The following is a 121,896-nucleotide window of genomic DNA, read 5'->3' as shown; positions in this document are numbered from 1 at the left end:
TTATCCAAATTAGATGAGAGGAAAAAGCTGTACAGTATTAAATGAGATCTCACTTCAGCGGCTATAAAATTTGTGCACACTCATAATGTCCTCCCATCAGTCCCAGCGCTCTAATCCTGCAGTGCTGCTTTTTGAATGTCCCTTCACAACCCCTCTACCTGATATGCCATAAAGCCTATCTTTTAAGATGGACCAACAGCAACGCACATGCAAAATTTGGTGAAAATCAGTTTAGCCATTTTTGCATGATTATTGAAGTAAACTGATGGACAGACAGATTTACTTATATGGATTTTAGTGTATTTTGTATTGGATTTTATCAGCTGTCTGAGGAGTAACGCAAGTAAGAACTTCTATGTGATGTGTGCACATAACAATAAATATGACTTGACTTTAAGTACAATACAAAGACTAGTGATGATGCAGGCTTGACATTCTAGGGACAACACCAGCTATAACCAAGCAGGTGCTTGAATGTCATCAAGGAGCAATCCTGGTCTTCCCTGCTCACAGTTTGCTCCTGGAAACTTCATAAAAAGGAAATGGGTTAAAAAAATGAAGCAGGCTTAAACCGAGAACAACAGTGGTGACATAAAAGGAACTTGGGAACTACCAATATGCCAGCTTGTCATCATCAAGCAACATGCTGTCACTCTTTGGTATGATGCTAAAGAAGAATGCATTAAAAATACATAACATCACTTTATTTAAAAGAAAGACAAATCAGCCCACCTGATGTATTCCTTACCCCGGTTTCCATAGCAATTGTTCATATATACTCCACGTTTCTGTCTAAAGCAAACACTGAGAACTGCATACTTTAGAATAAATGTACTACTGAAAGACCAGAAGTTGTAACTACGGTGATCTGTGGAGCACACACTGGAGAACTGGAAAAAAATATATACCTGACTTTAGCGTTTCGGTTCCTCCTGACTAATAAGACATACATATGGCGATTCAATCCATTCTTCTGAGAGTCAGTACAGTAGGCTTGTCAGTAAAGTACAGGGTGGTCCAGATCAAATTATGCGACTGACAACCGTCAGATGCTGCCATCTATTGGCAACAAAAAGAATTTTAAGTGAAATCTCTATGTGCGGGGCAGGTCCTGTGTATTCTATATGTAATAAACTTAAGTTATAGCGTAATGAAAATTACATAATTAGATCTGGACCACCCTATATAATGGTGGGCACAAATGTAGATTAAGAAACGCTATGGTAGTAGATCTTTCTACAAGTGTATTGACAAGTTTACAACGCTTGGCTTTTAACTCCGATCGACGTACCCCCTTTTGCTAGTGAAATTAGGGTCGTTGGGAGTTGTCCCCGCCCCGCCTACGAATAAATACCACCTGCCGTGAATACTGAAATCCGCTTCACAAACCTGCATTAAATAAGAAGGTTGGGAGTTAGGTGAAATTCGTCCATTATAGTTAGCTTTAAATCGACTGAAAGAACAGAATGAGACAGATGAGATCATAAGATATGGCGATGTCCTACGAAGGACACCGTACTTCATCGTGGTAAAGGACTGCAGCGATTCGAGCTGAGCTGCGATAAACTTTCGGGTCGAGTGTGCAGTTAAATGAATGGGGAGCGCTGTGATTCAGTGGACCTGGCGTGTCGTGTCCGATTAAGTACACAACACACGTGTAAGGCAGGCAGGGTTCAGCTAACGGAACTCTTCTTATTGTACTTGTGATCAGCGCTCCCAGCGAAATATGTAGTAGTGATTTCACGTATGTCAAAACACTTGTTTTGGACAACCTGCAAGTTTACTGGACGACAATGGTAGCGGTTTTCGTTTCAACATAATTTTAATTCAGTCTAATTGAATTCAGTTCACACATTCGAATTCGATAATACATAGTCTTTAAAAAAAATTCCTCTGTTCATTTATTGCAGCCCCACGGTGATTATTTCAGGTTCACCAATCCACTCGTACAGTGCCTGGGGCACAAATTAAAGTATACACTCGATATATCTGAAATATGGGACGAAAACGGGAACACAAAGGGAACGTGCAAACTTCACGCCAATAGTGAGTGGAATTCGAATCCAGGCTCCTGGAATCACGCCATCATAATATCTAATTTACCAAATTCACGTTAATCTGGTGGAAACGTAGGAATTCACGAAAAATATTCGACCTTAGTCCCCGCAAACCTGAATTGAATTAAGTGGGGTTTGAGAATGTATGCAGCGTCATTTTTTAACAAACCTTTACATAGTATTTAAATATGCTGCTCAGCGACCCAAACGTGTTTTAAAGGTGCATACATCTTCTACAATTACGACAGGAGCGTCACTGACTGCTAACTCATACCCAATTCTTGACTCGTTCGGTTTTCGACTCCGGTCAGACTGATTGATTAGCGCGAAGTCGAAGGGGTGGATGGTGAGGATTAAATCTTGCTTTCTATATCCGAATAGAAAAGATCACCTATAGATTACAAAACTATTATTCACTGAGGTGGTTTTATGGTTGTCTCAGCATTTGATTTATTCGATAGAACACAGTTGAATTGTATTACAGTTGCGCAACTATTACAGGAAATACGACGAGCGACAGTTTCGGCCTGAGTATTCTTTACCAGCTGATCCAACTGCTACACGAAAGAAAAAAAGAAAACACAAAAACATGGCGGCAGAGATCCACGCCAGGCCTCAGAGCGCCAGACCCGTTCTGCTAAATAAAGTGGAGGGGCATCAAGACACCGTTAACGTTGCAGTGTTGATCCCGAAAGAGGATGGGGTAATCACGGTGGGCGAAGACAGGTAAGGAGTTTCCGTAAGATGGCTTGTGGAGAGGCTGCTGTGTTGGTGACGAAGAAGTAACGACTCCAAAAAATTAAAAATAGGAATAATAATGTGGACGCGATTAAATGGTTTGGGTGCACAGAAGAGGTTTACTGCTCCACCGTAGTTGTTCGCCCGCTGCGATCATAGGCACGCACTTTACAGAAACGTAACTGACTTCTCGTATTTGTGGCGAAACGAACGGGGAGGCGCCGGACAACTTGAATCTGACCGGCGTTTTTCGCGACAACGGATTTGATTTCCGAAAAAGAGCCACTGACAGAAAGAAACGCTTCAAAATAATCAGGAAGAAGACGAGTCGGTTTGCTCCTTTTTAATTCAAAATTCGACGGAAAGGCAACTAGTCTGAGCATTTCTGCACAAAAGAAGAAACTGGATGGCACCGAGTAAATGTAGGCTCCACCCTAATCGCATCGATATTGAGGCAAAGATTGTGATTTTTTTTTTAGTTTAGGAAGCTTGTGGCATAAGGAAGTATTGTTCCGATTTAACAGAAGAATCGCATAGTTTATGTAGGTCCGCGTAAATCTGAAGTATGTTTCTGTGTATACTAGAATTTACGAACAGCAGAATGCGTTTGGTACTCATTTATTACGGTGCGACACCTTCACGGACAAAAGTGGAAAAAGTCATAATTAACAGTAATGGCAGTCATTTACTAGGAGAGCAGACTCTACAGGAATTCATTGGAACGAATCGAGTAGCACAGTCGGTGGCTCATTCGTGGATGTTACTGAAGCTAAGCCGCGCTGCGCTGCGTCAACTTCTGCTTTTACGCTCGACGTATACCGTTTTAATGGCTCGATTCCACAGTTAACTCTGTGATGTGCAGGTGTCATTGATTTCTTTTAAGTGCATTTTCCGAAGTTACTCCGCAAAGGGTTTGCTGTGGGCAAGTTTCATTTTAATTCAGTGGATCTGTCGGAGAGCAGCAAGTTAACTCTTCGTTCATGTTGAGGCACTCTGACTGGGCAAAGACATTTCGAAGTTTATATAGAGAGTGATAAGAAACGACAGCTAAAAGTATATTATTATCGTATCGACTTTGGAAAGTTTGAAATTTATAGTAACCAACGACATCTTTTACTGAAATAAATCCTTTGTTCATTAACAGCGATACAGTATAAATAAATGAGTATACATGCGCACTCACACACACGTGTGTGTATATATATATTATATATACAGTATACGCCATCTGTGTTGGGTGATATTTAAAATATTTGATGTATTCTATCTCTTGTATTCTCCGTGTTCCACCTACACCATTCCATGGCATCCTTGTGCTTCTCACCCTCTCTTTTCCTACTTCTGAGACTCTTGTCATTTCAAGGCACCTTGTTTGGCTCCTGTTCCCATATTGACTACCATCAGTGGTTGATGGGCCCCCGTTACTCGCTGTGAAAACATCATTCGTATTCCTGCAGATACTTCCCATCTTTGAAGGTGAGGCAGGTTGTCCCTCATTAGTATTTCGTGTCCGGAAAAAAAAAAAGGGATCACAATCGGGAATTGAACTTTGCAACCCTAGTTCAAGCACTTTATTGTCATTGTGTAACACAATTAAATTACTTTTTGTGACAGCCCCAAGGTGCATTTAAAGAAAAGTCAAATAATTCCAAATATGTCGTATACAGTGTTAAGTGATCAAGTAACTAGAGCAAATTATTATTGCTCAAAGTACAGCAGCATAAATTGTTATTGCACCTGTTAATAAATAGTACATTACATAGTATATATTGTAATACATTAGTCTATTGCACATTACCAATATAGCTTATTGCACATGGTCAATTAAAAATGACCTCCGACTGAAGAGATTCAGAGTTCAGAAAGTTTATGGTAGATGGGGGAAAAAGCTATTTTTTAGTCTGTTTGTGCGTACATGGATTGACCTAAAGCGTCTGCCTGACGGGAGGAGCTCAAACAAAGAGTTTCCAGGATGAGTTTTGTCCTTGAGATGTTTTTGGCCCTTCTCACACAGCGAGTCTTATACAAGAGTTTAAGTGATGGCAGTTCAGTCCCAATAATGGCCTCTGCTGTTTTTACGACCTGCTGCAGGGCTTCTTTAGCAGCCTTGGTGCAGCTGTTGTACTAGGCTATCATGCAGTTAGTTATGATGCTCTCTATAGTGCATCTATAGAAATGAACCAGCAGCTTCTGGGGGAGGTCCGCTCTCCTTCGCTTTCTGAGAAAATGGAGGCATTGTTTTGCTTTCCCTATTATAGCCAAGTTGTTGACAGCCCAGGACAGGTCCTCTGAGATGGTGACTCCTAGAAACTTAAAGCTGGAAACTCTCTCCACAGCATCTGCATTGATTGTTATTGGACTGTGATTGGTCTTTTTAGTGGTCCTAAAGTCCAGAATAACTTCTTTGGTCTTTTTGGTATTTAAGACCATGCTGTCAGATTCTGAACCTCTTCCCTATATGCAGCTTCATTGTTGTCTGTTACAAGCCCAATGACAGTCGTATCATCCACAAATTTAACAATAATGTTTGATTGGTGGATGGGTTGACAAGTCATGCGTGAACCCTAATTTATCATTTCATCATCCCTACCACTGAGCTACCAAATCCAAACTGACCAATCAGATTGCTTGGTGGGATCGGACACACATACAGATACAGTAGTGTTTTATTGTATAGTAGATATGTGCTACTTGTGAAAAGATTTAGAAAACTCCCATTTTTCAATATTTGTATTGAAATTTAAGCAGTTCAAGTAAGTGGTAAACTGCCAGAGGTGTAAAGAATAGTTTAGGTTATCAAAAGTTGACAGAAATGTTATTTTCAGGAATATACAAAAGAGGCATTTTTCAGGGAACAAGGGGTAACATCCTGCTGCAGCAGTGGATGTCAATTAAGCCTTGAAAGTCAATGCTAACCATTTCTTCAGGTGTCTCGGCTTATTTTGATTACTGATTCAAACCCGCTGTATGAACTATTGGAACAAACTGTTGCTACACTCACTGAAGTATTATTTGGACAATATTGCACTGTATATTGCAGTTATAATGGTGATAAAAGGGATTTCACAAGGAGGATAGACAGACTACTGTAACTCTTAAAAGTGTAGTTCTTTAGAGAAACTGCAAACAAAGCCAAGATGTCAGTACAGTTCCCTACACCATCAAAAGGAACTTGGAAACTGGAGGAAGCTCTGACAGAAAGAAGTCCTGCAGACCCAAAGCCTCTGCCTGTAGAGCCCAACCAACACCTCGATTGCTTGCTTCACTTACTGTTGCCCTATAGGTATAGTCCAACATGGTTACAACTCTGGCCCTGACATTTATTTTTAGTTATAGCAAATGCTGAAACTATTGGAAATTGTCATCTGTGAAAGATGAATGGTAATTCACATGCTGACGTATCGCCAGTATCTGAACTTAATTCATGGAAGGAATACAGCTTCTCTTGCATGAACACTACTCGCGATTTTGCTGGCGATTTAATGCTTATAATGAATTTTTTTGATGTATGTGTGTTCAATTAGTTGTATTGACATGAGAGTATCATTGTTGTATTCTTGTAATGAAGATGAAAAAAGATATATAGATGTATACTGTATGACGTATGGTTTTGAAGAAAAATGAGCATCGCATGACAATGTCACATGAAAATATTGCATGATTTCGCTAATCTTATATATATATACACACACAACTAGATTAACAGAGGATCCCCATTATCCGAGCTTTGCCATGAATACTATACTGAGTGTGTAAATACTACACTTTTAACCTTGACTATACCGAATGAGCAGTTGAAGAGCCGGTGGTTGTGATTCACTCACCTCTCACCAACTGCAGCCCTCTTGGCAACATGACTGGTTGACTGTGTATGCATGCTGTACTGTTTCATTCACGTTTTATTATTTTATTTGTTAAGTTCAATGTGAGACAAACCATTTATATTAAATGTAACTACAACTATATACTTTTTCTATTCTTAAAACTATTTTATGTATTCGCTGTATAATAAACAATGTACCACAAAAATAGAGTGTGTATTATTCTTTGTTTTCATTTAACATTAATTTCACTAGGGCATGAAAAGAGGCTTAAAAGTGATACGTAAGGAAAATCTTTTATATCTATTGGAATTTATTTTGTAATGCATGTGCAATTAAATGCATTGCACATGTCATTCCAACACATGGTGCATCACAAACCTTTGTAGTAATGAAATTCATTACAACAAATGTTTGAGATGCGCCATCTGTTGAAGTGACAAATTATTCCATTTGGTATGGGATTTGTAAAAACTGTTAATATTTGTGAATATCCATCTGTTTGGATGACATGCAGTGCATTTTATTGCTACAAATGTTTCTGTTGGAAATACAGAGACATGGTAACCAGTCAGATGCACAGACACACAATCACTATCCTTTTAGTAAGGTGGAGATATATACAATATATACTCGGTCCCCTCTAATTATTGGCACCCTTGATGAAAAAATTGTTATAAAAATTTACCTTTGGGTGAATTACCTTTATCTCATACTGAAAAAATGAGAGAAATCCAACCTTTAATTGAAGTAAATTTGTTTGTGAGAAACAATAATCCCTTATCAAAATAATCATAATTGTGGAGGGTATTGTGTTTGTATGTATGTGTGTGTGTGTGTGTGTGTGTGTATATATATATATATATATATATATATATATATATATACACAAACACATATAGAAAAGATACAATACTACTAAAATAATTCAGAAAAAATATATACAAAATAATTTCCTTCACTTTAAAATTAATGTCTTCACATTCCACCTATAGTTAAGGTTGAAAGATTCCTATTCTTTTGTGGCACCTCCTTTAACAGCAATAACCTCTCAAAATGGCCTCCCGTGAGTTGTTAGCCTCTTCCCACTCTTCTTTGCAAAACTCCCCCATTTCTGTGAGGTTTGAAGATTCCTTGCGTGAACAGCTCTCTTTAGTGCTGCCACAGCATTTAAGGTCAGGCTTTGGCTTGGTCATTTCACACGGGGAACATTGCTTCTTCGCAAACCATTCATTAGTGAACTTGTTTGAATGTTTAAGATTGTTGTTGTGGTGAAACATTCACATTGTGCCCAGGTTGAGTTTTTAAGTTCATGGCCTGTCATTTGTTTCAAAAAGTCCATGATATTTTTCAAAATTCATGATTGTGTCTGTAATATCAAGTTCCTGGGGTGAAAGTAAGAAAGAAAAGGATAATGCAAGGATACTCCTATGAGCATGGTGACAGCAGGAATAATGTAATGCCAATGGTTGGCTTTTTTCCTTCTGTTCACATACAGTAGTTCAGGTTTGGACTCGTCTGTTGAAAGAAGTAACCGACAGAATGCTTCATGGTTGTTCAGGTCCTGTCTGCTATAGATGGAAGAGACTCCTTCCATAGCTGGCCTTTCTATTCAGGGTTCTCCTAATTGGTGATGTGTGCATCACCACTCCAGTGTCAGCTAAGGGGATTGGTAGTTATCTAGATGTTGTGTTAGATTTACCTTTTACCTCTTTTATTATTCTCTTTTTGGCCCTGGTTGAAATTTTAGGAGGAGATCAGCTTCTTGGCAGGATCACCATATACTTTGTTGTTTTACTATGTCTAACAGTGAATGAATGGAATCCAAATCTTTTTAAAATATCATTATAACCTTGTCCAGACTGATGAGAATCTACTACAATTTTTGCCTTGGTTGCTTGAGCCATGATCCTAAACTAGTAAGAAAAGTACCTGACCTGCTTTCTAGTGATTATTTATGTTTGCTTCTCCATAAATCATCATTTCAGACCTTCGGTTTCATTGGTCAGCCCAGGTAATTAGTTAGCATTGTCTCATTGACCCACCTGATTCAGCTTTACCTTGGATTAAGTCCTAGTGGTTCTCTTATCGCTTTACATGTATGATTTCTGTATACTGTGTGTAATCGTTTGCTACAAGGGCTGTTTCTTTAAAAATGCTCAAAATGGTGAGTAATTATACTTTATGTCAGGAAGGATGAGATACCTTATTTACTGTGGTTAAAAAGCAATATAGCCCTGTTTACATAGCACTTTTACTCCGTGAACACCATCACATGATGTATTAAAAATTCAGGATTATAGTATACTGTAGTATTTTCTTTACATTTGACGCACAGGGTGGTGGTTAAATGATTTGGCCATAGTCACATAGTGCGCCAGGAGCGAAAGTTCAAGGGATAGTCATGTGGATTAAAGTCCAGAGTCATATTTGCGAGATGGCACTCCCTGACAGTGGTGTTTTGCTTGTTTATTTCCTTAAAGAGACTCTGATGTGGCTTGTTTAGAGGACACATTTACTCTTTGTCATCCTTGCATTTCTTCATCCGAACTGAGCAGCTTTTTTTTTAAAAAAAAAAAAAAAAAAAAAAAAGCAAAAGGGGGCTTTCTACAAGTCCTTTGGGGTGGACTCCAGCTATGTGCTGAGCCACAACTTGTGATTACATTCTTTCTGAGCAATCCTGCATATTGTGGGGTTATTTTATAGTAATGATAGGGTGAGGAGTCACACAAACAAGAAATCTCAGTGAATGCTCAATAGAAGGAGGGAACGTGATCTCTGCAAATAGGAAGCAGTTTAGTTGAGAGAGTCAGTCACTTAAGGCTGATTCATACTTTACGTGAAGATGGATCAGCACCTGTGTGCGGACAACATGAACTAATTTTGATAGTTGCCTGCAGAGCTGTCTGCATCAACACGCACACACCCTAACCATACTCTCACATAGAAACACTGAGTTGAAAACATGGTATGGAAACACAATCATCTTTATCAAGATGCACTGTTCTCCGTTAAATTGTATTTGTCACTTGAAAGATTGAAAATGACATAAGACCATTAGGTTTTCTTTAAATGCAATTAAATAAAAGGAGGCTGTTCAGCCCAGGCTTTTGTAGTTAACTGAAAATATGGTCCAATTTCATATTCAGCTGGCTTTTTAGCACCATGAAGTGTTCAACTTCAACTCTATGACTTGGCATTTTGTTAAAAGTCCCCAAGACCCTCTGTGTGGAAGAAATGCTTCTTGTTTTCTGCTTTAAATGCCTTTCCAAAAGTCTGTGTTGTTTTTGTTTAACCCAGCGAATTCTAGTGGAGAATTTGGCACCAGACTGACAGTATGTCACTACACTAAAGAGGTTAAATGACCCGAGTCTGTTGAAGTACCAGAATGGACTTCTGTGCTCTTCTTCTGGTATTCAGAATTAGGCACAACTTTAAATGGGATGACATGTTATGATCATAATATTCAGTCAGAACGTGAGCATCAGGACATAGCAGCAGTTTGGTTCAACAGTGCTCATTACTTTGAACAAGTTTAGAGTATCACATTAGAGGGAGACTGATGTTTCACTGACTGTGCACCACTTACTGACTTGAGGTAGTGACCACTTACACAGTATGTGTTTTCCAGTTTGACACAAATATTGACGTACACGACAATAATCCAAAATGGGATCACTTTTTCTCCTAGACACAACGAGAGTGTAGAATGAAATTATTCCCCTTCAGAATAATATTCAGATGAAACCCAGGACAGTCACTGATGAAGGGTGAATTCTGGAGCCTGCTTGACGTCGACAAGCATTCTAACATATAAGATGTGCTTTTTGCCTGTTAGCCCTTTCTGGATCAACCTATTTTTGTGAATCTACCTTCTCCCTCGTGAAAACAATAAAGGCCAAATTTAGGTTTTCCGTGACAGATAACCACTTTTCAGCCTGCCTGACTTTCAACAGTTCCTACGCCCTGATTATGCAAAGCCGGCAGCCTCTTCCCAATGCCAAATATCACAATAATGGTAAGAAATGAATTATCTCGCTCATTTTTTCCAAATGGAAAATGTGTGTCAACTGAATGTCAGTACCTTTTATGTAACTCTGCATGTGACATACAGTGGGATTTGGAACTGCTAGATCTCCGGAGGTTGAAGGAGGCAAAAGTAGATTTTGTGGTCTAAAATCTTTTTCTGTGCAGTAGTATTACTTGTATGCTTTGTGGGAACCAAGGGGCCTAGCACAAACCATAAAAGACGGATCCAGGCCATTCTCTCTCCTTTATTAAACTTTTCAGTAAGTATTATGCAGTCCGTAAGGTAGCAGATTTCTGGCATCCACCAAACCAGATTCATCCACCAGATTGTCAAATAGTGAAGCGTGATTCATCAATCCAGAGAGCACAGTTTCAGTTCTCCATAGTCTAATGCTGGTGTGCCAAGGAAACCCATTTCATGAAGATTCCAGAAGCAGTTTTTTGTGATACAATAGAGAAAGGGCAGTTTTTACGCGCTATTTGCTTCATAACCCGGCAGCCCCACTCTGAGTTTGTATAGTCTACCACTTTGTGGCTGAGCTGTTGTTGACTCCACTTCACAATAATGGCAGTTCACCAGGGCAGATCTGTCAGACCAGAAATTTCACGTATAGTGCATCCGGAAAGTATTCACAGCGCATCACTTTGTCCACATTTTGTTATGTTACAGCCTTATTCCAAAATGGATTAAATTCATTTTTTTCCTCAGAATTCTACACACAACACCCCATAATGACAATGTGAAAAAAGTTTACTTGAGGTTTTTGCAAATTTATTAAAAATAAAAAAAACTGAGAAATCACATGTACATAAGTATTCACAGCCTTTGCTCAATACTTTGTCGATGCACCTTTGGCAGCAATTACAGCCTCAAGTCTTTTTGAATATGATGCCACAAGCTTGGCACACCTATCCTTGGCCAGTTTTGCCCATTCCTCTTTGCAGCACCTCTCAAGCTCCATCAGGTTGGATGGGAAGCGTCGGTGCACAGCCATTTTAAGATCTCTCCAGAGATGTTCAATCGGATTCAAGTCTGGACTCTGGCTGGGCCACTCAAGGACATTCACAGAGTTGTCCTGAAGCCACTCCTTTGATATCTTGGCTGTGTGCTTAGGGTCGTTGTCCTGCTGAAAGATGAACCGTCGCCCCAGTCTGAGGTCAAGAGCACTCTGGAGCAGGTTTTCATCCAGGATGTCTCTGTACATTGCAGCAGTCATCTTTCCCTTTATCCTGACTAGTCTCCCAGTCCCTGCTGCTGAAAAACATCCCCACAGCATGATGCTGCCACCACCATGCTTCACTGTAGGGATGGTATTGGCCTGGTGATGAGCGGTGCCTGGTTTCCTCCAAACGTGACGCCTGGTGTTCACACCAAAGAGTTCAATCTTTGTCTCATAAGACCAGAGAATTTTCTTTCTCATGGTCTGAGAGTCCTTCAGGTGCCTTTTGGCAAACTCCAGGTGGGCTGCCATGTGCCTTTTACTAAGGAGTGGCTTCCATCTGGCCACTCTACCATACAGGCCTGATTGGTGGATTGCTGCAGAGATGGTCGTCCTTCTGGAAGGTTCTCCTCTCTCCACAGAGGACCTCTGGAGCTCTGACATTGTGACCATCGGGTTCTTGGTCACCTCCCTGACTAAGGCCCTTCATCCCCCGATTGCTCAGTTCAGATGGCCAGCCAGCTCTAGGAAGAGTCCTGGTGGTTTCGAACTTCTTCCACTTACGGATGATGGAGGCCACTGTACTCATTGGGACCTTCAAAGCAGCAGAAATTTTTCTGTAACCTTCCCCAGATTTGTGCCTCGAGACAATCCTCTCTCAGAGGTCTACAGACAATTCCTTTGACTTCATGCTTGGTTTGTGCTCTGACATGAACTGTCAACTGTGGGACCTTATATAGACAGGTATGTGCCTTTCCAAATCATGTCCAATCCACTGAATTTACCACAAGGTGGACTCCAATTAAGCTGCAGAAACATCTCAAGGATGATCAGGGGAAACAGGATGCACCTGAGCTCAATTTTGAGCTTCATGGCAAAGGCTGTGAATACTTATGTACATGTGCTTTCTCAGTTTTTTTATTTTTAATAAATTTGCAAAAATCTCAAGTAAACTGTTTTCACGTTGTCATTATGGGGTGTTGTGTGTAGAATTCTGAGGAAAAAAATGAATTTAATCCATTTTGGAATAAGGCTGTAACATAACAAAATGTGGAAAAAGTGATGTGCTGTAAATACTTTCCGGATGCACTGTACTTTCGCAAAAGAGGCATTCTATGGCAGTCCGATGTTTAAAGTCACTGAGCTCTTAAATATAACACATTCTACTGCCAGTGGATGTCAATGGAGATTGCATATCATACGTTTGGTCCATCATAGTGTACAGGTCATTACAAAATGACGATTTCCTTATATTAAAGAGTTAACTTATATTGTCCTCACACAGAACATTTTCCCTGAAGATGTGTTTTTACAGCCAAGTATTTGCATTCTTTGAAGTTCTGCATTTTAAAGTTTGAGAGTGTTCCTTCACTAATAAACTAATTATAATATGCACAGTTTCAAACAAAAAAAAAAAGAGAGAAAAATATTGGCAGAGTTTCTTTGCAGCCTTTTTCAATTTTCTTAAAGCATTTGGCTCAGTTGATCGAGTTGCCCTGCGGGACATCCTGAGACTTTGCGGGCTCCCCTCGAGGTTGCTGGATATCATGGCCAGCCTGTACACTGGTACTGTGAGTGCTGTGCAGAGTGGAGGCAGAACCTCTGTGTCTTTCCCAGTTGATTCTGAGGCTTATCAGGGGTGTGCTTTTGCTCATCCTCTGTTCAATGCTTGCATGGACTGGGTGTTGGGCAGGGTCATGGGATCCAGCAGCTGTGGGGCATCTGTTGGTGAAGAGAGATTCACTGATCTTGACTTTGCTGGCGATGCTGTGATCTTCGTGGAGTCAATGGAGGCTCTGATCGGGGCTCTCGAGAGACTGAGTGAGGAGACTGAGTGTCCTGGATTAAAACCAAGATCCAGGCCTTCAGTGACCTCAGTAGTGTTTCTCTGTCTGCAGAGAGAGTGTCGACTGCGTCGAGAGGTTTACTTACCTCAGTAGTGACTCTCATGTCTCTGGTGACTCTTCCTTTGAAGTCAGTAGATGGATTGGGAGAGCATGGGGGGGTCATGAGGTTGCTGGAAAGGGGTGTGTAGTGCTCCAGATATCTGCAAGGATGAAGGTCCAAGTCTTTAGAGTCCTGGTGCTTCTTGTCTTGCTATATGGTTGCGAGACATGGATGCTATCCAGTGACCTGAGATGAAGACTGGACTCGTTTGGTACTGTCTCTCTCTGGAAAATCCTTGGGTACCATGGGTTTGACTTTGTGTCGAATGAGTGGTTGCTCCCAGAGTCCCGAATGAGGTACATTCTCTTCATTGTGAAGGAGCGTAAGTTACGCCACCACAGCCATGAGGTGCAATTCCCAGAGGGTGATCTGGCTCACAGGATCCTCATTGTTGGGGGCCCGAGTGGCTGGACCAGACCAAGGGGACGCCCACATAACACCTGGCTGTGGCAGACAGATGGTCATTTCCAGAGGGTGGGACTGGACCATGTGTCTGCCTAGGGGGTTGCCAACCAGAATCCAGAGCGGTTTCATGGTATGGTGGGTGCAGCAACATGCTGTACCAGTGCATTCTCCCCAACCTGATCTGAGCTGACAGTTTCAAACCCACTTAGTCAAGTTTAGGGTTGTTGTGAGCAAAATCCTATCCTGACAGCATGAGATGCAAGGCAGGTGACAACACTGACTAATCATGAGCCAAAAATTCTTTTAATGTATTTTCATTGTTCATGAAAAGGCAACATAAAGCAGTCCTTTTCAAATGTATACTTACAGTAACGTGGTTTAAATATGCTGCCACTTTCACATTATAGAGGGACATCACTATTTCCACTTTGCTATTCAAGGCTTAATATGCAAAAAATAAATTCAAATAACTCCTGGCTCTTTCAGCCACTCGTCCTCTGCTAGAGATTTGAAAAATGTAATAGTCATTTTCTATTATTATTTTTTAGCTAAGTAATCGCTTATATGTGGCATGTGATAGTGTACAGATCCTGTTATCAGTTTCAGTTTTGCTTATTAAATATTTTAAAAGCCTGCTAATATTATTTTTTTTTTGTTGTCATACCAGCATGTCAGGCATCTCCATGTTGCTGAGTGAAATGCTTATTTCTTTTACAAATGAGTTGCAAGCAGCTGTGCTAGTGCATAAGCTCTCTGCTGGGGCCAGACCTACAGGCTACTGGCATACATTTCATGGGCATGACTGGGGCCATGTGGGACAGCATGAGTCCTCGTCATAAACAGGACACGTCACCTCACCACATAACCCAGGGAGTGAGTCAAGAAATGCTGAATTAAGATGGGAGTGACATTGTCTAGTTTGGAGACTGCCTGCAGTTGCTGGTTTGAAACACCCATTCTATTACACTGAGCATCACAACTACACAGCTTTTGCTACAATTTTCAGTTATAACCTTTATTTACAAATATCAGGTTTCATTTTATCACTAGTTCTAGGGACAGGTTCCTATGTGTGTCAGAGTTAACAATCAGCTAGCACTCGGTTGGAAGTACAATGCAAACCATGTAGCCCGAAAAAAGACGGTGTTCTAGGCCACGCAAATAGAAATGTGGCTCATCTGTCTGATGTCTCATATTTGTGGTACCACTATAGAGTGGAAAAAGGAAAAACTTTGTGGTTGAAAACGTGTATTTTAAATGGTTATCAGAATACTGCGAGTTCACAGCAATTTGGAAATTTGAAACTCTGCCGAAAAGTCATGAGTCAGTCTTGTGATCTGTCATTCTCTGTGAATCTTAATTATGCAATTTGACATTGTCAAGGCAACAAAATCCATTAACTGCTCTCAATAAATGTGACATGTCAGTTTTAGATCAACATCCATCCAACCATTTTCTAACCCCCATCATTCAGTTCAGTGTGTTGGGCAGGTGGTGCCCATCTTGGCAGCAATGGGCACAGCCTTAGGCACTTGTAAAGTACACTTCAGCACCTTGAGCAAATTTAGAGTAAAAATTAATGGGACACTATATATTTGTCCTATCTCTTATTGATTTATTTCCTTATTTATTGGTATGGATTTGTCCATGACATTGGAGCTCAAGAGTTCAGTTTACTCCAGCATCTGCTAAGGTCATTGCCATAGCAAGAAAATGTCTGTAAATTCTAGTTTATTATTCTAGTGAGCCAGAAGAGAAAAAGATCATTTTGCATACTTTTGGATTTGACGTCCATGAAAATAATTTACATGAGGGCAGGTCAGCTGTTAGTTCTCAGAGCCTTTGTAGTCAAAATACTGTTTTACTTATTTGCTTAATGTGATCGTTTCTTCTGTTTTACATTTGGCATTTACTTATTTAAAATGATGTAGTGGAAAATCTGACACTGCTGTGGTTCAAACAGTATTTCTTAACGTGATGCTCCTTATTAGCCGTAAAAAGCTTCAGTAATCTTTCTTACATTTTCTTACAGTGCTTATAAAAATCAATCAACTCCTTGGAAGTTTTCACATTTTATTGTTCTGCAACAGTAAATCTATTGTTGGGAAATGTTACTTATAAAAGTAACTCTTAACATTACTCGTTACTTACAAAAACAAACTTACTAAATATGTTATTTTGTTACATGTTTGTAATGCATTTTATAAGAAGTATTATGTTTAATTTTTTTTTTTTTGTATCAAAAACCGCACACTTCAGGGACCAACATTTGTTATTAAATCCTAGGAACCTTAATGTAACTGACCAGAAACAGTAAGATTTGGTCATTTTTTTAATAAATATATTAGTCCTTCAAGTACTGTGAAGTAAATAAAATCGCTCCCTTTTTTCTGTTTCCATCCTGAGCCCCCAAAAATACACAGTATGGACAATGGCTGCTGCTCCACCCAGTCACACTGTTCCAAAATACTGTATCAATGAAATAACTGATTTAAAATTAAACAGACACTTTGCTTATAGGCTTCTACTGCTAGATTGGATGCAAAACACTCTTATTGGCTGTGCAATTGAGCCCTTTCAAAGGACTGGTGTACCTTCGACTACATTTGCTTCTTGCCTTGTACCCAGTGGGGCTATGAAATTTACTGGCTTCCTTTGACCCTAAACTGGGCCAATTACTTTTACCTCTCAGAAGTTTTCTGTTTTTTTTTGCTGCAGCATACTGACTGTAATTGGTTGTATCCTGGCACCGCCCACTCAGATATTCAAGGGCAATGAAGCCCTCCACTCTAAAATACAAATATCAATATGTGGGGTAACATACTCAATTAAAACATCAGGTAAATTTGCAATAGATCAGAAGAAGAACCAAGAAGCAGACAAAAAGCACTGGTAATTTTCTGTTTTTACTTCAGGCACTGCCCCTTAGCACATGCAGGACTAAATGTATACTTTATCATTTTTGTTCAGTTATTCTTTTGATTGCACGCAAGTCACCTGCTTAACCTCTTCCTCAGCTGTCATTTAGCTGTGTACAATGTTACACTGACAGCAGCAAGCAACTTCTGCAAAACAATGCAGCATTATTATTTTTTTTTGGTGTGATCGGAATAACCTTCCATAGTAATGCATGCCTTTGGATCTCTGCAAAGTGGTCTAAATTAATTACATATGTATAACACAACATAATTGATCACTTAAGTATTCACTCCATTCAAGGCAGTATTTAGTAGGTGCACTTTTGGCAGCTATGACAGCCTTGAGTCACTGTGCCCAGGTCTCTGTCAGCTCTGCACATCTGCACCTTTTCCACATTCTTCTTTGCAAAATTGCTCAAGCTCTGTCAGGCTGCAAGGGGATTGTAAGTTAACAGCCTTGTTTCAAGTACAGCCACAAATTCTCAATTGGATTGAGATCTGGACTACAGGGGCCTCATGTATAAATGTTGTGTACGCACAAAACTTTTGTGTATGGCTGTTCCCACACTCACCTCGAGATGTTTAAAAATTAAATTTGGTGTAACGTTGAACACATTTTCACGGCAGTCTTGGGCCATGCATATGCACGTTTCTGCTCAATTTTGTAGACCAGCAGCACCAAGCGTCAAAGCAGTGCTACTGTTTCTGTGTCATTTCCCTTTCTTTTTTAGATTTGCATCCATGACGCGGGCTTTATCAGATACACCGAAATTAACTGCATATTATTTACAAATTTAAGTCATTTGATTGAGTCTAGATTTAGTATCATAGGGCACTAGAGCCATCCTGAAATGGGACAGAATGGTGCATCAGTTTATCAAAGGGTACATACCTACACTCGCTCATACTTGGCCAAATTAACAGTTATCAAGTAATCTGCATGTGTTTGGGATGTGGGAGGAAACTGGCACACACAGAAACATGGAGAGAACATACAGATTCCATCCAGACAGTGTCCAGGCATTAAATCTGAATCCAGGTTGCTGGAGCTATTAGGTAGAAGTGCTATCTATTGTACCACCATAGCATTCACCTTCTTTTATTATAAAAACAATAATTTCCCAAATCATACCACAGCATACAGTCATGACGGAATGTTCCTAATGGGTTATTATCTATTCTCTGACACTATGACTAGTAAGTATAACATACTTATCTAAAAACCTCATTTTGCAGTTATACGGTGTGCATATGTCAGTTTGTTTGTTTCTTGAGTTCAGTATGCCCATTATTGTGCTGAGCTGGGACATAACAGTGTTTAAAAGGCAGGAACTAAACTTGGATGGGATATAGCAGTTCGTCACAGTGTAGATCCTCTGGCATACAATTTACTGTTATAAATCTACATGGTTTTTGACTGGAACCCAGCATCTTCAGCAAAAACTTACTTAAGTGCAGAACAAACTGAAGGCGTCCACACTGTACAGAGTCCATCTATTTATTTTATGTTTTGGATTTCAAAAGTATAAGTGGATAAGTATTGTTCTGTGTGTTATTTGTTCAAACAAATTTCCAACTTTGCTGTTTACAAAGAGTACCAAAGTACCAGCGTGTAAGTCTTTGACATTAATACTCTCACTTTCTATCCATTGATTTTCTATTCCCTCTGTTTTAGGAATAGAAAACGCATTGGACTCCACCCTGAGTGGAAGTACAAGTCCATTGTAGGGTCATTGACCTAATTGACCTAAAACTGGATGACCTGGAGTGACACCTATACACTCACTAGGAGAATGTGCAAATTCCAAACAAACATTGACTAAACCAGACCGGAAATTGAACCCGGTCTCATGGAGATGTGAGGCAGCAGCAGCGTTGGTAACTGCATCATTATGCTACCCTGTCATCATAATGTGTTTATTATGTGGAAAAACAGAACTGAAAGCCTTTATTTGGCATTTGTTTCCTTCAGTTAATTTATGGGATCACCATGCATCTTAAAAAATACTAATTCAAATACACACATCCACGCACTATTACATTTTCATATAGCATGTGCAGTAGGCAATGTACTGTAATCATTCACAGCTACAGTGTAATCTGGTGGCGCTCTGATGCTCTTGTGGTAAAGCTGAAGTCTAGTGAACATTTTCTTTCTGGGTAATATTGTAAAAAGTTTAGAGTATCTGATTATTGCTGCTAAGCTACCAATCCAAATTCATTTTTAAAATTTGAGTATATTTAGATGTGATCTTTGTCTACTTCCAAGCAATGTTTCTCTATCACAAAGAAAGGCTACTGGGGTTTTTCTCAGGGGATTTTTTGCAGGGTTTCAGGTAATGGGAGTGTTAAAATGGGAGTAAAGAGTACATCAGGTAAGCTCATTTGTGTATCCTATTAAATAAGGTTCTGTATTTTAACATATTCATGTGCACGTTGGTTAGATATGTACGTAAGAATGACCTCTGTACATGTGACAGTACTGACAGTAAAAGTATGTTTTAAACGAATACGTACAAATGTACCAACTTTCTATTTTTATAGAAATAAAAGTTAAATACTTTTTCTCGGTTTTATTTTTATTCCTAGGACTATAAGAGTCTGGCTCAAGCGGGACAGTGGCCAATACTGGCCAAGTATCTATCACATGGTGTCATGTAAGTATTTCTTCTGTTTTATTCAAATTTGCAGGCCTATTCATGAAGATTATTTATGGGATGGATAGTTTCTCATTTGATGGGAATCAGATACACACAGGCTTACGGAGAGCGTTTCATAATTAGTGGTGTCTCTGATTCAGGTCAGGGGAGCACTGCCTTTCCAATTCTTAGTAAATGATGCTGTTGTGCAGAAATGAAATAAAATGGGAAATGCACCTCCGTGTATTTCTGTAAAGGGTTATAGCAAACTCAACTTAGTCACCATGATCAAAATGTTTCAGTTTCCCATAATATGTTTAATGTAATGTTGTGTGTAGATAAATATATATTTTTTTGGAGTATGTGACATTTTCTTTGCTTGTGTAACCTGAAGGATGAGCACTTTTAAGCAATCCATTAGCTGATTGTTTTTTGGTGACACAATTTATGCCATGCATGCATTTGTACATCTCAATATTTTGGAGTGCTTGTCGTCATTATTACTGATCACATCAATGATTTATGTGTGATGCGATTCAGCACTTTACCCTTTGAACAAAAATGGGAAATTTCCAAAGATTAATCTGCTTTATGTATTGAATATTTGAGGTTGATGTTTCTAAAGTTGCAGTTTTATGGTGTGTGTATTAAGGGCTAGTACAACTAGTACAGTGATATGCATTTTTGCCACCACATGTACATAAAGATAAACAAATGAATTTGCATTGACAGTTAGAACATTCAGTAGACCTGCTACTGTGTAATAAAGATAGACTTAAAGACAGTAAAAAGTACCACATCCTAGGAGAGCTATTCAAGAATCAAACAAAATGGTTTTTGCAATGCCTTGGTAAGTTTTTCTTCTCTGTTGCATTTCAAAAGACTTAGTAGAAAAGAAATAAGTATGCCAGAGGGTGACCATGTGTTTGGTTATAATGCCTGCCTTTATAATGCACTGAGCTTTAATAATGGTCTTCAGTGAGAAGCAACATGCTGCCTATGTCCGAGGATGTGTAAACAAAGTTTCTTGTTGTATTTTACATGGGGCATCTGCTCCTTGAAAAGTGTGTTGTTTTATCTCAAAGATGATTTCAAGCCCAAACACACATACACCCCTTAAAGCAGACTGCAAAGAACAAGATGTTGAAGCATTAGTGAAAAAACAGCACTTCGCTTAATGTGTAATGCTGAAGTAAATTCATGATACAAACAACTGTTAATGTACAGGAAGGCAAAACTTCAAACGAGAGTTTCTGGTACAGCAGGAAAATGGTTCAGATTCTTTTTCAGGGGCTGAGGTCTGAGCTCCTCAGTTATGTCCAGGTGTTTTGGTTCTGAGGAAAGTCCAAAGGTGGAATGTCTTCATGAGTTCCGACAAGAGAGCAGCCAGACATTAATGATTGTGATCCATAGACGACAATCATCTTATTCAAATAATTACTTAGAATTAGTTCAATAGGTGAGATAACTGAAATGCCTTTTCTTTGCTAGGTTTCGTTCTTTGAATATTCTGAAAAAATTCTTGTGTTGTATGGAAGATCTTGTGCTTGACCTTCAGCTCTGTATTGTCTCTGGATGTTTACATTTGAAGGGTTCCTTGTCTCACAGCTTATATGATGTCTAATATTCTTAGTACAAGCTAAAGTATATTTTTTTAATGTTTGTGGCTACTGTATATCCAGGCAACCTGCAAGTATAAATTAACAACAAAATCACATAGACAGCATTTGCATAACCAGCATAAAACACATATTTATATTTGCTGCACACTACACTACATTAGAATTATATCTGTGCATGATCATTTGTATTACTTGATGGAGAGAAGAAAAGCACAGTGCAGACAGACTTCAAACCTAGGAGATCTCTGATTGGGTAAAGGATGATTTGGCAGATAATTTGAGAAATGTAAACTGGACAAACGTTATGCTTAACAGGAATGCAGTATCAGTTTTGTTGTACCTAATATAACGTATTTGTAATAATATACATATATTGGTTTCAGTTTAGGAACTTTTCTGGTTATTGAGCTGTACTACTTTCCTGCAGTCTAGCATGCTTTAAAAAATACAATTGAGTTTTGATGCAATTACCTAATTGAAATTTTCAAGTAACAATTGTTTGTGTAATTTTCCCTTTCTTGTTTATTATACATAACTTGTGTGCTTATGAACTGAGTAATTTTATGTTCTCTGCAGCTCCCTGTTCTGCTATGTGCTATCACCATGACAGTAAACGCATTTTTGTTGGCCAAGATAATGGTGCCATTGTAGTAAGTATTATGAAACATATTACTGTACAGATATGATGTCTTGCATTACCAGAAGGGGTCCTGTTAAAGCAGCATTTTAAGAACTGTACTGTAAGATCTATCTATCTATCTATCTATCTATCTATCTATCTATCTATCTATCTATCTATCTATCTATCTATTCATGTACTTATAGACACTACATACACCATGGATTAATGTACATTACTGTTTCTTATCATTACAGAACTGTTCACATAGTCATATCTGACTTATTTTCAAAATCATTTTTTTTAATGTTTTGGCAGATGTTGTGGACTATTTTTATTGGTAGTTTGTTCCTCTTATGGTGAATTTTGAATTTATGAGCAGCAAGAAAAATGTATATAGCATGGGTGGCCAACTGAAATCTTTTAGACCTACAGTGTCTCCAGGATTTTATTCTAACTACAGGCAGTCCCTGGGTTACTTACAAGATAGGGACTGTAGGTTCGTACTTAAGTTGAATTTGTATGCAAGTCGGAACAGGTACATTATTTTAATAAATGCTATTGTTGACCGACTGTAACCAAGTGCTTTGCCAATGAATGATGGAGTTTCACCTCTCTCTGATCTTTTTATTATTTCTACTTTATTTTCAATGGTGATGATTTTTCTCTTCTTTACTGTATCACCAGCACTTGCATCAGATTTGTGTTTCCGAGACATTCTATAAGGGTGAAGACAAAAGGTTAAGATGAGCTCTTCTGCAGAACACTGTACAGCTCTCACAGCAGGCAGGCATCCCTCGTCAGCACGTCTGGTGTACTGACAAGAGACAACTTCCTGCTATGTACATAACGGTACAAGCAGGTTTGCTATTGAGAATGAATGGGAGTAGCGAGGGGCGGTTCACCACCCACCCACCACACAGTCACCTCCACTACAGCATGCAGCGTGCGTCCGCCCACCAAGAACGAACACGGTGCAGCCAAAGGCGTGTAGTGAATCACCCACCACCGCCCCCATTCAACAAGCAGCCACCCGAAGCACACTACAATGCAACCCCCTGCTGCCCCGTTCACCCTCAATGGTCTCCATTCAGCCACAACCGGGTTACCGCTTGCACCATTTTGTACTGCAGTCATTCTGTACTATGAGTGTTAGATTTGTTTATTTGTTTTTACCAGCATGTCACTCTTGGCATGTCCATCAAGGGTGGACATACTGAGGGTTTTCCTGCCAGATACCCTTCCTGTCGCCTTACTTAAAATGGCTGTCTGGGCCCTTGCTGCCAGATAGTCTGCTGACTGATATGCCTAAGGAAGCCGAGCCCATGCTCTGTAAGCCCCACTTGAAACTGGTGCTTTCTTTCTCATAGATACCATTGATCCATGTGCATTTTTTCATTTTATTTAGTGTGACCCCTCCAGGTCGTCTTAGTCAGGCTTCCTCTATCCACCACCCAAAGAAAGCGCCTTCATTTTGTGCTAACTCACCAGGAGATTTGTTTGTATATTTCTATTTAAATGTGTGTGCATTGCCCTTCTGCCCTTGGATTGGAATCTGAGTGGTGGAAAAATGAATGAATCCATGTGTGAACTGCTACTGTACATTTCTGATTAGAGTTTAAAATGTATGGTTTTCAAGAGTCCTTTATTAGTTATGGAAATATGTATGCAATATCAAATGGGGTGAACTAGACATTATTAGAATTAGTTTCCATAACTTTTGTAGAAATATTTTTCCAACATTTTAACCTGGGTGCAAAACCTAGACTTCCAATGATTTTGTTGCTCATTCAGTTTTGCAAGTCTGAATTGGGTAATTGTGTAAATAATTGCATATGGAATGGCTGTTAAAATAATGCATTTTGTATACATATTTGGTACTTTTGATGCTATAGCAATGTTAGTTTTTTTTCCTTTTTTTAGTCTGTGTCTATATTTATTTCAATGAGCAAGTTTCAAGTGTGTTTTACAGTTGTTAACACATTTCTACAGTTGAATCCCTTGTCGATAATTAAGCCATTCAGGGTCACACTGTGATTTAAAACAGGACAATGAACCTGCAGTAGTTTTCTACACAATACCCAATTCTGTGCAACACAAAATTCTAAAACTTGGTGACTTTTCTCTATTTATAGGAGTTTGAAATTGCTGAAGACTTTAATAAGATGACTTTGATCAAATCATATCCAGGTATAGTATTAATGCTTTGTATTCTCTTAATTGTATATAGGTACTGTGTATATGAATATAAACTCAGAGTCAAGTAGTGATATATATGAAGAATTTTCTGCATAATGACCTGCTGAAACTGATCTTGAAAGTAACAAATGTGGGCAAATTAAGTTTTGCAAAAATTAGAGAAGATAAGCTGTCCCTGATAATAAATTTAAATGTTTTTAAAGATGGTAGTTTTTAGTTTACTTTTTAAAGATTTTTAATAGATTTAAAAAATCTTAAAAGTAAATAATATGAGCTAACGCAAATGTGTTTTAAAGAGCACACTTTTGTGGTTGCTATCAGGTAAGTACAGTCATATGAAAAAGTAACCAGTAAATGTCTCCTTTAAACTATTTTTAGATAAAGACAATGTAATTGGAGAAAGAAAAAATGATTTTGCAATAATGTATTCTGAAAATGAACAGCTGTGCCATTCTGTGGAAAAAGCAAGTACACCCTTGGCTCTAATAGCTATTGTTGCCCCCTTTGGCAGAAATAACCCTCCGGTCCCCCTTTTTAAAGAGGGGGACCACCACCTCGGTCTGCCAATCCAGAGGCACTGTCCCTGATGTCCATGCGATGTTGCAGAGGCATGTCAACCAAGACAGCCCTACAACATTCAGAGCCTTGAGGAACTCCAGGTGTATCTCATCCACCCCCGGGGCCCTGCCACCAAGGAGTTTTTTGACCACCTCAGTGACCTCAGTCCAGGAGATGGGCGAGCCCAACTCCGAGTCCCCCAGGCTCTGCTTCCTCATTGGAAGGCATGTTAGTGGGATTGAGGAAGTCTTCAAAGTACTCCCCCCACCGACCCACAACGTCCCAAGTCGAGGTCAGCAGCGCACCATCCCCACCATACACAGTGTTGACACTGCACCGCTTCCCCCTCCTGAGATTCCGGATGGTGGACAAGAATCTCCTCGAAGCCATCCAGAAGTCGTTCTCAATGACCTCCCCAAACTCCTCCCACGCTCAAGTTTTTGTCTCGGCAACCACCGAAGCCGCATTCTGCTTGGCCTGCCAGTACCTATTAGCTCCTCCTTCAGCTTGACGGCATCCCTCACCGCCGGTGTCCACCAGTGGGTTCGGGGATTGACCTTATGGTCACAGCTCTGGTCAGCCGCCTCAACAATAGAGGTACGAAACATGGCCCATTCGGACTCAATGTCCCCCACCTTCCTCGGTACGTGGTCAAAGTTCTGCCAGAGGTGGGAGTTGAAGCTACTTCTGACAGGGGACTCTGCCAGACATTCCCTGCAGATCCTCACAATACGTTTGGGCCTACCAGGCCTGACCAGCATCATCCCCCACCATCGAAGCCAACTCACCACCAGGTGGTGATCAGTTGACAGCTCCGCCCCTCTCTTCGCCCGAGTGTCCAAGACATGTGTCTACAAGTCCGAAGACATGACCACAAAGTCAATCATCGAACTAAGGCCTAGGGTGTCCTGGTGCCAGGTGCACATATGGACACCCCTATGCCTGAACATGGTGTTCGTTATGGACAATCCGTGACAAGCACAGAAGTCCAATAACAAAACACCACTCAGGTTCAGATCGGGGGTGCCATTCCTCCCAATCACACCCTTCTAGGTCTCACTGTCATTGCCCATGTGAGCATTGAAGTCTCCAACAGAACGAGGGAGTCCCCAGCAGGTGTGGCCTCTAGCACCCCCTCCAGGGACTCCAAAAAGGGTGGGTACTCCAGACTGCTGTTTGGCGCATACGCACAAACAACAGTTAGGACCCATCCCCCCCACCCGAAGGCAGAGGGAAGCTACCCTCTCATCTACCGGGGTAACCCCAATGAACAGCCTCCAAGTCGGGGGGCAATAAGTATGCTCATACCCGCTCGGCATCTCTCACCGGGGGCAACTCCAGAGTGGTAGAGAGTCCAGCCCCTCTCAAGTAGATTGGTTCCAGAGTCCACGCTGTGCGTCGAGGTGAGCCTGACTATATTTAGCCAGAACCTCTCAAACTCGCACACTAGCTCAGGCTCCTTCCCCTTCAGAGAGGTGACATTCCATGTCCCAAGAGTCAGCTTCTGTAGCCGAGGATCAGACCACCAAGGTCCCCGCCTTCGGCCACCACCCAACTCACACTGCACCCAACCTCCTTGGCCCCTCCTACAGGTGGTGAGCCCATGAGAAGGGGGACCCATGTTGTTTCTTGGGTGCAGGCCCAGCCACCAGGCGCTCGCCATCGAGCCCCACCTCCAGGCCTGGCTCCAGAGGGGGGCCCCGGTGACCTGTGTCTGGGCGAGGGAAAATGCCATCCAAAATTTTTGTACATCATAGGAGGTTTTCTGAGCCGCTCTTTGTCATGTCCCTCGCCTAGGACCGGTTTGCCTTGGGTGACCCTACCAGGGGCATAAAGCCCCCAACAACAGAGCTCTAAGGATCATTGGGACACGCAAACCCCTCCACCACGATAAGGTGGCGGCTCGAATGAAGATCAAATTTTGATAGTCTACAAATGTTAAAAAAGGAAAAGACATTTCATAGGTTGCACTTACTTTTTCACATGACTGTAGTAATTTCAGAAGCAGTTTTTAATTACACCAGCTTTCTGCCATAAAGTGTTATTAACCCAATAAAACTATATTTGCATGTTGAACCCTAGATAATGTTGTATTTACACATTGCCAGTCGTCAGGAAGTGTCCATTGAAAGGTAACTCACCAGTTTGGCTAATGCAATTTTTTTTTTTTTATTGGAAAACCTAATGTTTATTTTATTGATTTATGGCATGTAGATCATTAATACAAATGTATGTGTGTTTGTTAGTTTCAGTATAAATTATAACAATGTTGCATAATCTTTTCTCAAGATGTTGCAATGTTATAATCACTTGGCATTAATAAGTGATTAAGTGAAATAAGCATCCATCCATTGTACTTTTCCTCCTTTGTTCCAATACAGGGGAGACAGAGACACAGGTTTCAGTCTGCCACTATTGAACAGAAGGCAGAACTTGCTCCATACACTTTACCTTAAACTTGCACAAAAAACATGAACAGAGTATTGCAAAATCTCTTTAGCTTTGCCACCCCCATAGCACTTAGACCTTGGTTCATTTACAGATGGGAAGGCTTGCTTGGGTAGTTTATGCATTTTCCTTGTTTCAGAGGACTCAAGATTTATCACACAGTCCAGACAAATGTGAGTTTGATTGGCCGCTTTTCATGTGCTTGGTGAGTATGTGAGTGCAAACCTGTGATTGACCGATTGCCTCATCAGGGGGAGTTAGTTTCTTGCCTTATTTCCTGTCTTCCTGAAGATGTGGTGTGGTTAATGTGGTTTAGAAAATGTCAGATTGACTGCATAATTGTGCTAGCTCTTACTTGATTGAAAGAAATACTTAAAATACACCTGAATTTCATTCACACAAAATTTACCATGAATCTCACTGTGATTATGTGCATTCTCTACATTACGTTGAAAGTCTACAGAATGTTGAAAGTCTGAATACATTATTTAATAGTAATAGTTTGCATAACTTTGGAATGTGAAATAGGAATTCGTCATTGTTGAAAGAAGTCACTTGTGATAATTTATGTATAGTATAGTCGTATGATAGAACAAATATTTTTTCAAAATAATATTTAACTATTAGATTTTTGCTTTCTGTTATAACCAAATTACTGTTCTTTTATAGCACACCAAAACAGAGTGTCTGCAATTGTTTTCTCTCTGGTGTCTGAGTGGGTCATCAGTACTGGCCATGACAAGACCATCAGTTGGATGTGCACGAGAAGTGGCACCATGTTAGGGCGCCATTACTTCACTTCCTGGGCCTCTACATTACAGTATCCTTTATCTAAAGGGGAAAAGGTTTAATGTTGTATTTTAAGATACTATTTTCTGTTTTAGAATATGCTAACTGAAAAATGCTATCTGCCTAAAGTGAAACAGTAAATTTTTTGTATCTTCTAATAGTGGAACACTTTTTTTATGTGGGAGCTTTGAAAAAATCCTGGTATGAAACCTTGCTGTTGGATTCGTATCAATCGCTAGAACAGAGTGGACTGGTGACATCACTAGTCTAATATTGAGTTGAGGAAGAACTCAGCTCCCCTTACTGCTACATTGATTCTTGGGATTTGAGGCTTTTTAGATACTGGTTTTATGTTTATTCAGGAGTCAGGAATGGTGCCTTCACTTGTATTGATTAGTAACTGTTGCATGATGTGTCCTTGTGTATGTGAGTGCCCATCTCTGTGTAATTGTGATGTGTATATGTTGTTATTGGATCAATCAGTTGCTGTCCAGTTTAGCACTTTTATTACTGTCCTAAAATGCTACATTGATGTAGGCAGGTTGGGAGCATGTGTTGATAGTGGGGTTATGTTTCAAATAAATATGGTGGAACTTTAAATGTTCTCAAATTTTTTTGAAAAATTCTTCAGATTTTGCAGTTGCTTCCAGTTTGAGGCTATTTGAAGTGTATTATGGAGAAAAGTTGTTTTTTCACAAAAATATTTTATAAAAGTGGTTGTTGACTGTGATACTTGGCATGTGCTGTGAGAGGTATATGATGGTCCTAGTTGGCTCCAGCAGCCTGTCACAACTTGCACCCAGAACCATTGATAACATGACCGGGATGAGCCAGGAACATCAGTACACAAACAAGTAAAAGGTAGGTGAAACCCGTGCAATCACTTTTGTTTTCAAAATCCAAACAGGAGTTCAAAACCCCACTGTGCAAAACAGTGCAGTGATCTTTAAGTAATCTATAAAAACAGTTTCTTTAGTGGAGGTTAAGATTCGACAAATAATCCATAAATAAATCCGTACAAATTAGGTTAAAACACACAGGATCATTTGTCTTTAACGCCAAAGCGTGCTTCGGGTGCTGTTTCCACATGACGTCACTTTAGTTCACCCTTTCAGGTCTCCTGCACACCAGCCACCGTGGTGAGTCACTCAGAGTGGTGGGTTGCTCCCACTCTCTGCTCATTCATCCGCTCCTGTTGGGGCCAAACCCACCCACCTTCCTCCACCCACAGCACCGTCTCTGCTGTGATTTCTTGCTTTCTTCTCAATGACCCAGTTTTTGCTCAGCCTGTTTTTTACACCATTAGGAATGTAGGTGTGCTTACACTGATTACAACCCAGAGGCGCTAATGTGGTAATTGATGGAACAGCATATGTCTACACGTGAATGAGTGATCAGTCGATTACCTCATCAATAGTTCAGAGCTGCTATGCCACCATGCTCACCTGCAAACCCTCTGTCCCCCAAAATGTGCTCCATTTGTTTTTTTTTTGGTTTTTTTTTTAAACACCCAAAGCCACCAAACTCTCCCTTGACAAGGTTATGCAGAAATACGGGGTAACAGGGTTGCTCTTGCGTTCTGTTTGTTCCCTATATGAACACAGTGAGAACTGTGTCCAAATTATTGTCTATTCTAAAGACATATGTGAAAAACAGCAAACATTTTGCACAACAGTAAACTATTTTTTATTTTATGTACATCAGTCCCCAATGCTAATGTACTTTTTGGAAATCTCTAGACACAGTGGTCATTTGATAACGCCAAAATCACCTGAAAGTCTTGGTTCAAGCAAATCGGAATAAAATGGCCTCAGCTGCTTAAGGCTCTTCCCCAAAAAACTGACTCAAGTTGGCCTAGTCTTGCAATTGATAGAACACAATGTGTGGCATCGGTTATTTGGATGTTCCGGAGAGAGAATTGGTAAGGCACCCAACCATACATGTGCACATTTACAAATACTATCTCAACAATGGATAGAATAATTGAATTTGATGTGAAATATACTGCCTTCACAAAATTGAAAAGAGACCTGCAGCTGGTGTATGTGGCAAAGTTTTTACTGCTGCACAAGAGGCAGAGATTGTTCAGATGGTGGTGAGGAACAATGTCATGCATTTAAGGGAAATACATCTTTAATTGCAAACCATACAACTTTCAACAACATTGATACTGTCAGTATATCCACCATTGATCGGGTCTTGAAATGCCATAGCATCATCATGAAACAAATCTACAGAGTGCCCTTAGATAGGAACAATAAATGGATGAAGGACCTGTGACATCAGCATGTGCAGGCGATGTGGCATTGTTAGACATTCACTGCATGTTGTACTCCATATTGGTGCACCGCTACATTGGTTCTCTTGGTGTTTCACTTTGTCCTTTCTGTTGTGATTATGGAGGATCATGGAACTAGAGTCAAGTGCTGTACCATACAAATTTCTTTATGCGGATGAAGCTGGTTTCAATCTGGCCAAGACCAGGAATTGTGGAAGGAATTTAATAGGCTACAGAGCAACAGTACAGACATCAGGGCAAAGAGGATTGCATATTACTCTTTGTTCAGCCGTATTAGACAATTGTCTTGTAGCATACATCGCAACAGTTGTACCATAGAACTCTGTTCTTAACTTGATGTGCCTTACAGACGTTAAGAAGTTAAAGGGAAACTGGATGCTAGGGTCAACAGCCTACATTATGTAGTCATATGGGTTAATTTCCCATTTCATCACTCTTGTGCATCGATTGGAGTGGTTTTATTTCTCGTACACGCATGTCTATTGAATTCCTTACTCCATATTCGCCATTTCTCAGTCCTATTCAGGAATTTTTTCCTGCCTGAAGATGGACCACCGTCTTCTAAAACAGCTGGATGCCATGACTGAGGCTTGTTAAGACATTTGCAGAACCTGACTGCCAGGGCTGGATCAGAAATGCTCGGAGATATTTCCCATGTTGCATTTCTATGTAAAATATCTTATGTGACGCTGATGAAAACACGAGGCCCAATATCCAGGACAGGATTGATCAGGCAGAGGAGATGATTTTGATACCGATTCTCAAGCAAAGGGCAAACCTACTCCCCACCCCCCCCCCCTACCCCCCAAAAAAAAGCACCATAACTGTATGAGTTACGTATGGTTGATTTCTTCCTCGTGATCATGTGTATGTTAGAGCTTGATTATAACTATATAATGCCCAATAAAGCAATATTTCATTTCAGTGAATAGGCATCTTTTTTGCATTTCATTTGGTTAAAACATCTGTGTGTATGTCAGTGATATTTAAGGTGGATTACATCAAATGTATGAAAAGGAATTGTGCTATAAAACTTATCCTGGTTTTTGCTCTTCCTCAGTGAGATGTGTGCTTAGTGCTTTGCTTGTGAATGTCCAGTGAATACTTGGACATGTTACTGTTGTAATGCTGTGTTATTGTTTGAGTAGATCATGCAGTTTTGCAGCATTTATTTCTTGTTTTGATTGGAGTAGCGAGTTTTGCAAAACGTGTTGTTGTTTCGCAGGTCTTGTTGAATGTTAAGAGAATGTGGTTAGTGTTTTCACCACTGTAATGGAGCACCTTGTGTAGAGTACAGTGAAGTTCTTACTTTTATGTCCAACCAACTCTTTGGTGCCACAATAAACAAGAATGTGTTAAAATGCATAACTTCCCATGTGCCATATTTTAAACTTGCCATGTTCCTACAAAATATAATTGACACATGGTGGCATTAGTTTTGTTTTGTATAGATTTCTCCTTGGCGTGTAGATGTGTTGTTGACAGAAGCGAACAGAGTAACAAGAACAGAACTCTCTAGATTTGAATTTTGTTCTTTTGTTGTCATTTTTAATTTTCTACATTATTTATAAATTATCTGTTTTACTGCAAGTGACTGGTTATGTATTTATTGGAAAATATTAGGTACATAAAATGGAATAAAAAAATTTCCTTAATGGTTGATTTATTCAGATATGATTATGATACAAAGCATGCCTTTGTTGGAGACTATTCTGGACAAATCACTTTACTAAAACTTGATCAGAGTAATTATTCTATAATCACAACATTAAAAGGACATGAAGGTAAGTGGACAGATGCATTCTGTACAGCAGTGTATATGCCAGATTTTTAATTTCTAAGAATAAATAATCCCATTTTCTGGAGCACACAGTGAAAACAGTTGGGCTTAGAACTTGGCGGATGCATGTTAGCGCATTTTTAGAAACTGCTGCTTCATGGATCCAATATCCAGGGTTAGAATCCTATGCTTGGTTGCCGGCTGAGTGCAGTTTACACATTCTACCCATTTCTGCATGTTTTTTACTCCTGGTACTCTGGTTTTCCACCTAAACTGTCAAACAAATTCAGGTTAGTTTATTGATCACTTATTTCATAAGTGGGCTTTGCAATAACCTGGTTCCATGTACTGGGCTGTTTCCTGCCTTGTGTCAAGTGCTATGACCCCCTGCAACCCTGAGTTGGGTTAAGCTTGTTTGAGAATGATTGACTGACGAACAAAATGTTGTAAACTGAAGTGTAAACTCATGTTGCCATATTATTTACCAGTTCACATTATAGGACATTCAGTAACAAAGAATCTTGTGAATTTCCCCTTGGAATTAATAAACTGTCTGTCTGTCTGTCTGTCTGTCTGTCTGTCTGTCTGTCTGTCCGTCAAAGATAAACAGGAAGAGAGGTTGCTCAGTAATGTTTTACATGTTAGCAATAATTCATGCATTTGTGATTGTAAAGTACCCACTTCTCAGGTAAAGGTTTTCTCACTGTAATCATGTTAATTATTATTGTGTTAATTTGGATTTGGACTTCTACAACAGAGCGAGTAATTACAAAAAAAGAGTTTGTCAATGTTTAGAAAAATATACTAGCTACTAAATGTGCAGATTGATTGATTGATTGATTTATTTATTTATTTATTTATTCCTTTGCATAAAATGAATAATTTTTTTAAAATCTGCAGTTTTTTGAAGTTCTCTCACTCCAGTTCAGAATTACGGAGGACCAGAGTCTTTCCAAGGTAACAATGAGGAAGCAAGCCTAGTTGGGGTGTAAGTCCATCGCAGCATTTACATGTATATACATACACACACACACCCTCATGCTATTTATTATTATAGAAACAGTTTATGAAGGTCTGATGCGTACAGAACTGTGTCTTACCTCTGCCTTCAAACACCAATAAAACATTTAAATAGTCAAAGCAACTTACTAGTTAAATCATGGAACACATTTTGGGTATCATGTAGTGCTATTTAGTTCAGTGTTAGTTACATTAGGAGCCCAAATAAACAGTCTCCTGCCGCTGCTCTTCCCTCTGTGTGTAGCATGATGTACATAGAAAGAGAAACTGGAATGTAAGTCAGTTACAGATGTTTTCAAAGTCTCCTAAATATAGTGGTGAAGCAGATTCTGTTAGAGAACCTGGTATCATTTGGATAGGAATGAATAATTAGATGGTATTAAAGTCTTGAGGGGTGACTACTACAGGTATATCCTTTTAATCACATTTTTTTTTTTTTTAAACTTTCTTGTGTACATAGTACAGGGGGTCCTCGGGTTACGACACAGTTCCGTTACTACAACAGTTATATAACCCGAATTTTGGTGTAAGTTGAAACGCACCCTTAGCCTAAGTCACTTACCTATCCTAACACATTTGAAATATCAGAATCTAGAACATAAAAACACAACTAATCCACAGAAAAAGGAAAAGAATATAAATAAACTGTACTGTAGTAACAGAAAAAAATGACAAAATATGAGTGTTAAAATTTTTTTTTTTTTTTAACCGTTATTCCTTCTCATCTCTTTACAATGTCTAATTTCACTTTCATTGTGATGGCTTCCCTCTTCTTCGAAGCACTACCATCTGCAGACTCTGACTTTCGTTTAGGAGCTATGATAAGGGCCAAAAAGTCGCCAAACAAAGCAACACAAACGGGCACAACCAAACTAGTTTGCCAACTCCCTCACTCAAACGTCGTGTACTTCCACTGCGTGCAGCCAAACTAGTTCGCCCACATAGTCTGTAAGTACAACGCTAACGGCGTAAGCCAAAACACTCCCATCTCAATTTTTTTAAGTTTTTATGATAGTGAGCGTTGTAAACTCGAAACGTCGTATGTCGAGACGTTGTAACCTGAGGAACCCCTGTATAGAGAGAGAATAGGAATCGTGAAAAAATTTGTCCTCGAGGTTTTGATGAATCTTAATGTTGTTGACCTTCCCGAGTCCGAAAATACCATTTTTGAAATTATGTGTCTGTGTGTCTATCTGTGTGTAAACACGATTACTCAGAAGTGTTTTGACCTAGGTCAATAAGATGTACCCCTGCTTTATATCAAAAATAAGGTATCTTATCAACAATTTTTTTTCTTTTTATTTCTGCCATCATTCTCATAATTAAATGTAGCTAAATGCATTTTTACCTACAGCAATTTATTGCAACAAATATTATGTAATAGTAACACTTCTATGTTTTTAGGTGACTATAACTCTTTTTACTTTGCATGTAATCTAGGTAATGCATATGCAATCATGAAAAAATTCCAGCACCATTTTCGATCTCCCCAAGTACAAAAATATCATTTTAATGAAAAGTTTGATTATAAATAGAGATAAATTATTGTGTATCAATTAGTTATGATGAGAAACAAAGACATATGATATTTGAGAAATATTGTGCAACTGGAAGTGGTTCTGATAGATACTTTATTAATCCCAAGGGGAAATTCACATACTCCAGCAGCAGCAAATTGATAATAAACAATATTAAATTAAAGAGTGATTAAAAATGCAGGTATAACAGACAATAACCTTGTATAATGTTTACCCACCCGAGTGGAATTGAAGAGTAACATAGTGTGGGGGAGGAACGATCTCCTCAGTCTGTCAATGGAGCATGACATTGACAGCAGTCTGTCGCTGAAGCTGGTCCTCTGTCTGGAGATGATACTGTTTAGTGGATCCAGTGGATTCTCCATGATTGACAGGATCCTGCTCAGCGCCCGTCACTCTGCCATGGATGTCAAACTGTCCAGCTCCGTGCCTACAATAGAGCCTACCTTCCTCACCAGTTTGTCCAGGCATGAGGCATCTCTCTTCTTTATGCTGCCTCCCCAGCACACCACTGCGTAGAAGAGGGCGTCACCACAACCGTCTGGTAGAACATCTGCAGCATCTTATTGCAGATGTTGAAAGACGCCAGCCTTCTAAGGAAGTATAGTAGGCTCTGTCCTCTCTTGCACACAGCATCAGTATTGGCAGTCCAGTGCAATTTATCATCCAGCTGCATTCCCAGATATTTATAGGTCTGCACCCTCTGCACACAGTCACCTCTAATAATCACGGGGTCCAGGAGGGGCCTGGGCCTCCTAAAATCCACCACCAGCTCCTTGGTTTTTCTGGTGTTCAGTTGTAGGTGGTTTGAGTCGCACCATTTAACAAAGTCCTTGATTAAGTTCCTATACTCCTCCTCCTGCCCACTCCTGATGCAGCCCACAATAGCAGTGTCGTCAGCGAACTTTTGCACGTCGCAGGACTCCGAGTTGTATTGGAAGTCCAATGGTATATAGGCTGAACAGGACCGGAGAAGTACAGTCCCATGCGGTGCTCCTGTGTTGCTGACCACAATGTCAGACCTGTAGTTCCCGAGACGCACATACTGAGGTCTGTCTGTAAGACAGTCCACGATCCATGGCACCAGGTATGAATCTACTCCCATCTCTGTCAGCTTGTCCCTAAGGAGCAGAGGTTAGATGGTGTTGAAGGCACTAGAGAAGTCCAGAAACATAATTCTTACAGCACCACTGCCTCTGTCCAAATGGGAGATGGATCGGTGTAGCCTATAGATGATGGCATCCTCCACTACCACCTTCTCCTGGTATGCGAACTGTAGAGGGTCGAGGGCGTGGCGGACCTGTGGCCTCAGGTGGTGAAGCAGCAGCCGCTCCATGGTCTTCATCACATGTGACGTCAGAGCAACAGGCCGGAAGTCATTCAGCTCACTAGGACGCAATACCTTTGGGACTGGGGTGATGCAAGATGTTTTCCAAAGCCTTGGGACTCTCCCCTGTTCCAGGCTCAGGTTGAAGATGCGCTGTAGAGGATTCCCCAGCTCCAACGCACAAGCCTTCAGCAGTCGTGGCGATACTCCATCTGGACCCGCTGCTTTGCTGGCAAAAAGTCTCCTCCGCTCTCTGCTTACCTGGGCTGCTGTAATTGTGGGTTGGGGTAAACTCTCACCTATGCTGGTATCAGCAGAAGGATGGGTGGAGGGTGCAGTACTCCGAGGTGAGAGTGGGTTAGTATGGTCAAACCTGTTAAAGAAGTTGTTCATCTGGTTTGCTCTCTCTATGTCTCTCTCGATGGTGGCACCCCGCTTCGAGCTGCAGCCAGTGATGATCTTCATCCCATCCCACACTTCCTTCATGCTGTTATTCTGCAACGTCTGCTCCAGCGTTCTCCTGTACTGCTCCTTCACCGCCCTGAGCTGGACTCGGAGTTCCTTCTGCATGCGCTTGAGCTCATGCTGATCACCGCCTTTAAAAGCCCTTTTCTTCTGGTTCAAAAGGCCCTTGATGTCACTTGTAATCCATGGCTTGTTGTTAGCATAGCAGCGTACTGTTTTTACTGGAACTACAATGTCCATACAGAAGTTGATGTAGTCAGTAGTGCAGTCAACAACTTCCTCAGTATTCTCACTATATAATTCCTGCAGGATATCCCAGTCCGTAGTTCCAAAGCAGTCCCTCAGAGCCTGCTCTGCCTCAGGGGAACACTTCCTAAATGAGCGTGTGGTTGTAGGTAGCTCCCTCACTCTTGATTTGTAGTGAGGCTGAAGCAGAATCAGGTTATGATCTGCTTTCCTAAGCGCAGGCAGCGGGGTGGCACTGTATGCTTCTTTAATGTTTGCATACAGTAGGTCAATAGTCCTATTTCCCCAGGTGTTACAATCCACATACTGGGAGAAGGCAGGTAATGTTTTGTCCAGCGTCACATGGTTAAAGTCTCCAGCGATTAGCACAAGCGCCTCGGGGTGCTGTGTTTGTAGTTTAGCAACAGCGGAATGGATGATGTCACTCGCTATCTCCATGTCTGCAAGTAATAGGGATGCAGACTTACGGCCAACAGTTCGATGTCCCTGCAGCAAGTGGAGATTTTGACGTTTACATGTCCAGAGTTGCACCATCTTGTATTGACATAGAGTGCGAGTCCTCCTCTTTTCTGCTTCCCGCAGGTATTTGCATCTCTGTCCACTCTAACTGTGCTAAACCCGGGTAGCTCCATGTTAGCATCTGGGATGTTAGTTGTTAGCCACGTTTCACAAAAACACAACAAACTGCATTCTCTGTAGGTCCTGACATTTTTCACCAGCGCAGCCAGTTCGTTGATCTTATTTGGTAGTGAGTTCACATTTCCTGGGATCACAGAAGGCACCAAAGGCTTGTATCGCCACTTTTTCGCTAACCGCTTGGCTTTTAGCTTAGTGTCGGTTCTGCTGCCATGATACGACCTTCTTACCTTGTCGGGTAAATAGGGAACCACACTGGCATGGGCCTTTTTTCTCGGTGCTTGAAGTGGACTACCTGAATAGACGAGTCTCGGCGTGTAAAAATCCATGTCCAAGTAGTAAAAAGTGTCCAGGGAACGAGTCCACATAAAAGAAAGTGGTAGGAGTGATCAGTGAAATAGAGAAAAAGGTAGAAAGATAAAGTCATACACAGAGCTGCTGGAAAGGCTGCCACTCGCGGTTGGTGCCTGAGTTATATAGTAGTGACCTTTTGCACTATTTTAGTATACAAGAAAGTTGAGGGGAGCACACTCAGGATTTTTATTTGAAATTGTATCCCATTACATAATTTTGGAGGATTTAAGGTTTTTTTAAATGTAATTATACACAATGCCATCTTCAGGTGACAGAAAAACCCAGCTTACTAAATATGTTGTACTACTCAGTACCATCAGATAGATGCAAGTAAAAATGTTGCCTACGCAGCACACAATTACTGTAACAAATTTTTTTTTTTTTTTTGGACACACACAATTTGTATGTATGTATGTATGTATATATATAATATATGTTTTCTAATTGTGTGTGTGTAAAATGACAAAGAAGAGTCGAAATAAACGGAACCATACATTTGCTAATGATATGTATGGTCACATTAATATAGACCCTCCGATGTCATTTTAAACAGTGTCAGTGGTGTAGTGTGGTATTGTGGATACTGGAAGCTGATGAACTTCGTTTTTCTTTGTTTTTTTTGAAATTTTGTCTCTGAATTACCCATTTTCCAAAATATGGGGCACATGTGTAATTGGATAAAATGTGTAAAATTATTATTTGTTTGAGATAATATGAAACAAGCCTGTTATTCGGAAATGCGAAGTTTATATTCTACAGAATGACCGTCCTACTGTATAATGCTTCAGTGTCTTGTTATATTTTGGAGTTCATTACAATGGTTGCACTATGGGCTGTATTTTCAACGTTTTTCTAACAGTCATTTAGTATAAATAGATCCTCAGATGTATGGTAGGCTAAATTAACATACAGAGATCTTAAAATCTGCAAATGCATTATAAATATCTTAAAATGAATTACAGATACCAGGAAATGCATCTATTTCAAAATGTCTTCTATATATTTCATTATATCATGATAAATGCAGTTCAAGAAATTTTAAAATAAGTCTGTAGTCATTCTGAGATATCTGAAACTTTACAGGAAATAATTTCGAGATAGCTCAAAATGAATTTCAAATATCTTAAAATGCATGCATAGTTGATTTGAGAAATTTTAAAATGCACAAAATATACTGCAAATATATAAAAATGTAAATGAACATACTTTGAGATCTCTGAAAAACAGTTTCTGATATGTTAAAATGTGAACTACGTACATTTTAAAATACCTGAAATTCTTGATCTATCTAAATGTTGCATACAGATGGATAAAATTGCACTGAGTAATAGGCATGTTGACAGTTGTGCAGTTGAATATTAAAATCATTCACCTTTTGGTTAAAGAGTTTTTGAAGTTTGGTAAAGAGAAGCATCAATAAAAAATGAACGCATGCATAATGAAGCATATGTATTACTGTTCATATAATGACTAAACACTTATTGAAAAACAGACAGATTTTTGAAACTTACAGTAAATCAAAATTAATTGGACGTATTTAAGAATATTCTTTGTTATACCCTTTATTAAAATACTTTTTCAGTCTTAAAACTGAAATGGTGTTATGTCATTCAGCATTTACATATTTCTTGTTAATGGAGGTAAGTTGTTGTAGGAGTGGATAATTGGACTATTCATTATTTGAATGTTGTTTTATTGGCTTCTTGCTAACCCTGTGATCTGTTGAATTTTTACATGGACTGGTAATTATTTTAATAAAGTAGATCCCCTTAAAATCCTTTTTGAACTGAAACAAAGCCGGGCCAATGCAAGACGATAAGCTGGACTGCTAAGTGCTTTTTAATTGCATTATTAGCAGCCCATCTAAATGTGAGTGGAGACAGATTTAAAGATCTCCGAGTAGCTACCACATTTAAGTGGTTACATTCATTATCTAGGAGTTTCATGTCATTTTGAAAAATGGGCTGCAAGGGAAGTAAGTCCAAATCAGCCTTTATAATAAAAATCTAGCAGATGTATTTTTCTTTGTATTAAAGACTTAATTTTCTGGGAGCTGTATTTTGTCTGTTTGTCATTTGCCTCCATTGTGCTGTCTTGTGGCTGATTTTTCTTAATATTTATTTATTTTTTGCTCAAAACAATTAAGGGAACACTTAAATCACACATTGGATTTCAATGAATGAAATATTCAAGTGGATAATCTTTACTGAGTAATTCTGTGTTATTTGTTGAGAACAAAATGATGTAGCAACAGTCAATGGAAGCCAAAATCGGCAATCCATTGAGGGCTGAATTCAACATCACACTGAAAATAAAAGTCAAAAATTGAAATCGGAGGCTTAGCCAACTTGAATGAATTTCCTCACCGCAATTCATAATATGATTTAATAGTGTGTATAGCCCCCATGTGCCTGTATCCACTCCCAACAATGTCTGGTCATGCTACTGATGATAGGCAGGGGGAACTCATCCCAGACCTGCATCAGTGAGCTCCTGAACAGTCTGTGGAGCCACTTGGCGACATTGCATGCACTGATACATAACATCCCAGAGGTTCTTAATTGGATTCGGATCTGGGGAACATGTGGGCCAGTCAATGGCATCAATGCCTTTGTCATCCAGGAACTGCATACAAACTCTGACCACATGAGGCCGGGCATTATCCTGCAGCAGGAGGAACCCAGGGCTCATTGTACCAGCATTAGGTCTGACAGTGGATTTCAGGATTTCATCCTGGTAACTAACAGCATTTAGGGTACCGTTGCCTAGCATGTGGAGGTCTGTGTGGGATATGACAGTTTGGTCAGACATGCACACCAGTAGACAGCTGGAGTTCATTTTGTAGGACTCTGGCAGTGCTCCACCTGTTCCTCCTCAACCCAGTCCTGTTGGTGGGTTGATACCCTATTACAGCCCTGTCCAGCTCTCCTCATGTAACAGCCCCATCCCCTGGTATATCTTCAGTGGTCTTGACTGTGCTGGGAGATGCAGCAAACCTTCTTGCAATGGCACGTATGGATGTTATCCTGGAGGAGCTGGACTACTGCGCAAACTGAATTCACTGCTGGTACCGCCTCAAGCTACCAGTAGTGACATGGACACTAGCAAAACACAAAACTGGAGAAGAATCAGTCAGGAAGGATAATGAGAGAGCAATTGTCTGTGGCTACCACCTGAAAACCATTCTCTTTGGGGGGGGTGTCACTTCATTTGCACCAAAGCCGCACCAAAGCTTTCGCTTCCTAATTGGACAGATTGATATCCCTGAAGCTGTTGTCCAATTTTGGTGAGCCAGTACAAATTGTATACAAGTTGCCTGCTCCTATGTAATAGGAGTAATATATCTATATCTAATATCTATCTATCTATCTATCTATCCATCCATTATCCAACCCACTATATTCTAACTACAGGGTCACGGGGCTCTGCTGGAGCCAATCCCAGCCAACACAGGGCACAAGGCAGAAAACAAACCCTGGGCAGGGCACCAGCCCACTGCAGGGCACACACACACACACCAAGCACATACTAGGGACAATTTAGAATCGCCAATGCACCTAACCTGGATGTCTTTGGACTGTGGGAGGAAACCCACGCAGACGCGGGGAGAACCCGAGAAGTGAACCCGGGTCTCCTAACTGCAAGGCAACAGCGCTACCCACTGCGCCACCATGCCACCCATATATATATATATATATATATATATATATATATATATATATATATATATATATATATTTATTTTAAGGATTTTGCTTGTTGTTTTACCAGTATTAATGTACTTATTTTTTTTTTTTTTATATACTGTAGATTTTTTAATTTTTTTTATGCATATGAATTATCCTCTGTTAGTAATGTTGATCCCTGCCAGTACTGTAATATTAATTCTATTATTGCAAGCTAAAAGCATTTTGTCCCATTTCATAATTTGTGCACTTCTTAATAATAAAACTGCATAGGAGAGATGATGGCCACTGATTGCATATTGCTGTAATCTGACCCAGGCTACAAATCAATCTTAGTGATGTCTTCAATTGTTAAGGGTAAGGATGTGGTGAGAAAAAAAAAGGGAAATAAAAAGATGCCCCCCCCCCCAAAAAAAAAACAAACACCCTTCTATACTATCACAATGTGCACTGCAGAAAAAACAAATTTTGAAGATAGTCCCCTTGTAAAATTGCAACTAAATTCTTTAAAGCAGTTTCCTCAGACAGACCCAGGTATAACAGGTTTTGAAACTTTTCCTCATTGGTCCTCCTTACTTTCAATGCAATGACGTGCATGACCAGAATACTGTAGTCAATATAGTAAATGCTCCCACACTGGCAGTTACACCATTTATAACACTGGTAAAGAAAGGAGCAGTGAGGTTATATTCCCACCAGCAAGGGAAGAAAGTAGAGAGAAAGCATACTTTAGTGAGACTGGGATAATTGTATTGTGTAGTATGGGTGTTCACACTAACCAAAGAAGTGTCAGAACTTTTTTGGATTCATGACAATGTGTAGTGAGTATAATAAGCAATGTTTATTCATATTGTAAAGTCCTACAGATTGTGACTTTATTGCATTTGTCTGTAAAATCTTATTTGCAATTTGTGTATTTCCCACACAGGCAACAGAGTTGTAGTGGTACTGCCTTGGTGTAAGGGAATCAGGGTTCATGCCCTGTGTCCTCTTTCTGTGGAGTTTACATCTCCCTGATTCTGCATGGGTTTCCTCCAGTTGCTCAGGGTTCCTTCCACTGTCCACAAACATGGCAGTATAGGTGAATAGGCAACGCTAAATTGGCCTGGGTGTGTGTGTTTGTTTGCCCTGCCCTGAACTGGCGCCCCATCCAGGGTTTATTCCTTCCTTGCGCTAGTTGGGATAATTACCAAACCGACAATGCTCCACAACCATTTCCATTGGCAACATTTTTCACCCTGCCTTTCCCCCCCAAAAAAAAAAGAGAACAATAAAAATTTCAAAAGTGCAATGTCCTCAGTTTTAACTTAAGTAACTTTGTCAGTCAGTAATTCAAGTCTGTTTATTCTTTGTATCACAGTCAGACATTGAGTACAGGCCCAGTGTGCATGCACATACTGCATTACAAATACAATGCAAAAACAGTAAAGTATACAGTTTTAACATTTATACTCTGTATATAATATATACAACCATAGTATTGTACAAAAATCATAATGCACCTAAGAAAATTATTATTTAAATGCAGTTACCCTGGCAGTAAGATTATAGGCTAGTAGAAATATGCAATATTAGAATAATATTAGCTGATTTGTCTCTGTCTGGCAGTTAGACTGTGTTGGGTAACTTCAGCGTTTAATGCTTGCAATGCACCATCTATTGTAATGTGTGTGTGTTTTTTTTTTTTTTAATGTAAGTAGTAATAAAATGAACTGCAATTTTCATTCCTACAGATGGCACATCACACAAGCATTAGCACTGCTTTTAAAAATTATATAGCAAATGCTGCATAATTCAAGCTAAATAAAAACTGACACTATACCTTAATAATGGAAATAGAAAAAACTATTTAAGATATATTAAAATGAAGTACTGATATAATTCAAGTTTATTAAATGTTCTGGTGATCTGCCCTCATTAATATAGCAAAATGAGAGTGGCAATAAAGCGTGTAAGTAAATAAATTCCATTAGCAGCAATAAAATGGGCACACTGGCCTTCAAGGACTTAAGTTTGAAAGCCCTGCAGTCACACCATCAGCTGCTTCACTCTGTGTGATAGCCAGGGAGCCCCGATAGGATTAGCACTTGCCTCATCAGTCTTATTTTTTTTTCTGTTTAAAATGCCCTGTATTAGATTATAGTGTTGGTTGTAGACCCATTTTAGTAGTACATGTGACAAACCCCTTGGGATAATGTGTCCTTAGACTGCACTGAAAAGTACCTACAATATCACTAACCCAGTCAAATTCATTTCAGTTAGATGATTCTTCTGTATTTAAATTTAAGTGCTAGTCTGATTAGTCCTCAAATTATTCATACAAAAAAGTCACAACAATTTTTTGCATTTGCCAGAAACTGTGAGTAGGGTAGAACAAAAAGGATTGTGGTTCTCAATCATCATCTCCTTGATTTATCTCACGAATTTGTTATATACAGTGCCCTCCATAATGTTTCTGACAAAGACACATTTTCCCTTTTTACCCCTCAGATCAAACAATTCAGATGTGATTAAGGTGCACATTCCAGACTTTAATTTAAAGGGATTTGCATGAATTTTGGTCACACCATGTAGAAATGACAACACTTTTTATACATGGTTCCCCCATTTCAGGGCACCATAATGTTTGGGACATAGCAATTGTAAGCATATTAAAGTCATAGGGAGTGAACTCAGAAACTTGTACTCATTGTCATTTTTGTGACATGACTTGGGGTGCCAATAGGGATATAGACTTAATGGTAAATCAACAGCTTCCTCACAGGTGGCGCAGTGGTAGTGCTGCTGCTTTGCAGTAAGGAGACTGTGAAAGATTGTGGGTTTGCTTCCCGGTTCCTCCATGTGTGGATAGCGCTTTGGGTACTGAGAAAAGTGCTATATAAATGTCATGAATTATTATTATTATTATTATTATTATTATTATTATTCCTTCACAAATTTGGCTCCCAGTTCACCACCACAGTCTAATACAAAATCTGTAAAACGGCTGAAAATGCACAAATTCATTGGTCAATCTCATAAAACACATCTACTGTTTGTGAAGAAGAACATATTGCCAGCTTGAGGTCCTTAAACTTGCCTGTTTAGGGCAGCAAAGTTACCCCTTACCTGCAGACAAGCCACCTGTTTTCCTCCGAGAGAACCATGATCTCCGTTTTGGAGATGCCAATTCTTATCTGAACCCCATTCCATTCCAGTGCACACCCCAGATCAGTGGAGGAGAACATTTGCAAATAGAAACTTTAGGCTCCAGTCCTAGTTGAAAACATGCTGAAGTACTACACAGTAGAGGAGATCGTTCAAGCTTAGAGTTACATTGGGAAATGGATACTTTTTAGATCTTTTTATTTACATTTTTCATTTTGGGTAAATTGTTCAAAGTTTTTGACAATTTATGTTTTATTATAGATGGAAAGTGAAGCTTTATAGTTCACTGCTTAATTTAATGTATTTTAAATGTTAAAATTGAGGCAACATGAAAAAAGTGTTGAAGACTAAATACATTTTCAAGTGACTGTGCTACTCATTAAAATCGCTACTTTATAATAAACCTATGCAAGTGGACTTAACTGATGGCATATTTGTATCCTGTTGTTTAATTAGCAATTTGCAAGTAAAAATTAATGAAAAACTCTGAATTTTAACAAGTAGAAGAGGCAAAAGTAACAGACTGAATAAACTCCTGTGCAGTAAAAGCTGTTGACAACTGTGTCTTATTTATAGAAATGTAAAGCTTGCATTAACAACAATTTCTGAGATTACAGATAGAAATGTGGGGCAAATCATCTTATTTAAATTAAATACAGAGATTTACCTAGTTATAGTTAAATCGTTTGGACAAAAACACATGCCCACTGGTGTTTTTCAGTACAATTGTTGTTAGACACTTCTGTAAATGAGTATACTTCATATTTTAACAATTATATAAAAATGTTATACTGTATTAAGGATGTCTTTTTATTTATTTTATATATTCTCATCCCACTCCCAGTCTTCCCCTGTTTTGCTTCCAGTGACCAGGTTAAGGAGGTATAAAGCATACATTAAGAAGAAAACTTATATTCACTCCACCCCTCTCTGTCTCCTTCAGGTAGTATAGGATCCTTGTGCTGGGACCCAGTCCAGCGATTGCTTTTTTCTGGAGCTTCAGATAACAGCATAATCATGTGGGACATTGGAGGAAGAAAAGGAAGGACACTGCTGCTTCAGGGTCATCAGTAAGTTACTAATTTGAGTATATTTAGGGACTACAGAAATACTATTTTAACACAGAATACAAAGACAAAACACATCACCAGTTTTAATGAGACTCCTTTGCTTTACATATTTTGCAGTATTGTACCCCTCAAACCACCACATTGTGTAACCTCTGCATTTTCTGACATTATAAGGTGTTACATTCTTCCTTATTTGCTGCAGCTTCCTCCTGACTCCTCCACTCTTCCTCTGTTATTGTGCCCTATTTCAGCCAGTCATGCTCTTTCTTTTGTGTCTGTTCTCAGTAGTTCCCTTAGGGTGATGCCCTCTTCTTAGCAGTCTGGCCTGAGATAGGTGTGGCAGCACTCTGACCCAGGGCTTTTGGATTATAGAATATCCCTTTTAGCCAGTGCAGTTAAAGGAAAGCTCATTTTGGTATAGTGGTTCATCATGGTTTCTGACTGTGATGAACATATTGTTGTGTAGCATCAGGCTGTCCCTCTCTCTCGGCCATCCTACACTCACCCCTCTCGCTATAGTGCCACATTCCCAGTCCACCTCAGTCTCTCTATTCTTATCTAGACCTGATCAAAACTCTGTACTTGTTTTACCCCCCTGATTTTCTCATCTTTATCTTTATTTTAGCTTAATATTTGGTCATTTTCCATATCTCTCTGCCTTACACCATGCATCTCCTTCAGCTTACACTAACTATTCTTGTTTTTGTGAGCATGTTAGCAGGGGGCACTTCTTGGAAGTACTGCAAACATATCTTCCTTCTAGTACCACTACCACAAGGTTTTCAGAACAAGTCTACCTGAGTGTAATATAACAGCCTTTGTAAATATCTGAACTGGTACCCTCCATCAGTTTTACATTACTATTTTCAGTGTGCACGCCTGCTTGAGCAGATAACCACAACACAATCTGCTTCACCAAGCACCCGGTTCAGTTGTAGGTGGTAAATGAGTGAATGACTCACAATGGGCTTCAAGACTGAACCCAATCTTAGTTAAAATATTTAACTATGATAAAGACAAATCAACAAAAAATCTTGTTGAACATAAGTCTTGTTACTTAGTACCATCAATAAGAGCCACTTAGTATGTTGAGCATACCGTACGTACTTAGAGCTCTTTATTGTACCTGTTTAGTCAAATTTAGGATTACAGCGAAGGGGCAGAATACTGTATATCCTGGACAGGGTATTATCACTATAGGCCTACTCAAGCACACATACAAACTCCACATGGAATACTGGGCCTACAGTTGAAACCTAGGATGTTAAGTGTGTGAGACAGCAGAGCTAACCACTGCACCACTATACCACCATTTAGGTAAAGCTGAAATTTTAAAATAAATACATTTTTAACCATTACATTTTATATACCTGTATATTATTTCAATAACACTTTACATGACATACTGTACTCAGCTGTTTATTTGTAGTATGTGTGGCTGGGACAATTAAACCCATATTTTAAGGGTTATTTTTTATGATATTTTAAAGCCTTTATTAGGTCCAGTATAAAATCCTGGCATTCTTGAGTTCTGTGATATTTAAAGAATTCTAGGCTAATAGGTTTCAAGTATGAACTTGACCATCTGCCAAGCTTCAAGAAATTTATGTTTCTTGACAGACTGATAAACGAAATGTGTATTCTACTCTTGTAAATGTTACATTTTACAGGCCAGGTCATAATTCAGGAATTGTTCAGTGTACAGAAACATTGCCATAATAGGCTCCAAAGTGACACAATGCTTTGGTATACCTGATGAGATTTACAAATAACAGTGTAATATTTCCAAGCTTGGTGTGATTTAAAGTTACAGGAGTGCATTCAGTGAATCTGTGGTACTTGCAAATGTACAAATGTTATGGAAGGAATGCAAGTGTTAAAGCTCTTTTGTGATACTGTAAAAGGCTGTACTAAATAAGTTTTGCATAATTTAGATTGGTAGCAAAATAGTAACTGCAAAACATTATTCATGTGTGTCAGTAAAAACCTTTTATTTTATATAGTACCTTTCTATAGTAAAGCAAGTTATAGTAACAGTGATACAGGACAATTGAGAGTCCTACAATGAGTGAAAAGTGAGAACCGAAAGAGCAACTTTGGGATTTGAAGTCCAGTGCCTTAGCCACTATACTATGCTGCATTCAACATATGTTTTTTGTTTCTGGTTACTAAATATAATTTGTGATATTGAACTCTTTAAATATATTACTTTAAACTGAAAAATTTGAACTATTTAATTTTTATCAGTATCATTTTTGATTTATAAATTGTCATATTTTCCATTTTTATGATTTACATATTCAAATCCATTTCTTCATTATACTTCAGTTCCCTTTGTGTTGTTTTTTTTTTTTTTCAGTGACAAGGTTCAAGCGGTTCGCTATTTGCAGCTTACAAGACAACTGATTTCTTGCTCGGCTGATGGAGGGATAGTAGTGTGGAATATGGATATCAGAAGAGAAGAGGTATTGATCGATACACTCCATGACCTTGTAAACACCCCCCCATAACTGTAAAACTTTGAAAGGCCCAAAGTAACTCATACTTCAATCGATATGGTGCATCCTTCTTGCCCTGAAATCAGACTGTTCAGATTTAAAGTCTACTCTCAAAGTATGCTTTGGGGTCACATTGTGTGTGTGTGTGGGCGGAGAGAAGCAACACTGACATGTTATCCGTCATGCTTGTAGTTTTGTGTTTTTCATATATAAAGGTCACTTTATTTGATCTCCCATACATAGGTTTTAGGTTATTTGGTAAAGTTATTATTGGCAGTTGTATAGGGTGTCAAGTTTTGTTCTGCAGTAGTTTTCCTTATTTAATATTTTTTCCAGTGTTCAAAGTTTATATTTGAAACAGGTAGCTTACATTCTAATGACAAGCTAACAAGATTTCTCTATTCAACCACTTTGGAAGTTCTGTTATTCATTGTTAAAGAAACTCATGACTGACTCCTGTTCATCACAGAACACACTAGCACACAAATTCACACTCACTTATGTAGGACCAATGTAGAGCTTCCAGTAAGTACAACTTGTATATCTTAGTGAAAAAACTCACCTAGTGAGAATGTGACCTGGCTGGGATTCTAACCTAGAATCTTGGAGCTATCAGCTCACTAAATAAAAACACATAAACCACATTTTTAAATCAAGTATTAAACTGGAACACAGATATAAGGAGAAGGAGGGAGATTATTGATAAAACCAAAGCAACCTGAAAAGTCATGGAACTGTCCCAAAGTTCCATTACATTGTACAGATACTGATAAAACATACAGTAGTACTTCGGCATTGTTTCAGACTAAATATGAATCTAGGATTGTGGGCCCTTGCAAAAATATAAATTATAGTTTGTAGCTGCCAATCACTTAGCCAGTTTATTTTACAAAGTATTACCATATATAATACCTCAACACTGCTGCCATAAGAACAGTCACACAATGTATAATAAAGGATGTTAAAAAATGTGCAGTATACCCAAGGAAACTCCAGATACTGTATTTTATTATTGGGCCATGTTTTTCTGATGCCATTATACAAGAACAGATTATTTTACTACTTTTTAACAAGTGTTTTTTGTAATTGGAGCACAGGCATGGTTAGTGACTTGCTCAAAGTCACACAGTGAGGCAGAGATTGAAATTGATCTGGCAATAGGTTTATCATACAGTGTTTTAACAACTATACCATTCTGTCGACAAATATTTAGCCATTTATTTGGCCATTTAGCCAAACCCATCCCACAATCTGGTAAGTTTGTAAAAGGTAATATGGTACAAGGAGGATTTCTCGATTTCCAACAAAAACTTAAACAAGGTGTTTACAGTTTCCGTAGACCTCCTTATGGTAACTACATTACTTTAAAGTTATGGTTTCTTGCACATAAGTTGGATGTAAGCACTCGATTAGAAGACCTACTGAAAGCAAACCTGTGAGTCTGTTGTGCTTACTTCTCTGTGGACAACATCTTGCATCCAAAAGGGAAAAGAAAATCTGTTCCTAATCTCCAGTTATTAACTGTACTTCCAAATATATTTCAAGCGAGTCATTTCAATGCAGCTGCATGTGAAGCTGACTGAAATGTAGAGCCCTGGTCTGGAAATGTTGCTTATTATCAAATTGAATACTGTATAGATGAATATCTCTTATGTAGGGGTGCAAGGTAGAACAGTCATTTGTGGTGCCGCTAGATATATTTAATGTCATGGATTTGAATCAAATGCATGTTCATTGTACATGTAAATCAGCCATTTATTTGGCCATTTAGCCAAACCCACCCCACAATCTGGTACGTTTGTAAAAGGTAATATGATACAAGGAGGATTTTTCGATTTCCACTCCCAGACATATTACAAAGGTGGCTTTACAAACCTCGTCTTTCCATTCATTTTCATTCCATGTGTAATCCAATTTTAGAGCCACAGGGAGCCATTTTGCTTTAAAGCATTAAACAACTTGCATCTTTAGAGAACAATTAGTAGGTAATCAACAAGCAGAAAGTTAACAACCACCTGGAGCAAACATATTTAGTTTTTTTCCTCATGCTGTCTGGCTGCGCCGTAAGATGGCTGCTCCGAGTCATCTCAGCAAAAAAGTAATTATTTATTTTAGGCTGAGTGACTTGTTTTTCTTGTCATACACATTTCATTGTATGTTGACCCTGTGTTAACCTATATATGACAAATAAACCTAAACCAAACCAAAACACTATCTAAGTACTGTACATTCTTATGGTATCTGGCATTGAGTTGTACATGAAATAACTTAATTTGAGAGCTGCTCCTAAATTCTTCCAGTTTATTTCTGTTAACCATGTCTTTCCGTCAAAAATGGGATATAGCTGATTTGGCTTTTGCAATCACTGAGGCTGCTTTGACAAAACTACTTGCTGACTGTAGTACTCTAGCTTTTAATGGAGAATAAATTGTAATTCTGTAAGCATTTGAAGAGAAAACTGTGATATTAATATTTGAGAAATTTTAATTGTTGCTCTGCTGCCTACAGCGACTATTTTTTGATAGCCGGAGTTGTCATTGCAAGCCAAGTGCATGCCATGTTGGATTACTTTATTTTAGGTTTTTATGTAGTTTTGCCTGTTCTGCTGTCAGTGTTTGCCAAATTGATCAAGGTGTTAAAAGTGGATTTTCAGCTAAGTGTGTGCTTTCTACATATTTTGTAAATTAATGAAAATTAATTTTATCTTTTTTTTTTTTTATTACATCATTCTTTTTATTTTTCCAATCCAGACTCAGTCCTGTGCTGTTTGTGTTGTGTTTTATTCATAAAACATACATTAATTTGGCTCTTTTTACTTGCAGAAATCATAATACCCATTCACGAAAAAGTAAATTGAAATATCAAGCTCTGGGAAGCACATATGCCTTGCTGACACGTATCTTTTCCAGTTCCGTCTTTTTTCTTTTTTTTCTCTTTCTCTACCTGTTAGAGCTATCTGCACTGATGCTGTCCTCTGCTTTTCAGTGAATTTCTACACTATATAGTTTAATACATTTTGTTATATTAGAACTTTATTCAGTGATTACAGTATCAGCCTAAATGGTTCCACGAGAGAGAGATTTTTGTCATTCCAAGGCAAATAGTGAATTTTTCTCTCTTAAATAAGAGTTTTATATACACTGTTTTTAATATGCATTGTGTTTGATTGATAATATCTGGATACAGAATTAAAGCAGTTCATATTTGTTTTATATTAAAACAAAAAAGTAGTTCATATGTTTCAATGCAGTTGTCACTCAATATAATCCTTTGATCTTCAGATTATATCCATTTACATTTGTGTGTAGATTATTTTTGTTCAGATTACAATATGGAGTATGTATTTTTGTTATTGAATTAGACTGATTGACTAGATTAAGATTTTTAGGTTGCTCAAGTCAAATAATACAATGAATTGTTTGTTCGATTTTTTTTTTTCTCTGAATTAATGCTTTTCACTCACCTTTTAGGCACCTCAGTGGCAAGAAAGTGACTCGTGTCAGAAGTGTGAACAGCCTTTCTTTTGGAATTTGAAGCAAATGTGGGATACAAAGACACTGGGCCTTCGACAGGTAGAACAAGGAGTTTGCCCAATATAGAGAAGTTTTAAAGTAGTTTGATTTTCAGCTCTGTTTTTGATAGCAAGCAAAGGTCTTTGTTTCAGTCTGTCTTTTAGAAAAATTAGAATAATATTGACAAGAGGATTAGTGAGCTTTGTTGGGTTAAATTACCTATTTGCCTAATTATCTATCTATCTATCTATCTATCTATCTATCTATCTATCTATCTATCTATCTATCTATCTATCTATCTATCTATCTATCTATCTATCTATCTATCTATCTATCTATCTATCTATCTATCTATCTATCTATCTATCTATCTATCTATCTATCTATCTAAGAAGTTAATTTAAAGTAATACCAGCAACATTAATTCCTTTCATTATTTTAAAAACTTCAATCATGTTGCCTCTTTATCTTTGTTTGCTTGCACTGAAAAGGTTCATGTTCTTTAATCGGTCTTAATAGTTCCAGTCTTGTATAGTTCCAGCCTAGTTACTGTTCTCTGGACTATCTGTAGCATTCAATCTTTTTATCAAATGGAGACCAAAATTCTTTACTTTTCATAGATTTTATAAAAAATTTAAAATATTTTTAAGCACTACAAATAATAGACTAACACTTTACACTAAACAATTAGATAAGGAATCATCTCTTTACAATACATATATAAAATTCCAGTCTTAAAGGATAGGTTTTGTTTTATTTAAGTCAAAGTTATTTCTTCACAATCATGGTATATATTAATTTGTAACATAACTGTGTTTTGAAGTGAAGTGATTTTAATACATTTTAAAAATATATTGTCTGTTCTTGCAGTTTACAATGAGACTGAAGGGTAGATGGGTCCATGGGTAATAGAAAAAGCTGTAAAACCTACCAAATATGTCCTCTTTGAACCAGCAAAGTTTTTGATTCAAGAAAATGCCCTTTTCAGTAAATAAAACATTCTTACAATGTTATCATAGAGTCTTGGAACTGTTTATTTTGATGCAAGAATCAATTTCCTGTTCACTTGCTGTTCACGGCCACCATTGTGAGTGGAGTTTAGATGTAAAATAAGGAAGTTGATCAGCATGAAAACAAAAACATGTTAAATTATTTAGTGCAATTTTACATTTCGAAAAAATGGTTAAAAAAAGTGCATGTCCAGGATGTAAACGAAAAGTTAAACAAGGTGTTTATAGTTTCCATAGACCTCCTTATGGTAACTACAATACTTTAAAGTTATGGCTTCTTGCACATAAGCTGGATGTAAGCACTCGAATAGAAGACCTACTGAAAGCAAACCTGTGAGTCTGTTGTGCTTACTTCTCGGTGGATAACATCTTGCAGCGAAAAGGGAAAAGAAAACCTGTTCCTAATCGCCAGTTATTAACTGTACTTCCAAACATATTTCAAGTGAGTCAGTTCAATGCTGCTGAATGTAAAGCTGACTGAAATGTAGAGCTGTGGTCTGGAAATGTTGCTTATTATCAAAGTGAATACTGTATAGATGAATAGCTCTTATGTAGGGGTGCAAGGTAGAACAGTCATTTGTGGTGCTGTTAGACAGATTTAATGTCATGGATTTGAATCAAATGCATGTTCATTGTACATGTAAATCATAATCTCTATAGGGTCACTTGGATCTCTGACATAACCAACGCTAAGTAAGCATTTTAACACTGCAAAAAATAAAATCCATAAGCAAACTTACTCTAATGAAAAGTGCCCAGTTGGCTTTTCAGGATTTGATTTTTTCTTCAAGTTTAATTTTGGAAAGTGTAAAAATGTCTCAAGAACTATTGTGATTGATTGATATTTAAAAAATCATTCTAATTAGTGGCATATACTGCACAAAGCAGGCGCATCCTTTAACACATCTAAGTTTTCCAGAAGTGGAGGCAGCACATCCCACCCACTCTTGCTACAGCGGCAGTCTTCCTCAGTGGCCATTACTTTACACTTTCACATGTGCACCATGAATCGCCACTCATTAATTGCATCACTGTACCTTCCAGTTCCATATATTGCTCTTTTTGTCTCTCAAGTTCTGTTCTCCTCTCTGTTCATAACACTTCAATCTCTGCATCAGTATATTCTGGCTTATATAAATATAGTTCAATGATTACGGTAAATGTATCTCCATCTTTATAGTCACAGACATATTACATATTTAAAATGATAGCTTATTTTTCTAAATCCTGAAAAAAAAAACATACCTGTAAGGCATCAGTTATCAAAATGAAAATGGCATGTTGGGCATTTACAAAATGAGCTGAAGGGAACCATGCCCCTAGGATTGAGTAGTGACCACTTGCACAGAGGGAGAAGATAATTGGCAAGAAGAGGTGTAGAGCAAGCATCTTTTGAAATGGCTAAATCTCAGCAATTGTTATGAATACACGATTTTACAATATTTGTGCAATCTCAAGATGTGAATTAGCATCCGATAACGTTCTTGCCTTAAACATTGAGATGTTTGGTATGTTTAAGCCTTTTTTTTTTTTTTTCCATGTTTGGACTTGTGTACCCTTAAGCCCCATTGCAGGCTACAAGGACAGACAAGGTATTTATGAAATTAATTTAAAAAAAAAAAAATGTTTCACTTTAGAGCACAATTTTATGTGGCTAATTAATATACTGTATACAATGACTGTGAAGAAATAGCTTGAACCTGAAAATTACCAAACTTATCCTTCAAGTGTAATAATGTAAATATGTAATGGAGGATGTTGTCATAAAGACTCTTTGATTACATGTTTAGCAGTATGACTTGAAATCAATCAGTGGATAATTGTAGATAAACTTGAGAAACAACAGTTCATAAATTATTGTGAGTAGCATAAGTGGCTGAGTGCCAATATAGGTGTTATACAATAGTGTGGGTGGAACAATGCAATTTAATAGTAACGACAAAGCATATGTTTAACACTGTTTTCCCTTACTAGCTGTGTTTTATAACAAACATTGGTTGACACCATTAGTAATGATGGTCCTGTAAATAGCTTCTCTTTTATTCCCCATTTGACTAGTAGAGTACCACTCTAGTGACACTGGATAATACAAATTACACTTAAAACTGGCATTTTCAATTGCTGAATAAAAGTAGCACTCATGGAGATCTATTTTTTTTCCTCTTTAGCATCACTGTAGGAAATGTGGGAAAGCTGTTTGTGGCAAATGCAGCTCTAAGCGATCTACTTATCCCATTATGGGATTTGAGTTTCAAGTTCGTGTTTGTGATTCCTGCTATGAGACAATCAAAGATGAAGAGTAAGTGGGGGATTTTGTTATAATGAAAACAATAGACCAAGCAACCTAACTGCATTCTGTATCATTAGGGTGACTTAGTAATAACAAAACAAAAAAAAAAAAACTACTAGAAAATTGCATATGGCTAAAACTAAAATAAATGTTAAATGCTTTGCTAAAATTTCCTGTGTGCTGCTTTATGAAACATAAAATTACAGTACATTTACTTTACTTACAGTTTTTTGATTTTTCAGTCCCAAAAATGTTGCAACATAATAAGAAATGTTAGGAAATATTTTTTTTTAAGTGATCTCCTAACAGGTTTATTTATAGTTTGATGTCAGTCGTTAGAATTGGCATGAAGGAGGAGGACTACCCTAGGTTCAGATCATGATATACTGTAATGAGGTTCATCATGTAATAATAATAATAATAATTAAAATAATTTGATTCTTTTTAATTAATGTTACACATTTTAGCTTTTTATCTATTCATGAAAAATAAGCTGTTTACTTTTGTTTAGTAAATATTTTTTTAACTATTCAGTTGATTATGTCAAGACATTTATGGCTCTAAGTAATTGTTAATGCTTTCATTACTTTTAACTCTAGAATCCCTGAATCCTACGAAAAAAGTCAGAATGCCAGGCCACCTTAAATTTCTTTGCACCTCCTCATCAGCGTCTTTCTTCTGCAAATGTGTCAATCAGCACAAGCAGCCTGCTATTCAATCCCCCACCGACGCAGCTGAAGTTGGACACAAAGTTCTCCCATTTACACCGGGTATTACAGATTCAAATTAAATGAATGTTTTTATTATATAATAGTAATAATCATAATAGCAGGTCACTACTCAAAATGGGGAAAGCCTGGGCTGAAACCTGAACCCACTTGATTACGAGGCAGCAGTTCTTTCTTCTGCACCAGTCAAGCAGACGTGTTGGCTTTCTGTCGATTGATGTTTGGGCTTGGGTTTTTACTTACTATTTATTTTTCTTTGGTTATATTCTTGAATAAAGGCACACTTGTTTTGCTATACCTTTTGTGAACCTTTTTATTTCATATTTGGACTTCACTCTTCACACATTATACATTTCACATCCGCATTTTGTAATTATTACTATAAAATGAAAAAGTTTCTGTTTTAGTTATGTGTCCAACATTTCTTGCCTCACATTTCCTGTCATCCCACATTTACCCAGATCGTTGTAGACATGGAACACACATAAAATATATGAATACCACATAACAAGATATTATTTACCCAATACAATTCCAGACCTACCTCACATCCAGATAAACAGACTTGAGCTGGGAGAACTAGGTGTGTGACTTCAGCTGTGTCGGTGGGGGATAGGATAGCAGGCTGCCTTCTGCAGTTGCTGATTGACACATTTGCCAAACAAAAATACTAATGAAGAGGTGAGAAGGAATTTAAAGTGGGCCCAGTATTACAACCTTTTTCGTAGGTTTCAGGGATTCTAGTGTTAAGGTAACCTTTTCTAATACTTTATGACCCAAGAAAAAAGGAGCATTAATGGGTTTCTTTAATCATCATCATTTGACATTTTTATTTCCAGGAGTGCTCATGGCTGTGGCGTTCACCCAAGAATGATATTGGAAAAAATTGTTTTGCTTGCCCCATGTGGTTTGTAGTAGTGAAACAAATGTTTAATCTTGTGTTTAAATGCAGAATGAGAGAAACCGTTTGTTATGTTGGAATGTAACAGTGACCAATTCTTTCCAAAGACAATGATGTGAAAAGCATAACACTATGCAATTGAAGATCCACATATACCCCTCATTCATTGGTCAAGAGTCTTACTGTCAGTTCAAACGCACAGTGTTTGGGAAAGCATCTTTCTTGTTTATATTGTATGCCGTGTTTTCCAGAAATAAGAATATTTTTTATCAAAGAAATGCTTGTATTTTGCATGTTTTAAGATCCAAATGGGTAACAGACATGTGGATTATGCAACACAACCTATGTGATATTTTTTTTCTTTTTTCCATGGACATTTTTCAAATCATTGTTTTTGTTTAGAACTGGTCACCATTACATTACAATATATCATGAACTGTTTACTCTTGCTCTGCATTAAAACATAAGATTCAAAATTTTTCTCTGCCACCACCACAAACTACTTGGGTAAGTAGCATTTTTAAAAATGTATCATTTTTGGGTGCAGGATTCCCTTAACAGGGCAATAAAGGGAATCTTGTTGTGTATGTTCCATACACTTTACTTTTTGGATTTTTTTTACCTAAATTAGTGGGAAATTAATTTATAAGATACCACAGTTAACTGAAAATTATTTTTTTTTTCATTTTGTAGTCGAACATCCTTGGCATCATTCCATGAAGGCAAGCATAGCATTTTATATATGAATATGGATGTTTCTCGAGGACTGATGGTGACATGTGGAACTGACAGAGTTGTAAAGGTAAACAAGTGAGACAATTTAAGAATAGGAAATGCTTAAAAAAAGGGGGGGCTTTCACTTGGAAGAGTATGTTAAACATCTACTCCTTGCTTCTTTTGTGTTATTTATAACCTTATATATTTTAAACATGGTGGTGTGATGATGCGAGTTCTGCTCCATGCTCCTATTCAGCTTCTGGGGGTCCTCGAACCCGACACCATCGGTAATGTCACAGATGAGCTGGACAGTGAGACACAACAAAGCAAGGGGATGGTACAAAAAGTGCAAAGTGGTTTTATTAAAAACAGCAACAATATCAAAGTGTCCAAATAAATAAATCCAGTGGCTCTGAAATCTTCAGATAAATAATCCAATAAAAACAGGTGAAAAGGTGGAGGTTAAAACACGATAGAAAAAAATCCTTTAAAAACCGAGGTTAAAATAACGGCTGGAAGCAGTCTCTTTAAAACTAAAGCCAGGTGCGTTCTTCTACTGGCGGCTCCCCTGCTTCTCCCAATTGGGCCCCGCAACAGGGGAGTTGGCCTACCAGCAAATGCAGCTCCCTTCAATACTGGTCTGGTAGCCCTCTGATCCCTGGCTACGTCGGGCTTCAGCCAGACCAAGACTTGGGTTCCTTCCCCAGCGACCAGGGTGCTCACACTGGGGCTCAATACTTCCAAAGCCTCCTCGAATCCGCTTCCTTCAACAGCGACAAGCCAACCTTCTCACGTTTATTCCTGCTCCAACAAAGCGCTAAGTAGGAGCGACATCTACCGTCAGCCCTCAGGTGCTGACCAAACACCTCACTCTCACGAGCCTGCTCTTGTTCTTGCTCTCCCGCACTGGCTTTTTCCTTCCTGCTTCCTTCTCCATTAACCTCCCATTCTTTCTCTCTCTTTTTGGCTCTTTTCTTCTCCTCTTTGTTTCTCTCTCCTTCTCATCCTCCTCGCGCTTCAATTATATGATCCAGGGACGTGGATCATGTGTGCCAATCAGCAGCTCCCGGCAACAATTATGGATGCGGATGACTCCTCACCTGTGCACTTAAGCGAGGACAGTCCGCATCACAAATCACCCAGGAACCGTTCCGGGCACACTACCACACCCCCTCTCTAAGCCGTATGGTGACTATTTATTTAAAAAGTGGCCTTTTTTGACTTGAGCTGTGGACCTGCTACACCACAGGTGGACCTTTTTTTTTTTTTTTTTTTTTTTGGTTCTTTAGGAAAACAATATCTCATCTCATTTTATGTAAAGATTACCTGCTGGTCTTTAGAAAGCTATTTATAGTATGATTTCAGTGATACTTTGAAACAAGAGGAAATTTAAAACAATTCAAGCTTTTTAACAACTTTCATTATTGATTAATGAAGGGAAGTCATTAGAAGTTGGGAAAAAAGAAAACTAATACTCTCTCGGGCTGTCAACCATCATTACTGTTGAATGCAGCACTGCACAGTGCCTCTGGATGTGTCTTTAATGTACCTTTAACACAACTACAGATACAGGAATATTGTCACAGATCGGGTCCATGCTATGTATAACTAAAGCATCAGTCCTGAAGAATAGCAGTAAATATGTAGTTTAACTCTTGTTTTTAGAAGCAGGTGTGCATGTTAAAATGTTTCCTAACAATATTTTTTCTTCACACCGGTAATTGCTAAGTTTTATATGCTTTAGGTTTGCTAACGTCTCTGCTAATTTTCATTTTCTGATTTGCAGTGAGTACATTAATTTACCTGTCTCGATCCAGAAGAAGCTTTCATCCAAAACAAACTCCTTAATCATAAGTGCATATGTGCACAAATATACAAACAAGCTAACCATGGAGGCTGACAATTTTTATATTTTGTATTTTTTTTAAACTTCTTACAAAAATATGTAGTTTTTAAAAAAACGTTTGTTTGTTTTTCATTCTTTTTTCTATTTTCAGATCTGGGACATGACACAGTTAACTGGCTGCAGCATAGCCACTGGCTTCTCTTCCCACTGAACTTCACATCCCACAGTTGCTTTAGCTGAAGAAGCACTTAATTCCAGCCTTATCTTTTTATTCTGGAAAATATTGGAATTTCAAAAACCTTTACATGTAAAATTATATACTGAAAGAGTAAGAGAGATGCTAATCTGCTGTGTGAACCTGTGTTTCAAGACCTGCTCTGAAGCCCCGATGTGCTGCATTTGTCTCTGCTTACTGTACTTCAGTTTATACACATTGGTGCCAGGAGTTGTATTCAACCTAAAGAAAACTGTAATTCAAGAAAGATACAGTAACAATAAGAAAAAAAATAGGTTCTTGAACTGTGATAGGTACTAATTAATATTTGTTGAATCCATGTGTATGGCCTAATGGAGAAAAAAAATCCTCTTTGTTATAGGATTTTTGTTATAGGATTTGCTGATTGAAGAGAAATTTACACAATTGCCTTGTGGGGTATAGGAAAGAACACATTTGGGATAATCCAGATCATTTTAAGACAACTAATGTAAAATAAAAACATGCTTACTGCCACTATAGGCCGAGTATGTTCATAAGTTCAGAGTTTTGTGTTTAAATTACAGAATTGAAGACAGCACTACGGAAAGGCCATAGCCTAATGAAACTATAATGTTGTTGTGCAGGAAGTACATAACTGATGGGGAGATACACAAATGACCACTTATGTCCTTTTATATTCCTCTCCCCCACACACAAAAAAGTACTGATGCAAAGAAAGTTCCAACATAAACCACATTTACCCGTGACCCTGTAGTTAGGGTATAGCGGGTTGGATGATGGATATTATTTTTATTTTGTATTAAATCACTATTGTTTGAGACATTCTGTAAAACATTAAAAAAATTTCAAAATAGGATCAAATAAAATAACAATAAGAGAATATTTGACTACTTGACCAACTTAATCTAGTTATTGTTTTAATGTAGATGTTTGGTTTTTAAATTATATAGAGTTTCTGGATGTTTTTCATTCTATTATTAATCTGTTGAGATTTTATCATTTATGTGTTTTAACCTCAGTTTCTGACTTACTGGTGCACAAATATGTTTATTAGCATTTCCTTAGCAGCACTCTGGAAAGCTAAAGCCATTATGAACAGTATGTTAGGGGAATATTTGAAGGTGTATTCAGTCTTTTGTAAGGGAGAAAGTGTTCGATATTTGAGTAAGCACTTGTAAGGTTTGAAGACAGTCAAAATTATACAATTCAATTTTACTTCTGAAACATTAGATTTATATTTATTTTGAAACAACAAAAGTTTATAAATCCAACTCCTTTTCTTAATTTTGGCAATGTAATGATCACCTTTACTTGGTTGGGTTGCATTTATTGTTGAAAATGATTTGTCAAATGATGAAAAACAGGCTAAAAAAGGTGAGAGAGGTATGCTGGTCAATTTGATATGGTCATACATTGTACACTTCAAAAACATTAAATTGGAGGCCTTAATTCTTTTTTTTCCTGAACTTGTTTATTCCATTGCCGGGTCCTTGGCGGTGAAACTCATTCCAGGAACAAAACATTAGATGGAATGCCAGTTCATTGTAGAGGACATTAATATTCACATTAACTCATACAAGACCACTCCATATGCATCAGTCAAACTATCCTGCTTGTCTGAGATTTGGCACTCCAGGAAAAACTTGTGGACACGCAGGGAGAACATTCAAACTGTACACAGATAGTGACTAGACCAAGAGCTGAACCCAGTCTTCTGAAGATGTGAGGCCTCATTTTTAAAATACCAAGAAAATTATACTAGATTGAAAATGAAGACTTTACTGGAAAATAGTACCTATGCATTAATGTTCTTACCAACTTGCTATTGGAGCAGGGGTTCATTCATGAATATAAGCACTTATGTGCTGATTAATTCAGTTTATTTAAAATTTATCTCCTAGTTATGGTTTATCTGATTGTGATGTTTACCTAGTAAAGAGGAATTGAATCCTTAATTACATCAGTATTTAAACCTGTTTACTCACAACAACAGAAACTGACCTTGGCCATAGCATCAGTCAAGTGAAAGGCACACTCATTCCCTACAGCTCACTGGACCAAGTTAGAATCACCAGTTATCCTGACATCATACACAAGCTTCTTGCCGTAGTCACCTTATAAAATTAACTTGTATCAAACTAAGTACAATTTTTTCTCATAAATTCTACATAAATTTAAATTTGCAAACTCCATTAGTATTTTACTGGATCAGGTAAGAATAAATACCTTAAGTGTCACATGTTAATTTGAACTAGGTACAGTATATTCTTATTGCATTCTATATATAATTTAATAGCCTAATTTAAACTGCAGCTGATTCCAAGCTGAAAAAATAAAATAGTCCATCAAAAACAAATATTTGCTCTGCAACTTTTTAAGCTGTCACGTTTAGTGCTATCCATTTGCACAGGAAAATTAAGTACTAAGTTTGCTCAGAACAAACTGGATACCCAGATTAAATAATTAAGCCATCATGTGTTAGTAAGAAGTGGCTAACTAAATGTTAATAGCTGTTATATCCTGTTTGCAACTGAAGTACTTGCTACATGTGTCCTCAAGTCTGGAGATGTGGCCTTATTAATATCTATCTGCTAGTTTCTTGATCCTACCTTCCCCCTGATATGTATTATCTGTCTTATGTCTAGCTAATCTCTGCCTCAGTGTCTGCAATTATTTGGAAGCTATAAGGTAGGAATGAGTTATACATTTTTTTAAAGTTTAAGCAAATCTTTGTATCATAATCAGAAAATATATATCATTCATTCCTATATTCACATACTCGCAGAGCGATACTGATTGATATTTGTTCTGTTGGGCAACTAGGTCATTGAATTTTTCCAAAACTACTCTGAAAAATGCTCACATACACAATAATCTTGACCCTGTTGCTTATAACAACTTTTTGTTTGTGGCAGTATTTTTCATGCACTATACGGACAAAAGTATTGGGATGCCTGACCATTACACCAACAGGGACTTTAATGACATTGTATTCAAATACAGTTAGGTCCATAAATATTTGGACAGAGATAACTTGTTTCTAATTTTGGTTCTGTACATTACCACAATGAATTTTAAATGAAACAACTCCGATGCAGTTGAAGTGCAGACTTTCAGCTTTAATTCAGTGGGGTGAACAAAACGATTGCATAAAAATGTGAGGCAACTAAAGCATTTGTTTTAACACAATCCCTTCATTTCAGGGGCTCAAAAGTAATTGGACGAATTAAATAACTGTAAATAAAATGTTCATTTCTAATACTTGGTTGAAAACCCTTTGCTGGCAATGACAGGCTGAAGTGTTGAACTCATGGACATCACCAGATGCTGGGTTTCCTCCTTTTTTACTGCTCTGCCAGGCCTTTACTGCAGCGGCTTTCAGTTGCTGTTCGTTTGTGGGCCTTTCTGTCTGAAGTTTAGTCTTCAACAAGTGAAATGCATGCTCAATTGGGTTAAGATCAGGTGACTGACTTGCCCATTCAAGAATTTTCCACTTCTTTGCTTTAATAAACTCTTGGGTTGCTTTGGCTGTATGTTTTGGGTCATTGTCCATCTGTATCATGAAATGCCGCTCAATCAATTTGACTGCATTTAGCTGGATTTGAGCAGACAGTATGTCTCTGAACACCTCAGAATTCATTCAGCTGCTTCTGTCCTGTGTCACAACATCAATAAACACTAGTGTCCCAGTGCCACTGGCAGCCAAGCACGCCCAAGCCATTACACTTCCTCCACCGTGTTTTACAGATGATGTGGTATGATTTGGATAATGAGCTGTTCCACGCCTTCTCCATACTTTTTTCTTGCCATCATTCTGGTAGAGTTTGATCTTGGTTTCATCTGTCCAAAGAATGTTTTTCCAGAACTGTGCTGGCTTTTTTAGATGTTCTTTAGCAAAGTCCAATCTAGCCTTTCTATTCTTGAGGCTTATGAGTGGCTTGCACCTTGCAGTGCACCCTCTGTATTTACTTTCATGCAGTCTTCTCTTTATGGTAGACTTGGATATCGATACACCTACCCCCTGGAGAGTGTTGTTCACTTGGTTGGCTGTTGTGAAGGGGTTTCTCTTCACCATGGAAATGATTCTGCGATCATCCACCACTGTTGTCTTCTGTGGATGTCCAGGTTTTTTTGCGTTGCTGAGTTCACCAGTGCTTGCTTTCTTTCTCAGGATGTACCAAACTTTAGATTTTGCCACTCGTAATATTGTAGCAATTTCTCGGATGGGTTTTTTCTGTTTTCGCAGCTTAAGGTGGCTTCTTTCACCTGCATGGAGAGCTCCTTTGACCGCATGTTGTCTGTTCACAGCAAAATCTTCCACATGCAAGCACCACACCTCAAATCAACTCCAGGCCTTTTATCTTCTTAATTCATAATGACATAACAACGGACTTGCCCACACCTGCCCATGAAATAGCCTTTTGAGTCAATTGTCCAATTACTTTTAAGCCCCTGAAATGAAGGGATTGTGTTAAAACAAATGCTTTAGTTGCCTCACATCTTTATGCAATCGTTTTGTTCACCCCACTGAATTAAAGCTGAAAGTCTGCACTTCAACTGCATCTGAGTTGTTTCATTTAAAGTTCATTGTGGTAATGTACAGAACCAAAATTAGAAAAAAAATGTCTCCAAATATTTATGGACCTAACTGTACATAGACTTTAATATGTAGTTGGGCCCTCCTTTGCAGCAATAACAGGTTCCACTCTTCTTGGAAGACTTTCTGCAAGATTATGGAGTGTTTCTGTGGGAATTTGTGCCCATTCATTCTGTAGAGCATTTATGAGTTCAGGCACTGATGTTGGGCGAGAAGGCCTGGCTCGCAGTCACCATTCCCGTTCATCCCAAAGGTGGTCGATGGGGTTGAGGTCATGGCTGTGGGTGAGCCAGCCAAGTTCTTCTACACCAAACTCCTCCAACCGCACCTTTATAGGCCTTGCTTTGTGCACTGGGGCACAGTTGTGTGGGAATAGAATAGGGCCTTCCCCAAACTGTTTCCACAAAGTTGGAAGCATAGCATTGTCCAAAATGTCTTTGCATGCTAAAGCATTAAGATTGCCCTTCACTGGAAGTAAGGGGCCTAGCCCAAACCCTGAAAAACAGCTCCACACCATTATCCTACCTCCACCAAATTTCAAAGTTGGCACAGTCGGGCAGGTAACGTTCCAGGACCCACCAAACCCAGACTTGCCCATCAAAGTGCCAAACAGAGAAGTGTGATTTATAACGCTATAGAACATGTTTTCACTGCTCCACAGTCCAGAGTGTTTTATACCACTCCATCCAGAGTTTGGCATTGGACATCGTGATGTGAGGCTTGCATGCAGCTGCTCAGCCATGGACACCCATTCCATAATGCTTTTGTGCTTGCATTAATGGCAGTGGAAGTTTGGAACTCTTCAGCTATGCAATCAGCAGAGCTTTGGTGACTTTTATGCACCTTAGCAGTCGTTGACCCCGCTCTGTGACCTTACGTGGTCTTCTGCTTCGTAGCTGAGTTGCTGTTGTTCCTAAATGATTCAACTATTCCAATAATACCACTTAGGGTTGATTGTGGAATATTCAGCAGGAATGAAATTTCACAAACAGTCTTATTGCAAAGGTGGCATCCTATCACAGTACCACACTTGAAGTCACTGAGCGCTTCAGAATGACCCATTTTGTTTCACATATGTTTGTAAATGGAGACTGCATGGCTAAATTATTGATTTTACAGACTTGTGGCAATGGGTCTGATTAATACTCCTGAATTTAATAATTACGAGGTGTGTCCCAATACTTTTGTCCATATAGTGTACCTGCTTCTGTAGTGGGTGTACAGTTTTTTCAACCAAATATTTAAAATAATTAAATCTTTATGTAAATGATGTCCACTTGTTTGTGATTTTTTAAATGATTTGGTTAGTTTGCTAATAATATTGTGGTTCTCCTTTTTTCTGAGAAAATGTAGCTTCCTGCCTTAGTACTTTTGCTAATTGTTTGCTTTGTTTTACAATTTGAACACCTAACTTGCTTATACTGTGATTTGATTGTGCCCTTCGCTGAAGCTTGAATATTATTTCTTTCTGTGATATATAAATACATATAATAGAACACAAATTTAAGTCTACAGCATCCAGCGTTGGCTCCTAACTTTTGCAGGCAGGACAGAATCTGGCTGTTGTGGATTCTACAATAGATAATTGATTTCTTTATTCATTCACTAAGTTTATTGTCATGCATCATAGCTGAAAAATATTTATTGTTGATTTTACAACCATATATAAAATAACCGGCATTCTCAATCCAGCTTGATTACATTCAGGGCCTACTCCAGTAGCACCAGGCATGAACCAACCGTAAATGAGGTAGCCATTCATCTTATAGCTCTACATGACAATATGACTGCACAATGCAGAATACCTGAAATCACTGCAACAAAAACTGGGCAACAGATCATACATTATATAATTAATACTATATATGAACCAAAATTACAACCTATATAGTTGCAATTTTGTGCTATAATTTTGCAAATTCTTATACTGTAAAGCAAAACTATAATGATGGTGTAGAAGAGAAGCAATACTTTTAAATAAGATGATTGGCTGCTTTAGGAATAAAATGAATAGCATGACAAGTATTATCTGTATTGGAGGAATCCAAAATATGTCACAGGAAATGTAGGCATCCCGGTTAATATAGCCTTTAATGTTACTTCCTATTTTTGACTCAACGTGTATATTGCTGTGTTTAGTGTTCAGTCAAAGCCCACAATCCCCCTTTCCTCCTGACAGCTCATTTCAGTTTGTGTCATTTCAAATAAAATCTCTTACTAAAGAAATAAACATTCTTGCAGTGAGTTGACCAACAAAATAGACCAGTACTTACTTCTATGAAGACTTCCATTTGAGGAATTACATACTGTACGTTAACACTTTTGTCTCCCATTTCAAACTATAGTGATCATCAGCAATGACTCCATTTATAATGGCAGATTCAATGGGAGGGGTGTTTTTGAGAATTTTCAAACGTTAATCTCTTTTTGTAGTGTATCACCAGTTCTTTGAAGAAGAACAAATTGGTTAGGATTTAATTCATCAAACTTGTATTGATAATTCTTTTAATGCAGATTGCTATTATGCATGTAAGATGTGTTAGCAGTTGAATTCTGCAAGAAACCTGAGTGAGTGCAGATTTCTACTAACTCCCAGAGCCACAAAATCTGAGATTCTGGTATTGTTCAATGGCAACCAAGAACAACAAAGGAGGTGTTACATGGGCTTTCAATACATCCGTTTTAGGTGCTGAATATTTGAGAACAGAAAGTACTGATGAAAACTTAACACTTAGTCAGGGCTCCTAAGATGCTCATTTATTTTTGTGTCCAACCAATCTCTTTCTGGGTGAATTATTTTAATTAAACTCTTAAAATTTGTTTTGCTCTAATTTTGTAACATGCAATACCAAGTAACACAGACTTTATTTTTTTTATATTCAGCAGCGTGTCTCTTGAAATTATTTGTTGAAATTGGTATTTCTTTCAGCTTTTTAAAAATAAGACATGCCTAATGGTAAACTGGCATCCTATCCAGAATTGATTCCTACCTTGTGGCTAGTGCTGCCAAGATAAACTCCAGTTCTATGCAGTTTTGAAAAGGAAAAAAAACAAGTTTAGATGGTGATGTTAAATTGTCCCATTGTAATAATAATAATAATAATTTTTTGCATTTATATAGCGCTTTTCTCACTACTCAAAGCGCTCAGCAATTGCAGGTTAAGGGCCTTGCTTAAGGGCCCAACAGAGCAGAGTCCCTATTGGCATTGACGGGATTCAAACCGGCAACCTTCCGATTGCCAGTGCAGATCTCTAGCCTCAGAGCCACCACTTCACCTGTGAGTTGTGAGTTATTGTGTCCTGCAATGAACCGGTACATTGCACAAGTTGGAGACCAATGCTGTCTTAAAATTCTGTATCTCCCACACAACTTTATCACACTGGTTCCGGAAATGTATGGGTGGACTTGATGATGAGCAGTTGCTAATGACACAGAATTGGTGACTGCCTAGATGCATTGTTAGTTACACCTGTGTCTCTTCATCTTTCATTAATTAATTTTAAAAGGATTTTAATCAAACTGACTTGATATGTAGCATAAAAATGAAAGACGATAATGAGTCTGTTTTGACTAATGATTTTAATGTACATCTAAGTTTCATACAGAATTCAACACTATGCAGTATATTCCTAAATGAAAGAGTTGAGAGGAAAACTAAGACTCTACTTAGTAAAGAATAAAATTAAAAGCAAACATTAAAATCTGATTAATAAATTAGTTCAGACAAAAATCAGTATTTAATGCCTCCACTGCCTGTTCAGCCATGATTATATTATTTATAAACCGTGCAGATTATATATATATAATATATATATATATATATATATATATATATATATATATATATATATAAAAATAAATCTCTCCATCATTCCATCCCTTTTCCAATTGGCATATCTAGTTCAGTGTTTGAGTAGCTTGTGCATATTCTGACAAAAGTGGGATCAAGACAGAACCGTTACCTGAATTAGGAATTCCTAAAGAGTCATGTAGAAAATGTACAAACTCCACAAGGCAGTGATTGGGCTAAGAGTCCATGGACATGAGTTGTAAGACAGCAGAGCAAACCACAGTGAGCCCTATTTAAAAATGTTTTATAAATTACGTAACTTCATTCACATAAAGTGGAAAAAAAATCCGAATGCATTTCATTTATTTATTTATTTATTCATTCATTCATTCAGTAGCTCTTTAAATGTTGCTAAAACTTACCTTTTAAAAAAATGCTGAAGCAGATCATTAGAGCGTGAGTAGACTTTTGAGAACAAGGTACCACAAATCATTGCAATGTTAAAGCTTCGGTTACAACCCAAGGAGAAAAGCCAAGCAAAATGACACCTTTTATTGGCTAACTAAAAAGATTACAATATGCAAGCTTTCGAGGCAACTCAGGCCCCTTCTTCAGGTAAGATATAATCTTGTAATGTAATCTTGATTACATGTTGCCTGAAGAAGGGGACCTGAGTTGCCTCGAAAGCTTGCATATTGTAATCTTATTAGTTAGCCAATTAAATGTGTCATTTTGCTTGGCTTTTCTCTACATTCATAATGGCTAACACGGTACAACACCCTAGTAACCCAATGAGAATAAATGAAGAAGTACAATTGAATGAGTTTTCTGCAGCCGCCTAATATTTTCAGTACCCAAAAACTGGATTTGAATTTGTATTAACTTTAAGGGCTTTATTGTAAACACTTTGTTGTAATTTCCTGAAGTAAATATTTTATTTCTGCTCAGTTTAGTAATGTTCTGTAGCGTTCTAACCCCGCTCAATACAAGTACAACTTTCCTGATCCGATGAAATGCTAACCCAGCCCGCCTCAGGTACACGCGCCACTCACCTTGGTGACGTATATGAGGTGGGCGGGACAAGGCGACTTTCAGTTTGGAGACTTCTGGGTAGCGCCGACAATGCGCTCTTTGGAGGTTTATGACAGCTGTGCTGAATAAACATTAATTTCTGCCAAAGACAAGCGCACAAAACATCTCGGCAATTAAACTTTGACTCCAATGAATCCAGCAGCATGGTAAGCGAACAATTTACATGTCCAACTGTCCGCGGCGTGTAACAGGAGGTACCCGGAAAGGTTCTCCTTTACAGGCGTTACTCGCTGTCTTCGGGTAATTTGGCAGTAGTAAATCGATCTATTCTGGAGGGACGTCCGGGTATTTTTGATTTCATAACCTGTTGCTGAATAGGAAAATGCGACACTGAACCCCAAAAATAAACTTTTTCATGACATCTAGTTTGCATTTCACCCATCGCGAAGGCCTCCTGGCTTATTTGTTACCTAGTTAAACTGGATCGGCCACCTTAACTAATCTGCAAGTTTTGACGCTCGCCACGACTGTGTTCATACAACCGAAGGAAAAGACAAAACCATACACCTGACTTTCTTCAGCAGTGGTAACATTTATTTCGTCCCAGAGTGGCGTCATTTGAAGCAGTTCTTTAGAAAGCTTTTTAACAAGTTGAAGTCTCCGAAACGTGTCATCTCTGAATTATCACTGGTGACCACATGTTTTCTAATCTTAGATTTTACACATCATGCACAATACGTTGTGGAATTCAAGTCGCATGAAAAAGTTTAAATGAAAGTTAAATGAAAAGATAAATGAAATTGGGTTATAGCTGCCACACGGAAACTATCCGTTTTGAACTTTAGATATTATTCTTGGTTGTGAGTGAAGATTTTAAAGCAGTCGTTTGATCTAATTCTTTCAAAACGTTTAATACCACAGATAGTATGCAAGCTAGTAATCTTAAGAAAAGAGTGTGGTTTGTGGTCATTGAAGAAATACAGCACATACAGTCTAAAGCAACTTTGAATAACACAGTTCCTTCCTATTGCCCAACTAGTAAAATCCAGTGGACGATATCTAATTATCCAAATGATTAGACTAAAGACCAACAATTTTTTTGGTATTTACTTTGTTGGAATGAAAAATATATTCTCAGGTTGCTTTGATTTGTCTAAAGTGTACCGTTTCTCTTTACCTTTCAAAGTTTTTCTGTTTTCCTGTTAAGCCACTACGTTTTACCTTTTCACAGTCACTGTTTTTACTTGAATGGTTTTGTTTGTGAAGTTTTCAGTGTATATTAACAAGTTAAAAATGTATACATGATTTATCCAAGAGTCAGTTATTTTTTTATTTTACTAATTTTAATTAAAAGTGTCAATTGTCACATTTTTGTTTATTAAATATTTTTGTAACAATGAGTCATATTCACAAAAAACAGTGATAATCGAATGCACTTACATGTGTTAGACTACATTAAATATGTTGTCGTTAGGCTACATTTTTAACTGCACAACATTGTAAAGTGCTGTTAAAAAGGCTTGTGGTGACTCAGATACTTACATAGCAGATTCCTGTTCAAGGAATGCAAAAATGGCATTGATTGATGTTTGTTGGAGAAGGGGGGCCTGTGAGTGAAGTTCAGTTTTCTTAAGCACGACACTGAGTGTTTGCGTGCACCTCAATATCTCTGTTATTCTCAAAAGCTTAGTTTCTAAAATGCCATGTAAACTCTCTTATTTCAGTTGCAGAAACTGGGTTATCGGCTTGCGAGAAACCTGGTTAACAGAAGTAGATTCTGCCGTGGATGACCTGACTATTTGGCCATATGAACCCTTAACCCGATTACTGTTAAGGATATTGTAGTCTGCATTTTCCTTATACAGTAAAACCTTGGTTATCCATCACTCGATTAACCGTCAGGGAAAAAAAAAAAACAAAACAATGTGCATGCCACAATCTGTCTATTACTACTGCTGCACGATACAGTGCAAGCTCTGCACTTTGGAACAACTCTCTCTTCTGCTAGTGTATAGTGTTCTTGCCCAGCACCACATGTCATGCTGCATTTTGATCACAGTGTCAGTTACATACCTTCCACTTTAACAGCATTTCGTAGCTTTTCTCTTTTGTTATAATTAAACTACAATACATTGTTATGGCAGATAAACATATGCGTGTGGTTCTGGAATTGTCACAAAATATTGAAATTATTAAATGTTTACAAAATGGCAAAAGTGCTTCAAGTATTGCTTCAATTTATGGAGTAGGAAGAACAACAGTGAACGACATAAAGCATGATGCTGAGTTGCTGATAAAATTAAAAAACGGGTTGAAAATGGAAACCGCTGATGGTAATGTTATTCTGTATTAATGTTAATGTTCTTCTGCAGTGTAATGTTCTTTTTAAATTCTGTTCTGTTTTGTTAATATATTGTGACGTGCTGGCAGCTTGTGATGCACTGTGCAGGAGCAGAAAGGGTGGAATGCTGAGTAAGTGATAGGACTGGGTGAAGGGCTTCTGTTCTGTGAGGGTTGGACACGCCGCTTGGTAGATGAGTGACAGGAGAAGTTGGGAGAAATAGGAAGGTGCGGCAGAAAGGAAGTTTTGAGTAGAGAGTCAGGAGACAATAAATATGACAGTTTGTGGTATAGAAAAAAAACAGAATGTGAGTGGCAGGAGGTAATTATCAGTTGGGAAAGTGTTCTTTTATTGTTTTGGAGATGTGCTCTGTAACCCAGATAACAGAGTATAAGACAGGGCACTGTTTGTTACGGAATGAAGACTCCAAGTAAAACGTAGAAAACTCCAGTACCTCTGAGTTGTATGTGCTTATTACACCGGTCATTACAATATTATATAAGTTAATTTTGTTAATACTATATTATATTTTGTTAATATAGTTTTTTTGGTAAATAAATACTACTATTGCTAAACTAATCTACTGTGTGTCATTTTTAAAGTAGCTGTTCTGTTATCAGTCTTTTCTCTTATCCGTCACAGCCTCGGTCCCGACCCCTGACAGATAATCAAGGTTTTACTGTCCTTTGTCAGTGTATGTTTGTGTTTGTTTCGCTCACGCGTTTAGCAGCCACGTGTAGAAGCATCCACAAACTAAATATTCAGAGGCAAATGCTTGGTCGATTACATAATTTCATTAAGGAATAGGAATAATCTGTCTCAATATTTCAGAAGTCTCTAAATTTATGTTGATGAGGTGAACTTAACAGTGCTAAACTCAACAACATAATCTTGAGAGTGTTAGACTAACACGTTAAAAGTTACATGCATTATGTAGTCTGATTACTTTATAAAGTAATGAGTAACCTAACACAATACTTACCTTATTGAAGTAAAAACACCTGTGTTGTTATTCTGGAAGCATCAGGTATAAGCCAAGAAGCACACATACTGGGTCCTTTAGGGCTCAAACGCACAGACAAGCAGAAAAGAGTGTTCTGTGTGCAATCCAATAATGTAAACTTATAAATAAAGCGTCAAATTGACTAAGCTAATTTATGAAAGACAAAGTTATCACAGGTGAAAAAAATCTCATAATCCACATGCAAAGTCACCCAGTCAGTTAATTAAACCGCTTCTGGAAAGCGTTCTCATGAATGTAGAATTAATGCGTGTATGCACGCAGTGTAAAGCTTCAGAACAGTCGATGAATACAATTGAGTCCTGGCCAGTGAAAGAAGGAGCAGGCAGGTCTTAGGAAGAATCAAACAAGCCTTTACCCCCAATTTCATGAGAAGAAAGATCCCCTTTTTAGGTATAGACAAACTTTAACCCCTGCTCAGTGTATTGTATGTTGTACAACTAAGTTACTCTTTCAGCACAGGAGAACTTAGGGTAGTCCTGCACCAACTGTGCGATTTGTGACACAATCAGCCTCTGTGTGCTGTTGAAGCTGTATACCACAACGGAGTCCCTGTTGCATGCCTAGTGTCTGAGATGCAGATCAGCTGCAGTTTTGTTTATAAAACCATGCCATGCTTGTATTGTTTAGGGGAGCTGAACCTTTCCTGTGTGATTCATTATTTCAAACACTTTTTAACTTTAGATTGATGTTTATTCTTTATAATAGTAATTTGCAGATATTAGTTTAGTCATTTCAGTCTTATACATGCTTACATAGTTGCTTTCATTTTTCATTTATTTCAAAAGATGTGATTTTTTTTTTTTTCTTTTTTTTTTACTTTTATTGTTAACTTACCTAAACCAACAAGAGAAGGGTGCTGCTATATGAGATGCTTGCTTGTGTGCACATGCTTTCACTGGCTTTGTATTTGGGATCCAAGCAGCTGACAGATGAATAAAAAAACAATGTCATGTTGCCTGACTTTTTGTTGTGGAGTATGTCAGATATGCCGATTTGAAGTCGCTGACCTTGTCTTTGCACCATGTCAAATTACACAGCTGAAAATTGCAACCTCTGTCACATTTACCAACTAAGTGCCAATCTTCTGGTATAGTTGTGCTTGCCCCCTTTTCTGACAGCTGATACCGTGCTGTCTGATGGAGCAGGCGCTGTACAAAGTGTTAACAGTTGCAGCGGCTTCAGCAGCGATCTCAGCCCATTATTTCTTTTTCCATTCTGTTCTGGTATGTAAAATAAAAGACATCAAACAGACAATCTTATCTTCTGTTTGTCAGGTTCACATCCCCCATTTTGCATGATGGGGCTGATGTGGTACCAGTGCTGTATGAAGGTTTAATAGCTGAGGTGCGTTCAGCCACAGTCTCTGACCTTTTTTCTTTTTTCCATTCTATTTTACTGCATAAAACACAACATCAGAAAGATGGGCTTATCTTCTGTTTGTGAGCTTCAAAACGTGTATCCATTATTCCTCATTGCTACATTCTGTACATTGTTCTGCTGGCTGAATGCTCATTGGTTCTCAACTCCTGCAACTTAAGAGCCCAGCCCTCCAACTAAAGACAAAATCAAACCTTTTTGATTTAATCCTAGCCAGTTGCAGATTAGTTGGTCTGTGCCATTAGATATTTCACATTAAACAATTGGCTTCATGGTATACCACTCTTAGAACCGACACGATTATAATATGCGCTGCCCTCCAAGAGCGACAGCAAAGGGGGAAAAAAAAAAATCTGGGCCGCGAGTGACCAACACTACTTACCTACTACACCACCCCAAGTATAGAGGCACACCAGTGAATGCAGGGTTAAGTAAAAAAAATGATTATTGGAAGAAGATACACACACATACTGTAACAAAAAAAAACCCTATATACATGATATCACGCTGCAGTGCTTTCCACCCAACACAAATTATGGCACAAAACACTTAAACACATACGCTAATAACAGATACATTTGAGAGAAAGTGAGGGAGAGAGAAAAAAAAATAATGTATTCGTAGTCCTTTAAATATTCTCTGTACAGAATGACTATCTCAGTCTGCGGTGGGGCATGAAGCACCGAACCATAACCTCCTGTTCCGGGAAACATACAGATCAACAGTTCCTTGTGCTGGCCCGTGGGGACCTCTCCAGAATACCTTCACCAGAAAGGAAAAATAATACGTCCTGAAATGAACCCGGGTTCACCTGACGTTTTCCATGCCATGTCAATCTCTTACCCTCTTGCCTTTTCCTGTGATGGCGTCCGCTTCTCCTCTCCTTTTTCCCACCGCCCATTTACATACTGTTGGCTCCTCCCCGTACAGTCTGTTGGGCCTTCCAAACCAGGTGCTCCCCTCCCCATGTACAATTGGCCGGCCTTACAAATTAAGCCATTCCACTAATAACAGGAATGGGGAAAGGTACAAACTCACAGGGACGCACACATATTGCAGACGACCGTTACAACGGGAGCACATGTGTCAGCTATCTCTGACTGTCTAAGATTATGTAAATGAAGGCTAAGAATGAAAATCTCTGGAAAAGTTGTCTAATGTAACCTGGGCTTAAAAGTGGAATATATGTAAAATGTACGAGTTGGTGTAACCACTTCTAGGCTAAAATTGAAACAGTAAAGTAATTCATAGTTGAAATTCCAAAGAATGTTTCTTTGTTTAAAGACAGAAGTTATCATAGATTCGCCAATTCTTTTCAATGGGAGATTTTGAGATTTCAGTGCTTTGTACAGCATAGTCTAGAAATATCAACAACAATTCAACTGTCTTGACAAATGAAGAAAGTGAGCGAAATGACAAAAAAATTAGTCCATGTTGAGCTGAATTGTTTCCCGCAAACAGACAGACAGATAGACATGTTTATCAAAACGTAGGTGCTTCTTGTATTTTGTGTAAAATTCAAATAGTACATCTCCAGGCATCAAGCCACCAGCAAACCCTGCAGTCAACATGACTATCTTCTTCATTAATGTATTTACCTCATCAGTTTTGGATTTTACTTCTTCTAGAAACCTTTCTTTTTTTGGGGGTATTCATTTTTTTATATATATATTACTGTGTTCACTCTAGGCCAAATTGTATTGTATGGTATTTACAGTATTTCAGCTTTCTTGAGTATGTAGGTAAACTGTTGTTATCAAGTCTAGTGTAAAGCTTGGCAGTGGATGAGAATATTTAAAGGGTAAAAGTCCATAGAGCAATCAGTCGTAATGAGACTGAATGCATCTTTGTTTAGTATGGCTAAAAAAGGTTTGTGTGAAATGTGTACACTTTTTCATTGATGAACAAGTAAAATTATACACAAAGGGAAGTATCTACAGCTTATCACTTGGACTGGAAAAAGACAGAAGTTGTGCAACATCCCCTTTACAGCTATGTATGCCAATTAATGCTTTTTTGAAAGAAAAAAAAGGAATTGGCTAAATATCATGCAAAATGGCCAACAAGAAGTAAAAAAAAAGATAGAAGACTAGTTTGGCAGTAGCTCCCTCCCACGTGAATCCCCATACCCAATAATAATGTAGACATCTAATTTAACTTGTTTGTTTTTCATTTAAAGTTACTATTTCATCTGCTGTTTTATTTATGGCATTATGTGCACTTGCACATTTGTGACTAGAGTATAGTTAAATCAAACACAAAATAACATGCAGACATTTTTTTAAATTAAAATACCATGCAATATATACATATAAATATGCATACTTGTGTCTGTTGCTGCTGGGATGTATGATACTGTGGCTTTTTGTATTTTTGTGAAGGGTATAACAAATCTAGAAAGTGCGTGGACACAACCTGTATGATAAAAATACTGAAAGCCCAGCAAGTCATGTTGAATAATTGTACTGAAAAAGATACATTGTAATATTTTAAACATACCAAGTAGAGACTTTTGAGCAACCACAGTCAACATTCCTCTGAACACATTAGAATAATTAGAGAAAAATCTGGTCCAAGCAGAGAATAGTAATCTTAAAATTATTAAATATACAGTATCTTTTGAATCAAAGGCTAATGCATCTTTCCAAAGCTATCAGATTCCATTAGAACATGTTTGTGGTTAACATTTGAAAATTACAATTACATTGACTTCATCATGTGAGAAAGCAGCTTCAGATTGCAAGGAGATGAATAAATGGAAGGATGGTTGGATGAATAAAGGGGGGAAAAGATCAAGATCAAATGCTTAAATAAGACTAACTAGCCAACCCGCGGCGTACCATACGCCGCATAATCAGGCCATTTTTTAATGATTTTTAAGCACAGGGAAAAAATTAACATTTGAAAAATCCGTAATTTAATAAACCACCAAGAAAAGTAACATTGTAACAATGCATGGTACGAACCAACATACAATTGTCCGTGACTGAAAACTGGAGGACCGCCGTCGTGCCTTCTCCTCCCAGAGCGAGGGACGGGGGTGGACGGCGCTCAGGCGCGGAGGGTGGAACGGGAGGAGAGGGGAAGGACGCCCATTCCACCCCCTCCGTCATGCTAGTCTGCTGATTTCTCGTTCAGTATGCACTGCCTGCTCATGTGCCCACCCCCAACTCGTCACCTGAGTCGTTTTCGTCTTTACACAGTTCACATGCACCTGTGAGTCACGTAGACTTTTCATTGTCCTTTGCGGTTCTGGCTGCTTTTCTATATATAATCCACCAAGTCACCCGACCATGGTAGTAGCGGGGGGGAGAGGGTGTGTACAAAGGGCACTTACTGGGAATTCCTCGTTCGTGGGGAACAATTGCAAGCCCCGGTTTCAGGCACGAATGGGGTTCAACGGCTTACCCACGCCTCTCTGCGCTGGGTAGACACACGTTGATCCATTAAGTGTAGCGTGCGTGCAGTAAATGAAGATCTCATGGCAAGCCTGAAAGCATAAAATTCGTGGTTTGCTTTTCCTCAACATAGGTCAATTGTATGTGCCAGCATGGATCTCCGTAAGGGAATAGCAGTGGATAAACCATGGGGTCACAGTTCATATTGAGAACAGAGATACGCTTGCAAGCATCTCCCCTTGGATATATGCAAATGTCGCGTTGTTCAGGAGGTTCCCCGTCTTCACCTACAAAGATAGCAGCAACATCAGTTTGACAGGACGGGGCGTTATACCTTCTCAAAACCAGACTTGGATTTTCCATGAACACCATTCGTACAGCAGTAACAGGGTTACCGTGAGTGATAATGTCATGCATTTGCATGTAAGACTTTGCGAAGGGATTAACCTGTCGTATCATGTTGTCTAGTTGAAGCAACAAAATGTCACTACAAGCGCTATTACATTCCTTTTGTAAACGTTGACTGGTAGCCTCAGTAGAATCGAAGATATATAGCTGACCATATTGTGGTGACGTGTCAGGTTTGGTATATAAAGGAGAGACCTGGTGATTAAATTTGACCATGGATTCTGAAAGCATACGGTCCTTGTCCAGATGGTTGTGCGATGTGTGCGCCCATTGACGCGAAAGCTAAAGCAGAGTTGTATTCCCTGATATGATCACAGTAATTTCGGGACAGCGGGTTCTTGCCAGTCAAGAGGTCTTCTAAAAAAAGAGGGGGTTTGGATAGCGGTGGCAAAGACACCTTGCCGACATGACATTAGTGTAATGTCCGGATTTGTTGACCTCTGCTGGCCAATGAAGAGCATTGCAAGAAGCACATAGTGTGGTAGGTAGGCCAATGTTATGTTCTTGGATGTGAATGGCGGTATCTTCTTGAAAAGCTGCAGAAAACTGAATGAGATGTTTGTGCATGAACGATTTAGTGCTGTGTTGACACTGAAGGGAATTGGAATGAATTGTTTCAAAGCATTGCCGGCAATGTTCACATTGCATAATTCATTCAGTGGAGTGTGTTTTTAAATGCTTGTTGAGATATCTCTGCACTCGGAACGTTTTTTGAACAAATCGTGCTTTGAAAGATCTGTTTGGAATGCGTTTGTTAAGTGGAGTGTGTATTTAAATGTGCTTTGAGAGATTTCTGGCGCGTGAAGGTTTTTGGAGCAGTGTTGACACTGAAAAGAATTCATCAGGGAATGTGTTTTGAGATGGTTAGTAAGGTATCTGCGTGCGTGAAAGTGTTTGTCGCAAAGTTTGCATACAAATGTTTGTGTTGAATGGATCTGCATATGGTTGTGGAGATCCAACTCACCTGTGAAGTCCTCATTATAAAATGTGCAATTGAAGGTGAGAGTGGAATGAGTTCATAAGTGTTTCTTGAGAGCGCGAGTTGTTTTGAAGCATTGCTGGCAATGTTCACATTGCATCATTCGTTAAGTGTTGTGTTTTTTTTAAATGTGCGTTCAGATATCTCTGCACTCGGAAGCTTTTGGAACAAAAGGTGCATTGAAAGTCCTGTGTGGAATGCGTGTGTTCATGGGGTGTGTGTCTTTAAATGTTTTTCAGGAAGAGGAGAGTGGGCAGGTGACGTCACATTAGTGTGTCGAGCAAGTGGGTGTGCACCCTGTGTGCACATACCGACAGCGTCAAAAGATGTCAACAGAAGGTTATCACGTGTGTATTTGAGAGGCATGAGAACCTCCTAATGCCCATGATCCAAAGGACCGCTAAAGAGCCGGGATATGGTGAGACGTTGGGCCGGATTGTAAACTCGAGGAGAGGCATGAGGACGTTCTTGGAAGTAAATGGTGATAGTAGCTGAAATGATTTGGGACAGTGCCACAATTTCTGCCTCGCCACCATAGACTCTGGACGTATTCATGTAGTCAGCGTATTGTTGAGCAGACTGTATAACAATGCCTCTGTGACTAACAACAACGGACACCACGTCGCCGAAGTTATCCCAATGTTGACAAACAAAGCCAACAGCCATGTTGCGAAGTTTGAGAGCAACAGTTTCGTCAATGACATTTTTCCAGAAAAACCCGACTGATAGAAACAAACAGTTACCTGATGCAGGAATTTCTGTAACATTGAAAGAAGTGTTGTTTCCATGAAATACATTTGAAGCGGTAGCCATGGAGGGCACATGAACAGTCAATGTGGCTCAGAGCTGGATTTGGACCACAGCACAGTGAGTATGTGTTTGATGAGCTATTCGAGTTGGTGGGCAGTGCTCGGAGGTGCGTTCCCTATCATGTGGGAGGAGGGGTAGAGTTTCTGGGCGGGGCTTCGTTGTTCCTATCCCATGGTTTTTGATGGTGGACGCGGTCGGGTGTTGTAACCGAAAGAATAATGAAAAGTCAAGTGGCTCAGAGGTGCATGTGGACTCCTAGCACAGACGAAAGCGACTTACGGGGTGGTCGGTGAGTTGTTGCGTCCGGGCACATGAGCAGGCAGTGTGAATGCCTAGAGAGTGAGGGTGGACGCGGGCCGGGGAATAAGGAGTGTTGGTGGGCGGGGAAATGTTTTACGTGTTCCAGCAGGACCAACTAAGAAGACGCATGTTTGTCGCAGATGCGGTGGACGCGGGCCGGGGAATAAGGAGTGTTGGTGGGCGGGGAAACGTTTTCCGGGTTCCAGCAGGACCATCTAAGAAGATGCATGTTTGTCGCGGATGCGAATTGCTGTATGTAGCGTGTAAAACAGTTTGCGATTGTGCACGCGGTCGTGCGTCGTAACCGAAAAGTCAACGTGGCTCAGAGGTGCATGTGGACTGTAGCACAGACGAACATAAATGACGGCGTGTTTTCCGAGGCGTCGTGTCCGAGTTGGTGGGCGTGGCTGTCTTGCGTGCTTTCCATGGGTGTCTACTTGTCGGCGGCTTAGTGAATTATATATATAGATGGCAACGAAGAACCCCAAATCCTCACACCTGTGATTAACTAGTTTAGTATATGCTTTTTGTGTTGCTTCCTTTTCACTTATTCTGATAGTATTTTGTAAACAATTATGGCGCCTCATCTAGCATTAGTTTCCATTGTCTCCATGTGATCCTGAACTGGACAAGTCAATTTGAAATGGATAAATGAAAATTAGTTTTACACAGGTGAGTTTTTGTTCATTAAAGAGCCGGACAAAATGCTAAAAAAAATCTACTCAAGTAGAAATGTTGAAGAAAATTTCAGTGTTATTAATGCTGTAGAAAAGTTGAAGTACTATTGCATGGATAAAAGTAAAACAGTACATGTAGGGTGAGAAAAATGAAATTCAGTTACTTTAGGAAAAATCAACCTAAATTAATAAAGCATAAGCAGTGATACATAGTGATAAAATAAATTGTATTTATTTAAAAGCATATTAACCACATATATGCACACAGAAACAAATGGAATGTTGTGTAGTATATGGCAATTATATTCCAAAAGATTCAGCTTTACATGTTTATTATGTTCAAAATCATTTGTTGGAAAATCTAAACAAACCACACAACAGCTTTATTGATTTTAAATTGGAATTATTAGTTCATATTTGTAGAAAATTGACTGCATTATCATTTGGAAAGTACATTGTAACTGGAATGAGATTTAAAGTTTTAAAAGTAGACCATACACTATTATTGCTAGTCGCAATAGAAAATTTTAAATTGCGAAACTGTAAATGTTAAATTTTCTATAAAAAGTTAGAAATTGACAGACTATATGTCAAAATCACAAACATAAAACAAATGTGACAGCAACATCCAGTATCATCTCTTTGTTTGCAGTTTTGTACCTGAACATATGAAACTATTTTAATTGTCAAACCTAATAAACACCACAGCAGTTTCAAACAGCAATTATTATTGCATACTTATAGCAAAATTGTCTCTTCTTTAACTGCAAAGTACCTCATACTCTACCTTCAAGGAATGAAAGATAAATATATGAAAAGTCAACATGTTTTTATTATTCCACAGTACAAAGTATAATGATTTTAATATGTAATCAGTGATAAGGCTGATGCAGGCAAAAATAGTTGTGTTAATAGTAAAAGATGAAACTGTTACAGTTATGTGTGTATTGTAAGTATTGTTGTAAGGTTGTTGTTAAAGTGGTTAAGTGAACTTGTTTATTGTTGTTTTACACTAAATTATAAGTAAACATTTTGTTTCATAAAGAACAACACATTGTATAGAACTGAAGTTCTGTTCTACATCACTATTTTGGTGCCAATATACCAGGAAATTGCAAGGAAGTTTAACTAGCATGTAAACAGAAATGGCTGAGTGATTTGATTGGATGAGACAAAAGCAAGGATCTACAACAACGTTTGATTAGGGATGCTCCAATCAATTGGCTGCCAGTCTATATCAGTTGATTTTCACTACAAAAGACTTGTGCAGTGATTGGTAAATTTGTCAATCACAAAAAGCGATCCTTTTCTAAGCTTTTAAGTAAAATTAGTTACAGTGCTTCTTTATGCAAGGTAGTTAAGCCAGTGTACATCTTTTGTTTTTACAGTGAACTTCCTGAAGTGTAAACAAAGAGCAGCAAGTCAAGGTTTGTTTTACCAAATAGGGAGAAATGATTGGAATATTAGCCTTTACATTAAAGAAACGGGTGTAATACAGTTAGGTCCATAAATATTTGTACAGAAACAACTTTTTTCTAATTTTGGTTCTGTACATTACCACAATAAATTTTAAATAAAATGACTCCGATGCAGTTGAAGTGCAGACTTTCAGATTTAATTCAGTGGGGTGAACAAAACGATTGCATAAAAATGTGAGGCAACTAAAGCATTTTTTTAACACAATCCCTTCATTTCAGGGGCTCAAAAGTAATTGGACAAATTAAATAACTGTAAATAAAATGTTCATTTCTAATACTTTGCTTGCAATGACAGCCTGAAGTCTTGAACTCATGGACATCACCAGATGCTGGGTTTCCTCCTTTTTAATGCTCTGCCAGGCCTTTACTGCAGCGGCTTTCAGTTGCTGTTTGTATGTGGGCCTTTCTGTCTGAAGTTTAGTCTTCAACAAGTGAAATGCATGCTGAATTGGGTTAAGATCAGGTGACTGACTTGCCCATTCAAGAATTTTCAACTTCTTTGCTTTAATAAACTCCTGGGTTGCTTTGGCTGTATGTTTTGGGTCATTGTCCATCTGTATCATGAAAAGCAGCCCAATCAATTTGACTGCATTTAGCTGGATTTGAGCAGACAGTATGTCTCTGAACACCTCAGAATTCATTCGGCTGCTTCTGTCCTGTGTCACATCATCAATAAACACTAGTGTCCCAGTGCCACTGGCAGCCATGCACGCCCAAGCCATCACACTGCCTCCACTGTGTTTTACAGATGATGTGGTATGCTTTGGATAATGAGCTGTTCCACGCCTTCTCCATACTTTTTTCTTGCCATCATTCTGGTAGAGAATGGTTCTTGGTTTCATCTGTCCAAAGAATGTTTTTCCAGAACTGTGCTGGCTTTTTTAGATGTTCTTTAGCAAAGTCCAATCCAGCCTTTCTATTCTTGAGGCTTATGAGTGGCTTGCACCTTGCAGTGCACCCTCTGCATTTACTTTCATGCAGTCTTCCCTTTATGGTAGACTTGGATATCGATATGCCTACCCCCTGGAGAGTGTTGTTCACTTGGTTGGCTGTTGTGAAGGGGTTTCTCTTCACCATGGAAATGATTCTACGATCATCCACCACTGTTGTCTTCCGTGGACGTCCAGGTCTTTTTGCGTTGCTGAGTTCACCAGTGCTTGCTTTCTTTCTCAGGATGTACCAAACTGTAGATTTTGCCACTCGTAATATTGTAGCAATTTCTCGGATGGGTTTTTTCTGTTTTCGCAGCTTAAGGATGGCTTCTTTCACCTGCATGGAGAGCTCCTTTGACAGCATGTTATCTATTCACAGCAAAATCTTCCACATGCAAGCACCACACTGTAACGGTTGTCACATATTGTTTTTATTATATGCTTTTAACTGTTTCTGCCGCTTGCCCTTTAGTGATGATGTCCCCGGCAATTAATGTTTATGGGATATCTCTTTAAGGGGAGTAGGGGTCCAAACAACGCCTGAGGGTCCCTGCCGAAATGAACTTTGGTGTGATGTAAATCTTCCTTAAAAGGCAAGGAGGCGCGTAGTTTAAAAAGGGAGAGAAGAAAAAGTAAAGAAGCGAGGAGGGCGGAGGAAGAAGGAAGTTGGTTAAAAGAAGTAGCTGGGAAGGAGAACGGAATTGGTAAAAGAAGCGATTGGTAAAGCACGGAAGGCTCCGAAATCACGGTTGGACGCAACGAAGAGCTGTGATCTTCGGAGGGCACAGCTTTAAGTTGGATTTGTGATGAGGGCAGCGGCCATGGAAGGATGCTAATGCTCAGACTCCCGTGTGAGACGGATTGCAGTTTTTAACGAAGAATCGTCGCCAAGCCAGTGAGATTGCTCCTTTTTACCTTTAAATGCAGTTTTCTAGTCAGCGGAGCTTAGTGACTGGATTACTGGATTATTCACAGACTTCCCAGGCCGTGTGGCTAAACTCTTTAAATCCACTATATATAAAAGGGACTGGGGAACGAGTGGGGATTGTGAGACTGTATATCTAATTTATATTTGTATATATGTGTATATATGTGTATTCCTACAGATATTTACTGTAAATTTATGGGGGGTGTTGTTAAATAGGATATATCTCTGTTTCTTTTCCTGGCTTTCTTTCTTGCTTTCTTTCTTGCTTTCTTTCTGGATATTATATAAGGGTAAAAGGGGGGGTCCTATTACTTGGTGTTTATTATTGGTTTGATTTATAATATATATTCTTTTGATTTGGCTAAACAACTGTTGGGTAATTATTTCATTGTTTTTTTGTATAAATCCATAAACAACTTCATCTGGGGATATCAAAATTGGGTCGAAGGTTCTGTCGGTTTTCGGACATTATAGTAGTATTTTTCCTAAGAGTAGGAGTTTTTCGTGTGTTCCGGGCTCCTCATTCAACAATTAGGGGAGTTCGCTACAACACCTCAAATCAACTCCCTTTTATCTGCTTAATTGATAATGACATAATGACGGACTTGCCCACACCTGCCCATGAAATAGCCTAATACTAATTCAGTGTGAGCAGGAACACTCAATAAAACTGAATATAAAAAATCAAGTGATGGTGAGATACGAAGAAGGCAGATTCACCAGCGTTTGTGTGCCAGCTTTTATCCCTCTCGATCGGAGAATGTCCAGTTCCATTGCCTCAAAACACCACTCACATCTACAGTTACTCCCAGTTTCAAATAAAAGCTAACAGCGTCAGATCCCTAGGGCGGTAGTATGTATCACGATCGTGACTGAGAGAATAAAAGTGAAAAAAAAAACGGTAACTTTCACAAGTCCTATAAATGTACACCGTCTGTTACAGACGCAAACCAAATGTATGTGTGTACTGTATAATATTAACAATAAGAGCAGCTCATTACTGAAAACGGCAAATACAGGAGGCAGACGGGATCAAACCGCGGACTCTTGATTACAAGTCAGAAAATCTTACCGCTATGCCACGGAAGCTTTTGTATCGTCCTTGAACCTTTTGTGAAAGTGTTTATTTGATCTTTGGACTTCAGGCTTCACACATTATATAGTTTATGTCAACATTTTATTATTTACTACTAAAATATGACAAACGTTTCTGTTTTAACAATGTGTTTACACAGATTATTATAGAAACGGAACACACATGAAATGCATGTGTTCCAAATAACAATCTATTATTTCCACTCTAAAACTCCAGCACTTCACTCCCAGATAATCAATCAAGGCATGAGCTGGGAGAAGTTTGTGCATTGTCCGCGGCGGTGGGGGATGGAATAGCAGGCTGCTTGTCTTAATCGGCACATTTACAGGACAAAAGACGCTGAGGGAGAGGTGCGAATGGATTTAAGGTGGGCCTTAAATCGTAGGCTCTGGTAATTCTAGTGTTAATTAAAATGGGACACTGTTTGTCTTAGTTTGGGCCCAGAGCTTATGTTATGTACAGCAGTTTACATTTTTAATTGGAAAAAGAAAAGACAAAAAAGAATTTGAAATTGCTGATTAATAAACAACAGACTTGTTAGATTAACAGTAAAATTTGTCATTTACTTGTGAATTTATTAAGCATGTTAGCCTTGTGTTGTTTTGATAAACATCTTACGATAATTTCATATGTTTAAGACTTTTTTTTAAAGAGTTGTACTCTTCCTCTTATTTGTGTTGTCATACAGTATATGTTTTGGTAAGAAAAGGTACAGTATTATTAAAATGGTAATCCTTATTTATAATTTCACCGCAAAAATTGCCAAAGTCTAGCTGGTGCACTGAAGGATAAGAAAATACATGTATAGATAAGTATAGATAAATGTATATTTTAAAAGGCAAAAAAGTTGTAGTGTAATTAATGATGAACACTGCTTTAATACATAGGTTTTAAATTGCCAATATCAATTAATCGATTGTGTCAGTGTGTGTTTGTATGTGTATATAATTTTCTTAGGGAAATGGTGAAAATAAGAAAATTAACACTTAAATATAGAACATAGTGCATGTGTGCATCTGTTTATGCAGTGTAAAAAGTTTTTTAAAGGGATAAAGAAAATAAATTTGGAATCAACCGATCCAGTAACATGAAATCTGTGATCTGTATTGGACTTTAAAAACCTGATCAGAGCATCCCTATTTCTAACCGACCTTTCGAAGGAGATGAACAAGGGAACTTCATATTCTGAGAAACTCGGACAGATGTTGTTGATGCTGTACATCAAGGAATACTTCTTTGTGGAACTGAAAAAAGAAATCAAAGAGGGGTCTGTTTAGCTGATCAGGAGCTGGAGGTAGCAAGCACAGAAGATTATTAAGATGTAATTATGTGGAGAATTCATGCAAGAAGAAGAATAGAAAAGAGCAATGAATATGTGAGTAACTATGCAAGACTCGGTGATGCAAGTGATAGAAAAGAGAGAGAGTGCTATATTGATGATTAGTTAAACTACTGAAGCTCATTATAGAGAAGTTTAATGGCATAGTAAGTTCTTGGCAAAAACTCTGGAGCGAGTTTGAGATGGCAATTTATAGCAATGGTGCACTGTGCAAAAGGGAAAAGTTCACTTAACTGAAATTGTATTTCAGTAGCAAAGGCAGTTGCAGGGCTGACATTGAGTGACAACTCTTATGAAGCAGCGATTGGCTGCAGAACAGATTTGTAAGAAAATTGGTTAATTTAAACCCTGTAAAAAAAATTATGTGGCATACAGCACTGAGGCAGATGTATGATGAATGTGAAATTTACATACATAGTTTGGAATTCCTGGGACTGCTTTGTGATATGTATGGCAGTCCATTTTGTCTGATACCATAATACATTGCACTAGATTATACTTGCTAGGCAAATTTTGATGGTGAAGGAAGTGTGCCTGAGCTTATAACATGCCCTTAAAATGAAGTTGAATGCAGGGAAAGAACATTTCAACTCAATAGATTTAGTATCTCACAGAAAGAGATTCAGTCAACCCAGAAAACATTTATAAGGCCATTATTTTCTTCTGATATTAAACCTAAAAAACAAATCATGCTGTTAGTAGCTACATTACATACAGCTAGCCCTAATGCCTATTTGTTTTGTAACTGCAAATCATGTGGCAGAGCATCACCCAGGAAATGCAGTAGCTGCATGAAAAGAGAAACTCAGAAAATTAGATGTTTTATTTGATTGGGTCCCAGACACATAGCAATGTTTTGCAAACTCCAGGGACTAACATGTACTAAATGTGGACAAAGACATCACCAAACAGTATGAGATAAAAATGAAGTAAAGCCCTCAATTGAAAATAAGTTGATAGCTGTTATGTCCTTTGTTATGCCCAGTACAATTGAAATAAAACCAAATAACCAGACCATTGTGTTGTTGCAGATAGCTAAAGCTTGGATGGGGGGACCAGCAGGAAGGACAATTGTATGTTGTTTGCTGGATGGTGGTAGTTAGAGAAGATTGATCCAAGAGACCTTGGTGTAGGTGTTAAAGTTATCAGTTCTGAAGCAAGAAACAATCTTCATCATTTTGGTTGCCCCAATCCTTTAACACCCAAACAAAATGCAATCAAAGTAAGTCTGAAAAATGTATGTAATGAACAGCAAAAAACTGAAACTGAGGCAATTGAAACTCCACAAGTCTTTATTGGTATGATGCAGATCCCTGGTGAACACTTTCAAAATGAGCTAAAAAGAAAGGGACTACACCTTCCAGGTTTGCCTTAAGGTGGCGCAGATGAAACTGAACTCTTAGTGTTAATTAGTACTGGGAAGTTGTATCTGGAAAGGCTGACAGAAACAATAGTGGGTTTGGAATGAACAATTGGTTGTTCTGTACACAGACTATACTAATCTGTAGCATGACAGAAATCATGTGCATGCACATCAGTCTAGATGTGGATGCAGAAATCTCAAAACAGCTGCATGCATAATGGGTGTTTAAGTCTCTAGGTTTTGTCCAGCTGGCAGAGGGACCAGAAGTCTCTGAAGCTCTTTAAAGATTTGAAGAAGCAGTGAGATATACAAATAATATACAAATTGTAACTCCATTTGGTACTTTCTATGGCAACAAGATGGTCTCGAACTGCCAGACAGTCTTAGAATTGTCAAGAAAAGATGTGAAAGCCTAAAATGCAAACTGAAAAATTATGTAACACTTTACACCAGATACGTATAATTATGTAAGTGCAGAATCATTTGAGGATTTCTGTAAGTGATATTACCTGGTGTTATATTTATAGCCTGAGGTGCACAGAATGAAACACACTTCATGTGTTTCAGAAACTGTGGTCTGCCCAACCTATAGCCCATTATTCAGGACACCATAAGCTCGACCCACTTCATATCTCAGAGCTTACCACTTAACTAGGATGGCTGGGTGGTATTGAAGGCACTGGAGAAATAAAAACAAAACATAATTCTCACAGCTTGCCAGCTTTGTCCAGGTGAGAATAAGCGTTGTGGAGCAGACAGATAATTGCATTCTCCATTCCAGTCTTTGTTCAATAGGCAAACTTCAGTGGGTCCTTGTGGTCTGCTGCAAAAGAAGTCTTATAGTCCAGGACCAGTCTCTCAAAGGTCTTCATGATGTGAGATGTAAGTGCCACTGGTCTGTAGTCATTAGTTGAAGAGGTGTCTGCTTTCTTTGGAAAAGGAACGATTCAGGATGCTTTCCATTAGCAGCATTTTCTGGAGCCTTAGGGACAGACTAAACAGGTGACAGAGGATACCACAAAGTTGGTCAACACAGGTATTAGGAACTCATCAGGTACAGCAGCTTTTCCTGTGTGTAGTTTTCTCAGTTGTCTCTTTACTTGCTCTTCAGTTATAGACAGCCCATACTAATGTTGAGAGGTGGACACATCACTGGCCATTCCAGTTGACGTGGTAGGAGTTGTTGATGCAGTAGGAATGGTGTGAGGAGACTGGTCATTGGATAAAGGTGGTAGTGAGAGGGAAAATGTATTAAAAAATTGGTTCAGGGCATTTAGGTATGTCCACATCTCCATCTAGCACCTGAGTCCTGGATTGGTAGACTCAAGTAATTATGCCCAGTCCATTCCAGACATCTTTCTTTCATGTTATTCTGAGTAAGTTTGTTTTATGTTTTACATTTGTAAGCTTCTTTTCCTTCACGCAACTTTATCTTTAGTACTCCCTGTGTGTTCTTCCTGGCCTCTTTGTCACTAGATTTGAATGTTCTTTTTTCTTTCATTCAGGAGACCTTTTAGCTCCTTGGTAATCCAGGGTTGTTTGTTTGGAAAACAATGCATTGTCTTTGAGGGTACCACAGTGTTGACACAAAAGTTAATATAGTCTGTGATGCAGAGACTGAGTCCCTCAATATCCTCTCCTATGTGACTCGCAAATCATTTTCCAGTCTGTCATTTAGAAGCACTTATTCAGTACCATTTTGCCCTGTAGGCTCCACTTCACCATTATCTTGGTGGTAATATGTTTCTGTCTAGTCATAGGCTTGTAGCTGGAAATAGGATGAATCAGCTCATGGTCAGATCTGCCAAAAGGTACCAGTAGTTTATGCAAAGGAATCTTTAACATTTGAATAGATCAGGTCTAGTTTTATTAAACTCCCTACCTAGCGTAGGTAGATATTACCTACCCTATCATAATGTAGTCAGATAAGACAATGTAATCACAAAGCTGAGAGTTGTGTTTAATGCTTCATAACACAAGGTGGACTGTCAACCTCTAAATGACTGTCTGCTTACTTGGCCTAGCCTGAATCCAGATTTTTTTGAGTTTGCACATTAAATGCAGATTACACAAGATAATGTTTACAGCAGACATTACAAAAGCTGTCTTGAATATGTCCTTGGCAAATAAACACAGAGGATGAGTTACATATCCTAAGAAGGACTTGAGTAATATTTGGAGTCTTCCCAAACCAATTTTTGTTGGCAGCTACTATTAGAAGGAGTCTCAAAAAATATGAGCTGCGACATCACAAATCTGTTAAGAGTTACTCTGTATAGACAACTTCATTGCAGGTTTATGTGATGTGGTAGAGGTGTGGTCTGTAAATGTTCATGCAAAGGTGATTTTGTTAAATGCTGACATGAACCTATGTAGGTGGACAGCCCACTCCTCAGAATTGAGAGTGAGGTGGGAAGAAGTCATTGCTAAACATAGTAAGGTCTTTGACGCCCATGGGATAGTGCTAAAGGTGTTGGATTTAGTATGGCAACCAGAGAAGGATGTCTTTGTATTTGACCTTGACCACTTAAAATGCTTGTTTCAGTAAATGAGGAAGAGGGAATATTACTTAGAAGAGGAACCACCTTCATGTTTCACAAGTGAATGGAGTCAGTGGTGAGCAGAGTTGCCACAACTTCACCTAGTTGCCATTCCTTGATGGTATCAAATTCAGATGCATTAAAGTTGTCATTCTCATTTCCTGAATATATTTTATGATGTCAGTGATAGACCATACAGTGAAGTGGCATACATTAAGGAGAAAATAAAGTTGGGGAAGTTATCATGAATTTGGTAGTTTCAAGGTCTAGATTGGTCCCATTAAAAAAATTACCTTTAATAGGTACATAAATTGGAGCTAGACTTGGAAGCACTCAAGTGAAGTCTTTAAACTTGCAAAGGTATCAGCGTAGGATGTGGATAGATTTAATAATCACCTTGCAATGGATTCAGGGCTCAGCCCAGAAATGGAAGCCTTTTGTGTCTAACAGAGTTACAGAAATTCAGAGTTTAATAAATCTAGAGTCATTGTGAAGATAAATATAATCCATTGGATATTCCTACCAGAGGTCTGACTGCAGAAGTTCTTCTGCTGAACCACATCTGGAGAAATTGGCCTAACTTTCTAATGTTGGTCAGTCAAACAGAAGACACAGGTAAAGAGCTTCTAGTGATACATGTTCCATTTTACAATGCAATGCAGCAGGACTGACAAGATAACTGAACCTGTATTAGATCTAGAGAGATACAGTAAACTGAAAGTTGTATTCAGTGTAACAGCCTGAATAAAGAGATTCATAAGTAATGCCCCGATCAGACACAAGGATTCGATGAAAGCATAAAGCGGAGGAGCTCTTTTCAGCTGAGACTTATTGGAGTAAGATTACACTGTAGCAGAGTTTCAATAGAATGATGCTGTATCCTGTCTTAATAAACACAGCTTGCTTGGTGTTGGTGAAAGACTGTGATAGTTGGACTTCGACGTGAAAGAGCTGCACCCATGGATTTTACCAACAAAATATTGTTACTTGGAGCTGCTGCTGGTTCAACAAAGCCATGAATGATTTATGAAAGACATACTTCGGGCAGATTAGGGAATTATAGTGGATTATAAGAGACAGACAACTAGTTAAGTAGGTTGTAGCGAATTGTAACATATGTTGGAGCTTAAAGGTAAGACAATGACAGCAAGTAACTGCAGTGTTACCAAAAGAAAGAATCGGTGAATCACCCCACTTTGAAATAGACGTTGCAGGTGTAGACGTTGCAGGCCCTATTTATGTCAAGATCAAAGCTGGGCAAAAAGGGCTTAAATAGCACTGTTCACCTGTGCTGCTATACGAGCTGTACATTTAGAAGTGGTGTCAGATCTGACCACAGAGAGCTTTCTTCTAGCTCAGAGAAGATTTATAGCTAGAAGAATATGCAAGGTAATTTATTCATTTAATGCAAAGACCTTAAAGAAAGCTGACTTAAGAGATCTATGGAAATCCATGAAAGAACATAAATTGAAAGAGTGCTTTTTCAGACATGAATCGAGTTCTGTCTGTGCTGGGTAAGGGCTTTTTAAGCTTTGGGGAGCTGTGTACCATTTTGAGTGAGGTAGAAGCTGTGCTGAATTCTAGGCCTCTTAACAACTGTATGTGCACAATACGCTTGGTGAACCCCAGCCATTAACACTCATTCACTATTTGGTTGGCAAAAGGATTACTTGCATGCCATCAGAGACACCTTCGGGCACGGCTGTAACACTACATTATAAGCAGTGACTTGTGACTAACTTTTGAAACCGTTAGAGGAAAGAATATTTGATTGGCTTAAAATCAGCTCATCCATGTGATACCAACTCTGATACCATGCAGAAGGTTGGAGACACAGTAAAAAATGGAGAAGACAAAATTCCACAGAAAATCTATAAAGTGGGTAGAGTTGATGGACTTTTTCAGAACAAGATGGACTTCTCTGTTCATGTACTGTCTGCACTTCATCTGGGAGTGTTTTGAGAAGACCTCTTCAATTAATTTATCCTTTAGGGATCAATGGTGAACAAATGATAAACTCAGGTTAATTTTGCAGGAGGATGCTGTAACTTTATGCAGTTTAATAATATGCAAGCAAATATAGCTGTGTTACTTAAAAGTAAAAGATGAAACTCGTACACAGTTGATATTGTATTATAAGTACACTTGTGCATATTAGAAACTGCATTTGCTAGAATTCAAGAGAGGAAAAAAAGTAGTATAGTGACTATTGCAAGGGTATTGATAACATGGTCAAGTGAACTTCACTTCAGACTTCAATAGAGAGACCATAAAAGCTTATACAGTTTTGCAAACAAATTTAGTAGCATACATAAAAATGAAAAGGGTTCTGACATCAAATGATGAAGGACTTTTGAATCATGTTGACATTAGATAAGTACAATCTGCATAGCACCAGTGTACAGAAGCAACTTTTAAAAACTTAAACTACAGTTAATGTTATATATAAATAGAAAAATAGAACATCAATGAACTATGTACAGTAAAATTCTTGTGATTGGCCCCAAATATATTTAATGTATATAATTTAAATATATACAGTGGTGTGAAAAACTATTTGCCCCCTTCCTGATTTCTTATTCTTTTGCATGTTTGTCACACAAAATGTTTCTGATCATCAAACACATTTAACCATTAGTCAAATATAACACAAGTAAACACAAAATGCAGTTTTTAAATGGTGGTTTTTATTATTTAGGGAGAAAAAAAAATCCAAACCTACATGGCCCTGTGTGAAAAAGTAATTGCCCCCTGAACCTAATAACTGGTTGGGCCACCCTTAGCAGCAATAACTGCAATCAAGCGTTTGCGATAACTTGCAATGAGTCTTTTACAGCGCTCTGGAGGAATTTTGGCCCACTCATCTTTTTTAAAATTGTTGTAATTCAGCTTTATTTGAGGGTTTTCTAGCATGAACCGCCTTTTTAAGGTCATGCCATAGCATCTCAATTGGATTCAGGTCAGGACTTTGACTAGGCCACTCCAAAGTCTTCATTTTGTTTTTCTTCAGCCATTCAGAGATGGATTTGCTGGTGTGTTTTGGGTCATTGTCCTGTTGCAGCACCCAAGATAGCTTTAGCCTGAGTTGACGAACAGATGGCTGGACATTCTCCTTCAGGATTTTTTGGTAGACAGTAGAATTCATGGTTCCATCTATCACAGCAAGCCTTCCAGGTCCTGAAGCAGCAAAACAACCCCAGACCATCACACTACCACCACCATATTTTACTGTTGGCATGATGTTCTTTTTCTGAAATGCTGTGTTCCTTTTACGCCAGATGTAACGGGACATTTGCCTTCCAAAAAGTTAAACTTTTGACTCATCAGTCCACAAGGTATTTTCCCAAAAGTCTTGGCAATCATTGAGATGTTTCTTAGCAAAATTGAGACGAGCCCTAATGTTCTTTTTGCTTAACAGTGGTTTGCGTCTTGGAAATCTGCCATGCAGGCCGTTTTTGCCCAGTCTCTTTCTTATGGTGGAGTCGTGAACACTGACCTTAATTGAGGCAAGTGAGGCCTGCAGTTCTTTAGACGTTGTCCTGGGGTCTTTTGTGACCTCTCAGATGAGTCGTCTCTGCGCTCTTGGGGTAATTTTGGTCGGCCGGCCACTCCTGGGAAGGTTCACCACTGTTCCATGTTTTTGCCATTTGTGGATAATGGCTCTCACTGTGGTTCGCTGGAGTCCCAAAGCTTTAGAAATGGCTTTATAACCTTTACCAGACTGATAGATCTCAATTACTTCTGTTCTCATTTGTTCCTGAATTTCTTTGGATCTTGGCATGATGTCTAGCTTTTGAGGTGCTTTTGGTCTACTTCTCTGTGTCAGGCAGCTCCTATTTAAGTGATTTCTTGATTGAAACAGGTGTGGCAGTAATCAGGCCTGGGGGTGGCTACGGAAATTGAACTCAGGTGTGATACACCACAGTTAGGTTATTTTTTAACAAGGGGGCAATTACTTTTTCACACAGGGCCATGTAGGTTTGGATTTTTTTTCTCCCTAAATAATAAACACCATCATTTAAAAACTGCATTTTGTGTTTACTTGTGTTACATTTGACTAATGGTTAAATGTGTTTGATGATCAGAAACATTTTGTGTGACAAACATGCAAAAGAATAAGAAATCAGGAAGGGGGCAAATAGTTTTTCACACCACTGTATTTTATATGTGAAGTTTTATTTCTACATGGCTGTTGTGAACTTGGAATTTTGAACACAGCCAATCTATTGTATTTTATAACAATCCTCCTTCAAAATGTAACAAAGTAGCATCTCTACTAAATAATATACTTTTTGAAAAGTAAGAATATTAAAATACTTTAAAAAGTACAATTAACTACATAATTTACTCAAGTACAATAACCATAATTCCATTTTTCCATAACTGATTAAAATGTCTTCGGAATTGCATTATGACTTTTATTTTAATCCACTATAGTTGGATAGTGAGAGCACTGAAAAAGCTTCAATTGTTAATGGTTAAACTGGTTGATGGTAATGGTGATGATGATAGTTGAGAAGGTAAAATGTATTATTTCTTTTATCTGCACTTGTAATACTCTGGTCATTATAAACATTTAGTGTGCATATATTGCAGTAGAATTTGATACCCATCATTGTCATTGATGTGTTTGAAATTATCTTGCACTGTACCTGCAGTATGTATATTTAAGAATTGAATATTATTTAAAGGCTGCTGTGCCTCCTGTTCTGTTCAGGAACTTTGCACAACTTCTGTTTCTGAAAACACTAATTTCGTGAAAGCTGTGGAATGCTTATTTTTTTTACATTAAATCATCTTATTTTTGACATATCTGATCATATTTCTGAGAGACTGAAGGTAGTAGTTATCTGCATTGCTTCCTGCCATGGGAAAAAGCCAGTAATGGAGAGTTAGACTCAAGTAAGCAAAAGCCAATTATGATTTTGACCACATTGTAAAGAGGAAAACCACTAATGGTTCATCTTATTTATTTTTTTAAAATGTCCTCTGTACTGTGGGCATATGCGTAGTTCTCATCAGATGTAAGTTTTACATGACAAAAGGGACTAAAACGTAGTATAATTAATAAGCATATTTTCATTTTAGTGAAATCTATGCAAACATTGTACAGTATTAAGGTTTTACCCTCTTTCTCCCAGCAACATTTAATTCTCAATAGTTGCATTATAATTTTTTTTTTTTTTTTTTTTTTTTTTTTTTTTTTTTTTTTTAAAAAGAAGCACCAGCACTGTCACAACAAAGCATAATATGCTGAAACCTAAATTAAAGTGTAAAAAAGAGGGAAACGTTATACTGGTAGACTGGGAAAACACAGACCGATAGGAATGACATTAGAGTTGGTGCAGGCTCCCATGAGTTAGGAAATTAACTGCCACATACAAGCTGAGTTACAGTTGACACTCTCCAGGCCAAGACATTGAGAAATGGTCCAAGTACACAGTAGGTGAAAGCAGCACTATATGAATCACATACATCTTGCAGGTATGCCCTCTACACTGGCATTACACATAGACTTGTAAACGAAAAAATGATTTAATGGTCAGGTGAACGTCCATATCAAGGTGCCAATTGTAAATACATTGGAGAAGCAACAAAATAGAATGGAAAAATGTTTGTTTTGAGTAGAAATGAAAGTGGGAGGACATATGAAAAGCAAAAATTACAGAGTGAGCATCCCTAATCCGAAATGCCTGAGACCAGAAGTATGTCAAATTTTAAGATATGTTGAGGAAGGGATCCAAGTCTAAACACACAATTTATATTTTAATACAGTAATCCCTCCTCCATCGCGGGGGTTGCGTTCCAGAGCCACCCGCGAAATAGGAAAATCCGCGAAGTAGAAACCACATGTTTATATGGTTATTTTTAGAATGTCATGCTTGGGTCACAGATTTGCGCAGAAACACAGGAGGTTGTAGAGAGACAGGAACGTTATTCAAACACTGCAAACAAACATTTGTCTCTTTTTCAAAAGTTTAAACTGTGCTCCATGACAAGACAGAGATGACAGTTCTGTCTCACAATTAAAAGAATGCAAACATATCTTCCTTTTCAAAGGAGTGCAAAGCAAGCAGTCAAAAAAAAAATCAATAGGGCTTTTTGGCTTTTAAGTATGCGAAGCACCGCCGGTACAAAGCTGTTGAAGGCGGCAGCTCACACCCCCTCTGTCAGGAGCAGAGAGAGAGTTAGAGAGAGATAGAGAGAGAGATAAAAAATCAATACGTGCCCTTTGAGCTTTTAAGTATGCGAAGCTCCGTGCAGCACAGCATGTCGTTTCAGGAAGCAGCTGCACACAGCCCCCCTGCTCACACCCCCCTACGTCAGCGCAAGAGAGAGAGAGAGAAAGTAAGTTGGGTAGCTTCTCAGCCATCTGCCAATAGCGTCCCTTGTATGAAATCAACTGGGCAAACCAACTGAGGAAGCATGTACCAGAAATTAAAAGACCCATTGTCCGCAGAAACCCGCGAAGCAGCGAAAAATCCGCGATATATATTTAAATATGCTTACATATAAAATCCGCGATGGAGTGAAGCCGCGAAAGGCGAAGCGCGATATAGCGAGGGATCACTGTATACACACTATATATATATATATATATATATATATATATATATATATATATATAATATACTGCTCAAAAAATTAAACACTTTTTAATCAGAGTATAGTATCAAATCAATGAAACTTCTGGGATATTGATCTGGTCAGTTAAGTAGCAGAGGGGGTTGTTAATCAGTTTCAGCTGCTTTGGTGTTAATGAAAGGGGCAAAAATGAGACGACCCCCAAAACAGGAATGGTTTAACAGGTGGAGGCCACTGACATTTTTCCCTCCTCATCTTTTCTTGTTTTTTCTCTAGTTTTGCATTTGGCTATGCTCAGTGTCATTACTGGTAGCATGAGGTGATACCTGAACCCTACAGAGGTGGCACAACTTCTCCATGCCATTGCCAGAAGGTTTGCTGTGTCTCCCAGCACAGACTCAAGGGAAGGAGGATGGAGGAGATTCCAGGAGACAGGCAGTTACTCTAGGAGAGCTGGACAGGGCCATAAGGTCCTTCTTAACCATTCATCAGGACCGGTATCTGCGCCTTTGGGAAACGAGGGCCAGGATGCACACTGCCAGAGCCCTACAAAATAACCTCCAGTAGGCCACTGGTGTGAATGTCAGGGTGGCCTGAGGGCCCTCTAGTGTCCCCTGTGCTCACTTCCCACCAACTGTGGAGCTCAATTGGCATTTGCCATAGAATACCAGAACTGGCAGGCCCACCACTGGCGCCTTGGAGAACGTTATGCTCCCTGTAACATTGTTCAGCATGACCGGTTTGGTGGTGGGTCAGTGATGGTCTGGGGTGGCATATCCATGGATTGACACACTGACCTTTACAGGCTAGACAATGGCACCTTGACTACCATTTGGTATTGGGATGAAATTCTTGCACGCATTGTCAGACTCTATGCTGGTGCAGTGGGTCCTGGGTTCCTCCTGGAGCACAACAATGCCTGGCCTCATGTGGCAGGAGTATGGAGGTATTTCATGGAGGATGGAGGAATTGATACCATTGACTGGCCCCCATGCTCGCCTGACCTAAATCCAATAGAACACTTCTGGGACATTGTTTCAGTCCATCTGATGCTGCCAGGTTGCACCTCAGACTGTCCAGGAGCTCAGTGATGCCCTGGTCCAGATCTTGAAGGAGATCCCCCAGGACACCATCCGTCTTCTCATTAGGAGCATGCCCTGACGTTGTCAGGCATGCATACAAGCACATAGGGGCCATACAAACTACTGAGTACGATTTTGAGTTGCTGCAATGAAATTTCGGCAAAATGGACAAGCCTGCTGCATCATTTTTTCACTTTGATTTAGATAGATAGATAGATAAATACTTTATTAATCTCAAGGGGAAATTCACATACTCCAGCAGCACCTTACTGATACAAAAAACAATATTAAATTAAAGATTGATAATAATGCAGGTAAAAACAGAAAAGTAAGTGTGTCCAGGGAACAAATCCAAATAAAATAAAGTGATAGGAGTGATCAATAAATAAAAATAGAAAAATAAAAGTAGAAAAGTACACATACACATACAGTCATACACGGAGCTGCTGAAAAGGCATTTTAGTGGTATCTTCAAATTCAGTCCTCTGTAGGTTGATAATTTTCATTTCCATCAAATGATGTTACATCCTTTCGTTCCTAACACATTACCTAGTCCATATCAGTGTAGATATCCAGCATGTAATATCATTTGAATACCTGCTTCAGCTGTTAAACAACAGCAAAAACAATGGCATGCTTTCATTTTCCATCTACTAGGCTGTGTTTTGATGAAAAGGTTACTGGACATAGAAAATAAGCAAAGAACACAGTGAGTAGTGCACAGACGTCTGGCAGTGAAAATGGTTCCATCCATTCATTATCCAACCTTCTATATCCTAACTACAGGGTCACGGGGGTCTGCTGGAGCCAATCCCAGACAACACAGGGCACAAGGCGCCAACCCTCCGCCGGGCACACACACACACACACACACCCACACACTGGGACAATTTAGAATCGCCAATGCACCTAACCTGCATGTCTTTGGACTGTGGAGGAAACCAGAGCACCTGGAGGAAACCCACGCAGACATGGGGAGAACATGCAAACTCCACGCAGGGAGGATCCGGGAAGCAAACCCAGGTCTCCTAACTGCAGAGCAGCAGCGCTACCCACTCCGCCACCGTGCCTCCCGTGACAATGGTTGATTTAAAAAAAAATAAATAAAAATAATAATTAAAAAAACGCCAACAGAGCGTCAGAACTTATGTTCCCACTAAGCTGCACTGCAGTGCACTTTTGAATTACGTTGTTCATTTTACCTCATGTGCGGCAATTTGGAAGAGCCACACAGCTGTTATTGTACATTTCAACCTTTGTTAATTCACCCATGACTCCAACAAACAAACCTGCTCATCATTCATGTTTGTAGAAATTCAAAATTCGAAAAACATTAGGAGGTACATTGGCTCAGTGTCTCACATGGACAAGTGAGGTCAGGTGGGGAATTATACACTTGTGGCGTCATGTCCATACTCAAAAAGTTTCAAATTTTGGAGCTTTTTGGATTTTGAAATTTTGCACCAGGGATACTTAACCTGTATTATCAAAACAGTCAAATATAATTCATTTACTGCTAATTTGTGTTTAATAAAACTACAGACCTCAAGAAGCTTAAGAATACATTGTTGTAAGTCTTCAATTTTTGGAAGAAAATGGTGCCACATTCTTCATGAGCTTTTTCTTCAATAAGATATTAGATGACATTGTGGTTGGAAACTTCAAGGTGGAGAGAGTTTACCAGTGCAATCAATGTGAGAATTGTGCAATATCAGGTTCAAGAGAAAAAAAAACACTCATTGTGCTGAAGAGAAAGGTATGCTTCTCTATGAGTGTCATTGGATGTACGTCTTTTCTGATTATAATGGAGAAACTGCTAAGAATAGGGCATCTTTTAACAGCATTATTCAACAAATGTAAATTGCAGGGCAGTTTAAAGATCAACCATGAAGAAAAGATCCAAGTTGCTATATTTAGAACACACAAAGAAGATGGTAACTAATTACTAATACTTTTAATTCTTTTCAAACCTTTTAGTTAATTTTTCTGAGTACTTATCCTTATTAATAAAAGGCCAAGTGTCTGTTTGTCTGTCCAATTGCTGTGTCTCTGTTATCCATTAGATGGCACATCACAAACATTAGCACTGTTTTTATGAATCACCTACCAAATAGCATATAAGAGAAATTGACATACACACTGCACTGCAAACGTTAATTCTAAATACTTCTAACGGAGAGTGATTTATCCATCTCAATAAAAGGACACGTGTCTGTGTATCTGTGTCTGTCCTTTGTTATATGGCATTTTGTATAGGGTTTGTACAAGCATTGTTAATGTTTGAGATATGCCATCTGTTGTCATGACAAATGCAATTCATTTTATCACTACAGATGTTTGAGAGAGGCACCATCTGTTGGAATGACAAATACACTGCATTTTATTACGACAGATTTTTATGATGCACTGCCTGTTGGAATTTCAAATGCAATTAATTTTACTACTAAATGCATTAAAAAATTATTCCAGTAGATGGTTTGGTACAGACATTAATACTGAGGTCTGTGTTGATTACTTAGATTTAGATGGACAGCACAGCTAGAATGTACTTACTGTATGCTTGTAGTTCTGTATATGTGGACATAAATTTGTGCATTATTTGGAAGGTATACAGGTTTTATCTTTCACATCTATTTGTGCACTTCAGTCTTTTTTTTCGGCTTAGCTGATATTCAGTTATGTACACAATGTTAGAAAATTTGCGGTAACAACCTGAGAGTTTTCTGTGCTTTTGAATTGAAGCTGTTTAAACTGATAGAAATATCTGGGATGCTTTTTTACCTTCAGCTACAAGAAATTGTTGGGGATGGGTTATGGACTGCTTCTGGTCCATCACTGAGCAGTATGGTGGACTAACAGAGTGGACTAACTGCATTTAATAGCCAACATTCAGCTAGAAGATGGAAAAGAGCTCATCTTCATTTTTGTTTTTAATTGACATAATGATTTTCAGGCCTTAATGGCAGTAAGGTGCAGAATATGAAACTCCGTAACATCTAACACTGTTAAGGGATTAGGGGTTATTGAGATTCCAAGATGTCTGACTAAATAGGTAAAGATTTTATTTCATAGTATCTAGGTAGGGGGCATTTACCAAAATATTTGACCCAAGGACATAAGTGCTTGAAGGCATATTTCACAGTTACAGGTGTGTTTTGACCTTAGATACATTTAGAAATGTATTTTATCTAATAATGAAGTTTATTCATTATCCAAAAATATGCATGTAAGGTACTGCTCTCAGTGTTTCAGGTTATGTAGCGATGCATTCTTTTGAAAACACTTGTCAAGTCCAAAAATGCTATTTGTGTTTTTTTTCATAAATTAAAAGTATAGTTATTGGAGGTGATGATGAGGGAAGATCAGGAATTTTAGCCAGATTTCTTTTGAGAATATCATTAACTTGTATGTACTAAAAAAATGTTTTGATGAAAGGTTATGTTTGAGGCATAGTTGATCAATGGATGCAAATGTATTGCCAATATACAGATATCTATATGTCTGGATAATCTCCATTATTCTGAATTTCCCCTTGGGGATTAATAAAGTATCTATCTATCTATCTATCTATCTATCTATCTATCTATCTATCTATCTATCTATCTATCTATCTATATTATGAATATGAAGAAAATGCTAATCAGACATTGGAGTATTAAATGCATGCAAAATATATTAGCTATGCTAGTATATTTGATTGTTTTGTTTTCAATCTTATATTTGTAAAAATTGATTTATTTGTATGGAATGTTGTCTGATTTCAATAAAATCAAAAAAAAAAAGATATGCTAGTATAGGAATGAAAACAGTAGCTTGGACTTTTGAGAAATAAGCTGTGCATTCAAAAATATAAGATGTATAACTCTTCCTAATTTAAGAAGAATAATGGTCTAATTAGAGATTTTATAAATAATTTAAATACAAATAAATATACAGTACATACTCAAAATCATCAGGCCGAAGTGTTACTGTTATTTAAACCATTCCACGATAATTAATGTATTTTTGCTATCCCTAAAATATCCAAATAGTAATAAATTAAATACATTTAATAAAGTGACCTTCACAGACTTAAATTAGAATTTCAGCTAATGAAATTAAAAGATGAGTTAAAAAATCCATTCTTTTTAAATATGTTTAAATGATGTTTAAGCTCTGCTCAGAAATATTCATTGTTCACATTTCTCTCAACTCGGACTTTGAAAATTTAGTTATCTTACTTGTGAGAAATGTGCTGAGCAGCCTACTTCCTTGGGATTCGTGTTTTTGGGGTTTGTCATGCTATGTTGGAATAAAATATTAATATCTGTATAGGACCTTGGATCACAAAAAACGTAACTATTTAATATCTCCATTTGGAATGACACCTGATGGTTAAGGCATTACTGGTTAGAGAATAATCTTTTATAATAATTTATGTTATGACTACAGCAGATTGTCTCGTCTTGCTCAATTAAATTCTAACCTGCCTGCCATAATATACTGGGAAATGATGAATACATTTATTTTATGATTAGAAAAAAATAGATTTATCTTCAGAGGGAACTCATTTCTTTTAAAATGGAAACCCTTAATCAAGTTTATACTTACTAAGCATTATGAACTGTTGCTAACTCTTTAGTTATAGTGTATCAGTATTTTTGAGCAATTGTCTCATAAACTGTGTTCCATTTCTGCAGTATTTTGGTGGGTTACCGGTATTGGAGTTTTGTAATAATTGGCAATGTGATGTCTGAGGATATTTTTAAGGAAAAATAATAAAGAGGGATGAAAAATATAGTATGGCAATTTCTTCAAGTGGCTCCAACAATGCATTGTTTTGTCCATGTCTCTTACACCAGTGCTTTATTTTTCCTTTGGCGTATTACAGTTACCATGTATGTCTTTAGATTTGCTTTCCAGATTCCTACACTGCTAAATTCAGACCATTGCAGGCTGTGATGTAGATCAGTGTTATGTGGTTTATTGTGAAAAATTTAGTATATGTGGGGAATATGAATAAGTTGAAGGCTGACAAATTAGAGACCATCATCTTCTTACTTGTACTTGAATTAATGTTCTCTTCACAACCCATAATATATAAAAGATGGAGATCCACATTTTGTATATGTGGTCCAAACACTTTCTCTCTTTGTGATACTTGTTGCTTGGTGCTGCTCACTGTGTTTACAAAGTGGAAAGTTGGATACATCAAGAACATAGTTTTATGTAAAAAGGATACTTCACTATATCAGTTCCCATCGTCTGTAGCACATTAATGAAGCTATTAACTTCCTGCTTGGAATAACAATATAAGTAAAGCAGCTGGACAGCGTTTCCTTTGATGTTATAATCATTACTTACATCTGTTTTCAACAAAGTGATGTGTACTTATTTATCGAAAAGAGGTCCAATATGTTAAAAGTTCAAGTATTTGGAAAGTGATTGTGGTGAGAGGTGAAATGAGAACTCCATTGTGTGTAGCTGGCCGATTCTGGTTAATCTTTATAAGTAATTCATACAGAATATTCCTTAAGACCAGTTTCAATGTGTTTTAAGTTTTCAGTAACTTTCTAAATAATGATTTTATAATACTAAATAATTAGGTGATCACAGAGCTTTAAATGTGTTGTGTTCATAATTGTCTTTGTAAAATAATGGGACAAATAGTGTAGTTTTAAGAAAAAACACTTTTGTAACTGGACTTTTTAAACAGCAATGTCTTTAATAAACAAAACCCAATATTTTATTTTTAGACTTTTTAAAATATGTGTGTTTCATTTGTAAAATTAGTTCAAGTTACAGCAGAAGTATTTTAATGGTTATATTTATACGTCATTTCAGTGGGTGCTAATGATTCATCTTGTTTTTATACAAAAGTTTTGTTTAATTAAGCATTCTTGATAATGCATTCTGTAAAGAACCTCAGTCAGGAAGACATGTATAGGGTACACAGTTACTAGCTTCAGTATTTCTGAAATTGCTAGTGTTTATGAATGAATGCAGTTTGACACGTGTAAAACATGGCTGTTTTGCACTATGACAACAATATTGAAATGATCAGGGTTACAAAAATGTGCATTTAAGTATGTTTTCTCAAATTGCATACCTCGCTACTTTGCACTTAATTATTATTCTTTTTATTATGGATCTTTGGAATCTTATAAGCTATACTGTAAACATCATCAGTTATTTGAAGTTTCATGCCTGTCTGACAAAGTTACTTGTGAATTTTTAGCATTTTCTTGTTAATTCATACCCTTTGAACTTGTGGCTATAATTGCATATCAATTACTGTTCAGCATGTCAACACCTTTTGGTAGTTCATCTGTCAGGTGTTCACACTTCCTGTTAATTCTGTTCTGGGGAGATATTGTAAGTGATCTTTTATAGTTTGACACTCTGCTGCAGAGGTAATTATCAGCAGTTTAGCAAAGTATTATTGTTAATGGTTGTCATTCTGTATCATAGTACTGATTTACAAAGGTATTGCTGCCTTATTTATGTGCAGTCCTTTTGATTAACCTGCTTTCTTATTGATTTTTAGATGCGCTTCATGTTGCTTTTCAGCCGGCAGGGCAAACTAAGGCTGCAGAAATGGTATGTATCCATTGGAGACAAGGAGAAAAAAAAGATCACCAGGGAGATGACACAAATTGTGTTGGGGAGAAAACCTCAGACCTGCAATTTTATTGATTGGAAGGACCTGAAAATTGTATATAAAAGGTATTTTGGCATTTTTGGGTTCATGTTTCAGCGTGGGCTATTGTTCTTTAAGCAAAAAAAGTTGTTTTTTTTCCTCTTTAATTGTAAACTTCAACAAAATTGAATAATGAATGACGATTCAGAAAATAGTTATAGCAAATAGCAATTATTGCAATTTTTTTCTGTATTGTGTCTCTTGCCTGTTCTAGCTTTGTAGCTAAATGTGGAAAAAATATTTTCAGATTTTACAGACAACATAGCCTTAATCTGTTTCACTGTTTTTGAAAGGTATGCTAGTTTGTATTTCTGCTGTGCTATGGAAGGCCAAGATAATGAACTTTTGACGTTGGAGTTAATGCACCGCTATGTTGAACTTTTGGATAACTACTTTGGAAATGTAAGAAGTACTCCACATATTTTTAAATCTGTGCATTTTTTGTTGTCCTAATGTTTGTCATATTCAAAAGCTTGTTAAAATTTTTTATGTAAAATACACAACTGGTAAAAAGTCCGGACACACCCAGAAGTTTTCATGTTTTTGATTGAAATTGATGACTTTTTGTCAAGATACCAATAAATTGTTTTAAGGATATCTTGAATTATATTATTCATCTCCAATTGAGAAAATACAATTTGGGTCTGCTTTCCTTAGAGACTGGGCTTCAAATAAAGGGCCATATCTGGAACTGGCGATATGGTGTAGTGGGTCCACAGCTCAAGTCAACAGGGCCACTTTTTAAATAAATAATGACCGCACTCGTGGCTTAGAAAGGGAGGGGGCGTGGTAGTGTGGCCAAAGCGGTTCCCGGGTGATTCGTGATGTGACGGTCCTCGCTTAAGTGCACAGGTGAGGAGTTGTCTGCATCTGTAATTATTGCTAGGAGCTGCTAATTGCCACACCTGATCCACATCCCCGGATCATATAATAGAAGCACGAGGCGGATGAGAGAAAGGGAAGAGAAAAAAAAAGAACGGGAGGTTAATGGAGAAGAAGGAAGCAGGACGGAGAAAGCCGGTGAGAGAGAGAGAGAGAAAGAAAGCGAGCGAGCGAGCACAGACTTGCGATGTTTGCAAGCAGCTGGGAGGGCAAGCCCGAGCAGAGCAGGAGTGACCAGGAGAACGTTGGCTCGCTGAAGCGAAGGCAGCGAAAGTCAGAAACTTGGGAAGTGGAAGCCCCAGTGTGAGCGTCCTGGTCGCTGGGGAACCCAAGTCTCGGTCTGGGTGAGCAGAACTGGAGCCAGGGATCAGAAAGGCCACCAGACCAGTACAGTGAAGAAGGTCAGCTGCATGTAGGGTGACTCCCCTGGTGCATAGCCTGGATGGGAGAAGCAGGAAAGTCACCAGTAAAAGAAGGCCCCGGGCTTTGTTTTAAAAGACTGCTTCCAGCCATTGTTTTAACCTCGGTTTTAAAAGGATTTTTTTTTCTATTGGATTTTAACTTCCACCCTTTCGCTTGTTTTTATTGGATTATTTATTTTAAGATTTTTGAAGCACTGCACTATTTATTTGAACACTGTTTTGATTTTGTTAATTTTTAAAATACAAGCACTTTGCACTTTTTGCACCGTCCCTTTGCTTTGTTGTGCCTCACTATCCAGCTCATCTGTGACATTACCAATGGTGCCGGGTTCGAGAGCTCCCAGAAGTGAGATGGGACTATGGTGCTGAACCTGCATCGTCACAGGCAAATAAAAGGAAAGGTTAAAATAGGCAAAAATAACACAGACATTGGATGGAAGATGACTGTAAAAACATACTGTATTATGGTCAGCATCTTCGAGTCATCTTTTCTCTGTTGCAGATGACAATGGTATTTATAACCATTTAAGAAAGAAGTCAACTGAGGACCTGTAAGGCATATGTTTCTCAAACTATGGGCTCTGATGTACTTGTGTATTTGGGCCATCCCCTTCTTTTTATGTGCTGGTTAGATCCATTTTGGCTTCTTCTCTCAAGACAGTAATAGACACCTTAGTATGACATCTTACTTTCTTGGCAATGGGTCACATGTAATAACTTTAAATAAAGCAATAAAGTAAACATTAGACTGACATTTTTTTTCGAAAAACCTGTTTCATTTTGGACATTTTTGAACACAGTATTGAACTTTAGGAACACCACCAGAATAACAGGTTTTAGTGGTGCTAATGCAATTACAAAGTTTTCTCTGATAACCAGTTAGCATTTATACATAACCAAGGATAAGCCAAGCGAGTTTACCTTTAGAGCACTGAAGGAGTGGCTGCTGAAAATGGGGCTTTTTAGTCATATGTGAATAATAAATTAAAAATCTGTCATTTCAAGCACTAATAGAAATACTAGTAATGTCTTGACTATATTTTAAAACTGATTTAATAGTATTTAATGACATCAAAATTTCTGTGTATGTCCAGACATTTGACTGGTAGTGCAAGTCTACATTGTTTTATTTTAATTTTCCATTATTTGTACCTTTTTGCATTTTGCTTCCATTTATATTTATTATATTCTGAGCATGTACTGTTTAAGATTAAGCCTTTAAAAATAATATTAGTTAAAAGTATGTATTTGCTTATATTTAACATAGGGGAAACTATAAAAAATGCATGAATTTAAATGAACAGTTTCTCAGAACGCTCTGTATGATTTTTCTGTATTAAGGTGTGTGAGTTGGACATCATTTTTAATTTTGAAAAAGCATATTTTATACTGGATGAATTTCTCATGGGAGGAGAAATTCAAGAAACCTCTAAACTCTCAGTCTCAAAATCCATTGAAGAGTCAGATATGTTGCAAGAGGTAAGTTTTAAAAAGGTAAATAGAAGGCATGTGAGGTGTTTTTAATAAACCTATAAAGTTTTTGTAACCTAACTAATTTTTTAAGAGTAAAAAGGTAAAGGTCACATGACGAGTATGTTTGCTAATTAATACCTTGGATAAGAATAACAGAGTAATATATGTTAAAGTAAATACTGTACAGAAGTTGCAAAATGATTTTAGAGAGTATAAGCATTTAGTTTGGGATATCGGGAGGAAGCATTAAATTGCTTGATAGCAGCAGGCAAAAAAAATCACCAGAGACACCTCTTGGCACACTGTGGAGGAATGTGCCTGTGGCTAAAATTGCTCCAAAAGAGTACATTCTGGGGATATGGAGAGGTTTTTTCATGATGGCATCTTATTTTGCCATCTTCCTGTTTTTCATAACAACTTCCAGTGTGTCCTCGATTAGCCCTGTGATGGAACAGGCGTTCCTGGTGTTTGTTCAGGTATTGTGTATCTTTTAAACTCAAAACTGGATCCCCAGGAGAGCTCAGTGTAGAACAAAACACTGGCTACTGTGAATTGGTAGAACATTTCCATTAACTTGCGGCATACATCAAAAGACCTGTCTCTATCAGGAAGTACAGTGTGCTCTGGCCTTGCACCACTTCTATGACCTCTCCCTGAATAGTGATTAGTCCCAGAGAATCTTTGGGACATTACGGAAGTATATATTGTTAGTATACTTGATTATAATTAAAATACTATCTACTATTCATTTATCTACTGTACCAGTTCTATCATTTATATTTGAAAGCTTTCAGAAATCTTGCATTTCCCAAAATTTCCTTTGGCAGCTTTTGTTAAACACATTCCAATGACCCAGTTTGTAAAGAGTTATTAACTTGTTGGCCTAGGATTAGATATGCTCATATGAAAACCTGCATAGTGAATTCAATTTTTACAAACACTTGTGTTGCCCTTTTTGTAGAGGTTATATATACCTCTTACTAACTCTCAGGCATTAGTTTCTGTCCAAAAATGCTGTAGTAATCAGTTAAGGTAGAATGTTCCAATAATAGACTAAGCAGGAGCGTGATATTTTTATGACTATATAATCAAGTACGAGGGACGTCCAAAAAATTTCTGCACTTTAATATTTTCGTTGGAAAAATGGTGAAGGTGGGAGGAATAATAATTGGACATTAAAAAGTTGGTACGATGCTGGGTGACTATGTAGAAAACTGATGTAATTTGTTTTTGAAATTCTTATTAGAGTTTTTAAAAGTAAGTTATTTAAATTTTTGCATATAGGTACCAAAAATGATACACGTGACTGCACTTTGGGAAAATAGATCTAAAATTATAACTTGTGAAAAATGCTTATCGAGAATTCAGCACTGCTCACAAGCAAGCACTGTATAGGAGTGTTTTAAAAGGCAAACAGGATGCTGAAATATATTGTGTGATGTGTGGAGTACAAGTCAAAGCAGGTTGTATGCTGTACTTGTGAGGCTAGCTAGAATACTGTGTGCAGTTTTTGCACTTACTTATCATAAGGAGCACATAAGAGCGCTTCAGAAAATCCAAAAACGATTCACTAGCTAGACTGCTTAACCCTATTGAATATAAACAATGAGCAAAAATGGAAGGAGCAGAATCTTTTCAGGCTTAGTAAATGAATATTAATTAGAAATAGGGAAGAGTTATTGTCTTGTGAAACAAGTTACAGTATGTCAGTCAGAGTCAGAGTCAGTGCATAGATGAAAACTATACATTTTCCCAGAGTGCTAGAAAATTCTTCTTTACACAGAGAAATGTATTATGGCACAGGTTACCTAGTATTATACAGAAGTTGAAAGTAATGTAGTTTGGCACTATTTTAATAAAAATCTGGGTGTTGTGGTAGACTGAATTGCTTTGTCAAAATGTATAATATTCATATTAAATGTGGTTAAGTGTTTTTCTTGTTAAAATATGGCTCAGGGCTTTAGTGGAATACCTAGTTACGGTAACATACAGTATTTTAGCACTCGTAAATTGCATCTGTTTATTAGGCCAATGAGTTAAATGGAGTTGTTTTGATGCTCTGTATGTAAATTCAATAATTTTAAAAAAGGACCAAATTTTACATTTTTATTAAATTAAAAATACATTAAATTACAAATAAATGTTAGGTATTAGCTATTTTATACAAGTGTGACTTACAAATATACTGTATGAATGCGTTTAAGATTTTAAATGTTAATCTTAATAAAATGTGCATAAAAATATACTGCATTTCTGAAAATTGTTTTTGTGCTTGTATGAAACGTGTGCTGGAGGGCTGCCTCAATGGTTAAAGATTACCTGGGAATATATGCCTCCAGTGTAGCAGGGGAGAGCCCCATTGGAAAACTTTAGAATACTGAGAGGGAGATGGCATTGTATCCAAGATGGCCAGTGTGAGAAGATGTGGGTTGCTATTGGACAGTAGACACTGTTTAAGTTGTGGTGGTAGTACCTGAGAAGTGACATTTCCTTAGGGTACCAGGGAGAAGGAGAGGTACTTGTGAGCACCTAAAGCAGTTTCCCTCAGGACATTATAGAGCATTTGCCAGGCGTACTCTGAGAGAGAACCCATGCAGGATGAACAGATGCTTTGAGAATTTTTAGGTTGTTTGGTGACAGATCATGGTCTCTACCATGGTAAGTCTGCATTATGATGCCCCATTAAGAGTAAAGCCAAGGAATACATTTTTCTTCGCTGTTGAAGAGCAGCACACAAAGTGGGACTTTGTTGTCTCACTAAAAAAAATAAAGCATGGAGACTCTGTAGAGATCAGGAGTGCGAGTCATTGGAGTGGGTAGGGGAGCATTGAAGGAGGGCCTACTTTAACTCTGGGCATGACTCTAGAATGGCTTTGAAAGTTTCCTGAAGCCAGCAAAGATTTTTCTAAATCTACTACAGAATTAGTGCGAAGGCTTCCAGGTGACAGTTAGGAGTGGCTAGCTCCATGTGTGAGAGAGAACCAACAGGCCTGAGCGAGATCGCCTTATTGTGGTACCTTGGAAGTAGGAAGTTTGGTGAGCCACACATTACTTGAAACACAGAAGGTCAGGATTTCTTGTTTTCTGTCTCTCGCTTTTTTTATTTTTACAATGTCCCTTATGTTACATATTTTCTACCATAGATAAAGTGTATATATATTTGCTTTAAGAAATGTTGAGCAATACCAAGAAAGTACACTTATTAGCGATTTTCATATGTATGCAAGATGCTATGTGTGTGTGTGTGTGTGTTTTTTTTTTTGTTTTTTTTAAACTGCACATTTTCTCAGTAACTCTCAACTTCAAGTGCTATTGTTTGAAGCATAGAGAAATAAAACTTGAGCTATTTATCATTTGCATTAACTACGTAAGTGAAAATACTAACATTTTATACTTTATGTAAGTTAGTAATATTTATACTGTTGTAAATTTGGTTTTCTTGGTGTATAATGTGTGATCATAACACAATCTCTCCATGTTAAAGAAATTAATATTAATACTTCCTCACTTTCTTTTAAGTGCAGCAAGTGATTATCACAATTTTTGTTTAATTGCTAAAAATGATAGAAATATTTCACAATTACCATGCTATAAAATGTGTGTAATTTAACAGCATTCCTTTGTACTCAAGGATTCAAAATATTAACATAAATGGAGAAAGGAATGTGTTTGAAGAAGGTGTATTTTCAGTTGACCTTTTTTTTTTTTTTTTTTTTTTTTTCCAGACTTTGGAAGAATATATGAGTAAACCGGCTTTTTAAACGAACTAAATCACTACCATTTCTAATATAAACCGGTACAACCTCTGAGATGCTGAAGTGTAGAATATCCACTTAAAGTGCAGTACTACACACTTCAGTGGTGGATCTGCATGTATCCTCCTGTGACATTCACTTCATTATTTATAAAATATCGCATAGCTGAATAATCTTTTTTCCATCCTGAAATATTTGTGGATTAATAATGTCCGACTTTATTTGGGGTAAAATATCCAAAGTAAGATGAGGAACATATATTGAAAGTTGAATGTTGTATGATATTATAAGTTAAACTGAGTGATGACGCCTCAATTTTCAGAGGACATATTCCTTGTTACAGTCCCTGAGTCTTTACGGTTTAATATTATCTATCCTTCTCCTGTGTGCTTATGTGCTCTGTTTTTGTAAACAGCTATTCATTTTTATTGTTATTCTGAAATACTATAAAGTAAGCATACTTGAAAGTATTAAGTTTCTTGCCTTATGTGCTATACAAATACTATGATCCAGTTGTATTCTCTTAAAGCAGTTTGTTTTTTTTCTCTTAACCATTTCTGTCATGAAGTGAACCAGAATCGCAGATTCTTCTCAAACATTTGCACTGGAAGTTGTCTGTGTTTTGGAATTTGTGCCCTGAGTGAAAGTCCCTACATCTGCCATAAAATGCACCTCTCTTCAGATGCATCACTGACCTTGAAGTGTAAAGTAGTTCAGAATTGAAGTTGTACCTTTTTTGGGACTATAGCCAGAATAACTAATTCATTTTACATTCTGTATCTGTGCATGGTCTGTATGTAGTACAAAAAAGATTAACTGCTTAACTGTCATTTTAATAGTATAAAGATGGTTTTGTATGCAAACTCTGTAATGATATTACATAGTAATGGTTGGTTGCTTCTTGATTTTCATCTACACAGATACTACAGGTTGAAGAGAAGACATTCAAATTTAATTTACTCTGGTTTTCAGTCTTATTCTTTTATTTGAAACCACTTTGCACCACCTGGATTATAGGACTCGGCTGTGTGTATCGTCCTCTGCTTTTGGGATCAGTTTTTCTTTAAATCTCTTCCTCCCTACTGCATACAACATGCCCAAACCCTCTCATCCTACATTCCACACCTTTCACCATAATCCATCTAGTCCCTGCCATTTCACAGACCTCCTCATTTCTCTTCTTTCTTTTAAAGAGACCCCCAGCAGCCAACCTAGCAACACAAAACCAGTAAATCTTCTTTATTTTTGCTTCATTATAGACTTTTGACAGCATGTGATTGTTTTAATGGAGGGGAACGTTAAACTAACTTATTAAGGTTGAAGGTATTTATTTAGATATGATTGTTGTAATACATATTTTAAATAAACTAGAATATAGTAATTGTGTATGTAGCTATAGATGGCAAATTGTGGTGCTCCATGTTTCTGAGGGGATTCCATTTGATTTATATGGTTATATCAATGCATTTTGGAACTCTTTTGTACAGCATAAGTCAACACCATAACTAGAATATATCAGCTTTTATAGGATATTGATTATATAGTTATAAAACTTATTTTTTCAAAAACAAAATGTGACGTGTCTTCATTTATGAATTAGTCAGAAAAGTCAGGATGTTTTGTTGAAAAACTGTCCTTGCTTTTTATTTCTCAGCATTGTTTGTTCAAATAATTAGGCAGGCACTGTGGGGTAGTGAGTAAGGATGGGGCCTTTAAACCCTGCAGTTGTAGATTCAGATCCCATCACTGACACTGTGTGAGCCCAAGCACGTCACTTCACCTGCAAAAACAAAGGAAACCTAACCAATTGTATTTCAAACTAAAGTTGTCTTGAATAATGGTATCATCCAAATTTGTAAATAATAATAGTGATAAGTATTTTCAACATTTGGACAGGTAACATGAATGTTCCACAGCGACTAGTGAAATGTTTCATGTTGTTTAGCATGTGCAAATTTCACAGAGTTATTACATTACTCTGTACATGTAGATATACATAATGCAGTAATTTTTCTTGTAATGTGTAATTGACTCTCTCTCTCTCTCTCTCTCTCTCTCTCTCTCTCTCTCTATATATATATATATATATATATATATATATATATATATATATATAATATAGAGAGAGAGATGGATATAGATATATAGATTACATAAATGAATTAAAACATGGATGGGTGGATGGATGGATGGATGTATGTGTGTGTGTGTGTAATTATCCAATTATTTACCTGTAAACCTGTGTAGGACAAACTGTTGAATATTTATTATAATTCATTAATCAACTGTTTTCGCCCATAATATTGTCAGCATTTTACTGCAGAATTTTACTCACCAGTTACTTTTTAGAGAAATGTTACATTTTTATAAAAAGAAAAGTAATAACACATGATAAACGATTTAAAAAGCAAACATAAAGGTTGCCTCCCCTGAGTATCCCATCTATTTAAAAACTGTTATAATTCACTCAATAGTTTATAAGTCAGTATTTCTCAAATGGAAGATTGCCTTTTACAAAATGTTAACACAGAGTCGTGCAGTCAAGATTTTGCATAATTTCTCTTTGTAATACAAGACGCATTCTGCTTAAAGCAGTTGCTTTACGAAATCTAAAAGTCTATTAACGATCTTTTGTATTTTAGATATGTTTCACACCGGTGCTGCTCTGTACAATTTAGGCACTCTTAATAAAAGTGGAGATTGACAAACGGTTTGGGGCAATCTCGATGCAAACTTTTTGATGACTTTTCCTTTGCTATCACATGATCGCTTGTGTCCTGTAATGGACTTGTTTGTAGCCATTCTCATGTTATTTTGTTATGCCTTGAGACCAGTGTAGCGGTGCTTAGATCCGACTCCACTGCCCATAAAATAGATGTAAAAATGAATGCCAGTGTTTTTAATATAGGTAACCGTTTAGCTACTATTGAACCTGTGTATATCCAGTATCTAGTAATCCTTTATAATTAACAAATCTTTATAATGGATGGATAGCTTTAATTTTGGATTATAGGTACTGGCGACAAATAATAAGCGGACGATTATAAAGACGTAAACAAGTATTATATAATGTTTGTCAGTTAATTATTAATGAAAGCTTTTACGCGGTATCCTTTATTAACCGCGGACGCTATTGCTTAGGTCGTTACTGCAGATCGTCTCTGTGCATCAGCTGTTGGTCGCCTGCTTCGCTTTCCTCTCTAAAAATCCGTTTGTTCCTGCCTTCCAACAGTCACAGCCAGAACTCGCGTAAAATCAAAATGCAAACGGTATGTGACTTCAGTTTCACATTTGACCGCTGTTACCATCCATGACGTAGATGGGTCCTATGAAGTGTGTGCCTGAGGCAGCTGTCAAGGACTGAGTGACACACAACCGCACACAAACTAACGCCAGCCACCGACAACAACGTGTCACCCCCCCCCTTGCGAGAGCGCGCCTTTAATGTGTTTTACAGCCCCGTATTTGCCGCAACACTGAGTAGCACGCCACATTCAGACTTGAAACATTCTTCACACGTCCACGCTTTTGTTTTTTTCGATCTTTTACTCCCTGCGCCCAAAATAAATCGGATTTCACAGTCGGCTCTGCGACTTTCACAAGCACAACATTGTTTATTATGTTGCACGGCAATTACTTCATTTTAATGTAAAAATAACATAACAATGCACATCAGAAGAAAATAATAGTGAATGCTTTATTCTTCTTCAATACGTCACACATTATTGAAGACACGATATTTTATTAATAAAACAACATTGAATCAAAAGTATACCCGAAACTTACTGGATTACAGCCTGTGCTGAAAGGTAATATTCGAAAATGTAACAGTGTGTTGTACCTGCGGTGTACGGAGAACCTCTCTTCGAACGGGATTAGTAGAACAACAAAAACGACAAAATACTGTAAATTGCTCTAAACTAAGGACCATGGAAAACGCAGGAGGACATATCGGTCAGCTCAGTTAGTTAATTAAGCTATCGTTTCTTGTCGCATGGGGGTTACAAATAAGCAGACACCGTACTCGACTATACAGTAGAAGTGCGCGGATGGCGTACACATTTGAGATTACAATGGACAGACTTTCCCCAGTTACATTCCATTGACTACTTTGGCGTAGCGGTCCCTGTCCTCCGTTTCCCCAGTCTCTTGGTTGATATACTCCAGCATTTTCAGCAACATTTCTTCGTCCAAGTGCGGTATGTTTTTGGAGTCCTCCTCTGGGGGGCCCGACAATCTTTTAATTGTGGAGGCGCTGTCGGAAACACCCATCTGATCAAAGTAATCTTTCATGGCTTGTTCGTAATTCCCATAGGCCACTTTATCTTCCGCCGACGAAGACTGCGCGACCCTTTTGGCGTCTTTGGAGTTGATGATCTGAGGGTATTTTGCTAGCACTGTAGCCAAGTAACTGGCCAGTTCGTCCTCATCCGCAGGTTCTCCATTATCGCTCGGGCCTCTGTCTGAATTATTTGGGAGCCACCTAGTCTGGGCTGCAGCATAGTCCCCCCGTCTTCCTCCGGCAGACGATCTGCCAGGCCCGTTTTTGATGTTGACTGGTTTGAAGGTGTATTTGGGTGCTTGGTTAATCACGTTGTCTACGCCAAGGATGTTCAGTATATCTTCGGTGTTTAAGTCATCTGGGAGATCCTCTGGAAGAAGGTCTTGTGGTCGCCTGTTGTGAGATTTCCCCCCCTTGTCTTTTTTGTAAGAAACTGTCTGGCTCACTTTTTCATCGATTTTATCCTGATCGTCTGGGTTATCCAGCACCAGGTCTTGTTTCTTTGAATCTCCACTTTTTAGCATTTCTATCAGATCCTCGGGTGGTATCTGCAGTTTCCTAGATAGTTCGATTAGCTGATATATGGCCCGGGGGTCCATATCATATGGCCCAAAAGGTCTAGCTATCCTTTTTTCGCTGTTTGCCGCATCCTTTGCCCTTTCCGCCCTCACTCGTTTTTCTTCTTCCCTTTGATTATTCTCCAGAATCCTCATAAGGTATTGATCAAGGCGTTTACTGAACTCCTCTGTCTCGTGATCCTCTGGATCCTTGTTGTATTTAGGTGGACTCGACCTCTTGGTGTCTTCATCGATCTCATCGGAGCTTTTGTCGATTTCCTCTTTGCTGTTCTTCATCTCTTCAATCTCCTGGGTCTCTACTTTTTCCTCCACTGGATTCCAGTCCTCTCCTCCGGTGACATCTTCATAAGCCAAGTTATTCACCCTGTACGTCTCGTCTTCATTATCCTTGTACATTTTCTGCTCCTCTTCTAGCTTTTCTCTTTTGTGGTTGGTAGGCACTGTCAACTTGCCCATCTCCTTAAAAACAGACTCCAGCGTGGCCAGGCTTTGCGGTGTGTACTGCTCTTCCACGTTTTCATTTGTGCGCTTGTAGGGGCTTTCTCTCGAATCTTCGTCTTCAAAAAGGAGCTGCTGCTGTTTCAGGGGTCTCGACCGTTCTGGCCAAGCGTAGGCTCCATAATCACCAAAGTCTTCCGCTACTCCTTCGTCTTCTGGATACTGCCTGTTGTTGAAGACGTACTGTGAGTTCGGAGTTTTAAGAGAGAATTTAGACTCTTTATCCGCCTGCTGAAGCGCCCTAAGCAGCATTTTAAAGCGCTGAGATGTATCTTCCACCCTACCGCCCCGCGTGTCTCCCAGTATACTTTGGACAGCGTCTTCCATGGTTGGTGTAGGATTAAGTCTTAGCAAAGCTCGCAGTTTTTCAATGTCGTAGTCCGGTACCGCTTCTTCGCCAGTCGTTTGCTGCTTGAGGTTTTCGATATACCCCAAGGCTTTAAGCATCTCCGGACTGGGCATGAAATAAGGGCTCTGTCGCTTATTCTCTGCTTCATTTTCCACTAGCCTTTGCTGCCGTAATGAAAACGCATCGATGCAACAAGTGTGAAGAAGGCTGCAGGTGAGAACCACTGCTCCGGCCAGAGAGATCTTATGCCGATGCATTCTTAATGTCTGAAAGCAGGAAAAAAAAGTCTCATCAGCAGTATAATGGCACACAAAGCAATGGCATTTTGAGATTTACATTCTCAAGTCATTTTAAATGACAACAAATGGCCATGTATTAGTTTAAAGCGTATAGCACTTAAAGAATAAAAGTTTATATTAAGGCGACAAGTAACAGCATCCGAATTGTTCAAGGAATACTGCTGAGCGTTAATTTCACATTAGGAAGCGAGCAACAATTCTCCATAATCGGTTTCCAAGGTAACTCCGTCAGCCTGTTGCAAAACAACACCCAGGAATAATCATTTTACTATTTCGTTAGAGTAGAAAAAAATTCCAGTGATTTAAACCACTGGAAAAAAAGAAGCGCTGTGCACTGATTTTTAAGTTCGCGATGTCTGAGAGACACACAGGCGTGCATTTAACATCGCTTTGGCTTTGCGCAGAAAGCTTAGTAAAGTGTTCAGTGTTGCCGTACTGCACACAAGAATAACCAGCTAATTTTAAAAGAAAAGATTCCTTACAAGAACACACAATATACAATGTAAACATTCAAAAGTGCATCAGGTTGCTGTTTTACAAGGGAAAAAAAGAATTGAAACGCGCAGTAAAATTGAACAGTACCTGTCTCGTTTTAGCTCGCTCACAATAAGTTAAAGCTTTTTTTTCTTTTTTCTTGTCATCCATACTGAATTATAATTTAAAAAAGCTCACCTTTGGAAGTCAGTTTACAAGATAAGCGAATGGGACGCGAGCATCTCTGTTGTCTGCGTGCAAATCCCGTTTCAGCACCACGGACAGCTCTTTCTTGCTTTCACGCCCTCTCTCTCTCTCTCTCGCTCGCTCGCTCTCTATTTTATCAGCGGCCACCTGACGTTCACGTCACTAACAAATACGTAAGAGTTGAATCTCAACAGGGAAATGTCTTGGGGTAACCCGTCTTTATGCCGCCTTATTTGTTAAATTCAGCGCACCGACTAATATGATAATTCATTCTTTGCCGAAATATTAAATTAGCCAATAATAGCGTGAGGTCTGAAATCGTTTCATATTTCCCCCACCAGCGAAAGGCATTCATTTAAATTAGAGACGCTGATATTATATTTCCACTATTTTTTTGTATTTCCTGTACAGTTTAGCGCACAAACAATGCTTTCCTGCTGAGCTGCGTCTTCGGCCCCGTTTGCTGGTTTTGCTGATGTTTTTTTCACATGAATAGATCCTCGGGTGCTGACGGTTTGTGGCAGTGGTTTATATTTGTTGCATTGAATTAAAGAGCCGTCATGGTGGCTCGTATGTCGTGTTTATGTCTACTTTCTCGCAGCCCCAGGGACTTCAGCTCTGTTTCAAGTTCGGTCACTGCCTTGTGTTCGCAGGTGTTTTCTCTAGGCATTCCTGTTTCTTCCCACATGAATGCTAAGCTAACTGGCGATTTTAATATCCCGGCCGCGACCCAGTTTCAAAATGAACAGACTGTTGTAAATGATTAAGAAATAATAATGAAATAAATACTAACAACCCTTTTGCTTTTGCCCATTTCGTTAAGAAAAACATTTGAATTCTGGGGAAAACGGGCTATGCTTATGAAGTATTTTTTTTCTCTATAATGCTCTAATTACTTAACATTTTTCCATCTTCATTGTTAGTGCAGCATCTAGGGGTGTTTCATTTCAAACAGTTCTAGAATAAGTCTTTTTTTTTGGTATTCAGTTTTTCTTCATCCATCCATCTATTCCATAAATTCAAAACTAACATTAGATTTTGCCATTAAAATAATGCTTCTGGAAGCTACCAAACTCTCTTATTATTATTATTTACTTCTCAATAGTGTCATTTTTGGCATGAAAAGTCTATTGGGTCCTTACAGTATGTGTACAGACTTCTCAAATGTAAACATTAATTTCACTCCTGGCGGAGTGGTGGCTCTGAGGCTAGGGATCTGCACTGGCAATCGGAAGGTTGCTGGTTCGAATCCCGAAAATGCCAAAAGGGACTCTACTCCGTTGGGCCCTTGAGCAAGGCCCTTAACCTGCAATTGCTCCGTCCTGGGTACGATGTTAATCTGCATCCAGCCCAGCATGTAGGCTCTCGAACCTGCAGGGAAAAACCTGGGGGTTGGTGGTAGAATTGGCACTCCAGCCACCATAAAAAACCTCACACTGGTTCCATTCCACCTGAGCTAGTGTGATTCTGAGGTGTCACCTGTTGCATGGCTGCACTCGGGTCCTAATCTGGGATCCTGAGTTGGTGTGTCATGTGGTGGGTGCAGCAATGCGCTGTATCAGGGCGTGCTCCTAACCTACCTGGTTCCTTAATGGCTCTTTACTGAGCTGTGTGGTTCCTCCTAGAGCGTTTGCTTGACAAAGAAGCATTTCATCTCTCCATATGGGTTCTTTGGAGTTTGAAAAGGTAATATGTGAACAAAACAAACAGAAACATTTAATGTATAGCAGGCTGCGGATACAACAGATCAAGGAAGCCTGGACTTTGCCTGTGTTATTGTATGCAGAAATAGTCCTTTTAAAATCATGAGCCCACTGGTGCTTCACAAGTCTGTTATTGTCTATTTATGTACCTTGCTACAGATCTAAGTGAAAGGTTCTTTATGGAGCCTTCATGTGGATTGTTCTTTTGTGTACCAGAAATGGTTCCTTTATGGCAGGGGTCTTCAATCACGGTCCTGGAGGGCCACAGTGGCTGCAAGTTTTTGCTCCAACCCAATTGCTTAATAAGAAGCACTTATTGCTCAAGTAACACTTCGGTTTCACTTTAGTTGTCTCGCTCATTAAGATTTTGAACCCTTATTGCTTATTTTAGTCTTAAACAGCTGCATTCTAGGTTTTTAAGTAATAAGATTCAAATGACAAAGGAGACCAGCATTTCTCCATTTAGCTTGTTTCCATTTACACCTGCGTGTATTTATCATGCACTATTGGGTTTAATTAAATACTTGGAAGGAAAGTGAAGGACTGATAATTACTCATCCATTTTAGCCTTCAAATTATTTGGATGATATGTTTAGAAAGCGGAAGAAAATCCAGGATATGAGAATTACCTGTCATAGCAAAATCAAAGCACTGACAAGCCATGAAATTAAATTATTAGCAAGAATTGCTTTCTAATTAAGCAACTGGGTTAGAACAAAAACCTGCAGCCACCGCGGCCCTCCAGAACTGGGATTGAGGACCTCTGCTCTATGGCATTGCTCTGAAGAACCACTTTGGCACCTTTTATTTTATCGTGTTACCGTATCTGTCCTTCTTTAGCAAATGAGTAATGAAACATGCAAGTTCACACACTTTTCATGTCGAAATACATTAATCAAAGAATGGGATGCTGGTGCTTTGTCTGTCCCACTTGGCATCAGATCATTGTGATATCCTCTGATATTTCCATCATCTCACAAAACACAGCCATTGAGATTTAAAGTGAGAGCCAGCCACTGCAAAGGAACATATATGGACTATGAGCTGCCTAAATTGAAGCAGCATCACCTCAACTTTAGAATCAAATGCCTTAAAAGTATAAGCCACGATAACATGGAAAGAAGACACAGACTACACACACTACATGACTCAAACTACACACTGCAGTACTAACCACCAGGCGGGTCAGGTGTTTGCTGGTTATTGTGAAGTTAGCCAAAAACTGAAAAAAGGGTTTTCTACATATATACAGTACCTATACTTTCAACACCAGTACTCTACACGTGTTTGAAACAGGAGCGTCACACTACACGTAGGCTTCCTTTGGTCACTTTGTCAACTTTAGTGCAGTCTCCCTCAGCGATGGGTGAAAAATCAGGATGCAGTGTGATGTCTTGTGAACAACACCTTCCTGGTATTAATTTCCTTTCTCTTTTTTTAAAATTTCATTGGTTACCTTTAAGAGAGCAAACGGTACTGAATTCTTCATACCTCTTCACTGGCGTGTGCTGTAATGTAGTGCCCGAACATGGAAAAGCTGGAACCAGAAATGCTTAACGAGTCGCTCATTGTGGACCTTCAAGCCTCACTGCTAAACAGGAAAGCTCAGGCTTTACACACGCACACCCACCAATGGATACAGAGACCACTGCAGGGCCAATTGGTCCAGACTCTCAGCTGAACTAGGCTTCCAGCACCGGGCATTTTCACATACTGCAAGAAGCAATATTTTTCTAAATAAGTATGTTATGTATATGATAGACAATTGCAAAAAAACTTGATTAAGAAAGCTGAGGGTTGTTCCAAACATTTTAATAATACAGTAATTAAAATTACTGAGGAAAGATATTATTTTTTATTTTACACAAAATTTGGTAGGAATGTGCCCCACTCTTGAACTCTTTGAGGGATGAATATTTTTTTCCAAAAAATGCAGTTTTCTGAAAAGCACACATAGCAATGTTTTCACACATAAGTCAACATCTGTTGCTATTATGTGCTGTGGCTGCTGTTGGCGTATGTTTGTCATCTCTGGCAGCAGTGGCTGCATGGGGGCACCTCGATGGTCAGCAGGAATGCACGGTGAGCCGGCTGCCTGGCTGTTTTTGACACAGCAGGTGGGCAGCGATATGGTTTGTACCTTTTGTCATTGTACGTGGTGGTCCTCCCAGGCAAATGCTGCTGTAGGTGCATCAGCTGCTTCAAGATCAGCTGGGGACCGATCACATGATGCAGGTATCTCACTTTTGCTTTCAATATCCATCTCCAAATCACTTGCATCAAACTCGGAGTCCGACATGTAAGAATCCTATTCAACGAAATTACGTAAAACGTCCATGGAGTAATTTCGCTTTGTACATTTGCTTTGGTCTCTCGCCAGATGTCGATGCCATTTTAGAGGGTGTTTGCCCTTCACTACTCATGCGCGCGTATGGAATTGAGGTTAAATCAACAAAGTTATGTAACTTTCTTTCTATAAGGGCAAGTTTTGTCATATTTTACAGCTGATTACTGTCCTCTACCCCTGAATTTTGACAAAAGTCGACATCAAAGAGTTAATGCAGAAACGCCACCGCCGATTACAGTCTTTTATTTTTACAGTTCTGTACCACGGTTCAGATGACAATACCCAGTTCTGGTTTTAGTTTGTTCAATTTAAGTTATTTGAGTGATGAAATTTTTTCTTTTTTTTGAATTCCACAGAAGTTGCCATTTTGTGCCTTATTGTTTAGCAGTGATGGCCGGGATGACACTATGCGAGATGTCATGGATCATCACGCAGTGCCTGAGACTTTCATATTGTCAGAGTTTTCAGATATGATCTGAAAAACAAATCACATGTGGGATAAAAGTTCTTTGAGCACTGCATGGTTTGACTTCAGGTTTACCATTTCATTTTGGCTTATGTCCTAGGTGTCTGAAACTTTTATGGCCTTTCCTCCGACTCCTGTTTCTCTCTGGGTCCTTTTTTTTCCTCTGCCA

At 38.3% G+C, this 121,896-nt stretch overlaps 3 protein-coding genes across 4 annotated transcripts; 2 read left to right on the top strand and 1 right to left on the bottom strand.

The window, feature by feature from the left end:
* The first annotated feature begins 2,391 nt into the window (after positions 1-2,391).
* On the top strand, positions 2,392-60,685 carry wdfy1 (WD repeat and FYVE domain containing 1). Its single transcript, XM_028794416.2, has 12 exons — positions 2,392-2,783; positions 19,665-19,732; positions 21,913-21,986; positions 24,091-24,145; positions 27,830-27,980; positions 31,920-32,032; positions 45,391-45,517; positions 47,877-47,982; positions 51,486-51,587; positions 54,706-54,836; positions 57,150-57,258; positions 59,171-60,685. Exons 1-12 carry the CDS (start codon positions 2,647-2,649, stop codon positions 59,228-59,230), a joined length of 1,233 nt encoding a protein of 410 aa, XP_028650249.1. The 5' UTR covers positions 2,392-2,646; the 3' UTR covers positions 59,231-60,685.
* A 7,998-nt stretch (positions 60,686-68,683) lies between these two features.
* On the top strand, positions 68,684-112,097 carry ap1s3a (adaptor related protein complex 1 subunit sigma 3a). 2 transcript variants are annotated; one of them, XM_051922437.1, is made up of 5 exons: positions 68,684-68,862; positions 103,840-104,018; positions 104,286-104,394; positions 106,638-106,775; positions 111,093-112,097. In XM_051922437.1, the coding sequence occupies exons 1-5, from the start codon at positions 68,860-68,862 to the stop codon at positions 111,093-111,095; spliced, it is 432 nt and encodes a 143-aa protein (XP_051778397.1). In that variant the 5' UTR covers positions 68,684-68,859; the 3' UTR covers positions 111,096-112,097. The 2 variants fall into 2 exon arrangements, with proteins under 2 accessions (XP_051778397.1, XP_028650250.1); XM_028794417.2 differs by having other exon boundaries at positions 68,686-68,862; positions 110,495-112,097.
* A 2,110-nt stretch (positions 112,098-114,207) lies between these two features.
* scg2a (secretogranin II a) lies at positions 114,208-117,327 on the bottom strand. Its single transcript, XM_028794415.2, has 2 exons — positions 117,203-117,327; positions 114,208-116,497 (listed from the first exon to the last, which is right to left on the bottom strand). The coding sequence occupies exon 2, from the start codon at positions 116,486-116,488 to the stop codon at positions 114,617-114,619; it is 1,872 nt and encodes a 623-aa protein (XP_028650248.1). The 5' UTR covers positions 116,489-116,497; positions 117,203-117,327; the 3' UTR covers positions 114,208-114,616.
* Between the last annotated feature and the right edge of the window lie 4,569 nt (positions 117,328-121,896).

Source organism: Erpetoichthys calabaricus, chromosome 2 (assembly GCF_900747795.2).
Source record: "Erpetoichthys calabaricus chromosome 2, fErpCal1.3, whole genome shotgun sequence".
NCBI classification, from domain to species: Eukaryota; Metazoa; Chordata; class Cladistia; order Polypteriformes; family Polypteridae; genus Erpetoichthys; species Erpetoichthys calabaricus.
Note: the sequence above shows the minus strand (reverse complement) of the source record. Positions and strands in the feature narration are given on the sequence as shown.

Bases quoted from the DNA above. Each gene is read 5' to 3' on its own strand.
- scg2a (XM_028794415.2), bottom strand. From the start codon at position 116,488: ATGCATCGGCATAAGATCTCTCTGGCCGGAGCAGTGGTTCTCACCTGC.
- ap1s3a (XM_028794417.2), top strand. The intron at 104,019-104,285 runs GTATTTTGGCAT...TGTTTTTGAAAG, and splicing joins CTGAAAATTGTATATAAAAG to GTATGCTAGTTTGTATTTCT. The intron at 104,395-106,637 runs GTAAGAAGTACT...TTCTGTATTAAG, and splicing joins TGGATAACTACTTTGGAAAT to GTGTGTGAGTTGGACATCAT.
- wdfy1 (XM_028794416.2), top strand. From the start codon at position 2,647: ATGGCGGCAGAGATCCACGCCAGGCCTCAGAGCGCCAGACCCGTTCTG. The intron at 45,518-47,876 runs GTAAGTTACTAA...TTTTTTTTTCAG, and splicing joins CTGCTGCTTCAGGGTCATCA to TGACAAGGTTCAAGCGGTTC. The intron at 47,983-51,485 runs GTATTGATCGAT...CTCACCTTTTAG, and splicing joins TGGATATCAGAAGAGAAGAG to GCACCTCAGTGGCAAGAAAG.